Raw genomic sequence first — 115,966 nt, forward strand, 5'->3', positions numbered from 1 at the left:
GTAGTATTTCGTCTGAAATCGGTCAAAAAAGTCATAGTATAGTATGTCGTCCAAAACTGGTCAAAAAAGTCATAGTATAGTATGTCGTCTAAAATCACCTTAAAAAGTCACAGTATAGTATGTCGTCTAAAATTTACCTAAAAAGACATAGTATAATATAACATCAGAAATCGGTCATAGTATTATATAAAAGTATAGTAAGTCGTCCAAAATCACTCAAAAAAGTCATAGTATACTTTGTTGTATGACATTTTGGTGCGATTTTGACATACTAAACTATAGCCATGTCCATCTAAGAGACTGGATGTTATGTCGTGTGGATTTTTCAGCAACGTAAGCTGTCCCAATTCCAATCGTGACTCCTTCATATGTTGTCAACGTTAGCTTGGCTGTGAATAGGTGTGGTGGATCCTTTGCGGCCGACCATCGCTGTGTCTCAATCCAGGGTCTAGATCCTGTGAAGTGTGGATTCGTCGTCTGGATGTTGTCAAAATGCCAGTGAAGGGCCTTTTTTTTCTAAGACTTTATTAAAACAACATTAGAACGGTGGAGCACAATGTACAAATGTAACAAAAATCAGTTATAATCATGATTTAATTAGATGTCATTTTGAAGCTTTTTATCTTTTATCTAAAGTAATTTCAGCCTAATCTCATTGAATTATTTTTTTTTCTGGATTAAAGAGAAGCGTTAAGAAACCTTTGCTTACATTTTGTTACTAAACTACTGTTGTTGAATTAATGTCTTATTTCTGTGCAAATACAAATCCAGGTTAGTAACATTTAAGGAAAACTGTTTGTCTTCTTCTTCTTATTTTAACTTGAGTACTCCGTGGTGCAAATTCTGCACCTTTTATAAAATGCAATCTATCTTCTCATCCATGAAATGAAGCTCGGGGTACACTGTAGTTTATTACAGATGCGTGCACACCTGTCACACATGTGTATGTGTATTTTTAGCAGGCGCCCCGAGCAGCTGTTTGCCATTAGTTATATCAATGTGCGCTCCTTCACTCCCTCTCTGACCCACTGTTTTTCTTTCTGAGCCACTGGAGCTGCAGTCATTGTGTGGCTGTGTTAGCCTAACACTGGCAGGTCGTTACTCCTGCCACAGCGGCACATTTGAAATGCTTGTCTAGTTTAATCATTGCCCATTGTACCCTGAATTATGTATCATATAAACCAAGCCGCGGGAAAAGTTACCGAAGAACCTGTTGATCATTGTTCTGCACTTTGTCGAGTACAGACGTCGCCACAGTGCGACTACACGAGAAATGATTCATCAGCCTAAAACAAAAAGTACACAGTGATGGATATAAACCACATGCAGACAAACACATGAAGCGGATCATCTTATTTCCTCTGCACAGAGGTGAGGGTGAAACACAATGCTGTGAAAGTATGTTCGGCGAATGATAGCGTCTCTTAACTGAGCCATACGGCGAGCATGGGATCAAGTCAAGGTCGCTCCATCCCAAAAGGCAGAAAAGATCTTTATTACCCTTAATTAAAATGGCATTAATGACTTCCCTCTGGGGCTGGACATAAACATCCAGTTAGTGTTTTACAGAGCGCAATTATCCTGGTGGCGTGATTACCTCAGACCGGAGCCTCTGCTGGCTTCCTCCAGCAGTAATCGCTGGCCGGGAAGACATCAGCTTGTTTAGTTTAACTCCACAGATCAAGCTTGGTTGCACCGGAGAATAACAATGACAGTAAGAGAGAGACGGAGAAGGTGACACACGGCATGAGACATATCACATTTGCGCTGATTAAATATAAAGACGCTAAATAATGGTCAGTGTACACATTTAAGTCAGTAACTGCTATGAGCATCAGGCACGGCTCCAACATGGACAATCAACATGTTTCAAACACCCAGAGGCCCTCTAAACCAAACCAACATCACTCAGAAATCACCTCAAAGGTAAAATAATCCCTATAAGAGTTTTTGTTCTGTTTCTTTTCTTCCATTGATCACAATTGATCTTGGAACTCAGCGTGTTCCACTCCCTCATATAGACTTTACAGCTTAATCGAATAAAGCTGCAGTGATTCTGGTGAATGTGCACTTTGTGTGTGTGTGTGTGTGTGTGTGTGTGTGTGTTGGTCTCAGTTGCTCGAAGCATCTTAGGCAACATCAACGTGCTGCACATCAGCGCAGTCCTGAGTGTCGTATAACCTGTTGGTATCAAACAGTCTGCCTCATATTTTAGTCTTTTCCTGTAACCAAAAAATTCAAATAACAGATTTTTTCTTTTTTTTTTGTGGATTAGTAAACCATCATGATAGTTTAAGCATGCGAATGGACTCTGGTTAATATCCTCACAGGCCTTTGGGGCAGTGAGGGATTGAGGTCACCTCGCAGACCTGCGTGAAGGTGTTTGTAGCACTGCAGCTGATAGAGAGGCAGGGGGAAGGGGGACGAATCTAAGCTGTGCAGATGAAGTGCCACTCTATGATTTATCCAGAGAGTCGGCAGAGGTCAAGTCATTAACCCTTTATGGATAATTTGTAGAAGTTCAGCCCTCAGGCGTCAACACTTTTCCAAACAGACAGTCACGCTCTCCTTATAAGCAAACTTACTACTAAACTTACACAAATCAAAGCAAATATTCATATTAATCTCTCGCTTTCTATATCTATACATACATATATATGTATATACATATATATATACATATATAGATGTATAAATACAGTATATGTGTGTGTGTGTGTGTGTGTGTGAGTGAGTTATAAATAAAGCCTTGTTTACAAATGCTGCTGAAGTCAAAGTCACAGGGTGCACATCGTATGAAAATCACAGCAAAGTGCACTCTCTGTGCTGATTATTGCATTAATTTAAAACACAAACCTCCTTGTCCCATGCAGCGACACAGAGCATGACTTGGCTCTGTAGTCTCCGGGGAATTGGTGCGAGCCATTGTGATACACTCAAACCTCATGGGCATGATTGAAAGCGTGAGGTTTCGGGTGTGAGAACCACGTGAGCCGAGTTGTCGAGGGGGACAAAAACAGAAAGAGAAACGTCAGGGCCAAAGGGAGACAAGGTCTCTTGTTTCTTGCGCTCAGAGGCCCAGCTGCTGCAGCTTTCATTATTCAAATGCTGCAGCATGACACTGAATTAATACAGCCACGGGTAAACAGTGCAACACGAGGGCCGGTGCTGTGATAAAGAGTGAGGCAGACTGAAAGAGTAGATCATGTGATAATGTTCTTTCTGGCCCATTAATTATACTCTAGTTACTTGTTTACCTTTACTGCTGAAGATACAGTAGTTTAGTTTGGCCTTAAATTATGCTTAACGATGGTGTTAATGATGCATCAAAGTCTGACTCTCACATTTATTTCTTGCATGAGGTTTTCTTTTAAGAACGCCAAAGAACAAATCACTCATCACTTCCACATGTAAACAACTCCTGCAGACACGATTCTGTCTGAGCGGAGTTGAGCAGAGGTCACTATCAAGCAAGATGACCCCGGGGGTCACAGGGGCTGGTGGAGGAGGAGATTGAAGCACTGTGGGTATCTCTGTCTCGTTGCGTACTCGCGATTCCTAATGTTCTAATTTAGGGGGTTTGTGAACGCAGTGGATTGCCAACTGCCCTTCCCCCACTGCCCTGCACTTCCCCCTGAGGAAAACTTGCAGCTACGCTAGGCTGGAGACGATGTCCAGGCGCTCGCCCACTCAAACTCATAAAAAAACATCATGAGAGGCCGTTGTTTGCCACAAAACATCACTGCGACAACACAGACACACAGGTTCCCTAAAGTTTTCTTCCAGGGAACTCACTGCCAACTTTAATTGCCATGATCCTGAAAGACAAAAGGGGAGATGGAGAGAGAGACAGATTAAAAGTGGCCGAGGGAGACTGATTGCCTGCTCTCTCACTGTATATTCGTGATAAGTTCAAAAGCTCAAGATTGTATCTGTAAAGTTTGTCTTGTGTTGCTACCCACTCGACGCCACTCTGCCAACCAGCGCTGGTTTGGGGTGAGTGACCATGATGCGTAGCTCATAAAACCACAGCAGCAAAGTGACGGTTCAACCTGAGTTCACCAAGGTAAACTAGAATGGGAGCTGTTGCAGCACACTGCTCTGACCTGCAAAAACTATGCATGGTAAGTCTTAATAGTACCGACATCATGGTTTGAAAAAAAGACTCATTTTTCATTGCACACACTGATGAATCAGCAGACTGATCCACAGATCCACAGTATACTTGTTGTTTCCACCGCCCCATCTAAACATCCTAAAGCAAAGAAAACAAAGGTTCCCATTGGACCAATAATGAATAAATAGCTCCCATGTGACCACGGGCCAAGTCCCATTTCACTCCATCCTCTGTTTGTTTTCCCCACCATTGTAATTACCCCCTCCCCCCTGAAAGGCACAAACTACCCAGTGGTAAACATACCCAACAAACCCCCAGGACCCTGACTCAGTCCCATAAAAACACAGCATAATAGAGGAAGGGGCGTTGGAAGGGTTGTGGGATAGTAGCTTATAGGGGCAAACATGGCAGGTTAGCAGGAGGGAACAGCATTGGCCATTCAGTGTGTGTGCGTTTGTGTGTGTGTGTGTGTGTGTGTGTGTTGCCTTTACCCCCTTCCTCTGGGTCTGACCCTGGCCCCCTGCCAGCAACAGTCACAGTCTAATTACTGAAATCTGTGTGCCATCTAAAGGCATTGTAGGAGTCAGTATTGTCTGGGGCCCACGAGAGCAGTCGCCATTCATCCCTGGGTGCCCTCCATTCACTGAGGTGGAACAGCCCTTATAAGAAATCTGTTTTCCAAGGAACAACATGCTGGAGTGAGTCGTCCGAGACTGGCCGGGCAAAATGATAGTGTGACAGAGTGTCAGTTCATTTAACCTGTCTTCATAGGACTAACTGTGGAGTTGCTAGAAGTAAGAGGTAGTCCCATAGTCCTCACTCCCCGCAGAGCTCCAGGTGTCACGTGACTCAGTTTGTTTACGCCGCCATGTTGGCAGGAAAGGCTCCATCAAAAGCGGACAGCGCCGGATGCCAGGATCGAGCCATCAGAGGTCACTGCAAAACATGAATATAACTGATCCTCAGAGATCCACCATCCACCGTCGTTTTATATGCGACAAGTGGACTGAAGTAGCACAGCTTCCTGCCAAAATAGCGTTGTTTTGATTCCGACGTGACGTCAGCTACAGCCAGACACCAGAATTTCTACTGCATTTCATTTCAAACTCCCCAAGCAAGGCTCTGCTCCAGTGTTGTTAATATCCACCACCCTTTATTTGCTTCTGTTTTTCAACTTCTTCATTAATGTGCAAGAGCTGATGTCATTTTTTTACCCCAGTGTGAAATCCCTCTACTGGTAACTAGATTAGAGCAGCGCTCCCATGTTAGAACCCAGCAGGGAGGGACTGGCTACAGCTCCATCTTTATCATGCCTTTGACTGGATTTATTAGGTCTAATGCTGTTAATCTGCTTGATTTTCTGTTTAAACCCATTAGAGGACATGCTGGAGGTAAGATAAAGACAGGGGAGAGGACAGACAACTCTCTCTCTGTGTTTCCAAGTAGAAGACAACTTCTGTGTGTTTATCAGCCAGACTGTGATCTTGTCAAGTGCAGACAACTGTCACAGGTCAGGGTGTGTCAAAAAAACAATGGTATTAGGCCTCTTGTTATCACTGAAGCTGGACACGGGGGGTTATTTACATCGGCGTTATCTACTTTCAGCCAGATCTGCACTTGCTGTTTTCCTCAGGAGTCCTTGAAAACAGTATGAGGAGGTTTACACAAACCAAGGTTTGCATAAACATTTGCCAGTGAGATAGAAGGGGATGGGGGGAAGGAGGGGGAGGAGGGGGAGGGACGCGAGGGGGGTGTTTTGCATTTCTACACTGCAATTGTGCCAAGCTGGCTAGTCCATGCATGTCAAACCCAAATGATCAGCCACGTCATAAAGCTCAATAAGACGTAATAACATAGTATGCTGGTGGCTGTCAGGGGTGCTCAGGCAACAGTTGAGTTGCCCCTGTCTGCTGTTACCCCTGCGCTCCGTCTGCTGCGACCACAGCGCTTCACCACCGTCTCTCTCCGGCGTCGCAGCCGTTCGGTAGGCAGGTCCCATCCTCACCACACCTCACCGCACCACAACACAGCTCAGGGCCGTGGTCACATGACACCGTCAAGCCTCTCTTATGTCTGCTGAGCCTCTTGCTCTGTCTGACTGAGAGGCCACAAGAGCACGCCACGATGAGGTTTCGCATGCTCGCTCGAGTCTCGAGACTCATCTTCAATGAAAGATGCAGCAGCTGCTGAAAATGAGTTGAAGGGCTTTTCAATGGAAACCAAAATACGGGCTTCTGCGAACAAGAGGGCACTAGGAAGCACAACTTTCTGTAATACGAGAAGACGTAAATTAGTTAGTTAGCATGCACTGGTTCAAATACCAAAGAAATTAAGGTCAAAACCTGAGGCCATGATAGTACTTGTAGGGAAACTGTTGCACAACTTGCAGCATCCTCGTAGAAGGAAGCTGAGTTCAGATCAAATCAACTTTATATACACAACAGTAAATCACAAGTGAAGTTTTCTCAGGGAACTTTTCAAACTGAACAGGTCTACAGCGCAGCCTTTATAATTTAAATGTTGCACACAGCCACACATTATGCTGTCGGTTTGTTTTCCAGCCCACTCTCGTTTCTCCCCGCATTTGAAATTCATTCAACTGTCTTAGAGGGAATTATTTATGAGCAAAATCTGTTCGCGGGAATGGCTTGTCTTGTTTTTGTTTTACTCCGTTCCCCTGATGCGGGTCCACTGGGAGCTCCTGTCAGAATCACCAGGTTTTTAATGGAGCGGTTGTGCCAAAACTCCAGACCAAAAAAAGTAAGCTGTTTTCGAAAAACAGAAATATAATTAGAGCTTCATCACAGGTTTTACAATAACCCCCTGCACAAGAAATCCACTATCCCATTTCCCCAAAGATAGTGAAATCCACTACTCCATTTCCCTAAAGTTATTAGTGAGGCTGTTGTTTTGTTTATATCATACATAGGTTTCATGTCGTCCTGTTGTGGGTAGGAGATGACCACAGGTTAATAATGAGCAGCCAGGATCAAGACGATCGCAGTGTTTTGTTCTCTGAGCTCCAGTCCCAGGTGACTCAGTGTTCCAGATGTCTCAGACTCTCTCTTTGAGAAGTATGGGGGTCAGGAGTTTACCCAGATTCCTCTGGGCAATCGCAGTAGCCAATCAGTGTGCAGGGATAGCGGCAGTTAGCCGGAGGTGGCCGCTGCTGAGGCGGCAGTGTGTGTATGTGTGTGTGTGTGTGGAGAGATGAGGTTGAACTGGCTGGTCATTGTCTGGACTCTGCGTGACAATTAAAGATGAAGGAAAAGAGAGGGAGAGAGAGACAGGGAGGAGAGGAGAGGAGAGGAGAGGAGAGGAGAGGAGCCAAACTATGACTTTGTTTATTGCCAGCCAAACTTGGCTCCACCAGCCGAGCCCTGTAGCTCATGCAATTGTTTGAGATGAGCTGGCAGCTCGCCAAAGCTGGAGTAAATCAGCACTGTCAGTCAGCAAGAGGAAAGGATGGGGGGGAGGGGTGTGTGTGTGTGTGTGTGTGTGTGTGTGTGTCATAGACAAACAGATAGAAAAGGAGTGCAGAAAAACAGGGCCAATATGTGAGAAAAAGGGAGGGAACGAGTACAGAGTGGGGGATGGGAGGTAAGAGAAAAAAGAAGTCACAGAGGAAGAAATAGAGAGAGAGAGAGAGAGAGAGAGAGAGAGAGAGGACCTAGTGCTCTGTTGTGAAACATGAGCTTGGAAAAACTGCTCTGAGTTTAACACTCTACCCAGTGTTTTTGCAGTTGTTACTGTTTGGAGGAGGTCCATTGCGTGAGCAGACACACGCACTCAAACCTAAACAGATACACACACACACACAATTGTCCCAGAGCCCCACCCCTGGTGTTCTGCTTGTTTTTCTTCCTCGGCCTCATCCCTCTCTCTCTCTCTCTCTCTCCCTCCCTCCCTCCCTCCACACTGCTGTTATCAAGGTGAGTTGCACTAACAAGACAGGGCTGCCTGCCTGACGTCTCTGGCGCCGAGCCAACATGCTGGGGAAGAAAAAAGTGCACCCGCTGAACTGGCCTGGTTCTGTAGCTCGCAGGCTTTTACCAGCTTTTCTGTGTGTGTGTCTGTGTGTGTGTGTGTGTGTGTGTGTGCTGCTTGCTTGCGAATGCACAGTGTCTGGAAACTGGGCATGCGGCGAGCACTTCTCTCATTACTGCACACCTCGGGCCCTGCCAGCGCAGAGGACTCGCAGTGTGTCCTCAGGAAACCACAGTGACTTTGTATTTTTATCTTTCTACAGAAACTCGTCGTTGTTGTTGTTGTTGTTGTTGTTTTTTTTTCTTCCTCCCTGCCAATTAGTTGCCAACAATGACCCCGCTTGTTTATGCGCTTGTCTTTTGAGTGACATCCCCCCTCATCATGATTAGCCGAGGCCTGTGTCTCTCTCAGCTCTACATGCCAAATGCGTGTCGATGCTTTTCACACATGGAGGAGAGATGGCTGCCTGCTGTGTGCATGCTCATGGGGTGTATCTTGTAATTGGGTCCAAATGGCGCCGCATACGCATCGAGATTTTAAAAACGTGATAAAGTTGGAAAGAGTAGGGAGGGTGGAGGGAGGCGGAGGGGGAGGGGACAATGGCCAGCAGGAGCTGGTAAAGACAAGTTCAGCAGGTTCATGTGCTGTGCTCCGAGGAGTTAAATCCCTCCCCTTGACCACAGGATACTGCTAGTGTTTGTGAGTCAGATTTCTGTTCTGTGCGTGTGTGCGTGTGTGTGCGTGTGTGTGTGAATGTGTGTGTCACAGCTGTGAGGCCGGGAGTGACTGCTGCTCAACAAAGCACTGCGCTCTGCTGGGTTGCTCTTGGTAAACAAAGGGAACTCTCCGTGCAGTATAGTCGGTATGTTTTCAGACACAGTTAAGTTGAGTTGAGTACATCGAGCATGAGTAAGGAATCAATTTATTACTCAGCCGAGCGTCGTTCTGAGTTTTCCAACCTTAAATGAACTCAAAAACAACAATTCTTGAAGCCGACAGAGCATAAATACGCTCCCCTCGTCAGTCTCATAAATATACCGCCTGAATTTCCTCATGTCTCATTATCTGGTTCTTTTAGTCCAATTTTCATCTATTTGCTTTGCACTAACACGTTCACGTGTATATTAAAAGTCTGGGGTTAGTCAGAACGCAATAATAGCACTTTTAGTGATTGCCCAACCTCTCCATTTAGCAGAGAAAGTAGCCGATTCAGATTCAAACACAAGTTAGCGGGGGGGGGACAGTAAAAAATGTAAAACTGTAAAAAATGATCCAGTTGCAATAGCAAAAAGTCGGATTGTTTATTTGATTATCAGCTACCAAGTGTTAACAGATCTGTTTCTGCGTGCTCTCCTCCCAGCTGTGACGGGATGGCTGAGGCAGGAGGAGGTGGGGGGTTTGGGGCTGGGGTCTCTGCCAGAGGAGGTCAGCTGCATTCAGTCACAGCAGAAAAAGAGGTGGGGAGGGGGGTCGGGTTGGGTCGGGGGATCAGGACGGTGGTTGCCGAGTTGCTGCGCCCGCATCATGCCCAGCTGAACCCCCGATCAGCCCCGATTGTCTCACTGCACACGGTGACACATGTAACACTGTTGGCTTAGCTGCTTATTCCCATGACAACTGCCTGAGCACCAGATGTGTGCAAAGACGGGAAAGAGGAGAACAGAAAGTGTTCAAATATATCAAAGGGGGCGTTCTCTCGCCTTGACTGAGGCTAGTAGAACTTTGTGACAACACAGATGTCTAACAAATGCTCGGAACTCAGATTGAGAACTGGGAGTGACTTCACCTTCGAGTTCCCGCCTGACTTCTGACTGCAACTGGAAGACACTACAAGTTGTGAAACGGCTTGTGACTCACTGCTTTATGTTTAACTTGAGGACAATCAAATGAACAAATCCTCAATCTCAGGAATGACTTGCAGGCTCATAAACCCGAGCAGATTAAAGTTTTTAACCAATGGCACTCGATGGAAAGGCACATCGCAATTAACTCTGGCATGAATGTACATTTCAGCAGAATAATCTGTTTTCAAAGGAAGGCAAAAACTCACCAATCTCTCGTCTTTTTATATTTGAGTACAAGGGAAAAATTGCTGACCCGTCCTCGCTAAGAATAATTTGTTAATGTCACATTTTCAGACGTGTTTCCTTTCCTCTAATAACCCCTACATTAAATTACAGCCCAGTAAAAAAATAAAAAATAAAAATTGGCGAGCTCACAGGTGATAATTAAGTAATTGCCTGTGTGCGCCGGAGTGAGGATCTCCTCGAAGCAATCTGAGCTCTGGCGGCAGAATCTGCGGCTGGCGGCACAAAGCAGGTGCTGAGTTGCCTGTCAACACAAATTTGCTCGGATTTTCTCTCACGGAGCTACTTTATTCACTTAGTGACACAATGCGCCACTTTAGTTTGGCACAAGAGGGACACATTAAAGCTGCGGTTGAATGTGTTGCACTCCGTGGCTTCGGTTCAAGCAGGAACTCCTCGTCGGTCTGCCAGCGCGCCGGGCGAGTAGGAGTTAACGACGCAGGCTGCAGTGTTTTGATTGGCCCGGCAGACATAAACAAGAGCCTTACTTGTGCGTAACCCCTGGGCCTGACCCCAGAGATAGACGCTTCTCTAATGGGTGTCTCTTTCAGCAGGCCGGAGGAACAGAGAAGCCATTGTTTGAGCCAGGAGTAAGCCAACGCTCTCCTCATTAAAGTGCTGAGCTGAGAGGAGAGGACCGTAGTCACAGGACATTTTTGGCACATTGGCTGCCTGTGAGTTAACATTTGTAATAGTTGTGTCAACTATTCTGACATGCGAGTAGCGTTGTCCGTCTGGAAAACACTAGTAGAAGAAGAAGTTCATCGTCCACCTGTATAAACAAACACTAGCTGCTAGCGAACTGAAAGTAATACTTCACCGATTAGCATTTAGCTTTGTCGTACTAGAAGAGGGGAAATATTTTTGAAAAACTGTGCTCCCCAACCTCAGTTTTCCCCTGAGTGGAGAAATATCTTCATTCTTTTCTCTGTTACGTGCCCACCAGTGACACTTGGTCGTGTTAGCGTAACTGTTAGCAAAGATGGCGGTCGCTAAAAAGGGCAGAATTAGCATCGCAGTGTCACTGGTGGGCACGTAAGAACAAAAATAAGACTCAGGGGAAACAGAGGTTTGGAAGCATAATGTTTCTAAAATACTACCTCTATTCTAGTAATACAAAGCTAAATGCTAATCGGTGAAGTATTCCTGTAAAATATTTCTCCTCGTTGTGCCCCAATGATTTAAGTTCCCTTCTCTCTTCCATCTATGACTTTCATTTATGATTATTAGTCGACTAATATACTGTTCTTCAAACAGTGTATTCGTCTCCTCAGCAGGTTTAGTGCTTCACACTGCTCCTGTGTTCGATAAACCCCCCCGGAGAGGGCAGGAGGACATTTACATAAATCCAAGCACGTTTAATTTACTGCTCTACAATCTGGAGTAGAGTAGAGAAGAACTCTTCCATCCATTTCCAGCATTATCAAAAAGTGGAATTAAGTTTTGTTTACATAGCGCAGACACGTGATAACCCAAACTAGACAGTCATGATAGGAACAAGCCTCTACATGAACACCACTCACAATGACAATCTGAATGAATTGCTGTGTTTACATGAAGATCAGGCTTTTATTCCGGTTATTTGCGTCCACACAAACATAGCTCTGAGGAATGTAGTCACATGACAGCTATACATTTTGACAGTTGTATAAATAGCGTTGGCAATTAGCTCCTATTAAGGCTTGAAATGGCTTCACTTAAAGACGCAGGATTAGGACGGGAGAGCTTGAACAGTACGCCAAACCAACTGTGACAGGAGAAGGAGCTGTCGCTCACATTCAACCACATCCTCTGACTCACGCGTTACTGGACGCATGTGTTTGTGGCGACGTACAGGGAAGCTCTTGTCTCACTGCTGTAGGTGGCTCAACAGGTGAGTCAGGCGCCGGTGGAGCATGAAACCGTATCTGGCGCGTACGACAATAGAAGTGCCACGCGTCAGCCCCGGGGGGAAAGACACTGTGAGTCGTCTAGTCAGAACGGCAAGATCTCAGGTGTGAGTGCGAGCGAGTGCACGGTTACAGACAAAATGCATCATAAACATTCATCTCGGGGGATGATGTTAAACCATATCCACTTTTAACATTAAGATGGTCAAATCTCGAATGTTTACATTGTGTCAGGAGTAATCAATCACTCCCCGTGTGCGGTGTAACCCATCTGCAGGCTCAGCAGCATTGGCCTTAACCTTTCAGGAAGTGACAGTAATGGAGTGTGAGGTAACTGTGTGTGTGGATTCATTCAGTTGTCATGCAACACTTGTTCAAGTGTGCACGTGCAGAGTGTGCAGAGAGAGAGCAGTTATTAGAGTCCTGGAAGCCCCTCTGGTCCAGCTAAACTAATGACCTCGCAGCAGGAGGGAGGCGATGATGGGCAATGTCTCTGCCAAACGCCTGGTCGCCTTCAAATGCCTGGCTGACCTCAGACACTTGGCTAATCCATCCGTCTCTTACGCTCACACAATGGAGAACTCCTTCGAAAATAAAAGCTCAGGCTCCAAAAAATTGGGAGCAGAGCAAAGGAGGAAAAGTCCTTCTCCATGGAGGCTTTACAGACTGAATTAAGTGAATAGTTTGTTGCTTTAATAAGCAGCAGAACAGGCGACGACATGTACGGCGTACACTCACTAGTCGTCCGAGCCTCGACATGGCGAACCTCGTCGGGCGGACATTTCAGCTGATGAGCCGCTTGACCCAGACGTGTCCTAGGGAGCTATAGCGTTGTTCTCTTCTTCTTTGGTAGGAATGCGTCCTATTCCCCGCGTCCGGACTTGTACCGCCACCCGATGGCATAGTCAGACACTACAGGACCCTGACGTGCGAGTACCGTATACCGGGGTTTAGCGATATGCGGCGTGTGTGGACGTATACCCGGGCCTTAACATCGTCACCCAAACACGAGCTCGACTCTTCGTAACCTTCAATAAAATTTTATTGAAAAAAAAGTACCAATAAACAACAAGAAATCCAGAAAAAAAAAAAAGATTTGTAGAGCAAAGCTCCATATGTACAGCATATTGCACTACATAACAAATTGTCTTTACTTCCATAGTATATCAACAACCAAAATATATATATAAACAACAACAAACAAAAAAAAAACAAGTGCACAGTAGAGTCTCGACAACACACAGTCAATGTTTACAAAAATGCTACATTTTCGCTGGGTCTCATTTCTTGGTATACAGAGAGTGTGTGATAATCAAGACTTTGCTGAAACTGAGCAGTTAAAGGCATATTCCAGGGTTTTAGAAATACATTTACACTTAAATCTGTTTTTTTTTGTAAAGGGCAGATATTTCATAGATACTATTATTGGATCACGAGCCAAATCCATGACATGTTTTGGTTTGCTTGGCTTGGTTTATACACCATGATGAGATGTGCAAGGAATGTTCCAAGTTCATTTTTATTCATATACTGTATATAAAAGAAAAATGCCCTTGAACTCATGGACTTCATAAGGATCCCACTTCTATTTAAAAAAACAAACAAAAAAAACTGTTTACAAGCATCCTTATAAAAGCAGAACCCTTTTTCTTAAGAAAATACATTTTAAAAAAGTTTCTTTTTTTTTTTAAAAAAAAGACAATGAAGAAATGTTAAAAAAAAAATAATCAAAAACCTTCCTCAAAAAACTTCAAATTTATATAAAGTGGACTACAAAAATTCAAGACACTGCGGTTTCCATAAAATACACATCCCACTCTAGGGATCCCCCGGTACTCACATACAGTATAATGTGAGGAGTACAGTTTGGGAACCTCACTCCAACAAAACTAATACAGGGCACCGTGGTGGCTTGTATCCCTTTCCAAAATGATCAAACAAAACAGACCATCGTTCCAGTGCCCACTTGGTCAACGCACATAAAGACAACTGACACATGGCAAAGATAATCCCAAGAAAAGTAAAAAAAAAAAAAATCCAGAGCGTATACTATACACAAACACGTGACACAGATAAGGGACCCCGGCGGGATCTCTACAGACACAAAGTACTTTCCAGTGCATGTTGATTACAACACAATGATCGAGATCATAGAAACACATCGACCAACAACACCCGCTCCCCGCCACGTGAGAGGAATAATGAAGGCATCCGTGTCGTTAACAGAGGGGAGCGGGAGATCCCCAAGACTGATTATTTAGAAGGGGAAAAGGTCACAGAATTTATTTTGAAAATGACATACTGTGAATCTGATCATGATGACAGATGGAAGTGGACGGACGGGGGGAGATAATGAAAAACTGGATGGGTCTGTCCCTGGAAAATCACAACAATTAAGTGAAACACTACACCCACAATCTCTTTTTTTAAGAGTATTTAAGAGCCCCACTTCCCTGCAGGCTTAAAGGGCAACAGAGCCCAACTACAAACCTACAAGGGGATGAGTAATACTCGTAAAAAAATATAGACTCTGTGGTTTATATGCATAGACTGTTTAAAAAAAAGGGACAAAATCTTCAAGTTTGATAAGCGAAAGCCCAGGAAGTGTGACTGAAGTAGTTTCAATGGAAAATCAACATCAGTCAACATTTTCCTGAGACAATAACAGTCTTAATCACTAGTTACGGGTCTGTTCTAGTAGAATGTGATGTCAATTTTCTAAGATCAAGGGAAAATTGATTTGATGTGAGTGGACACTGTATGATTGACAGCTGGCATCGTGCATCAGGTGCCCGATGGTAAAAAAATGATCGCTCCACAACAGCAGTTCGAATCGCAACTCGAAGATAGTGTCCCGTTTTTATACGTAGTCTTTGTTTAAATCACATGTCAGGCGGCACAACAGAGACGAACGCAAACCAAAAAACTAAGGAAAAAAATAAAAGTAATTGCACACACGAGTGTATAGAGTAGAAAAAAAGGCAAATATACAAACAATAAATAAGAAAGGGAAAAAAAAATAAATTACAACTTAAATGAGCCAATGAACAATACCCATGTAATGAAGGAGCAGCACAATGAGGAAGACAAGAGCCAGTGGTGAGACGGGGCACTACAGGGACTGGCTCAGCGTTCAGGATCCGCAGGAAACTACAACCACAACCACATTCAGTGCACCTCACACACCTGTTTTCTACACGCTCAGTAGCCCCCCCTGTCACCGCCAGCCTCACGCTCCTCAGTCAGACTGTACCCTTTATGTGTGTGTGCAGAGAAATAATTCAATAGGAAATGTTAAAAGTGAAAAGAATAAAGAAAAAACGGAAAAAAAAAAACACGAGCGGATGGAAAAACCTCGGGAGGTTCGGTCATAAATAAATGCACGAAGAACACTGCTCGCCTTCTCACCATGTAACAGATTCTCAAGGTTACCAGTAGCCCACAAAGTCTGTCCCTGAGATATCTTTAAGAAAATGAGAGGAAACCCTAATTATGCAGTGATAAACTTGACACATCGTAATTACAGACCCCTGATATGTACTGCTCCTTGGGTCCAAACATTGGCCTGGGTTCAGCAATGAAAAACACACGGAAACAAACAGCATCTTCAACAGTGTCTTAAAACATATTCATATTTCAACAATAATTACAGCCTTTTTTTCACTTTTGATTAATTTCAGAGACTGTCTGTCTGTCTGTCTGTCTGTCTGATGAGACAGTGGTGGTTACACGGAATTTAAAAAAAAATACAAGATAACCCGACAGAACATCACATGATGTAAAACCCCATGAAGGTATAGCCTGAGAGGAGTCGTTTCTGTTTCACAGATCGATTATTATTATAATTATTATTATTGTTATTGTTATAGTTGTGTTGGTGGAAAGCGACCCCGGTTTTAGGGGGAACCTTTCAATCGAGGCACGTGGTGCTGGCACTGGAGCCTGAAACACATGCGAGTGTGAAATGTTGGTGGAAAGTGGAAAACGAGAGGTTCTCGCCCAGTGACAATCTGAACTCTTGTGTTAAGGGTGTTAAGTCTAGTGCAAAATCAGTGGATCCACAGCTCCACTTCAAGGGCATGGAGGTCTGAAAACAATCACATGGAAGAAAAAAAAATAAAGAACACATCTAAAACTACGGGCTAATTAAGGCCAGAGTGAAAAATGAGTGACTGGAGAAATGAATATTGAATAAGACTTGGCTGTAATAGCTTTGTTGTTGTTGTTGTTGTTGTTGTTATTTCTGGAGGGAGAGCACATCGCTTTACTAGAATAAGAAATAAGTCTTCACTCTACTGTTCTAATTTAGTGCACAGTGCTAGACCTTCAAACATTTCCTGTGCGCACGATAAACACGGCACACCACGACTTTAATCTAAATACAAAATGACCGTAACATGGCAATTACAGCTTTCTGTGTCATGTGCTTCTAACGTGTTTTATGGCGCTTTTTTAAATCTGAATCCTCAATAATTCTGCAGGAAAATCCAAGTAGTCGTAGAATTAAACATAAAATAATTATAGCTAATGTATTATAAGTATACAATGATTGCCTTGTATGAATTGTTGTTTTTTTGTTACCTCAGAATGAACCTTTTATATAATTTGGGACCATTGAAGGCTAAATGTTGCCAAATTTCACACCCGGTACCTCTAACAAGTATGAATAAAGCTGTCAAATGAACACAAATCCTTGGAGTTCTGTAATTAAACAGCATTAAATACCTCAAAACTGGGTAGAGTGCCTGAGACGGTGTACTTAATTACCTCCCACCACTGAAAAACGTCCTTTTCTTAACAGTCATGACAGCATCAGTGCCTGCTTTACGCCTGATTGACGTGTTGTTGTGTCGGCGGCGGCAGTCACCGGGCTTGTTTGACGAGTGAGGGATGTTAATTACACTCCGCCTAGAAACTTTCCACGCCATTAAAAAAAAAGAAAAAAGATGTTATGGTTTAAGCACATGACAGAGAAACTCCTGCCTCAAAACTATTTTAGCAAATTAGAATGTTTTTAGATTAAAGTTGCCGATGTGCAGACGTCTTCACGCGCAAACACTTCCCATTTTCCCTCAGTGAGGGACCGTATTTAAACGTAATGCAATACCGGAGTAAATGAAAGAAAAAGAAAGAAAACAAACACAAAAGATAAGTTGTGTTGAGGTGGGGGTGCAAAATGCTTTGTTCTGAGAAGTTGCCTCTTTGGAAAAGGAAGTAAACCAACTTGACGGATCACCTGGGAATCTTCAATAAAGAAATAAAAACACTTCCTAACAATCTCGTCTTGCATGTCAAACGTTGCTCAATACTAGGGAGAGGACACATTTGAATAAGGCATCATTCCCAGGGTCTGTGGAGGTCATGTAAGGTGGATACATGTCGAAGTGCAAAAAAATGGAACTGGAACAATGTACTGTACAAAACGACGACACCGCACGTGTATGAAAATATGAACATTGTCCTGTAGAAGGAATCTCAGAGCATCATGGCATCTTCTTGGAAAGAAAAAAAACCTGCGACTTTTTATAAAAGTTGGTCGTCTCCGTCCCGCGGTGACCTTTTTGTCTCCTTTCTATCCCCCCCCCCAAAAAAACAGACCCGTGTTAGATTTGACAGTGCCATTAGGAGTCCAGTTCGTCTCAGAGATGAAGGAAAAGGGACGTGAGAGGAAAACCTCCTCACCTCCGTCTTACTCCTCCTCCACCTCCTCCTCCTCCTCCAGCAATGAGCCCCCTGTCAAACACAAGGCTGAGCAGAGCCGCTGCCAGGCGCCACCACAGCGGCCCCCGGTTCCTTTGGTTTCGATGATACTGAAATGACAAATGAAAAAAAAAAAAAAACGTCAGTGAAACACAATCGTAAAAAAAAGAAAGAAAAATAACAGAATCACATGATACAGCTCCTGAAAAAGTCATTCGTTTAGGTTTTCAGTGCAAGTCGAGGTGTGAAGTCGGCTGTTGTTCGCTGATTGACAGCGAGAACAGTGAGGGGTCAAATGAGAAGAGGGTAAGGCAAAACCAGACACCAGAACGGAGCCCGTATTTTCACAACAGTCTTCTTCTGTCACCAACAATGCTTATTAGAGAGCTTTCTCTTTGTGAGCAGGATCTATGCACAGGCCTCCCAACATTTTCATCATCGGATCACACTGTTTTCTCCCTCGTCTTTCTGGCAGAGAGCAGCAGGAGGAGGAGACTCTCTCGGGACCGGGAGCCAAAATGGATTGAGTGTGATTAGAGGGATAATGCTATCGCTGCCATTGAGAAGCTGAGATAAGATAGCTGCGCCAAAATGGGATTAGAGGAGCTCTTGATGAGAGGCAGGGGGCTTGTGGAAAACACGGCAGGTACGGTCCAGCAGCTCGTCTGCAGGCCAGCGTTTTCTACTTTCAGGACATAACGATTGTAAATGATGACTTTATGACCTTATATCACTCCATCAAAGGAAATAGCCACAGTATTGTGTGGTATTTGTTGGTCGTAATTAGGGATAATTATTTATTTTCAAAGTAGCAAATTGCGATGGCTGCTGGTTAACCGAAAAATTGAATTCATAAACCTTAGAAACAGTTCATATTATTAAGTTATCATCCTTGCATTTAAGTATAGTAGTTCATATCCTGATGGCATCTCATATGATAACACTCTGACATCTTATTTAAAATCTAAAACACACTGAAAATTTAACTGAAGCTTGACTTTAAAAAAATACACAATCCAGCAAAACTCAATTGCAAATCTCAGAAAAATCACTATTAGATATGTTATCTAAGTAAGAACAGTGGACAGTACTCATTGCTTTATCATTGCCTCGGTTATTTATGTTTTAATGCAATTAAATTGTAATTAAAATGATTTATATTATCTTGATACTCCCTCTGGTAAATATTTATAAATGTGTCCCAGAAATAATGTGCACCACATTAAAATAAGGAGATGGTTTTTAAAAGGTATTAAAATCCTACTTTTATTTTTTCTTGGCAACATGTTTATGAAGTTTACGAAAACCCAAATATCTACAGGCAGGAGATTAAATAGGCCACATTTACAAGATTATCGAGGTGGTGTCCAAACATTGACCCAGTTAGCAGCCAAGAAACTGCCATTGTGATAAGCCTCTTATCAAGTCGCGCTGAAAATTACAGGGTGTTGCGTAAGCTTTGCCAGGATCCAACCAGCATGTGCTCTTACTACTCACTTACTCCTTCAACACTGAACTCAAGTGAACTCAAAAATGGCAAAAACCTACGGTAAAAACTGGTAGTTATTGATAAAACTCTTGCCCGGGGCTATTTTATCAAGGACGTTTAAAAAAAGCGTAAATTCTTCTTTCCTATAAACACAGGCGATATTTATATGCAGGAGCCCACGAGGATTCATCTTAAGCTCTGATGGCAGCCAGCGTGCCTCAACTTGGTTAACTTGGACTTTAATTTGGTTTTAATTTAAAACTAAATGACTTAAGAGGCTAGGGGGGGTTGAAATTATACGTACGGATAATTGCACGTCAATCTATATAATATTTATTTGAGTTTTGACACGAGGCGGTAAAAGCTGCGGGGGTGCGGGGGTAAAAGTGAGTCAGCCGAGGGATTTATCACATCCCGGCGCTCGTGTGTTTACTACAAGCTCCACGAGAAGCAATTCATCTTTATAAACAGAGACAGAGCGTTCACGGGGCGCTGACTTCTTGCCCTCCACTCCATCGAGCCAAGAGGGAAACACAAGAGAGGGACGGGCAGAAAGAGGTGCGCACCAGCAACTTAGTCATGACTCATGCCACCAACTGTCAAAAGTGGGGACCTATGTTCTAAATTTAGCCCGCGATACAGAGGTTAGAGTATAGCCAGATGCAAGGTGTCATCAGTGTGACACTAGCCCAAACACTAGCCTTATCATTGTCCCATGTGGGCCGTCTGTCAAAGCAGCTGCTCAGAAGCTCTGTCTTATCTCCTGAGCAAACAGGCCCGCCTCGATAGCAAGAACCTGTGGATTAGTCACGTCAGGGAGGAGACAAGGAGTCAAGGAAAAATACAAACAAAAGAGCAGTAGTATTTGATGATAGAGAACAGCACACACTGACACCGCCATCATTAAAAATCATCACGCGACAACAAATGAAAAGCAAATACATCTCGGTGTGTTTTTATTTCCAGTGCAGCTCCACTCCTCCTCATTCAACAAGTACTGAAAGGAGAGAGTGCCATGCCCTCACTGGAAGAGTGAAGTGATAAAGCCGCAGAAAACTGCATGCATGCGCTGCACACACACACACGCGCACGCACACACGCACGATATTCAACCCAGCTTTCAACACCTCCTATCAAAAGCACCAGGAGTCGTCTCTCTTTAAAAAAACATGGGGATGAAACCCAACACTGCTTCTTGCCCTGTGCAGGCTGAAGCAGTCTTCCTTCCATTGTGACTGTCATTATTGCCGTGTCTCAAATGGCGGGGCCGGCTAATGTCAGCCGTTCCTCTGGGGACCTCACAGTCCCCTCTAGCCCTCTCTGACTGAGGAGCAATTTATCTGTCAGCATCCACCAGCACTCCTTCGCTACCTAATCCCTACTCTTGCCCAGGGGGCCGCGGGCTCCCATGGAGAACACTCACAGCCACGTCGCTCGCAGATCCGTCAAGACGATGCCAGTCAAAGGCACTTGGATTGCTCATGGACAAGTGTCTGCGCTGACTCGCCGCGTTCACCCCATTGACAGGGGCAGGCAGGAATGAGAAGTGACGAACAGTAACGCTGTTATTGAGCGACTGACAGACCGTGTGATTGTGAGAAGTGAAAGACAGTGGAAAAAAAAGGCAGAAAAACAAGTATGGGTGCATCCATGCATGAGCACGTACACATGCATGCACACAATGTTTACATTTTTAGGAATCGTGTATCGTGCCAGTCGTGATGAGAATGCACATCCAAAAAAAAACCCAAAAAAGACATCTGCTATGTAAAAACACACACACACACACACTAGCAGAATACCATTTTACTCAGGATGTGACGTCACAGGCCATTCTCACTCTGACTGTCCTCGCCGCTGTTTACTCAACCAGCACAATGAGCCCAAGCCACTTCCTCATCCCCTGACCCAGGTCTGCCTCTGTCGTGCGTCAGTAGATCCCCACAGCCGTGCGCACACACACGCACACACACACACACACACACACACACACACACACACACACACTGCACGGCAAACCTCTCTGTCTGCTCATCTGTTGCACGCATTTGTCTGACAGGTCACAATTCATGAGTCATGCTGCAGTATGAATAAGTTAATTTTGATAAGCGCGTGAGAAAATCAAACTGTCTGACACTTGAGGGGATGAGGTTGAAAAGGGAAATTATATTCAGTGCAGGGCAGAGAGGTTTTTAGACAAACAGAGCTGGTTGTTACTTGATCATTTGAGGTTCCTTCCCTCCTATACAGGCTTAAACCATCATTTAGGGCAGCACCCCTCCCCTGCTTATGACTACGCAGACCTCTTATTTGGGTGTCTCCTGTGGCTGCTGCTTGCAGAGAGAAAGGAGCTGACTCCCAAGAACCACAGCTGCTTCCCCCGGGGCTCACATGCAGAGCTTTGGGTTACAACATGTTTACCTACTCCCGCCGCTTCTGCTTTTTCCCCCGTACACATCCGTAACGCATGGACATGTGTGTTGAAGCGCGCACGTGCAGAGTAACGTGCATCTTTGGCTGTAAACCGCTTAAGCAACATTACATTTGCAATGTGCAGAAAATAGCTCAAGGGCTTTAAGTGTATTTTTGATGCTTCAGCAAAATGAAGCAAGAGCGTGTCATAGTTTTTACGGCACACCCACACAGAAGTGACATTACGCAGCACATTTGACTCAGTGGACAGTGTCACCCTGACCACAGTGCTGGTGTTTAGTTTGAGGCATCCTCCAAAGCACACTAAGGAAACGGGGGAAAAGTGGACAAAAGTGAGAGAAAGAGAGAGAGAAATAAACAGGAAGAGGAAGCAGGGGGAGCCTGAGATTGGTGAGGTAGGGGAAGGGCTATCCTGGTTCTGCCAAGTCTTTGGCTTTAGGGAGAGAGCGACGTGAGACTCTCGGCTTTAAGTTCAGCATGTGTACAGAACAACCAAAACAAAGCTTTATAACATCAACAGGAGATCCAAAAATGAATACAAACAAGTGTGTTGATGGTCTTGCTAATACGTGGACTGCACATGAACCCTCTTGACCTCCACACCCCCACCTCTATCTTGATCGCGGTAAGAATTACCAGCATGAGCCAATCATAACGCCGGTAAAAATTCAAAACAATAAGCGCGTTTTGGACGATGAAAGTGACAGATTTAATGAACTTTCACTAGAGGTAAGTGAGGTTTCAGTGCACTGCTGAGAACAGCAAACCTCAGATACGGCACAGCATACATGTGGACGATGGTAGCAACGGGATGATTTATCGACTTGGTAAAGGTCACAGTTTGTAATATGTAAGTCAAGTTTGACTATCAAAGTAGAAGCCAAAGTGTCTGTCTGGAGTTTGTACAGTCACTGAGGTGCATCATTCCTCCTCACCAGTTGCAGGTGTTCCCGGTGAAACTGGTCTCCTATCAGCTGGAGTTTCTGGCCAATGACGGCCTCCACACTGTGCACCACAGGCCGCTGCCGGGGAAGCTGCTCCATCCCGTTTCGCTCTTCTTCGCGTTCTTGTCGCCTCCTCGCTTCCTGATCCCCGAAAAGCTCAAAGTGTGCTGGGAAGTGCAATCGAAAGCCTGCGTTGCCTGCAGAGTGTCAAGACTAATATGTATTAGTCTGAAAGAAAGAGAATGGTATAACAACCTATTTACAGCACTGATGTCTGACAGTGTCAGTACAGTATTTTCTCTGATGTGATTATGACACAAAAGACACACAGATATTCAACTCATTAGAGAGTTTCACCCACACACCAGTGTTGCATGACCCAGATGTGAGCTCATTACAGAGCTTCTGTGTAAATGGTGCCACTGTAACTTTGTTGTCTCTGATAATCACTTCTCTGTGCAGTTGCTGCTTAGTGCAGGTGAGCACCTTTGTCACGTCCATTCAGTCCCAGTGCCAGTCTGGTGCCTTTTGAATGGCAAAGCAGCTGGGTACACTCCATGCAGACCATAAAACCTGCTGCAATCTCGACTCCCAGGCGCCAGAGGTGACATCAGCACAGCAGTACTGTTTCCCATTTCTCACAGTGAGTCTCACATCATAATTTTGCACTTCAGTTTTATAACATGTTTATCACGCACGACTCAAAGTTCATTTTCATGTTTGAAACCCTCGTCCTTACCGTAGAAGAGTGGTCTGGGCTCCTCTGCGACTCCACAGGGCAGCATGCCGTTGTTCTGCGCCAGGGCAGGCCCAGGTGTTTGTGTGCCCCGGTCTTCACACTTTATCTCCCTGAATGTTGTGCGCCAGCAGTGGGGGTCTGGCTCAAAGACTTCATCCTCCTCATCGTCCATGCGAGGGCACTATGAGATGAGGAACCTTAAAAGGTACCAGTACAGAGAAAGACAGAATTATTGTCTTGTAGCCAGTGCATAAATCAAACACATCCCAGGCTTATATCGTGGTGGACTTCAGAGAAATGTTGAAGTCTTTTTCTAAGTATTGGAGCAGTCAAAAATCTTACTCTGGAAAAACAACAAAGAGTTGAGACCGTTGTCTTCAAGTTGTCTTCACAAATAAAACACGCAGAGAGAGCACCGAAGAACACTGAAAAACAGTTAATGGAGCATCTCTATTTATCCTCTGAGAAGGGGCCACCCCCCACTTCCCTGACCATTTTTTTTGTTATTACAAACTAGGTGTTTTCCACTATTAGCATTTGTCAAGCTTTTCTAAGCGTGTGAGCTGTTTTGGTGGCACGCTTCCTCTAACCCTATCCCTTGTCTCTTGGTGTGAGGCTAATGGGGTTAATTTACGACCTCTACTGTAACACTTAGCGCAACACAAACTTTTCAGATGCTCCTACTGTAGCACACAAACATTTGTCAGAGCAGACTCATCAGTAACACACCAGCATTGTGACACAATACAAATCAGAGTACAGTTATAGCTTGATTGTCATTATTATTCACCTGATTTCACCAACACTTCCTTCACTAATGAAGGTAGCCTTGAACAGGTCTACATCAGACCTGATGAGATGATCTCACACACATTCATTACTGCATGGCATTCATTATCATTGCAGGCAACCTGTCTGGTTCATAATGAGCACTCCCTCAGATCAATAAAATCTCAATGGACAAGTTGGTAAAGAGAGAATGGGCAAATGGTCTGCCTTCCTTTGTGAAAAAAACCCCCTCAGTGCTTATTTGACAAATGGCTCTGTTCATCTCAGTGATGAAACCACACAATTCGCTGTGGTCAGGAGACTCAGCAGAGCCACAGTTAAAGAGGGTTTAGTGGACTGGGCTAATTGAGAGGTACAATCTCAACTGTGTTTAGCAGCTATGTGAACAGGAGTCTTGCTCCTTAACTACATCTCCCACAACTACCAACATATATAGGGTATTTTGCCACAAACCACAGCACACACCAGTGCTAAGTACATATATCATATGTGGACTGCACATAGAATGTAAACCTTAGCACAAGAACAATAACAATCTAAATACATTGACATGACTCATTAAATCAGTTCTGCCACAGTACCACAGAATGCCAAGGAGCCCTTGGAAACTGCTCAAATTTAAAGGATGCACTCCACTCAACCCTGAGTCACATTGCAGGTCAACGAGTTATCAAAATACGGGTGAAATCCAAGTTGCCTTTGCAACTAACCCCCAAGTCACCATTGAGTTGTAATACAGGGTTATACTACTACCACACGACCAAATTAGGGTCCACGGCAAAGGCATAATGACAGTCTTTGAGGAAAATCCTGAGACACTCTCCCTGGTCTGGTCTGTCAGTGTGCCAGCTCCCCGAGAAGCAGTTTTTATTTTTTTTTTGTTAACCCAACATAAGCAAATTGGCCTGTCTCTAGCATGCCCAGACCTCACGATATATACTGTGTGCGTTCACAATAAACCCTGTGTGTAAAACCACTTAATGCTTTGTTTTGACAAACACAGAGTAAGAACACGGCAGGCTCCTTAAAAAAAAAAAAAAACTTCTGTATATACAAGGTTACTACATTTGCTGCTCTGCTGTGCACTGTGTGAGCTGTGTGTTTGTCAGACAGTGGCTCCCCCTGCTGCAAACCCAACAACCCTGACAAAAGGGAAGGAGGAGGGAGAGGGGGAGGTGCGGGGTGAGGGAGGGTGAGCTGTTGGCTCTGTTATTGACACAGTTCATATTCGGTCTCATCACATCGCACCATTTCCACTGTATCTCACTTTGTGTGCACATCCACACCTACAGTCAGTGACACGTGACCTTGTCGAAGAAGAAAAAAAAAAAGTCATCCATCCAAAGTCCTCATTATTAACCGTACAAGGCCGGTCACATGAACAAATGATGTCACCACAGTAGAGTTGCACACTAAACAACAGTGCAACACAAACGTTTACATTGCACGCATATCATACACGTGTTATTTTTTCAGGAAACACGACAGACACACATATCACAGCAGTAGAACCACAATTTACAAGTTGTTTATTAATCGATCGATTAATAAACAACTATTAAATAATTTCCCAGCTATTTTTAACAGTTAATTCATTATTTATTACAATAAAACCAACTTGTGTCATTTCAGCTTGTTGAATGTTGATCCTCTGTGAAAGTAAACGGGATCAAATAAGTCATTTGAGGACTGTCGTCATTTTAAAAAAAAAAATTTAATCGACATTTAATGAATAAAACAAGTAAAAGTGCCCATTATCAACAGATTAACTGGTGATCGATGAGTTGCAGCGCTGCACAGAAACCTGAAGTCCATTCACCGACTGACGCTGCTGTAAATCGGGAGAGCCGGTAAATTTTAAACCGGTGTCGTTTGCTGTCCGAGTTGTACCAAACATCACTTTTACACGCGAAGCTTAAACGTGTCGCTAAATTAAACTATCACATGTACAGAAACGAACATTTAAGGAAGTTTCTTTCAGCCGCTGCTGTTGTTATTGCAGTTGTTTTCCGTGTTCGCGGTGTCTCTTCACATTAAATAGTCCGCGCGTGTGTGTGTTTGTGTGAAGCCGCTGGCGTGAAAGTGTGTTTCAGTGGAGCTTACCCCAGAGCCGGGTCTCGTTGTTATGGCAGAATAAGAGAAATGGTGAAACAATGTCGGACAAGTCGCGTTTAATATCCAGCTGAGAGCTGACAGGGCGGCTTTTTGAGTTCCTGTCACCTTCGTGGCTTCGTCCATACTATGAGGAAAACTGCGGCGAGCCGATTTCATTTCGCCGACGTCAGCTCCAGAGTGACTCCGCCAACGGGGCGTGGCGAGGAAAATGAGTAAATACAGCCGCGTTAAAGAAGCCGGGCTTTCTGTCGGCAGAATGCCATGCGTCTCAACGAGGCAGCGACGCGTCCCCTTTAAGAGGGATGTGTCCTCAGTGTGGGCAACCAATCATAGAGTTTGTTTTCATCCCGCCTTCTCTGTCGCGTATTCAGACACGTGGACGGGAAATTCCCCGTAGCACGAGACCACACTTACACTACTACTGTGCTCATCTGCGGCTCAGAAAATAGCCGCAACTGACGATTTTACTACCTAAAGTGATGTGAAAAGAAAACACACAGCTATAGGGAATATGAACAAAGATGTAAGTATGTTGTATTTTAGCCTATGACCATGAATACTAACGGCCAACTAGACACCATGAGCTATGATTTTCTGTGTTTATTATTATTTGCATTTTTTTTAAACATGTCTTTGGCTACAATTTATTACAATGTTATGATATTAACAGATTACAGTATATATCAGATGCATGTAATGGCTACCAGCACCAAGTAATACAACTGTTTATCTGCACTGCAGGTGTATTGATTGCATTTCTGTACAATCACAACAAAGCTTTTCTTTCTTTTTCTTACTTTCTTTTCTACCATCCATCTGTCCAGCCATCTATATTTCTGCCTGCCTGTCTTTCTATGTCAATAACCTGACACATATTAAGTGTATTTAATCATATTTTCACATTCAATTGCCAAAGTATCATACCATAGTACAGGGATCTCAAACTCACAGCCTGCGGACCCATGCCCTCCCCCATACTCGATTTGTATATGTATGGCAGAGAATACAGGTTGTTTGTGTCACACAAAAACATTTTATACTCAAAGTTGAGCCTTACTTACACTTATGATGTCAAGGACTGATGATTCTATAGACTGACTTATCGAGCATATATAAGTAAATGTCAAATATTGCTGACATTACATATATAATTGAAAATGTAGGGTGTTTCTCATCATGTCTGCTGTAGATGAAAATAAAGCAATTCTTTTTATGGCCGTGTACAGTTAGTTACTCCTTCTAGGAGCACATGAGTTTTGAGTTTGACAGTTTTCCATGTCAATGCAGGCCTGTTGTTATGAAAGGCCGTGCAGGTGTTGGTGACCTGCCCCCTCCCCCCCCCCCTCCCCTCGGGGCTATCTCTGATCAATCAGCCCTTGGACAGCTGGAGCTTAAGCTGACCTGCATTCTCCCACAGTGCACCGCCCTGCCCCCCAACTCCTCTCGCTCTCACCCTGTCCTTCAGCTGTGATCATGTCCCATCACTGAGCTGTGTGAGAAGTCACGGTTCTCTGCTTCACACTAACCTGCCTGAATTGGACCTCGTCCCACCTGTGGCCCATCCACATCCAAGTGGAGGGGATGCACTGTGGAGGGGGTGGTGGTGGTGGGGGGGATTGGTTTCATCACTCACTGTTATATTGGCAACCTGATCACCTCATGCACAGACAAGCGCTGTAAACAACAAAAGAGGCAAAGATGTATGGGAGCATTAGTTACAGCTTCCTTTTTTTCCCCTCAGCCTCCATTATTGTCAGTGCAAAGTGTTTGCGTTGTGGTAGCAAGTGGTTCATAAATAAGTTCCCATTGACGCCTGAGAACCCTGAGAGAGAAGGCAGGCATCAGTTTATGTTACAATAGAAATAGATTATACTGTATCAAAAAGGCAGACGCATGCATGCACACACACATACGCACACCTTTATACAAGTGTGCGTGCACATGTACGCACAACCAAGCATGCACATGGCTGCACAATCACATGCCCTAGTTCCTCTGTAACCTCAAAAGCCCATTCTCTCTCTTGATATCTCATTCTCTATGTGGATGTGTTGACGAATAGCACACACACACACACACACACACTCGCGCAGACACAACTCTGTCCAAAACATTCTCAGCATTTGAATCCTGCCTGGAAACCAGAATGCAGAATGGAGGGATTTCATTTGCTCCAACTGGACGTCTTCCATGGCAACTGCATCGTAACCACAAGCCACTGACATGAGACATGTGCAGCTCAGTGACCCAGTGGCAGAGATCATATCATGGAGCACTGACCCGATAACCAAGGGAGTCAACTTCAGCGTAAGAAAGGCCTGAAGTTGCACAGTCATTGCTGTCCCACGTATCACTGTAACTGGGGAAGTATGTGGTGGGGGGGGGACAGCATCATCAGGACCAGTCTGGACCATTCATGCATCCATGTAGGGATTCATGTAGACCTCCTGTGTCGTCTTCTGTTGGTTTTTTTTGTTGTTTTTTTTTCTTAAACTAATAATTGTGCAGAAGTCATAAAATAGACTTTTGTTTTTTGTTCATAAAAACGAGCCAAGTGAACTTTGAACTGCGACGTATCTCCAGAATTTCACAAATTCAATCCGATTTTAAACATTTTGAGGACTTTTTGATCAGGTGTGTTTATATAGTTGGTGAAAAATTATTATTATATTTTTTATTATAATAATAATAATTATTTCATCAGATTGCCTAGGTTGTGCTGAAAAAAAGGGATATAAGACACTCTATATTGCACATTCTTATAGCCTCTGTATATACTGTATGTTTAAACATAGTAATGGAAAAATGCTCCATGTTAACTATGACGTGTGCCGCTGCCTTTCTTGGCCAGGTCGCCCTTCCGAAAGAGGACGCAATGGTTCTACTATTTGGTCCAATAATAAAAAATGGAATATATGCAGTATTTGACATTTCCCTCGATTGTCATGCATATTCTGCGTAAGCCAGACGAGGACAAATGCTCACCCACCGATGTACTTGTTTCGTTTTCCTTACAGGTCTTTTCAGGTGATAACATTTTGAATAATGCACAGGGTGAGGAGAGGTCAAGTGGCGTCATTTTGTGCTTGAACTCTTTTAGAAATTGTGACGGGGCGAGGCTTTTTATGAAGACAAGACACCTGATATGAGTGGCGTAACGGAGAGCGCTGACATAAACAGCTACCTCTGTGAGGACTGTCTGGTAATCATAAATCCCCTGTCTGACCACTGCACAACTCACACATAGATAGATAGATAGATAGATAGATAGATAAATAGATACTTCATTGATTGATATTGAAATTCACACTGTCCAGCAGCTCTTGACATGTAAAAGAAGGATTAGAACGGTTTTATTTGTGTCAGCTTTGTTTGGGATTGATTTGTTCTTGTCTGAGTTACTGTCAAACCTTGGAAAACATGGCAACTGACTCAGCCGACAGAATCTACAGCTTAGACGTGTTTATTTCTTCCTCCTCTGCGGGAAACGAGGACGACTGCATTAAGGACTTGCATTAAGGGCGCTGCTGCTGTACGCTACACACACTGACCCTTCGCTGAACCAACCCCCCACTTGATCGTCTCTGCAGGCGACTGCCATCCTCATGCCTGATACACTGTAGTTTACATTAGAGCCGAGATGCATTGAAGTCTTGCGCTCCACTGACAGCAGGTAATGCTTTCATGCCAAGCGAGACGAATCAATTAAAATGCAGAGGCCTGTCTTCAAAACTCTCTGAGTAATTTTGCCCGACAGCTACTCATAGGCAGGAGTTGTCTGGAAGACCCTGAGCTGCACTTAATGAGACTGACTGGTGTGTCAAGCTGCTTTGCAACACTTGTGAATAAGATTGTACTATCTGCAGCGGGGAGAGCTGACCAGTTATGAAGCCTTCACAAAAAAAAAAAGCACCACGTTTAATCAGCTGAGCACATTAAAGCCACGGCACCTTAAAGCAAGGCATGTCCAAACAGCTGTGGACACGCGTGTCTCCGTCTCTCCCACCAAAGTGATGCAACGCCGCGGTGTCCAAAGCCGCTTCAGCAAAGAAGCAGAAGATCAAGACTTGGAGGCCGCACTCTGTGAATAAATCAATCTCACACCAGGGTTATGGCAATCCTAAGAGCAAACACATCACTTCAAATGAAGTGAGCACAAAGGGCTTTTTTTCCCGTCCACCATTAAAGGTGTCACACTGGTACTTCTTCTCTTTGAAATGCTGATATTGTTCTCGACAGGATTATCGTCATGCTTTCATGAGGAAATCCCCAGAGGACACAATAAAACTAGATCAAATAAAAATGACAAATGGCTTAATATTTAATCATAGTTAATCATTAAGCTGTTTTTTTTTTTTCTCTCTCTCTCTCTCTGATTACAATCAGTGCTCTGGCTTTTCGACGCGTGCAGGAGCACAACATCTGCATCAGGATGGCTCAAAGGCAACTTGCTGCTGCATGGAGGTCCAGCGAGGAGGCAGGCAGAGCGGCGGGTGGAGTCTCAGCATCAGTGGCTTCTATCATCAGTTACTAATTATGCTGCCTGTGGGCTCCGCGGGGTCCGGTTTCAGCTTTGGGCTGCAGCCACCAAACACTTAGCATTCATATTTAATCACACGTCATTATCCACCAACAATGTTGAGAGGAGACAGAGACCTTACCTGATATGGCAGAGACAAACAGAACGTATCAAAGACAAACCGCTACCTGCGGAGACAATAAAGAAGCAACACATGAGCGGATCCCTGTCGACGGGTGTTCTGAGACAAGACTGTTGTGCTCTTGAAGTGACTCAACCTCTTTGATGCTAGTTAGTCCCCCCCCCTGATTCTGTGCTTTCTCAGCAAGTTGGTCCTTTTCATTTCAGCTCCTTTTATTTTTCTTCTGTTTTCTGGATCAAAGAGCAGCAAAGCAAACAAAGGCTAATCCTTTCTCCTCACAACCACTGGCTTGTTGCTGGGTTATCAGCTTAAAGTCGCCATGATGTCACACTTTTTTTCTTTTAGGTGTTAAGTCGGCGGACATCAAATATGACTTTGCTCCGCTCAGAAGCACCTGTCCCTGTTATTGTCATGCGGGTGAAACAGAATATAGTGACTCATGCTCTTCAGTTATCATGCAGTCAAGACAGTTTTCATAGCCGTCAAGTGTCAAGTGTTCTTTTGATTTGGCTGCAGGTGTTAATAACGCAGGCGTTCAGAAAACAGTGTGAACGTTAGCAGTCCACTGGAGAGTTACTGTATCTGACGTGCTTCAGCGGCTCCTCTCTGAAGCCTGTCTGTGCAATTTGTACTTAACACTGGTACGGACAAAAACTGGAGAGAAACTGGAGAGGCCCCTGAAAGATGCACGAGCTATTAAACAAACAAGAAATGCAGTATTCTCTTTCCCTGAGCTGTGAATCGACACATTTACATTTAGTTTGTCCTTTCTGCCGACACCATTTTACCAATTTTTGGAGCAATTTATGATTTGAGATTCTTTTTTATTATACAAATATGTACAATTTGAGTGTCATTATTTAACCAGAGGCTTGGTGGCACAATCCATGGCTCCTCCACTCCTCCAGTGAGTGAACTATTGAACTAATGGCCGTGCCAGTGCTGTGTGAATCTTTATGAGTGTCGCCAAGCCTCGACAGTTGTGCCATTACATTACAATTACGTGTCATTACGTCACATTTTTCCGCTCGTCTCTATGCGTGACATATCAGCGATAAACCGTCTCTGTGCGTCTGGAGAGACCTCCGTACTTGGTTCAGAGCCCGGTGTTGCTTGTAGAAGTGTAAACAAAGCATTTAGGAGTCATTTGACCCCATGTGGGGACAAGTAATCAGTGTGTGACCTCAGACGCGGCCGTCTCTCATTACTCATCGCAGACAGGAGGCCAAGAGAGAAAGTATTCAACAGGCACATACACAAACCCTCAAACCCCCTCAAACTCTCCGAGGCATGTCCGACAAAAAAATGCATACATTTGCTCACAGGCGTAGATGCAGAAATGGAACAACAGCGCTTGCACGCGGATATATAAAAAAAAATCAATTATCATTTCAATCGCGCTCATTTTAATTTTCAACATTTTAAAACGTCATTTCTCCCGACGCCAAACTAAACCTCGTGATGAAAATCATGAAACAGTATATGCCGAAGGTGTCACAAGCCATAACGATGAATTATTCATCGAAGAAAAGCAGCCTGATAGAAAATCAATCGTTCAATCCCGATCTGATACACGGCGTCGTGAAATATTAGCTGTGGTGGGGAAACATCAGTTATCAGCCCACGGACGCTGCTTAATGTACATTCCATTAAACATTTATACTCAGAGTGTGTCTAGCATGTGCACGTATATACAGTATATGTGTGTCTTTTGCGTGAGAGTGTGTGTGTGTGTGTGTGCGTGTGAGCTCTAGACTGAGTCTGGACGTCTGGGCTTTGGGGGCAGGGGTCACGTAAGTGTGGTGACCTCCGGGCAACGTTGCGCCAACTCCCTTGTGGACCACGATGAAGTCAGATTGGCTAATCCACAGAAAACAAAAGCACTGTCGGTCAGGCTGGACGAACCATCAACAACAGCCTGGGAGACTTTGACGAGGCCGGGCACTCGGTATACATGCAGGGCTCCACTTATGGGATATTGATGATGGAGCGATGCCGGGCTTTTACACCACTGCTGCTAATGGTCTCTAAGTGTTCACTAGTGAAAATGGACCATGCATTTTGTGTTGGGTTAAATAGGATATGCTCATTACGTCTGCGTTCCGTCTTTTATTGTAAGTGCTTTTGACAATTGGTCTCCAAGTGTCGAATAACAATCGATGCCGGGGGCCTTTAGAGCAACGTACAAATGTACAAAACGTATTTATAAACCGTGTCCCAGAGTCTGATCGAGCAAACAAAGACGTCCTATGTTTGCCAACATGAACGGATTATTCAAATCCCTTTTGGAAAACTATAATCCATCTCACGTGTAATGGGACGGCGCTTATCGCTCGCACGACACCGCTCTGCTCACGTGTGACTGAAATGCTTTGTTTTCTGGTTATTGTTTGGGTGGATTGTTGTGGAGTGATGATAAGCTAAATCTGCTCCTCGAATGGTTTCCAAACAGCCACAGAATTGTCCATTATAACTGACAGTGTTTACGCACTGTCCACACTCGTTTGGCACCAGTAAACGCTCTAATCCCATAATATTCAGCGAGAGCATGAGACCTAACGGAGACAGTGACAGCTTCCTTTACCGGAAGAACCCCCTCCTGAACTCATCCCCCACTCTGCGATGATGTCATTTCAACAGCTTTGTTGTTGTTTGAGAATATTTAACCCAGATACGCAGAACGCTGGACAGGACGAACCAAGTTGAAAGGAGAGGGGGGGTGCAAAGAGATGCGATTATGAGAGTGAGCCGCTGCCACTGCTTGACCACATTCCGGGAGTATGAGGTGACCGGGTGTTGACTACCCCGCGGGGAAAATCCCCTTTGATAGTGCTCCTATCTGCACAGCGATCAATACATAGCACCGCGCTGATAAAAGAATGCGGCTAACATCAAAGCACACGCCTGCTACGATATGAGGGGGGGGATAAGTAATAAAATGTCAATTATTAATGGAGGGGAAGGGTCCCCTTTCAAGTGGGAGAGGATTTAGATAATGAAAATCAAACAAAATCCCTTGGCCAGAAATAACATCCTCAAGATATATAAAAATAAAGTAAAAAAAAGAATATATATATTTGTATACCTGCTTTATACCAAGTAAAAAGCTAATGGAAGGCTTTTTACGTTTGTTTTTGTGTTTTTGTAAGTGTCTTGTTAAGTCTTTTGTGTTATTCTTTGTTATTTTATTGTGTGCCTTTAAAGCAAAATCACATTATTTCCTCATAATGACAATTAAAAAAAAGTCTTGATCCTGTTGCATGTGGTCGCTGCAACTTAAACATAGAGCGGTGCACTCGTGCGCGACGAGGAGCTGTAACCCTCAGACGACCTTCAGCACAGCTGTTGTGAGGCTGAACCTGTCACCCTCACCTCCACATAACCCCAACATCTGTCCTGCCACACTTTGGATGCACAGATCCATATTCACAAGCACCTGAACTCTCCCCACATCTCTCTGTGGCTCTCGATCGATATTTCCCCTCCGGGTTTGCCTTTGTTCTTTCATGTTTTGATCCAGGTAGCCAACAAAGTTTTCTCTCATTTGAGATTGTTGAGTTCACGTCGTTCGATGCCGCTCGTCAGAAGGTATGATTTATTGACCGGGAATGCCGCTGATAATCAGAGAAAGAGACGTCGGCGCAGCACTCAGGACCTCCTCGCTGTTACTAGACAATGTAAAAGTTCATGTCATATCCCTCATTGTGGTTGGAATGTAAAATATTCATGGTAAAGGGACTCGACATATGGTTTAACATGCATATTTTATGTCTCCGTGTGGAAACGTGCTGCTGTACAGTGCCAACAGGCTTTGCTATGAAAACATCTTGTTTGTGTTTTTGCCCTTTTCACTTTGCCGAGAGGCAACTCTGCTCTCGACCTCCTCCCTGCGATGTGAAATAATCTGTGCGTGTCTTTCTTTTCCATGAAGTTCACATGAAAGCAGTTCTATTGATTTCCACGCATATGATGCTGCGATGCTTTCTCGCCCACCTCGAAACCTCCGCTGCTGCAGCCTGCACGAGCTCGGCGGAGGGTCCTGTTTGTTTATTTTTCCTGTTTTGTCTCGACTGTAATTACAACAATGGCTTTGTTTGCCTTCGACGATTTGCTGAAGTGAACTTCTTGACATTTTCCTTTGAATATTAATTGAAATTTCCCGGGGAGATCAAGCAAACATCATAAATAAGGCAGCGCGGCTGTAAATACATACATCCATACATTATTATAATGCTAACAGTCTTTGACAAGTGTCGGAACATATATGTAACAACAAGGCAAGAAAATCCCACAGGCCTCAAAGTGATCATTTAGGAATTCATCTTGTGTACAAAAGCATTTTCACAGCTTTTAAGCAGAAGTCATGAAGGGGCTGGTCGCTCAGTGGGTGCAGTGCAGTTTCTCCCTCCGACCCTTCCTGGCTGCCTAATCTGCTCCCTTTGAGAGGCTAATGTGCTGACTCTGGGATGGACCAGCACTCAGCAGGGAGCTCCTGACCACCTGCAGCTGAGGACAGACCAGGAATGATCACGCCACTCGCAACAAAGGCTCCTCTTTAGGGTCAAGCTGGGATCCATATAGTTTATACCCCTCACTTCAGGGGAAGCAACCAGACAGGTTCTACAGCGTGAGTCATTAGGGGTGAGGGGGTCACATTTCTATTATAGTATGATACAAGTGAGGACAGCCAACCACTGTGTTATAATGTGTGTGCAGGGGTTTTCTCCGGGTTCTCCGGCTTCCTCCCACGGTCCAAAAACATGCAATATGGGGATTAGGTAATTTGGAAATTCTAAATTGACCATCGGTGTGGATGTGAGCATGGTTGTTTGTCTCTATCTGTGGTCCTGTGATGGACTGGAGACCTTGAAGCTCCCGGTCCACAGTTCACCAGTTTCCTCTCTTCTCATTATCAATGTCAGCACAGTCCTTCCACACTGTTCACTGTAAGTTTCTCGACACAGTTCAGAGGTCCCCATTGCAGATCAAAGGTCTTCTTTTTCTTCAAAAACATACAGACCAATTACCAGGACTGCCTCAATGGCAAGGTGACTTCAAGGAAAACCATGAAAGGCCCAGGTCAGGAATGAGCACATGAAAATAAAGCTCATGTCTCACTGCTGCATTTTCTTTACAGACACTCACACGTTCAACCTTTCCTACACAAACCATTATAGATCTATAATGCCTTTTTTTTCAGCCCGTTTATCTGACATTTCAATTCCCTTCAACTCCTGAATGTCCAGCGACCCACATAAATATTATATTACAGTCCATTTTTGCTCATATTTCAACAACCAGGTCAGGGCTGACCCTTTTTTGTTGTTGTGTAAAGCGTGCTGGAAAGAAAAACTGTGGAGGGCAGCAGTACAGTACATCTCTCAGTGTCCAACTGGGAAATCATTTTTATTAGAAGAAGAAAAAGTTAATTTAAATTTCTACTCCTTATTAGTGGATTATTGTCAGGAGGGAATTTGTGACAAACATGTGTCAGACAGACAAACAGACAGAGACAGAGAGTCATCGACACAGAGAGAGTGATGTCATGGCATCTCCTGCAGTGGAACTCCTCTGTCAATATTGCTACTCTTATAAAGATGAAGATCCACAGAGCTCTCTGTCAAGTCGCTCACACTGTGCTGAAGTGTATCCACTACAGTATGTAACTCTAACCCCCTCATATGATGAAGTCATGAATTCATAATTAAAGTGTATCTGTTGGCATTTCACCAAGTGAGGTCATTTCTTTCACCTCGGATTTTTTGGAGGTGAAGAATGGCTCAGTGCACACAGTTCTCTTATCTCTTATCAAAACATTCTAATTATATTTAGAATATTATTTTCTTCATCTGCTTCATTTTGGATTGTCAGCGATACAAGACACCAACGTGCTCAATATTTTTTAGATCATCTGACTTCATTTCATTAGTGAGTAAAATAGAGTCGAATGAGGGACTGAAGAACAATATACAAAATACTGTAAATGTAATTAGAGCTCTGTTGTGTTGTTTTCCCTTTTACCTACAACTCGTTTTGTTTCTGGAAGGTTTGTGACATTTAACACTCAGGGAACACAAAAAAAACCCCACTCAGGTTCAGATATCCCACTCATTTTAGTGGGATATTTTCACATGATTGTGAAAACTGTAAAGGGAGAAAAGGTTAAACTAATGACCCCTGTGTAAGCAACAGAAGAAAAGTACTTTTCACCTGCTACTCTCAACAGACCTCCCCGCTGACCCCTCATCACCTGCACATCTCCTGCTTTTTCTTCCTCACTTCTTCACCCTCCTCTGACACGTGGGAATCTGGTGTTTTTTGGTGGTCTTTTGATCCTTGTGGCTCCGCAGCGGTCCTTTTCTCACCTCAGTACGGCCTCCGTGCCTCACGCCTGAGAGAAGGTTCGTCGGCCATTTCCCTCCTCCCTCCTCCCTCCTCCATACTCTTCTCGTCTTCTCACTCCTCACCTTGCTCCAGTGTCACCACGTCTCCTTGCTCCTCCTCTGTCCGGCCTGAGGTCAGGGATAAGGTTACTCTTCTGTGGCGGGTGACCCACAAGAAGGGGGTAACTTATTGAGTCATGGGAAGGAGAAAGACACCCCCCCCACACACCCATCACTACCACCACCTGCATGCAGACGCTGATGTAATGGCGGGATGTCTCTGGGACAAGCCTCAGACGAGTAATGTCATAGTTCTACTCTAAATTCTGACTATAGTGGGAGATGGAAATGATTCATGTTTCCAGCGCTTTGCGAATGCTGTCACCGCCGTGTAGAATGTTTCTTGTCAACACAATGACGCACGTGAGCAAATCATTAAATAAATGTCATCATTGTCTCTCTTGGAGGTTTTGTTGATCTTGTCATAAGCAGCGCTGCAGCTATAAACAGTAAAGGTGACCTTGACGGAGCCTACTGTAATTCTAGGATGGTGACGAGCGTCGACCACAGAGATTTTCCACATCACACGGTCACATTGTCTGTGCATGTTTTTGTTTGTTTGGTTGCGCGGTGGAGGTCCGGTGGAAGCACAGCTCTGGCCAGTGTAGGGTGCCACCTGTGACCTTGCTAAAGACAAGCCGTGAAATATTAATGTGGGAAATTTGACCGTTTTCTTTCTTTCTTTCTTTCCTAGTTTTTTTTTGGGTGCTATTCAGAACAGTTCATAAATTATGTTTATGTCCTCACACGCTATCTGACACAAAAACAATCACAAGGCACAAGCTGTGGTCACAGCTCGGTAACCCAAGAGCTCGCTGGGCTGCGTGAAACTGATTTATGCGGTGTGATGTGAAACACTTCGGCCGCATGCCGATCAGGTTCTACACAGAGGCTCTGGAGCAGTCGGTGAGCTCAGCACACCGCCACATCAGTCATGGTTTGTGCAGGACGACAGACAGGCGACAGACAGACGCACTCCGAGGCGAGAGACAGAGTCAGGTGCATTCCCTGACTGTTCTGCGCTGTAATGTGTTGTTAACGATGTGTACAGTCCCAACAATGTGCATTGTGCGTTATTTACAAGAGGAGAAAGTGCCTAAATAAATCTGCCTGACAGAGAGGAGAGGCAGCTGTTTGTGTGTGTGTGTGTGTGTGTGTGTGTGTGTGTGTGGCTCAAACTTGCAAAGACAACATGGACAGGTGCCTCGAACACGCGCCACGCATACACACATGTCCTCAGATTTCCCACATTCCAGCACTTTGATTACAAGCTCCGTTTACATCAGCGAGCCGATAATGAAGCACAAGTGGGCGGCGACGCTCCGTCCAGCCGCTATGGATTGCACCGTATAGAGGATGAGGTCACCGAGCCAAACGCATATAGCTGCCCCGCCTCACTGTCACTTTTCTAATTGGGACGACAGGCGAGGTCACGTCGCACCTAAATTAAGATCTTAATCTTCTCAGCAGGATTGATGCTGACGGTGCCGCACATAAATATTGACACACGTATCCATCTGGCATATAACCGTGTAACATAATGCTGTCTCTTTGTTATTGATAAGAGGTGATTTGCCGACCTTGGCGATGGCAAGTTCACTCCCCGGCCCCTGGGTGAGCCCGGGTGTGGATTAGGTACATTGTGTTCCTCCGTGGATTGCCGGCATCACTACCAGTTGTTGCCTGGTAATTTCTTTTCTTTTGATAGACTGATGATGAAATCACGGGCAGCTGTCATGTGGCAGGAGCGGTGACCAAATTCACCAGGGAAGAGCCAAAATGGATGCCTAACCACACACAGCTCCCCGCATGTGGTGGGAAAAACAAAAGTACAGCGTGAGGGAGGGAGGGAGGGAGGGAGGGAGGGGGGAGGGGGGCTCCATTAAGAGCCATCAAATATTCATCTGCATGGAGCCCTTTGACTCTAACCCCACAGCAACAAACCAGTGAGGAAATCTACGTCTGAAAGCAACAACACAGTGAAGAGCTAAGGAACTCCTTTAATTATCTTTGACCTCACAGCAGGTCACGCTGATCCATTTATTGACAAAAGGCGGCGGAGCTGAGAGCGTTACACAAATCACTTAATACACCCACTATACGCATCACTAACTTAATGATGGTCTCATTTGTGCAAGGTTTTTTTTTTTACAAGGCAATCCGGGCAAATGATTCTCTAATGGGGAAAGAAACTCGTCCTCTCACCTGCCCACTTAATGCAGCATTAAAAAAACAAACCGAGGGCATTAACGAGGATAGCAATGACATCACCGGGCTGACCACGTGGTCCGGTACACCAAGTTAACTCTAAACTGTCAATAAAAAACCCATCAATGAATCAAACCGGGCTTATCCCGACTGCGATCAGGTCTTAAATGTGTTTAGTGCTGCTGGCGGGGTGGTAATTGCCTTAGCAGGCTAGCAGGCTGACTATAATGACATTATCAACCTGTTAACAACCACAGAGCAGCTTAAGTTGTCCCTTGAACAGCTCTGTCATCCATCAGTGTATGGTCAGCTACACTGCTTCTTCTTTTTCTTTTTCTTTTTTTTATCTACACAGCTATTTGTCCAGCTCTCTCATGTTTTGGCATTGATTTCTATAAATCAATCAATCATTCAAACAAAAACGTCTTCAATCCTACCCATAATCCCATAAACTCAGTGGAATTATAGCAGGAACACTTATATCTCCTGCTCCTCTCTATGCTGAGGTTATCCATCCATGTTCTACCACGCTATCCTCCACAGGAGTGCCGCGGGGGTCGCTCTGCCAATCTCAGCTGACATAGGGTGATAGGCGGGGCCACATATAGAGACAAACAACCATTCAACCACTCACTCTCATGCTTACTGCACTCTCCAATTGACCTAATCCCCATATTGCATGTTTTTGGAGTGTGGGAGGAAGCCGGAGAACCCGGAGAAAACCCACGCACATACGGGGAGAACTCCATGCAGAAAGGCCCTTGTTCCAACCGAGTGCTAACCTCTACACCAACCGTGTGGCCCCTACTGAGGTGATTTACATGGACATTTAAGAACACTGTTACATGTGAAGCCTTTAGCATGATTGGCTGTCAATATGCTGTGCATGACAGTAATGCAGTAATACAGTTGTATCACAAGTCTTATTAATATTTTTATCAAATATCCATCCATCCATCTTCTACCGCTTTACCCTCCACATGAGGGTTGCGGGGGTCATAGGGCATTAGGCCATCACAGGGCCACATATAGAGGCAAACCACCATCCACTCTTACCTAGACAGAAAGGGACAAAAAACAGTAGTTACTGTTACACAGACTCTAACTCTGATTAACGTATCTGCACACAACAGTGAGAGAGTGCCCTCTGTTGGTCAACCGAAAGACTCCACACATTGAGACTGTTACCTCTTTTAACCCGGCATCTAATGCACATTTAACCTGCTTCAATGGATTTTACATCCACAGCTGCTTAAATATGTATACAATCATATGAGCACCACAGCTTTCAGCTCTACAGCACTAACGGCAGTGAAAAACAGATCAAACTGGAGATGAGATGAGAGCTAAAGTGTCCTCAAGAAATCTACAAGACCAGTAGCTGCCCTGCACTTTTATTATAAGTGTTATACAGGAAGAATGAGAATGTGCACAGTTGTATTCTCTTTGGTGTGTCGTCACCAGTCTTGTATAAGGTACCAAAAAGGGATACTTGAGTAAAAGTACAATTATCTTATCAGAAAATGACTTTAGTGGAAGTTGAAGTCACTTTTTTATACAATTTTATAAAAGTTGCTAGATATAAACAACAAAGAAAAAATATGGGAATTTTTGTACTTAAGAACAGTAAAATCTACCTAGCTCTATCTAAACCAGCCATCTCAAACACATGCCACATGCGGCCCTCCAAAGGATATCATGTACCACTTGTGTAATAATAAGGTATTTATGTATGTTTACCTTAATGCAACAATTCATTTTGCGCCATACAATACAATGTTATCGTGAGCGGTATGTCGTTATCCATATCAACACAAATAGTTTGTGAAATATTGTCACAAATATTGTTGTTATGATGTCATGATAGAATATCGTGATATAGTATAGTATAGAATAAGTATTAATTTTGTTTTTAACTTGACCGACCCCCTACTGACCAGACTACATGGTCAGTGGCCCGCTGGTCATTTTGAGTTTGAGAGCCGTGATAACTACTAACAACTAACAACTTCTAACTACTTTATCCAACACATGAGGGTCAATATTTCAATTCAATTGCTGGAAAAACTAAAATCTAACAGTAAACAGCAGCAGCACAACTTCCTCAAGTCATCTTTTTAAAGGTATAACTAATACTGTGCATGCTTTTTATCTTCTTTTTTTAAAAGGACAGAAGCCATTCCATGCCTGAGATTAATCTGCCACAAGAGGGCAGCATTTTACTTCATATAGTCTGCTCGAGCCTCTGATGAATGAGTTGCTGGTAGTTTCTCTTTCATCCTCACTCTGACTGAATGACTACCCTGACATGAAATGTCTAATTCCAATTGCATTCATTTAAAAAAACAAAAAAAAAACAGAAGTTATTTAGGTAATGGGCTGAGTGATGGAGTGAGGTCTCCTGGAAGTCATTTGAGCTGATGACTAAAAGCCCAGCCTCGCTCACTGTGAATCCCCTCAAAGCTGCGAGGCTGTGATTCACTCACGATACATCCCACTTCTCTGGAATCAAAGCTTCACTCATACACTGGAATGTAGCATGCAAATGTTTAGGAAGAAGAGAAAATATGTATGACTGATGTGGTTGTCATGTCAACCAGAGATGGCAAAACTCAGGGAGAGGGGGATAAAAACACAAGGTGAAAGGAAGTCTTTCTTTATAGTGTGCAGTGTTGGGGGCCAAACTCGCCCACTAGCACTTTGCGTGCGTGCAGATAATTACCCTGTGCCTACAGAGAGCAGTATCCCTGGTGCCGAGAGCTCTAACTGGCCGACAAGAAATGAGCTCATGAATACCTACAGTGATAAGAAGCCTGAGTTCCTGCCAGAGTGTTGAAACTGAAATATGACTGCATTCAGCACACATTTACAGTGTTGTTACCCCGTCATTTGTGTATTTCTTCTTCACGTACTAGTTTTTAGATTAGTCGCCACCATTTTATCCAAGTATCCCTGAATGAAACGTGAGAATGTGCTTTTGTGAAATAAAGCTTTTTTTTTTTTTACAGTTTCAGCATCTGCAATTCGAGACTTGTCTGTCGTGATGCAGAACTCTGGGCGTGGAGATCAAGTCGGTTTGTTTATTGATGTCTGATTAATCTTCTAAATGACCACAGCGTGCCAGCCCCTAAAACTCGGGCAATTACCGCCACACACATCTGATTTGTGTTGTTCCTTCATGCAGGGCCACCGCGGGCTGCTCTGCGACGATATTCCCTCGTGTGTCGGTATGTTACAGATCATTCGGTAAGCCACAGCCGACACTTCATCTGTAAACTACAGTTACTACAAGCCGCGGTTACAAATCGGAGCACTGATACCAAAAAAGAGCTTTCGTTCCAACCACAGCGTTTCTGTATCAATGTATTCAGTCACAAATGAATGTGTGGTGCTCAGTGTTTTGCACAAAAAAACCCATAAATCTTGGCGCCTCCATTTTAATAAGTGTGTCAAACTGCACTCCAATTGAGGAGAGTGAAGAATGTTCAGTTTCAACACTGTCCCATAAAACTGTCTGCATCCAGATTGAAAGTGTGGCTGAGGAACTGAGACGAGAAATCTCATCGGCACGACATTTCTACGACAGCACAAAGCGACAAAATACATGTCTCTCTAATACGGGAAAACAAATATGCAGAAGCTGCTAAAACTGGGGAAGACGACGGGAAGGATTCTACCTCTTCCCGCTCTTTGAGACGGCGCATGTTTTCAGAAGAGGTCAACTTCAGCATGAGCAAATAAATCGTTCCTCAAAAGTTCAGTTTCCAGATGGGAGATCGTTAGACTTTAGGAGAACGTGAATAACAATAATAGCAGTGTTCCTAATCACAGGACAAAGTGTGAATGTGGTTTCGTTTAATGATTAGTATATTTAAGGCGCAGGGAAAGAGACACCGGCCTTTGCGTGTGTTTCATTAAACAGTGTCTGGACCGAATCCTGCCCCCGTAAAAAAAAAAAAGAAAAAAAAAGCCAAATTGCACATCTCAAATGACCTATAAAGTCTCAAAGTCTTGTTCCTGGAGCCTTGCGTGTCAAGAAGAAGTATGATAAGTCAAATTTAATTACACGCGCACCTCGATCTTTTATAATTTACAGCCGTCTATAAAACTTTAAGACTTTTATGAAGCTGAAATGAACTGAACGGCACTAATGATCAGAACTGAACTTTTCTTTCTGACAATTAAAAACTGTAAAAAAAAAAAAATTATATTCCCTCCATTTCCCTCGAGTGTTGTTTCAGTTTTTGGAAGTGGATGCTGTTTGTTTTCACGGATATTCCTTCTCCTGTGATAGCTACCTTATCATTAACGATCATCAACTGGATCATCTAAACGAGGGATATGAAGTCGCTACGAAAAGATACCAAAGGGCAGAGAAACCACTGGCCTTGGAAATGGTGTTAATTGCAAAATTGCCAAATTCTAGTATGAAAGAGGCTTAAGATTACACTGCACCAGTGCTGTCGTTCAATGAGGCTTCTCTTAATATGTGAGGGATGTAGTTTTGATTCTAAAAATGCAAAGTAAAGGTAGCACTTTATATTAAGGAACATATATTCATCATTAACTACCATTAACACCTTATTCCACCTCTATTACGACATGAATTAAGGTGTTTTCCTGATTAAGGTGTTAAATACCTGCTTAATAATTACTTATTATTTCGCGGCTGCGTGTCCTTCCTAAATCAACTGCTCCATCCACCGATAAATAAAAACATAAATAACTAATTGGACTTGAATTCATGCACTCCTGCCTTGCCAGTGTTGGACGGCTCAGGCCCAGCGCACTTTCCAACGCCCTCCTCCTCCTCCTCCTTCCATCCTTCCACCAAATTATTTATTTCCCAGTAACTTTGCTTGTGAAAGTGATGTGAACGCGGACTCTTTGTAGCGTCTGGTTTCCCCTGCAGGCTGCAATAAAATCAGGTTGAGGTCCAGACGCAGGGCAGCGCTTGCGTGACAGCAGCGGGGGGTGTGCGTGGGGGTTCACCGGCCATAAGTCTTGGAGCAGAGGCACCTGTGAGCAGTGACCCCACCTCCTCGCACGTCACCATGCGGGCCCTCAACTGAAAGCACTCGGGCTGATAGATTTGAGGGCCCGTATTTAAGTGTGCAGATTTATGATGGGCTTTCACAGCTTGTCGGGGGAACTCTGTTACTTTTGCAGGGCGCGCAAAACGAGGCCTCTTCCCGCAGGAAAAGAGGGAGAGAACAGTGGGGGGTGGGGGGAGATCCAAGGTGCTTTCAGGTTACTGGTCGTGGCTTGGGAAAGTCTCCAAACAACACACCACCTTGTTGTAATTCAGGACGGGTGGCCAGATGGCTGCACACGCATACACGGCAGGATTAACTGTCTTGCCTGAGACCTGGAACTCGGTTCAAGGTTTGTCTTTGATGCCTGTTAACGTCTCTCATCAGGTGTGTGTGTGTGTGACGCTGTATAACTCACATTTAAAAACCTGACCTCTGGAATTCAAGAATCTCCTCCCAGCAGTTGCGTGTCTCGTCTTCTCACGTCATGTCCTCCAGCAGGACGGACCATTCATATTCATGTCACGTAATGGGCTTCTCCATCCGATGTGACCTCAGCGGCTCATCATCAGTCACTGACGGGAGGCAGTGGGCCTTACAGAGCTGTCCATCAAACATCTCCAGGTTAATCACAATCATTCTTATCACGCTGCAAACGGTTTGGGGTTTGCATGCAAACACGCAGCAGAAATTTCTTGGCACATTTTTTTCTCTTCAACCGTCAGAGAAGATGAATAATAATAATAATGATAAAGAAAAAACAGATGGGACCTTATTATATTTGGTATCAAACACTGTTGGAATAAAACAAAAGGAGTATTCACGGTAGCCACAGAACATGCATCAATCCAACTTCAATTTTATTGTTTTCCCCAAAGGAAATTTGATCGAGGGTCAGCATGATGTAAACGTCCTTATCTGCCCATTTCTGCATCGCGTGCGCCGCTCATTCCAACTGCACAACACTTTCCAGTCCATTTGCTGGTGCAGTCTTTTGGTCAAAATGGATGACTAATAAGATGATAAGCATATGATATAATACGGTGCAACAGTCTCGTTTAACTTGTGTTTTTTTTTACCTTAAATAGTATTTACACATATATGTATATATATATATATATAGATACATATAAATATATATATATACATATATACACATGTATATATGTATATATATAATATCCAATATACATATATATATATATATATATATATATATATATATATATATATATATACATATATCTCCAATAAAATGTATTTATGATACAAAATGAGTCTTTTACTGAAAAAAAAAACCATACAGAAATAACTCGACGCATGGGCCACATGAAGTAGATTGGAGGGCCGCATGTGGCACGCAGACCACGAGTTTGAGATCTGATTTGAGATTTGAGATCTCATGTTGAAAGTGCGTGTTAATTCAAACAGGCTTTTAACAAACCTCATAACGACCAGCTCGGTCCCGCGCTGACGAGACATGAAAGCGTATGGTTAGGGAGCTGAAGCTGTCTGGATTCGTTCATGCTGTGCTTAGGTTTGCGAGCCGTTGACGCGGCTTCTGTTGGGCCTTTAAAAAACTCACTCTTGATGAAGCTGCGGTATTTGCTCCCACAGTGACGGAGAGTTTACTGCGAGGACGGGTTCCCTTTCCTCGCTAAAACAGCATCTGCGGTGCTAATCGCCGAAAAGTGTCCACAGTTACCGCCGCTATTAGCGCCACTACTATTAAGCCTCTTCGGCTGCAAACAGAGGTCAGTGAACGCAGCTTAGTGTTGAGCAGCCACTTCCCCTCGGAGGTTAGTGGAAACCAAAACAAAGGTAAGAGAAAGTGCATGTTTGAGTTAGAGTCATCTGGTGGTGTGAAATACAAGCTAGGCTCCGCTACCTGAGTAAATAAACAAACGCAAGTATGTCGATATGTCATTGTTTTGATTACGCAGCTTGTTTTTCCCGCTGTGGGAACAAAAAGAATCAGTTCATCCTGTTGTAAAGTTATTAATACATTCTTAATGGACTGTTCTGCGTTATGTAAGTGTGGGGATCTGACTGTATGTGTTTGTGTTTCCGTGCTACGTGGTGTGTACAATATCTGCAGTATCTGTATATAGTATGATGTATCCTGAGCCGACGGGCATCTGATGTCAGCCCCGCTGTTGCACGGGTCTCTCGTCTGTGCAGCGCCTGTACTCGACACATCCAAGTGTGAGAATGCATTCCAAATAAATGACCTAAAAGCACACGAGGGGACCAAAGCAGAGAGCGTCTACTCTCGCGTGAGGCCAGACCAAATCTTCTTTGTATCTGTGTGTGTGTGTGTGTGTGTAAGTGGCAGTTTGAAGTGAGAGACCACCAAAACACTTAGTTTCCTGGAACAGCAGCGGAAGGTTGTTTTGTTTTTTTCTCCTCCCCGTCTCCTCAATGGCTCTTGTCATTTATGGCGGTGTCAAAACACAAGGATGTGGTTTCTTTTTAAGCAATCTGCGTATTGTCCCGGTATGCGGTCCGGCTCTTTCACCACGTCACATTGGACGAACCGCATGATGAGTGTTCATTTGAAGCAAATAAATCTTCCCAACATACTGTTTTTAATGTGTCCGTTCGGGGCACGCAATAAAACGCAGGGTTTCACGTTTCAAAATTCTCTGCTGTGATTTTCTTTTTTTTTGCGAGACTGAAGGACTCTCGATATGTTTCTATGCCCAGTTGGAACCGGTCCTTGTCCCAGTGTGTCCACCTCCATTATGCAGTTGGACTCACGCGATCGGATGGAGACGGTGCGAGGAACCCACAGATTATTATTTTTCTCCGACGTTTCATTTTTGAGGGGGTTAACGTGCATAAAAACTCTTGAAATTAAGCCTCACGCAGCTCCAGGACTCTATAGCGCCCCCAGAAGTCGGGTCATGGTCAGACAAAATTCGACGGATTGTGACGAAATCTGATGAGTTTGTCGGGCTTACTCCAAAGTTTCTTGGTGTTTTTTTTTTTACTTGTGAGAAAGTGGTCAAAATTGCGTTAAATGCTAAATTCGTCTAAGTCGTACTTTGTGTTACACTAGCTAGCCACGTCAAACTCAGTCCATGTGTTCTGGACAAGTTAACAATTAAAAGTTATCAGAGGATTTTCTCTTTGTCAAAAGGCGTGGCCTCAGGCCTCCGACAAAGTTGATGACTTCTTTAAAATTCCACTTTTTGGCACGGAGGTCGGGTCGGCAAAAAATGCAATAGTGGCATAGGGCACGAACCTGGTTGTAGCTCCAGAACTCTATAGTGCCCACAGAAGTCGGGTCATGGTCAGACGAAATTTTATGAGTTTGTTGGGCTTACTCCAAAGTTTCTTGGTGATTTTTTGAAGGTGACCAAAATTAAATGCTAAATGCTAAATTTGGGATTTTTTTCCCTACCGTGTCCAAGTCGTACATTGTTGTACCCTAGAAAAACTCTTGGAATTAAGCCTCACGTAGCTCCAGGACTCTATAGCGCCCCCAGAAGTCGGGTCATGGTCAGACAAAATTTGTCGGATTGTGACGAAATTTGATGAGTTTGTCGGGCTTGCACCAAAGTTTCTTGGTGATTTTTTTTGACTTGTGAGAAAGTGGTCAAAATTGCGTTAAATGCTAAATTCGTCTAAGTCGTACTTTGTGTTACGCTAGCTAGCCGTGTCAAACTCGGTCCATATGTCATAGACAAGTTAACCATTACAAGTCATCAGAGGATTTTTCACCACGTCAAAAGGCGTGGCCTCAGCCCTCCGACAAAGTTGACGTTAAAATGGCAGGAAAACTACTTTAAAATTCCACTTTTTGAAAGCTTTAACGTAAACAGAACTACATGAAATTTGTTTGTGAGTCCTAGGAGCGGTCCGATTTACTTTACGTCGTTATAACTTCAGCTGGTGGCATGTGACTTTTGACCAGCGGCAATGGGGTACTGGTGGACTCCCTCCTGTTGCACTGCGACTCCCTATTGTCTGTTTTTGCACTAAAGGATTCCATCCCAGCAGAGGTATTGACTGAGGCAGTGGCAGAGGTTAATCTGGAACACATTTGTGACGATGTTGTGCCGGGGTTATGCTCCCGTCCTGACATCCGTCTTGATTTATGGGCTCATCATGCTGCTGTTCGCCGTGTCTCTTTGTGGATTAGTGGGAGGTGACATCAGATGATGTTCCCCGCTCCTCCGTCTACACTCGAACTTTCACCAGGCTCTGTGCGAGAGTGCGTGTGTGTGAACACTTTAATCTTTGAGTTAAATCAAATACATCAAGCTCTTTCCCACACCTCCTCACTATAGTGCGTTGCGGTGAGCCGGTGGCTGTCCACCAAACAAGGTAAAATCAACACAACTGAGACATCAAGGGAATTGAGACCACATGTGTTTACGTGTTGTTTTCTCCCGCACGTTCAATAGCCTCATTCATCTAAATTATTGCAAAATGCATAATGGACAAAGTCATGGTTCCAAGCGGATTTGAGAGGTTTGAGCCAGTCTGGTGAATCTCAGAATGACTTGACACGATTCATTGACACGTCTGGATATGTGGCCAATGACAACATTAGGAGTGTGTGCTTATTTGACACGTTCCAAGATCCAGGCTCCAAAGCAGAAGCAAGAGGGCTTTTTTCAGTAGTGGAGCAGCTTCACTTTACATGTGAGAGCTGTCCAGACCTTCAAGAACTACAAAAACTCATTGAGACCCATCTATTCCCGTTGACTTTCAGCTGTGATTGGGCAAAATGATGTGAAATCTACTTTTTGATAATGTTTATTGTCAAGTGAGGTTCATTTTAAATGTGCTAAAGAAATTAAATTGAACTTAGAATTAGAGTATTCAACCATGTCCTGGCACGAGAGAGAAAAAAATGTCAAGCGTTTGGCACTTTGGGGCTGATATGGACCGAACCGGCTCCATTTAGCAGCACTTGGCTTGGCTTTAGACCAGTATCAGTGTTAATTCTGGTGCATGATTCATCACTGGAGAGGAACTGTTTAAGCGCTTCTTAAAAGCTCACAAGGAGCTTTACATAAACCATGGACGAAGGAAGTAAGTGCCTCCCATAAATTATTATTATCACTGAAAGAATCTACTTTTCACCAGTTTAACAATTAATCACAAGGACTATACACATACACAAAACTAAATGTTAGAGTTGGAATACACAACAGTTGAGCTGAAACTGGGGAAACTTTGCCTTTTACTATGTTTTTCTTACTTATCATTGGGACAGAGTTGCATTATTCCATATCCAAAACCATAAAGACGATATCAATAACTGTGTTTTTTTTACTGTGTCAAAAACTGACTTTTACAAAAAAAAAAGAAGTATTTCTGTCCCAACTGTTTTGCTACTGTGGCAAAACAGTACTGTTTTCCCTATAGGAGACGTCTTAAAAAGTGAGTAAAGTCACTGCGACGTGACCCACTTTTGACTCAATGTCCACAAGTAGCTTTACATAAACCTTGGAAGAAGAAAGTTAAGTGCCTCCCATAAGCTTTAGTTCATCACTGTAGTTAGCTCTTCACAGCTTTGACTCGCCCTCATGTGTGTCTGCAGTGCATAATCTATGCCGCTTAAGTGGCAAGTGCAGGAAAACCCTTCAATCGCCTTGCGTGAACTCTGTTCTGCAGATTCGCGTTCCGTTGCTCCAGATCTTTATTCACATTTCCGCTCAGAATTGGGCAGGGAGAGGTGAATGTGCCGAGACATTGACGTTAAAGCTCGAGCATTGGTTGGATTACTGGTTACTGATTATTGGTGGAAAAACTTCCCTTTGACCAGCACTGAGCACTCCTCTAGTGTCCACACCGACACACACAAGATAAACAGCCAACGCGGGCATGAGCAGGGTCACGGGGGGTGGATGTGTGTGTGTGTGTGTGGGGGGGTAGAGTTGATGGGAGGTGCCAGCAGTGACAGAAGGAGGGACACGGTCACGCAAAGGAAACAACCCCAGCGAGACGGAGGCAGCCTTCTCACGCAGGGGCCCAGACATGTGTCTTGTCATGCAACAGCCACCCCATCAATTCAAATTAAGGCTGACGGAGGTAATAAAGTGAGCGAGTGAGGAGGGAGACGGAGAGGAGCAAAGGAGGCGTCTCCTCGGAGACCGAGAGAGAGTGCAAGGGAGAATACATTGTTCACCTTTTTAGAAGGGTTCTCTACTCTGGTGACCTGAGTGTACCTCGGAGTGGCAGCACACACACACACACACACACACTGTCCTCAGTTAACACCAGCTTCTATAGCCTCGTTTCCATCGTGCTGTGCAGTGAAGCTCAGCACGCCACCATGCCACTGAGTGAAAGCATTTTTTCGAAAGTTTCTCAAAGTATAACTTTCCTGTTTCGATATAGGAAACGCGACTTTAACCTCAATGAATTAATTAAACAATTGCTCAACTAACTCATAAACTTGTGAAATGAAAGAGAAGCAAACAGTGATGAAACCCAGTTTACGTGATATTAAATTCAACTGTAATAAAATATTGAGAAGTAAACATGTGGAACAGTGAGGACCAAATATTCTATTTCTACTAAATCATCATTTTAAACCTAAATGACGTAATGATGTCTATTTTTACCTGATCCTATATAAACTTACTGCCCCCGTAGGTTTTGACACGAGAAACTAAAAGTGAAATCAGTGTCAAGGCCGGACAGCTCCTGACGGTCTGAGGGGGAATCTAACATCGCAGCTAACATAGGTGGTCTGTGCCAGATGTGAGGTATACGGTGCCTCTTGGCCTCTGAGGGAGCATATGGAATACATTGCACATGAGCGACTCCTCCGAGACTGTTCTCTCTTAAGCTATTTCGTTTGGGAGGCAGTTGCCTCCACTCTCCCCTCCCCTCAGAAACTGTGGGGTTCAGAAATGTATCACCTTCACTGGTGGGTGCATCGAGGAAGAGGGGCAGCGGGGCATGAAGGGAGGGGGGGTGGCGGGGTAACAAGGTCAAAACTCTACGCTTGTTTGTGTCTGCGTCTGCCTCCGTGGGAAGCCCGCGGCTGCCTGAGCTTAAAAACGCATGTTGCGTTTGTATCCTGCTAATTCGGAGTGCTTTATTACAGAGGAATGACGTGACCTCTTTATCGTACGATCTGTGTTTTTCACCAAAAATCCAATCAAGTCTTCGCAATCGGCCTCAGGTGCAGCCCCCCCTCCCCCCTCCAGGTTTCCTATAACAATATCAACAAATTACCAGAGCATATCGAATGGAGAGGAAAAGTCATATCAACCCAGGGCCAACGCTGGTCTTCGCCGCATGTGTGAGTCCCTGCAGGGCTCCGTTTCAAAATAATATACAAACCTTTTCAGGGTCTATTCTGCAAATTAGCAGGAGTTTGACAAACCGCTGCCCACTGCAATATGAGAGGATGAGAGATGTGTGTTTATCAGGGTGACTGTATCACTTTAAATGAGGGGTCTCTCAGTCAAAATAACAACAAAATACCATGTTTGACGATTTCAAGAAGAGTGAGGGCATCAGGGGAAATGTTGTAGATGAAAATCTAGAAACGGGACTTTTTCTGCCATAAAAGTCTCGGCAGAAAAAGGTAAAGCGGATGATGTCACTAAAAGGAATCCAGAATGAAACGGTCCATTATCCTGAACAGAAATAGAAATGTGCCCGCTTCAAGTCTCAAGCGAGTCCAAAGTCATTCTTGCTTGTAAGAACCAAGCGAGTCATTGTGTTCCAACTAACTTATCTTTCATTTCATTTCTTATGATGTAACTCAGACCAGAGAGAAATTAAACTTAGACCTAACACTATGACATCATTATAACGTTTTATAACATTTTTCTTTGATTAAAATACAGGATCAATTCAAAGCCAGTTTCAAGAAGGAACCTATTGTAAGTGAAGAGGAATTTTGTTAATAACTATCATCCCAAGCTCGGCCCGCGCGTGTCAACAGTGTCTCTCATCCATCCCTTGGTGGGTTGCCAGGTTCATACGCAATCCTGCAAAGTTGACTTCTCAATATTTGAGAAACTATGGAAATATGCGACTTAAGTCACGTAACTCAAATTCTATGGACTCAACAAGATATACACCGTTATTCTCAGGGTTCTTAGAAATGTTACTTCTATTCCATCTTTAAGATCCTCTTTGCCTGTGTCAGTTCAGACTTTCTCTCCTGGATTAATGGGAGCGCTAATGGCTATTAGTCTGCTAAAAGTGTTTACATTCCCCCTATAAATGAATCTACCAGGCCTTATATAGACAAAACTACACGAGTGCAGCATTTGAACTTGTCCCATAACTAAACAAAGGCGATTGCTGAGATACAATCACTGTAAATGTGTTTTGGTTTTTTTCCCTTCCTTTCCTCAGACATGAAATTCCCGAGTCTGTCAGTGCTGACTATACATTAAAGAGAAAGTACAGTGATATTAAGTGCTTTGAAAGTGCTGGCAGGTCCTGCAACACAAACACCACCAGTGTGTGTGTGTGTGGACAGCTGCTTGAAAGCGTCCCTGTGTCTGCGCACATAGATAACGCCTGCAGAGTTTAGTCTCAGTCGCACAGCTGAAGACCGTTCACAGATCAGGCCGCAGGGCGCACTGCAGTCTGACGGAGAGGACGAGGTGGACGCCAGTGCAGCTGTGACTGCGGTCGGCGCGCGCCAGAGCCAAATCAAATTCTTGAAAACTGAGAGGCGATGTGTACGAAGCGATGCTACGGGACACACGTGCGGGAAGAAATTGCCTCAGATAGTCGACAGAGTTCTTGGCAGCGTCTTCCGTATCCCACAGTCAAGTTTTATTCACTCCAAAACGTTAATAGCCTGGATGTCAGTCCTCATCTCGCTTCAAGAGCCAGACTGGACGTCTGTGCAGAATCATCCAATTCGTCCATTTTTTTTAACTGGGACAGAACTTAAATATCAGAGTCCTTTCTGCAAAATATTGACAACAAAGGCACAAAAAAAACATAAAATCAAGTGGGGAAAGTACACTGTGATGCAGAGAAGGCCAAATATTACAACTCTCACTGCACTGAAGAGCAACAAAGAAGCTGCTGGAAGTTGTGTCATCTCCAAGGATCACACTGTTATTTTATGTCAGCCTGCAGTAAGAGCTGTAATCACTCTCTCTGCACTCGCCGACTTAAGTATAAACACTTCTGCAGTGTGTGCTCAGGAGATCTCTGCCTCTCAAGCAGCTGCGCGCACAGAATGCCGAGTGTCTTCAGTTCACGGGAGAAGAAAAACGAGGCTGAAGAAGAAGAAGTGTGATCCCTGTGATAACTCAGAGATAACAAGAGATGTGGATAAATCAGCAGCAACGCAACAATTATCAAGATTTGTGACAAGGGGAAAAATCATTTAATGAAAGTATGGGTGAGAGGCAACCGTCATCACCACAACCAGAGAACAACCAACTTCTGAAAAGTCATTGCTTTGTGAAAGTTTACAAAGTGTGGTGTGCAAATGAGGCGTGTGGTACCTACGCCCTTATAAGGCCACACACACATAAACACACTTGATTTACATTTTCCATATGCACAACACACACGCTTGCTTCAATTCAATTATGACTTTTGATCTCATAACTAAGACTTTTTATCTCATAATTTTAACTTTTTATCTCATAATTGAGACTATCTCATCATTTTGACTTTATCTCATCATTTTGACTTCATCTCATATTTATGACTTTTTATCTCATCATTTTAACTTTTTATCTAATAATTGTGACTTTTTATCTCATCATTTTAACGTTTTATCTCATAATTGAGACTTTTTATCTCATAATTTGAACTTTTTATCTCATCATTTTGACTTTTTATCTCATCATTTTGACTTTTTATCCCATCATTTCGGTCACATACTCAGGCTTTAAAAAAAACAGGTAATTTAAGTTGCAATAATTGTGGAGAAGTCACAAAATAGAGTGTTTTTCCAAGTTCCAAATTGCTCAGACGTGTTTATATAATTGGTGAAAAATGTATTTTATTTTTATCAGATAATCTAGGTTGTGCTGAAAAAAGGGATGTAAGACAACCCTATATTGCACATTCTCTATAATGTAATGGAAGAAAGCCTAAATGCTCTGTGTTCTCAAAGTAACACTTTCTGTATACACTGTGGTTCCAGGACTGTGGTAACTCTGTCCTTAGATCTGTGGTGACAGCATCAGCTCATGTGCAGCAGTGAAGGGGGCCGAGGCGCATCTGAGCAAAACATATGGAAGTGAAAAAAGGAACTCACGGAACATTATCTGCCCAATTACACAATGAGAAGAGCGACCTGCCTGCTAGTATCCATACCACACGACGTAATGCCCCCCCCCTTAGGGCCAATCAGTCTCATCACCTGCAGAGAGGCCGGGCCGAGAGAGAGAGAGAGAGAGAGAGAGTCTGTCTCAGAGTGAACGGGGGGAGAGAAAACAGCTCATAAATATGTGAGTCAGTAAAGAGTAATGAGAAGAAACGGGAACATCGTGTTTCATGGAGAAAAGAGAGGAAAATCCCGCTTTAGGAAACGTCCCAGTGTAAGTGAGCAGATGCTCTGCAGATGATGTGAATTGTTCGGTATGAAGAGACACGATGGTTTCATTGTGAAACTTGGAAATGGCTCGTTCTCACTTAGCAGAGCAGCCATTTGTACAATGACACACAAACGCTGTCCCAGAGCACATACAGTAGGGGAATTCTGGGAATTCTGGGAATTATCGCTTTGGTTCACCACTTAATTATTACACATGCGTATTGTGGTTCATTTACAAAGATATTTGCAATTACACTATTTACATATATGTTTATATATATATATATATATATATATATATATATATGTATATATATATACATATATATGTATATATATATATACATATATATATACATATATATAATAGTCATCACTGCGCTGTGGCATGAAACTTTGTTTGACACACGACACACAAACACAAACTAGTGACTTGTAAAGCAGTTAGGTATACTATAGGTGTCGGTACTACTATAGGTACTATGATCGCTAGTGGAAACACCAAATAACCATGCCGCGTCGAGGTGAGTCACATCCATCAGAATTATTAAAAAAATAGAATAAAAACAGTAAAAAACATCGACTATTATTGAATATTATTTCACATGAAAGTTAGTGTCGTGAATATTGAATAATGACAGCGAAACGAACGTGAAAATCAGAGCGAACAGGTTGTGTTTGTGCGCTGTGTTTGTTCTCCAAGTGAAATAAAGAAGAAAAAATACAACTTTTTTTACCTCGTCCTCACAGTCACCGGGTTTAGCTTCAGAAAACAAAGCCAAAGCAGCATTGTCTTCCCAGTGTGTGTAAAAACACACACACACACACACACACATACAACTCCTCCATGTGCTAGTGATTTATTTTTCAAGGTGGATTTTCACTTTAATCTTCTCTTTCGGCTCGTTCCAAAAGATGAGTCCGCTATCACAAAGTGGAGTAAGTGTAAATGTGACAGTTCATGATTCACAGCACGGCCGTGGCCAGCTTATACAATGACTTAACTCAAGTCAAGCACGTGAGATAAGTAACAGATGTTGTTGTCAAGTTTGTGCGAAAGGTTAATTGCAAAAAAGTTGTAGCGTATGAAAATGCAGTAGTCTGCTCTGTCTCATGCTTAACGTGCGAGCCATTATCCCAGTCACACTGGGATGAATGCGCTGAGGTGCATATTATTAAAAGACATGCAGTGACTCATGCTTTAAAATACCTGCAGAACACTATTGTGTGTGTGGATGTCGTTGGTAAAAGTCCATCTTTCTTCACTCTGCATTTCATGATGGATCACAGATAAAGAAATCTTCACTCCACAATGAGGAACAACCTTGGCACGACGTCTCGCGCTCGATATTAAAACCACATATCGGCTGCTTTGAAAAGCATTATTTATAAGTCTCATAAATGCGTTCGTTATAATCTCCCCATGTTAAATACGACTGCGATGCTAAAGCGGCCCCTTGTTCCCCCGCCGCGCTCCTTGGACACTTGGATAAAAGGAAAAACTTCAGCTCTAGTAGTGCATGCCATTAAATTCTAGTCTGCACTGAAGTTTGACAACAAAAATGTAGTGTCACTCAATTTTTCCCACCCCAATAGTATTAAATAATAATAATTAGAATGAAAAAAAATTGAAATAACACACTTTAATCTGGCAGAAGATGGGGGAAATGCTTAGCAAACCGTTTCCTACTCGTGCCTCAGCCTGTCTCGGATGAGCTCAAGGAGTTTCGGGGTCATCTGGAAGCCATTTCTACTTGTGCTTTCTCCCTGGTCTCGTTTTAATCTCCCCAGCACAGCCACACACACCTCCTCCCCCCGCCCGCCCCGCTCCCCGGGGAAGCCCGAGTTCAGTGGCCGAGCGCCGCGCACGACACGGCGGCATGGCACGCAAAGCTCATCCCCACTCGCACACAAAAAACCTCTCCCCTGGATTAGAAGCAAATACCCCTTCACTCTCGAGCACATAAAAAGACGGCTCCTGTCCTGAGTGAGTGAAGATCTATTACACAGCCCCGTGTCGTCCCTAATACACTATTATTCTACTAAGCTACTTGTTGTGATGCAACTTTACTGCAAAGTTTAATAAAGTTTGATGTAAAAGCCGGAGTTTGAACAACATCTTCACGATGACCTGGGTCAGCGCTCACAAGGGGGAACTTTCATGCCTCTGGGTATGAAATGAAATGACTGCGCCACTTTGAAACAGCATTTCATGCTATAATTTAATGTCTGCAAGATTGCTTATTTTTCCATTAATATCCCGTTTGATGAGTTCTTAAGAACCCTGCAGTGCTGCGAGTGTCGTGTGGGTGGTCACTGGTTTGAATCAGAGCCCTAATTGGGACTCGGTAAGTGCTGTGTTGAACTACGGAACCGCATGAAAGTGCAGTACGTGTAAGAAAATATTATGGTAAGGCTTGAAAATCATTCTTTTCGAAATGGCCCCAATGCGTGTTTTCATGGTTTAAGCCGTTCCAGGAGAAGCCCTCCCCACAAGTGGTGCTCCCCTCTCTTATGTGGGCCGTTTGATTTGGCCCGCAGCGACACAGCAGGTCTGACACAACAAAGGTTTTCGGAAGATAAGCGGATTCCTCCGTGCGGTGTTTTCGTGTGAACACAAGAGACCGGAGCTGCTGTGACACCACAATTTACCCCCGTCTTAAGTAAGGCGGTCTGTGACCCACTGTGGATTTGTCTCAGCGTGACAGCTTTTACACAAGTGGAACCAGGGAATTTTTTTTTCTTTTTTTCTGTCAAATACGCAAGCAAGAAACCAAATATCCATTATTGAGAATGAGAATGTGGTGGAAATGGAACTGACACAATATTTAAAGCAGGTTAAAGTGTCGAGTATTTAGCGTGACACTGGGATTCTAGCCGAAAGCTTATTTTATGTAAAAAGGTTTACGCCAGGTTTATTTAAGACGTGACTGAGTGTCACATAAACACGTGTTAAATTCTTTCACATTTTCACAACTTTCAGTCACAGTATTCCAATCCAAATGCAGACGATCCAGGATTTGACAGACAAAAACGCTGGTGACTTTTGCTCAATATATATACTGTATGGGGGCTTTTAAATGTTGCTTAAACAACAATTCAGACTTCAAATAATAATAAAAAAAAACAAAAAGTAATCTGTGAGTTTACATAACAGCAGCAGACACACAAGATGTTATTTTTTGTTAAGTCTCCCAAAACTGGCCCGCCAACACTAACATCCGGCCCAGCAGATGAATGAAAATATCATATTCTTTTTTAAAAATCAATAAATAAACGTGTGCTTTTCTTCACAAAATCGTCAGTCACACAGAATTTGTATGGAATTAGATTTGTGTCAATATCTTCAAACACTTTTCACGAAACAAAAAAAAACATCGATTTAATCATTCAAAAATATTGTATTTTATTTGTTTGAAAATACAGCAGTTTTTTTGTTTGTGGGCAGGCTTTAGGAAGCTGCCTGCTGATTGGCTACTGATTTTTGGAGGGATAGCTCAATGGACCGGTAGTCGTCACGGGCTTGGAGTCGATGTCCGTCTGGAACTCGTTCCCCGAGTTTTCCCCTTCGACATCCGACAAAATAATTGTAAATGTGATACTTACAAAGAGTTCTAGCTTCCTAAGGCCCGCCCACAAACAAAAAAAAAAAACCACGGAGCAAAGAACAAGTACACTTTCAAACAATAAAATACTTAACTATACTAATTTTTTTGTGCTTTGTGAAAAGTGTTGTTTAAACCTTTTATTCTGAAAAAGATAAATTGAGTCAAAGACACTAGTAACATTCTGTTAAAGCAGCACAGTTCAATATTCAATTGCTTAGAAAAACACTGACCTGAAAACCAAGTTCACGTTTCCCACGGTAGCTCAGTGGCAGCGCGAGTCGTCTTTCAACTTAAAGGTTGTGGGTTTGATTCCCCGCCTCCGCTAGTGCATGTGTGAATGGGTATAAAACTGTAGTATTAAAGCAACTTTGAGTGACCATCAAGACGAGGAAAAGCTCCATATACATACAGATCATTTACTGCTGGTAAAAGATGTTCAAATGATCCAAACCAAAGAAACATGTAGAAATGTCTCTTCTTATACAACTACATAATACCAACAGGAGTGGATTGTTTCTGCTTCTATTCTCTCTGACTTTTGTTCTACAGACAAACAACAATTGGGTCAGACACTGAAGTTTTTTTATCCCCCCCCCCGAGTATCTGTATCTCCTCATATTGTGGTCTGGCAAGCACAAAATGCTCTGATTTCAAACATCACCAACTCTAACTACCAATGTCCGGTGGTTACCTCGTGGCTGCCTGAGATGGCACCGGCCCAGAGGATGTTTTTGCTTGGTGTGTGTTTACTGTTTTTGTTTTTTGTATTAAAGAAAAAAAAAAACATAAATAAAGAAGTAAATAAAGGCTAAAGCTTTCGCTCAGATTCCTTCATTTCTTCAGTGTCTCCGCACTTTTCCTCTCCTAAGTCCCACCAGCACCCCAACTGCCTGTTGGGCCCCTGGCTCTCCCCCCATCCACACACACACACACACACACACACACACACACACACACAACCCCTACCCCCTTCCCTCTTCCTTCCTCCTGGTCGGTGGTGTGCGTGACAGTAGCTCACTGAGAAGTGGAAATGAGACTAGTAAACAATGATTAGCTCCAGAGCTGGAGCAGCCTGCTCTACCATTGGTCCCGTCTCCACACAGCAGAGCGCCCACCCGCCAGCTCATGACATGCAGCAGCACATAGACCCCATTCCTGCTCATGAAACCCCCGCCCCCCACCCTTCGCACACCAGCCCCTGACTACTTCCCTTTGCCCAGAGTCACTGCAGGGTCAGGGCCAACCTTTCACAGCCAGGTTACAAAGGGTAATCACAGGCAAACACAGCAGCCACACGCAAAACGCACACACGACACCCCCCGACATCACCCCGCCCCCACCGGCCACAAACCTGGCTCTAATTAGCTTGATGGAGATGCAAGTGGCCACATGTGTATGAGGAGCACACTCGATAAAGAAAGAGGAGGCGGTGGTGGTGGTGGTGGTGGTGCTCCCCCTGTAGGAGTAGAGTGGAGAAGCAGTCACCCCCAGTGGAGGCGGTGCATTCAAAGACATTGCTATGTCCTCTGGTTAACCAAGGAGTTTTTGACGCCGGGCCACACCACATTACTGAAGACAAACAGCTCTCAAGGCTCTGAACCTCGCCAAACTATCCGCTATCTGTATGAAAATTAAAAAAAAAAAAGTGTCATTGCACTTAGGTTTATTTTTACTGTCGTGTCCACATTTTTGCACAACAATGTCTGGCATTTACTGAGTTTGTGTGTAAGTGGATAAAATGTGTTTGTGATGTTGTTTCTATGTTTTCATTTCATGTGGGAGTCACATTCTCTGTCACCGAGTCAGCTGAACGTGGAACATTGTGAAATGCACACATAAAAATAAAAGAATTATACATATATATATATATATACATATACATATACATATACATATACATATATATATATACATATACATGTATATATAGATAGATAGATATATATACACAAATTAATTCTGGCACTTTATGTACATTGTTTATTTTTATAAATGGTCGTAAACCCAGACCCTGATATTTACTCCCTATCGTGAAAAAACAATGTGCTCCTCTAAACACATGTTTAAAAAGTCATGCATCATTTTAAATGTTTCCCATCATCCTCCTCCATTACTCACCTTCCTCCTCCTCCTCCTCTGTGGCCATTAATGTCTGCCTGTGCTTGTGCGACACTAATGTTTCTGTCCCTCTGACTTACTGTGGAAACGTTTCAATTGCCTTCAATTACGGTCATTACCTCTGAGCAAAAATAAACTTCACAGTTGGGGAGGCGAGGAGGCGAGGGGGGGGAACAAGTAACTAATTTTGTCGTCATCCGCAGGGAGAGAGGGAGAGAAAGAGAGAGAGACATGTTTCTGAGAGATTACATCACTTCAAACAGGAAGTTTAGTGGAAACAAAAGTCTTGTAACATGATTTATAAAATAATTACTCGTCCTTGGATGATTTTCCTGTCTAAAAAAATTGGAAGAATTGCCCCCTGGACAAGGACAGACACTGTTTGCGGTGGTTGTGATGTAACATGGACTCTTGTGTGTGTTGGCTAAAAAACCAAACAAGATGTGGCAAATGTGCGTGTTTCATGGCTCCACTGATTGTTATTTGCTGTGTGAGAGTTCAGACACTCAGAAGCTGAGGTGAATGATATATTTGATTAGAAGTGATATTATTAAATGTGTGGTGTAGACTACTATTTAGTAGTAGACTGACATTTTTTAAACTTTTTGAGTAGAGAAATACATTGATGGTGCCACTGCTGTGCAGTTTCTCTGTTCTAATTGAGAAACTTTAAAGCAAAGAGTTGCTTATTTATTAGCTGTATAATTTTTGTATTCGGCTAATTTATGACAGACTAAACACATATTTCCTTCATTTAATCTGCAAAGCTGCACATCTGGTTAACTTCAGTAACTTCACCGACTTCTTCTGATCATTTCCGGTGATGACGACGATGACTTCATTGTAACCTGCGGAGGCGCGCGCGCCCACACGTGTGTGGCAATAAAGGCAAAAACAAATAAAGTAAATAAATAAACAATACAGTTAAATATGATTAGTGCAAATACGTGTCTCGGTCTGGATGACAAACCGTGTTTGGAAATGTAACGCTCCTCTTCAGCAGCCAGAAAAAGAAAAAGACGCTCTCTGAAGCGCGCGCAGCAGCAGCAGCAGCCTGTGTCTCCTCATCTCTGTGCAATTAATAAAACAATTTGTCTCGACATGTTTCCCACAGTGGAGCAGCCGTGCAGTCACCGGTTGCATGAGAACGGCGGCCGTTCACGCTGCACGCACGCACGGTGTGTGTCCCCCAACCCCCCCCCCACCCACACCACTCGAAGCTCGCAAGCGCGCGCCTCCAGGAGCGACCGACAGCAGAGGAGATAGTGTACTAGGGTCCGTCCGTCTGTGCGGCTACCACAATGGGAGGAGTATGAAAGTTCTCCTGAGCCCTGCCCACCAACTGAAATACATATAAGACAGTGGAGTGAAGCACAGAGCAGACACTTAAGTCTTAAAACTTGATGAAAAGTCTCAAACAAACCCTCTTCATTTCATCAGATTTATTTCATTTTTTTATATATGATCTCACTTGCAAAAATTCCTTAACTCAGATGGCTATAGGAGACGTTAATTAACTTTTTTTTTAGTTTTAACCACTGAGCAGACTTTTTTTTTTTTCTCCTTTCTCCTCTGAGGGACAAGTGTACTGAAAAGACAAAAGACAGTGTCACAATGGCACTGGACACAGAGTTTGGTGTGAAGGGCAGCAGCATCATCAGGGAGTGGAGTGGACAGGTCCAGCCTGCTCTGGTCGCCTCCGTCCTTTTCCTCTTCTGTCTGGAAGCCTGTCTGTGGGTCAGGAACCTCAGACTCAAGAGACGACTGCCGGGACCCTTCGCCTGGCCCGTGGTGGGCAACGCCATGCAGCTGGGACAGATGCCTCACATCACCTTTGCCAGGTTGGCCAAGAAGTACGGCAACGTGTACCAGATCAGATTAGGCTGCAGTGATATTGTGGTGCTGAATGGAGACAGGGCGATTCGCCAGGCTCTGATAGAGCACAGCACTGAGTTTGCAGGAAGACCAAACTTTGTCTCTTTCCAGATGGTTTCCGGAGGCAGGAGCCTGACATTCACTAGTTACAGCAAACAGTGGAAAGCACACAGGAAACTCGCACAGTCAACCCTCAGAGCCTTTTCCTCTGCGAACAGTCAGACCAAGAAGACCTTTGAACGTCACGTTACGTTTGAGGCCATGGAGCTGGTGCAGGTTTTTCTGCGGAACAGCGCCGACGGACGGTATTTTGACCCCGCAAATGACTTCACGGTGTCTGCCGCTAATATCATGTGCGCTCTCTGCTTTGGTAAGCGATACAGACACGATGAATTGGAGTTCAGAACCATGCTGAAAAAGCTGCAGCGGTTTGGAGAGACAATCGGGGCTGGGAGCCTCGTCGATGTCATGCCATGGCTTCAGTCCTTCCCCAACCCGGTGCGCAGTGTCTATGAAAACTTCAAGAGCCTCAACGAGGAATTTTTCACTTTCGTTAAAGACAAAGTGGCACAGCACAGAGAATCTTTCAGCCCAGACGAGACTCGGGACATGAGCGACGCCTTCATCAATGTGGTCGAGCACGGGCAAAAGAGTGGGCTGACCAAAGAGTTTGTCGACGCGACAGTGACAGATCTAATTGGCGCGGGTCAAGACACGACGTCGACCATCTTGACGTGGATCATGCTGCTCCTGGTCAAACACCCAGACGTCCAAGCCAAGCTGCACGAGCTCATAGACAAAGTGGTCGGCCCCGAAAGGCTGCCAACGATTGAGGACAGAGGCAACCTGACCTACCTGGACGCCTTCATCTACGAGACCATGCGCTTAACAAGCTTTGTCCCCGTCACTATCCCACACTCGACCATGTCAGACGTCACCATCGAGGGTCTCCACATCCCCAAAGACACGGTGGTGTTCATCAACCAGTGGTCGGTCAACCACGACCCGCTGAAGTGGAAAGACCCGCACGTCTTTGACCCCACGCGCTTCCTCGATGAGCACGGGGCCCTCGACAGGGACGCGTGCAACAATGTGATGATATTCTCGCTGGGTAAAAGACGCTGCATCGGCAACCAGATCACCAAGGTGCAGGTGTTCCTACTTGCGGCCGTGCTGCTGCACCAGTGCAGCTTTGAGAGTGAGCCCTCTCGGCCCCTCACGCTTGACTGTGTCTACGGGCTCACGCTGAAGCCCTTTCAGTTCTGTGTCAACGCCAAACTCAGAGGGAAGCTGCTCGGCTTAGTTTCCCCAGCGTGAGCAGCAGCAGCAGCAGCAGCAGCAGCATGTCTACCCCCCCCAAAAAAATAAAACTGTGACAACACTTCTCCCCACCAATGACATTTACAGTATCAGTGAGTATCAGTAAACCTGCACTAAATCCTATTGTAAGATTTTTATATTTAAGAATGATATTTAATGGATACATTAACACAGTCTGTATTTTTGATTTACTGTTGGTGCAGAGCTGAGATTTCACAGATGTATCATTGTCTGTTATCCGCTTTGTGGACTGTTTCTGCGTCACGGAATATTCTATACTTGATCAGATCTTGTAAATAATTGTGTCTTGAGTTGTGTGCTTGTTTTTTTTGTTTTTTATTCACTACTGTGCATGTACACGTGTGCAGGAAATTAGCCACAAACCCCCTTTAAATTTCCCCAAAAATAACTATGAAACGTGATCACGTCACTTGATGATTTATTGTTCTCAATTGTAATATGTAAGAATATATGTATATATATATATACATGTATATATATATATATTATATAATACATATTATATATATATTATATATATATTAGCCTTTGTCACATAATGCAGTTACAAAATAGAGTTTTTTTTATAATTTCATATTTCAGGTATGACCTATAATAATGTAAAGAGAATTTAATGTATTCCACTATCTACTGTACTCCGAGTATACAAACACATTAAACAAAAGAGTGCCGATGAAAGGTTAAGGGGGTGACGTGTGACGGAGGAAGTCTTTCATCTGGGAGCATCCATCACGGTCGGAGGGATGGAGACGAGACACTGCTGTGGACCGCGGAACGCTTCACAAACACGTATTATTATGTGTATTCAGGGTTCAGTTTTACTGTACGAGCACTGCAGCAGCAGCAGCAGCAACAAACCAGAGTTCAAAACAAACCAAAACAAAACACATGTGCAGCAAAGTCTCTTTTTTTTTTTCATTTCAAGAAGGCATTCTCAAAAACATGTTTGTTTACAAAGTAGCTATTTCAAAGCTCCACGGATGTCGCCACCCCCGACCCCCTCACCACCACTCTCTCTTAAAGCTTCTCCGTTCAGGAACTTGTGTCATGTGTTTGTGTGTCTGTCCGTGTCAATGCAACAAATTAAACTCAGTAAGCCTTGAATGTTAACGCATTCGCCACAGAGGATGTTTTGTTATCAGTGTGATGGGGAAAAAAATAAGCTATATATATAGATATATATATATATATATCTGATCTGATATGAATAAAGTTGAATTGTCAATGGCGAGCGTGTCCAGTCTGATTGTGAGCGAGGCTGAGCTTCAAAGTTCCTTTAGTTTTGACACATTGTTTTAACGTGATGATCAGGAACCACCGTTGTTTAGATGTCAGAAAAAAACACTGCAATACTTGACTTGGCTGAAAATCACCGAAACCAAAGCTGGTGTTTTTTTGGTCGTTCATCTAAGCACTCACACTCACGCAGATTTACGGCCAGACCCGGTCTGTTCTGAATCCTATTTAAAAAGATGTTTGATGGTTGATGTTGCCACAAACCTAACAGCCGCGTTATTGCAGTGACTTTTTTTGTTTTGTTTGTTTGTTTTTGAAAAAGAGCCGTAATACCAGCAATAATATTGCTGTTAATATATTTTTTATGGAGCATTATAAATTGCCTTTTTTTCCCCACCGAATAGTCAGAATGAACAGGTTGGTTGTAAATAACAGAGGCCAAATCACGCTGTTAAATGGTCACAGAAACGGCAAAAAAAAACAATTCAAACGCAAAGGAAATAAACAATCAACTCCAGCTTATTGTCCATTATTGTACCATATTCTACCACCGTTGGCAACAAAACTATAAATGTATAAATATAATGTTTTTAAGGCTAAAAAGGACATTGCTGGAGGGAGGCCTGGTTGTGGTCAAAATGGGAGGGGAGAGATAATCCAAAAACCTGATTTGCAGACCCCTCCCACCACAGAGATACATATAAGCGAAGTGTTACAGCTAAAATCGGCATTCCTCTGAAGATGTGCCGTGTGCACCACAGCAGCTCAACCTGATCAAGCCAGCGTCAGTGGAGGAGAGCTGAGACAGCATGTTAGTGCTGCCATCAGTCTGACTTTAATACAATTATATTTTCAATAGCTCAAACATCGTCTCTGTGCCGTAAGCAGTGGTTGTGATTGACAGCGCAATGGCACAAGTGGACACAGAGTTTGGTTTGAGGGACAGCAGCATCAGCGGGGAGTGGAGTGGACAGGTCCAGCCTGCTCTGGTCGCCTCCGTCCTTTTCCTCTTCTGTCTGGAAGCCTGTCTGTGGGTCAGGAACCTCAGACTCAAGAGACGACTGCCGGGACCCTTCGCCTGGCCCGTGGTGGGCAACGCCATGCAGCTGGGCCGGATGCCTCACATCACCTTCGCCAAGTTGGCCAAGAAGTACGGCGACGTGTACCAGATCAGATTAGGCTGCAGTGATATTGTGGTGCTGAACGGAGACAGGGCGATTCGCCAGGCTCTGATAGAGCACAGTGTAGAGTTTGCAGGAAGACCAAACTTTGTCTCTTTCCAGGTTGTCGCGGGGGGGAACAGCATGACTTTCAACAATTACAGCAAACAGTGGAAGATGCACAGGAAAATTGCCCAATCAACAATCAGAGCGTTCTCATCTGCCAACAGCCAAACCAAGAAAGCCTTTGAGCAGCAAATTGTGGCTGAAGCCACAGAGCTAGTTGATATTTTCCTTACACTCAGTGCCCAGGGCCAGTATTTCAACCCCGCTCATGAGCTGACAGTAGCGGCAGCAAACGTGATTTGTGCCTTGTGCTTTGGAAAACGTTATGGACACGATGATGTGGAGTTTAGAGCCTTGTTAGAGAGGGTGAATCAGTTTGGACAGACAGTAGGAGCTGGCAGTTTGGTTGACATGATGCCATGGCTCCGGTCTTTCCCCAACCCAGTTCGCAGTGTCTTTAAAAACTTCATAAATCTGAACCAAGAGTTCTTCACGTTCATCCAGAGCAAAGTGAGGGAACACCGGGAGACATTTGATCCACGCGTGACGAGGGACATGAGCGACGCCATCATTGGCGTCATTGACAAAGCGGACGGTGACAGCGGACTCACCACAGGTCACACAGAGGGGACCGTGTCGGATCTGATTGGCGCAGGTCTGGATACCATCTCCACTGCCCTGTGCTGGATTGTGCTTCTTCTGGCCAAACACCCAGAAATCCAAACCAAACTCCATGAGCTCTTAGACAGAGTGGTGGGCCCAGACAGGCTGCCTTCCACCGAGGACAGGAGCAGCCTGGCGTACCTGGACGCCTTCATATATGAAACCATGCGCTTCACCAGCTTCGTCCCGGTCACCATTCCCCACTCCACAACCGCAGACGTCACCGTCGATGGTCTCCACATTCCCAAAGACACGGTGGTCTTCATCAATCAGTGGTCTGTCAATCACGACCCTCTGAAGTGGAAGGACCCGCACGTCTTTTACCCGTCGCGCTTCCTGGATGGAAGCGGCTCCCTCGACAAGGACATCACAAACAACGTTATGATTTTCTCAGCGGGGAAGAGACGGTGTATCGGGGACCAAATTGCCAAAGTCGAGGTGTTTTTGTTCTTTGCCATTCTGCTCCACCGATGCAGATTTGAGAAATGTCCCCATGAGGACCTGTCTTTAAACTGCTCGTACGGTTTAACACTGAGGCCTTTAGATTACAAGATTACTGCCAAATCCAGACGAGATCTCCCTAAAGTCAGAGAGAAAGCTGTCTGACTCTGTCTTTGATTATAAAAGATTCATGCAATATGATTCCTAAAGTAAATATGAACGCTTGTATAATAGGAAAATGTAGAGTATATTGTTATTTCACCGGGGTACAAAATACTAGATTAAGTACTACAAGTATGCATCCTGATAAGGGCACAAGGAAGCAAATCATATCAGATCTCAACGGCAATTTTACTCCTCAACTGTGGAAGAAAACTCTGACTTTTGTTAGCAATTAATAAATCAATTATTAATCCAGTCACACATTTATCTGCATATGTATTGCACCATTGTCAGTGAGTGAATAAAAAAATACCACATGCATGCATGTTGCATTCAATAATGTAATGTAATGTCTAACAGCCTGAGCCGCCTCACGTCTTCGGCACACACGTCACAGTGAAACCTGATGCAAGAGGCATAACTCCGTCCGAGTAACACGAGTTGTAAAAGCCAAACGATGTTTTCATAGGGAACATGTGTTGTATCTACATCTCCACAGTGTGACTAAAACCCCGAACGTCAAATAAACATCCTGCACTGACTCACCATAACCGAATCCGTGCGACGTACTGCGGATCGCAACAGGCCAAAGAGATAATAATAGATCGCGGTGTCTGGTCTCGGCGTTGCTGTAAAATATTTACGATGACCCCGCGTGCTCCCGCTCTGTACGAGTAAGCTGTGACTCCATGCATCAGCGCAGGCAACGGTAGGTAAGCAGCCGCGAGCTTGTTGCATTAATGTTTAACACAGGCCGCGCTGTTCTTTTGACTGCGGTGTCTTTTATTTTATTTTTATTTTTTTTCACCGAGCGGAACCGCATCTCTGAAACTGATGTCATGTCTCGTCAAAGGTGTGAATTTCAAAAGAAGAAGAGGAGCATTTACATTACAGATTTGCCATGAAGTGAGTGAAGCCAAAATGAGGTGAACTAACTTTGTGGTCTCTAAAACAACACACTGAACACAGACGAGAGGGAGGTCAAATGGGATTGAATTCCAGAGATCACATGTGTATTTTACCTGACCACTGCTACTGTTATTAGTGCACTTTGGTTGGTACAGAGTGATGGATTATTAAGGTAAAGGCAAATAAGAACTGGTTACCAACTTATCCAAACAAGGTGCCTATAAACTATGCTCTTCTTTCTAACATAACTAATTGTTCAAATTGAGACACAGGTCTAATTTTCATGGGAATCACTGGACTACAAAGTCAAGAGTCCAATCTTATCTCTTATGTTAATCCCAACACTTCCTTCTAGGAACTGAAATACAATGGGTAGTGGTTAATCCAGCACTATGAAATGGAACATGCCTTCAGAACATGACACAAAACTCAATTTTTTTTTTGCTTATTTTAACCATAAAAGGGCCAGAAAATGTCCTATGAGTTAAGTGCTTGTCCAGGATATCTTTCGACATCTGGATGTTATTTACAATGTACTGCGCGATAAAATAGTGTATTAACTATTTCAAATGAACAAACACTGTAGTTGAACACCAGATTTTGCATGTCAAATTTGAAATTTGAACAGTGTATAAACATATTTAAAATAACATTTGTTTGAGTTTTTGTCCAAAATGGAAACTTCTCCAACTCTGTCCTCTCTGGTGACAAAGACGCTGATTCACCAGCTTCCTGCAACAGCGCGGGTGAAATTACTGTAATAACCACACGTTGGCTTTGACCTGCAACTTCTCAGCTTTCAGAAACTGCTGGAAACTTTCCGATAGCACGGACCGCTGCGTAAGTACGGCAATGCAAAGAGAACTTGCGCAAACGCGTTGTCTGCAATACCCTTTTCACTCTTCTATCCCCGCTGTATATTAGCTTTGCTGCAGCAGGATTGGCAGCCAAGACAGCATTAGTTATCAGCATCATGTAATCCACAATCATATGATGTTTTCATTTCAAAAACAACAAGTCAACAACAGTGTCCTAAATTCTTCCTCTACACCTCGCTTATTTTTGGAATAGGCCAACATTTACCCTTCGGGTAATTACGTTCCATAAATATAAGTTGAAGTGGGAGTTAGCGGCTCATCATTCTAATCCCACACCTTGTTTTCTTGTCCCACGAGTTGCACCTGCATACTTGCAGGAGACGGAGTGTGGACAGACTCCTGTTTACACAACGGTTAATGTGGAACAGGCTGGAGACATTCTGCACTCATATATAATCTCTCTCTCACACTTTCTCCCTTTGCTCCGACACCACAAGATCGAGGGATGGGGGACAAGGGCCACCTTGACTTGCCCTGTTTCCAAAACATTCATGATATGTGTTCAGCTGAAAGACTTCCTTTCAGCCTGAGTCATCGCCAGCTCTTCCCTTCACATGCCCACACAGCCCTGCTTCATTTTACTCTTAAAGACAAACAGGGACATGCGGTAGGGTCAGATGGTGGTAGAGGCTGGGGGCAAATGTCCTCAATTGTCCTTGAAGTTCCTACGACTTGGGCTTTTAATACCCCTCTAAATCTCCTACATGTGTCCGTGGCATTGTTCGCTGTAGGGCAGCGAGCAGGCTGAGAGCTATGCTAACCCCTCCGCTAGCCATGGTCAAAGAACATAAGACAGTTCATATTGTACCTCGACTCAAACAACATGAAGAAGAAACAGGGCCAAAGGAAACAGATGAAGTTACTCTGGCCGTCGCTCGGGCGTCTAACACAGCTGTCGAAGACGTTACAGTTTTGTGGTTTAGTGGTTGCACTGCGCCGGGACATCGACGGACAGTGGAAGACACATGCTAATGTCTTTTCCACCGTTTTATTTACCTCCATTAAATCCTTTAAACTGACAGGCGCTGAATGAAGACGCGCTGCATGGACAGAAAGTCGCGATACAAATACAGACCATTTACCATTAACTGTCATGGTAGTGCAGTCTAGTGGCAATAAGTTTCAATTTAATTATGGTTTTAGCACAGGGTATGTCAAACCCTATTGAAACTGTAGGAGTTCTTTTTGCATTTTTGAGGACCTGAACGTACCCCAGAACTCACGTATTTCTGCGACCGCATCAGACCAGGTTAAAATTTACGTCTGAAAGTGGTTTGGTAAACGTGTGTCGAAAATTGGAAATGGGAGGGGCAAATAACTGCTCCGCCCCCAAAAACAGGCTGGCCTGAGTAGCAGGTTTAATGTACATTAACCAAATTTGCATTCATTAGGTCGGGATGGTCAAAAAATGTAGTGAAGACTTATGCTCTAAAACCAACAGGAAGTTATTTAATTAAAATGCCTTGATTAGGAGAACCCTGGTAGTAACTTGAAAGTTACGTTTTTTTTCCCCAATATTTGATAAAAACGCCCATGGAAATAATACAAAATGCCACTGAAACATGTTCCATGGGGGCAAAAAAAAGTTCAATTTCCTACCCTGGTGTACAAGCTGACAGCTTCTCAGCTCTGAGATTATTCCTAACATGCACAAAGCTACAGAGTTCAGTACAGCAATGTTCCCTCCACTACCACCACCACCACCACCACACGCAGCTGTATCTAAAACCCCCTCTTGCTCAGCCAGACTTTTGACATGCCAATGGCAGTCACTGTTTGGTGGACGGCACACTATGAGGTAGAACGACTTAGAAGCAGACAAATGCAATTCTCCGGTAAATCTCTCTCCCCGGCCATCATCATCTGCTGAACCAGCGGAACATCGTGTCTGCGCATCGGCTGCTGGGAATAGCCTTGTCTCCTTACTCAGCCAATCCTTCCCTCAAGACCAACACACTGACCACAGCTACACACCGAATCCAAAATACAGCGGAGAAAGAAAGAAATAACTTTGCATGCTTTACAATTTTACCCAAATCAACAGACACCACAGTTGACCATTTATCATTCTATTGTGAAGTGAAGTGAGCCAGAGAGCAGTTTCCTTTAAATAAACCAGAATAAATACACTGCGAGGGGAAAAAAGATGCACGCAAAGAAACCATGAATCAGACGTTTCCCCACAGAACAAAGGTGACATTTACAGCAAGTCCAGGAGCCGTAAGCCGTCCAACAAATAGTCACCTCTTCCCCCACTTTACAGTAGCATTATTTACACAAGAAGATTTTTGCTCTAATTTTGTAGAAGCACGTTTTAGTTTGAGATTTGATCCCACAGAGGAAAAAAGAGCTCACACGTTAATAATTCTGATCTTTCCATGTGAGGGCTACGGGGAACTGGAGCCAATACCAACCTAACGTTTTTAGTGTACAAACATTCTGATCTAATGTAATATATTCCAGAGTTTGTTTGATGTTCAAGGAAACGTTTCCTCTCTTTTGAACGCCCACTGGACGTTGAGATGAAGTCTTGCCACCTTTAGGTTCGGTGTCGTCTTTTCAATAAACAGTTACCCAGCTCAGGATTGTAGGACAGGACGGCGGACGTACATCTTGGGACTATTAGTATAAAATGAATGTAAATTATGTATGCTAGTGGAAACGTGCTGAGCCGTGTCACGCTAGTAAAAGAGGGGCTTTTGTGTCAAAGCCGTCTATTTAGCTTGATATGTGCCAGTGGTGAGCTTACCTCGAAGAAGAGGTGAGAGAGGCTGAAGTTACCGTCCAGGTTGTGGTCGGATTTCCCCTCTGTCCTGCGTGCAAAACAGTGAGTTTAACAACAGTTCTGAGGGAGCGGAGTTCTGAAATCAAGTATAACACTGGGACATTTATCCTTAGCATAGTTGAGTATAGTGTTATAGTATAGGATCAATTTGCTCTGCGTCATAATAATCAGTCAGGAACCCCACGCGTTATAATGAAATCATTTATTGCAACAAATGGAAAGGGAGTTAATAGACTTGGTGCTGATAGCTTTGCTGTTTACACGCACCCTGGACTGGCCAAGCAGCATGCAATACCTAACAGGAAACATCCCACACAGAGAGCGAGCCCAAGCAAGATAATCCAATGAATTACATATGAACATTTTTCAGCCTGTCAAACACTGATCTGGAGAGGTAGAGGCTCGGGTGAGGAGAAACGGACGGGCCTCTGTTGGTGTGTGGCAGTGGCAGATTACAGCTCGACGACCGTGTTTCGACTTCATTTGATTACACTCACTGCTTAACGCGATATGGCAAAGAACTAGAAATAACATTTCAGTTAAATTGAGCTGGTGCCAGAGCCAAATAATGAATTAAGTAAAACATAATCGGTTGTAGCTTCTAATTGTCAACTCATAATTTGTGCTTGTAGACCTATTGCATTGAAGCAATATCACACTGTAGGTGGTGCTGTTGCATCTGCGACACTGCAGGCTCTTCTTCAGTGTCTAAACAGCTGCACTTCCTTACGTTCTATTAAGAAAAACAGGGGGTTTTACTCATATTTTTCACAAAACTCCTACCCACAAAGACAGAGTGAGGTGCATTACTATAGTATGTCTCCCCTAAATACCTCATGATCTCCTTTATCTCGTGATAAATCAGCCCTTGGTCGACGTTGAGAGAAAGTATTTGGAGCTTCCCAGCGGGTCCGGCACCTTCATGGGGGCCATCAATCTTGATGCTGTTTCTGAGATAGTACGGTCTGCGCAGATGATAATGAACGTCTGGTGCCGATGTTGCGCAACGCAGACTGGAACCTCTTCGGACGACTCTCTGAGAAGATAGAACGTTAGGATTATTATTGTAAAGGGAGCAGATTTGGGAAATCTTTCTCTGTTTAACAAGGTTGTTGTTGTTGTTTTTTTACATAAAGAACTTCAATCCTAACGCGATGACATTTTCTCATGATAACATTTTTGTTACTTTAATTGAAAAATGACACCATAATTGAATGTTTTGTGCGGTAGTGCGCCGTCAAGATCTTGATATCCTCATATTCCGCTGGTGTAGAGTTGAAGACAAAGAGAGAGAGAGAGACAAAGACGTGACACATACCAGACAAAGTCTAACTATGTCCCCTTGGCAGGACACATGCTCTTTAGTGCACACAACAGCTCATCATCAAATTAGTCCTAAGAGGCAAACTGGCAAAGCCTACAACCACACTGGCAAAACATGTCAACAAAGAAAACACGGAGGGATTAGATAGAAAGTGCCGTTTGAAAAGAAGACTTTTATTGTCGTGGCTTTCACTTTTATTACTGTGCGGACATTTTTTTCTGACATTGTTCTTATTTATAGGACTTTTTTATATATCTGCTGTTTTCATAGCTAACTTTGTTTTCTTGAATCCAGAAGAGACAATCCAATGGACTAGAAACCAATTTCTTCTTCTTCTTCTTCTTCTTCTCTCGGCTTCTTTCTCAACATCTGCTTCCATGTTGTTGTCCTCTCCCTTGTGTCTTCTTCCCGTGACACCAACTGTCCTCATGTCCTCCTTCACAACATCCATGAACCTTCTCTGTGGTCTTCCACTGTTCCTCCTCCCCGGCAGCTCCGTCTTCAGCATCCTTTGTCCGATATAATCACAATTCCTCCTCTAGACGTGACTAAGAACACTGGACACGAGAAACCACTTTAAAAACTTGAACACACTTTGCATTACCGTAATCACGCAACAGTTTGTGCTATCGGAAAAATTCCAACGGTTTCTGAAAGATGTGGTTATTGAGGTAATTTCTGTTGCAGGAGGCCGGCAAATCAGCGTCTTTGTCACCAGAGAGGAGAGAGTTGGAAGACGCCTGTAAATAATTTAATTTTTTTGGCCTTGAGTTTTTGCACATTGAGACAAAGACTCCAACAAATGTCATTTTATACAGTTCAAATTGTTGTTTCTGAATAAAACTGTTTGTTTTTCTTCATTTTAAATTGTTAATACACTACTTTAACATGCAGTAAATTGTAAATAACTGCCAGATATTGGCAGAAAAATAGCGCAAAAGCGCTTAACTCATTTTCTGGCCCTTTTATGGTTGAGGCTTAGGCATTAATGTACAAACATTAGGGAGAAATGGCAAATATCAGGTATTCCGAGGAGACTTTCAAAGAATTTGGAACTATTCTGTGTTTTCAGCTGATCTCTACGGTGGCCAGCAGGGGCAAACACACTTGCAACGACCCAAAGCACATGCAGGAGGAGAAACGAGCTGCATATTCGGCAAGTGCCAAAACACCAGCAAGTCCCAAAGGTTTTGGAACTTGCTGGCATTTTGGGACTTGCCAGTGTTTCTGGACTTGCCAGTGTTTCGGGACTTGCCAGAGTTTTGGGACTTGCCAGAGTTTTGGGACTTGCCGGTGTTTCAGGACCTGCCGGTGTTCTGGGACTTGCCGGTGTTTCGGGACTTGCCAGTGTTTTGGGGAGATACCTTTATGCAGGAAAAGTCAACCTCTTCTTCACCAAACTCATTCATTAGCGGCCTTGCAGGAGCAGTGTCACAATGAAACAGGAAAAGCACCATCACCACACTGCTGCCACAAAGTTTGAAGCAGATTCTTTTTTTGTTTTTCTTCTAAACAATCACTGCGCACTGCGGTTTCTAAATCTCCTTTGATTCGAGGTACGGAGCCTAACATATGTAAAACAAAGCGAGAGCAAGAGTACACAAAATAAATGAGAAAAGGATGTCTATTTACATTTTGGCCATAGCGTGTAAAGCAGACAACAAATGTTTACCCTCAGTCTGCACAGCCAGAGTCTGTCTGTGACCTCTGCACTGCGCCGCCGGGATAATGATCCGAATCCACAGTGAATGTGTAATATTTTATGTTCGTGCTGAGAATGAGAGCATAACATATTGATCCAAATGAAAGCCAGTCAAACTTCCATTATTTGCTGGCTCAGAGAGAAGTTTGAGTGGAATCGTATTTGTGTCGTCATTATTATTTTTAGTGAACAATGGTAATTGAATAAAGAGTAATAACCCTCTCATACCGTCTGTCTCCGACATTCTTATTGATGCAATGAGCAATGAAATATTTTGTAACCATTGCGAAAAAGCTACCGCTCTCCCTCTCTCCCGCTCGCTCCCCTTCCATCCCTCGCTTTCACGCCATTCCACTTCAAGCCCTCTTCTTGGCAGCGCTTTGCACCAGACCAAAACAATTTAGCAATAAGCTATTTAGGTTCGCAGGGATTCATTTTCAGTTGTTTTCACATTCTGCTTTTGTAGTGGGCCCTGATTGCCTGTCAGAATTCCCCCCCACTCGCTGAGAGGAGAGTGGTCTGCTGGAGCTGACCACTCTGCTGCTCCTGAGTCTACACGTAGACTCGGTGACTGTGTCGGATGTTATATTTCAGTGCTGTTATCCCGAATCCACACACACAATGTTTTACTTTTGATATAAAACACACAAAAAAAGCCATTGCACAAGTTGCTGATGCAGCTGAACCTTGAGTTGAATCACTGTCATGTGGTCATGCATAGACATGCCAAGATACCTAAGCACTCATTAGCTTATTATGTTACACCTCAGTGAGTTCAGCCCTCTCTAAAATCACACGATCGTCAGAGGACCCTGCAACAGAAACTGGAAATCAAGTCCCAGAATCCAATATTATACATGCGTGTAACATTTCTGCATTAAAATATCAAAAAAGAAATGACAAGATTATTGTTATATTTTTTGGTTTAGTAGTGTTTTTACATTACATTAAATTCATTCCCAACATTCTTTAAATCCACAGAAATCTGTATTTCTACTCAAGGTATCAGACCATTTCTTTTTCGTTTGCGAGAAATGGTGTGTTTCCATCTGCTCGACTCGGCACAGCACGGCACGGCACGGCACGGCACAGTTAAGTTGCATTTCCACTAGCTGAGTAGGTACTATGCTTGACGTCGCCAGACTGCTGGCCACTGATTGGTCAGAGTGTCGTCACAGGAAGAGACGTCTGACACAAGAGTCAAGCCGAACAATGCCGAACTGTAGATATGTTAAAAAGACTTCACAATCCTAAAAACGTGGCTTATCTCAAACAACTACCAGGGAAACGTGGTTCTCCGGTTTCCTCCCACAGTCCAAAAACATGCAGATTTGGGGATTAGTATGAGAATGAATGATTGTTCACTCTCACACTAATCCTATGTATAATCTATGTGGCCCTGTGATGGACTGGAGACTTGTTCAGCGCGTACCCGCCTCTCGCTCTATGTCAGATAAAGTGGTATAATTGTTGACTGAAGATGGCAGCCCCCCCATACAAAGCAAGGCCCTCCAAACAACTCCTTCCAAACTTATGTCCACAGGATGACTAATGTGCAGGCCGTGGTGTCAGCTGATCTGCAAGACAACGCGGTCTACGCGGTAAACTGCCATATGAGAGGGAGGTAAGGGGGCCACTAAGGACAGAACCAAAGGTCCTGGAAGATGACTTGAGCTGGAGCGGAGGTGCAGCTCATAAAGAATAACACAGCAGGGATGAAGGGCGCTTATGGAAATGCTGGGGCTAAAACAAGGTTCCGGAGACACCGTTTATTCAGCCTGCCAGCATTATAGGAGCTGGCTCCGAGGCTGAGAGAACACAGAAGCCGATCACGTTCGCACTGTTTGTGCAGCGGCATCGTATCCACTAAGTATTCCAGAGTAAAAAAAATTAATGTGAGGTGTCAAAGTCAGCAGTTGGCAGATCTTAACGTCCTCACAAGACGAGGGGGATTTTCCGCACACCATTACATCACCGCTGATTCACACTCGAACAGATACCCACAGAAAGCTGTCAAGTTCACTCGTGTGTGGAGTCATGCGATGAAGCCGATGACAACAAATAAGTGGGATTTCAGAGCATTATGTAAGACAGCGAGGCTTGTGCCAGACCCTTAAACTGAGCCGAGATATTCAGGTGCGTGCCGCTGAGCACGCAACTCTCTTCTTTGCCTGCCATACTTGGAAATAGTCGGTCGAGCATGTGTACCCCAATAACAATCCCATCCAAGCCATTAAAAGTGTGTGTGTGTGTGTAGTGATGTGTTTTTCTTATGTTGATAATAAAACGGAATTAAAACTTTTAAACTCACATGATAATTCAGTTTACAAGTAGTAAACAAGGAGTTAACACATCGTCAGCGAGTTACCTCTGTTTGAACCACAGTGGCTGCGGGACCTTTGACACGTGGCTTCAGCTCGGCTTTCAAATACAATTAAACATTCGCGCAAATTGTAGCGAGTTCACATTAAAAAATAAAAACATTTGATTCAAATGTCCTCAAATGAAGATAAATGACTTCACTGGGAACCGCAGCGAAACGCCACGGAACGATTAATTACAATGTTCCCTTTCTTTACTCTTGGAGTCACTTGAGTGTGAACTTGTAAATGGAAAACAAATTGTTGAAACCGAGTAAAAGCCCCGATGACACTTCACATCCAAGTTCAACTTGACAGAACAAAAGAGTCAAATAAAACAAACAAATTTATGATCAGTATTACTTCACCATGTGTTTGAAAATCAGGATTTTGTGGCGCGGCATGGAACGGGACGTAAACACCGCGGCTTCGGTGCATGTAAAGTCACGAGTGCACTTCCACTGGGGAGGTGTATAGATGGAAATCAGTCACGTGCCATTTGACGACTCACAGGAAGAGGGAGCTACGGTATGAATGACAGCCAGTGACTCAGATTGTTGTGCACGTTCACACACAGGTGGCTTTGGTTTTCCTCTCCAAAGACAAGGAGACTCAAAAAGTGAGAGGAACAACCACAGTCTCCTGATCTCACCCCCATCCTCATGCCAGTAAGCAGTAGGCAGATCGGGAGAGTCAGGAGTCGGGGTGTCTGCTCCAATTCTCCAAACTGGGATCACGTAGCAGAGGAGAACCCATAAAGCAAGTCCTGGACTTTGGCTGACTCCCCAGCAGCACTGGCTTCTCATCATACCTCCCCCCCTCCACTCCAATCACCCTTCTCTCTTCCTCATACTCCTCCCACGTGCACTCCCACCCCCCAAAGGCTCGCCTGCCAGGAACTAAGATGTATGGGCCTCTGAAGAGAACCGCCTCCGAGGTAGCACTTCTCTCCTCTGCCAGCAAAAATAAGACATTCTGCTTTCTCTTGCCTTCTTTCTCTCTCTCTCTCCCCCCATCTCTCGCTTTCTCTCCCACCTTCTCACTCATCTCAGCAGTGCAGGTCCCTCTGCATCACAGTGGTCAGAGAGCTGCCAGGGGCAGCGGCCAACAGCTACACTCTGCTTCCCCCCCCGGTTCTGAGAACATTTGACTTTGCCCGTGAAAACCAACGCGCATTGGCCTGCCAGTTTGAGAGGCAATGTGTATTCTTTGAGAAGGGTTACTATGTACACACCGGAGCAGACCACTTGTGTTTATTGTTGTCGTTAGGTTGGGGAGCGTAAACTGCACGGCCTATAAAGGATCCCGACGCGGTCATGTTTGCATGAAATAGAATCTCGTCCGTGCTGTAAACCCAGCGAAATGTTCTCAAACTGTTTGTACCAAGCACCACCTGAGGAAACACTGAGCTCTGGAAGAAGCAGCATTATCACTAACTGTAAACTTGGGACTTTTTGTTATTTGCTTCATTTTCAAAACACATTTCTACACATTTTCTATTGCATACCATGATATATATACAGTACCACTAATGCAGGGGACTCAAACTCACGGCCTGTGGGCCACATGCAGCCTGCCAGTCGATGTCCATGCACTTATTTTGAAATGATTCAATTCATTTAATTATATATAAGCTTGTTGAAATGGTGTGCAATGTCATCCTAAATATTTGTAATTGTAACATCATGCTGGATTATCAAGATATAATTTTAATTTCTAATCACTAAACCGTTCATTTTTCCCCAACTGTTGGACTTTTGTCAGTTGACCCGGCCCCTCCTGACCAGACTAGAAGTTCACTGGCTCCCAGGTCATTTTTTGAGTTTAAGGCCCCTGCACTAGAGGAATCTCACGTACCACTGGTGGTACACACACCACCGTTTGAGAACCATGGCCCTAAGCTATAGCCCAGGGGTGTCAAACATGCCGCCCGCAGGCCAGAACCGGCCCACCAGAGGGTCCAATCCAGCCCGCGGGATGAATTTGTGAAAATACTCGTTTTTTCCACGTCCACATAGTAGTTTCTCAGGAAATATCACGTTATTCATAAGATGTTTTGTAGATCAAAGGGTTGTTTAAAGGTTAATATGCTGTTATTTTACCGGCCCGGCCCACTTGAGATCAAATTGTGCTGTACGTAGCCTATGGCCTAACGTTATTCCAGACTACTTACACCTATAATTCAAACACCAAATGTCCTAGTTTTCCCTGGAATTACTGTCTTTTTGTACGAAATGGATATTAACATATTCGATTGAAAACAAAAGACATTAATGTCATTTTCAGTCTTGAGCAAGTGAACTCGTAAAAAAAAAAAAGCCACAGCGCTGATGCCTCTAAAATGATCGTAACAACCAGCTCTAGCCTATAATTAGCTCTGCTTCGTGTTGTTTAATATCCGCAGATTTTATAGGTTTCACCCAAACACTAAAGTAAGTCTCTCATAAAAGAGACACTTATATATTTGACAGCTTCCTTGCAGCCAGGACAAACTATAAAGCAAACACGTGTATTTGCGGGGATTCGACATCTGTCTTTGGAGCAGACCAATTTGAACACAGCGAAGTGTGAATGTTCACTGACGTAATAGTTACATCTGTAATTCGGGACCGGTGTGAACATGTGGCCATCTGAACGCAAATGGACACCGGCCGGCCTGCGTCCTTGTGAGTGAACCAGCTAAGAAAACACTCCTGCGTTCACAACAATAAAAAAAACACATCCCAGGGCACTCATTTGGTTTGGCCCGGAGCTGACATCACACCTCACCCTTTACTTCACTGCAGACTGCACAGGAAGACTTTAGCACGTAGTACATCACGGGCTGATTTATGACGAGTCATAAAAGGTAGTGCTGATCCCTATGTAGAATACACAGGTTTTTAGGTGAGACCTGGAAGGCCATTGGGACAGCAAGAGTATTTCATGCTGCAGTTTAGTTACAATAGATCCAATCCCATCTTTTGAAGTGAACGACAACGGGTAAATGCAACACATGACACAGAAAACACAACCTATTTGCCCCCAAATAAAGGTTTCACCATTTCACAACTGGATTGCGATTACTGACATATGGAAGAGTATTAGTGCCACATGTAATAAAAAAAATTATAATACAACAGCATGAATTCTGAAAAAAAAAATTTTACTTTTTCTTTAATCTCAGAATTATGACTTTTCTCTCAGAATTAGGACTTTTTCTGTCAGAATTCTGAGATTGATGTCAGAATTCTGACAGAAAAAGTCCTAATTCTGAGAAATTCTGACTTTGCCACATGTTTTTTGACATGTGGCCCTAATACTCTTCCGTACTGACTGAAAATTGGCAGATCAGAGTTTTGCTACTCAATATTTTCATATAAATAGAGAAGCAAATGACTATGTAATATGTAAGAGTTCATTCCCTCAGAAAACCATCATCTGTCTCTAATGTTCCCATCAGCTCTATGAAGCATTTTTGAATCTTACAAAGTATTGTTTTGGTTTTACTGCCTGTAATTTGGCTTGTTCGTCCCCTTGCTTCCACCAGCAGCAGCCGTTTTCTGTGAAGAGCTTCAGATAACCTCGCTGTTCAGTTTAGAAACCAGCTATTGAACATAGTGGAGCATTTAGGAGCTAACAACCCAGATATTTCCCTCAGGAATAAACGAAGCTTTAAAGGGGCAGTGAACGTTTAGCTGTGTTTCCTGTTGTCTGCTTAGGTGGCAGGTAATTTGTGAAGTCACGTTTAAGTAAGAAAACAACCTTTTTTTCTTTTTTAAACGATTACTTCACTTGCATGATCACTAAACTCTGAAAGCTGCCAAGTTATTTAGTTATGTAAAGCAGGACTTCAAAATAAAAGCATTGGTAAAGTTCTGTCCTCCGATCAAAGTATAGCGGTGACTTTACATTGTGACATTTGCATGTCATCAATACCACTTTGTCTTGATGCTGGTATGATTGGGTACGTCTGACATGGACAGAGACGGCGTCTAATCATTAACAAGCAACTTTCAAACACAATCACTGGCAAGCAAGCACTTCCCTTGCTTGACATCTATGGGCCCTCGTGTCCCCCACGCAACAAGTCGGGGAGTGCAGCAGTTCCCTGACCTCACTTTTGAATCCCCAAAATCTTTCGACAGCTTTTCGCCGACCATTTTCAAATGGTCGACTTCCTGTTGAGTTGAGGCCATGTTTACGGTCGACTTTTTTGTTTGTCTTGGTCTAGAACATCTTGCCAGTTTCGGGAAATTCAGTGAAACTCAAGTTATAGGGCACTTCCTGTTTTGTGGCGAATGATCAAAAAAAACACAGAGGTTTGCCGTGGCCACGCCCTTTTTAATCCGCAAAAACTTTCAAGAACTTTTCACCTTTAATGTGTCGAGTACAAATAGGTCAATTTTTTAACGTCGGTACGACAAACGCGCTCGGACGAGCTCGCTCGTTTACGTAGGGTGCAACTCGCCAAAATGGACGCCAAAAAATCCAAATGGCTGACTTCCTGTTGAGTTGTGGCCATGGTTGTCGTCAACTTTTTTGTTTGTCTTGGTATATAACATCTTCCCACCAAGTTTCAGGAAATTCGGTGGAACTCAATTTTGCCTCTGTTTTCTCCTTAGGGGGCGTGGCACCATAGAGCCCTTGAGCCATGCATGGCTACGGGAACTATGTGAATATCGCATCTTCTCTGTCCTCCATGTAAAGTTTCAAGAGTTTTTATGCACGTTAAACTGCCCAAAAATTACTGCAAAGCCACAGATATAATAATAGTCTGAAGGGTAAGGATAAGGAAGGATTCGGGCCCCTGCCATTCATAAAGCTGCTGTTAGCTTATATGTAATGTCGGTTCAACAAATAAGTGACACTCTGAGAGCCATCACTGTTCTTACAGGGTAAAATGACATCTGAGTCAGTATTTTACAAGTGAAGCGTATAATGTTAACGTCCCTACTTTTCATTCTCCATGCGTCTGTTGTCTAATGGCTGTGTTGACTTGTGGATGACCATGTCCCTGCTCATAAAGGCCGTGCGGTCATACCGTGGTTTTAATGGCACGACAGTCATGTTAACCTTGATCTTGTGGATTTATAACAAAATAAATTAACTTTCTTTTTTATTGATTTTATAAAAGAAAACTATGAAACATTCAGTAAATCATAGGAACAAAAGTACTGCAAACACCATAGACCACAGACTCAACAACAAATTAGTTGTTTAAGAAGTACGGCCTCAGTTGTGGGGGAGGGGGGTGGGGGGATTTTCATCACAGTCCCTGTTTATTTTTCTCACTGCTGTGTAATATTTAGACTTGTGTCAACTCCGTTTATTCAGTATTTGGACCGGTGGATAAATGGGAGTGACGGTGAGCAGAAGCCTCCATAGATGGTAAATGGGGCATGAAGAGGTCAGTGCTCGATCTTTCGGTGAAACAGCGAATCGATACGTTTGGCGGATGCACTTGAGGCCGATATCACGACAGGAAAAAAAACATTTTTAGGGACCGGGGTGGAAAGTAATGAATTACATTTACTCTTGAGTAGGTTTTATTTGGAAGTACTGTAAGTCATTTTTATCATTTGTAATTTTACTTTTACTTTTTTTTGGAAGAACTGTACTTCTCTCTGTTTTAAATCACATCCGTTACCTTTTTTTAAGGACATAGGTGAACATTTTGACTATTGACGTTTGACTTTTTATCACATAATTTCAACTTTTTATGTCATGGGTTTGACTTTCTATCTCATAATTTCGATGACTTTTTATTATCATTATAAGTTTTACCTCTTTTTTAACTCTTCCATACAGAAATCTTGAATTTAAATCCACAATTTAGCAAAGAGAAAGTTTGCTAAAGAAAGACAAAGAGAAAATAAGGGGGAGATAGCCAACGCTTTACTTAGTTCAGCACATTTCCAGGAACCTGAACTCTGAATTTATTAGAAAAACAGGAGATACTCATTTAGCAGGAGGAGTGCTGATTTGTCAGAGTGATAATTACATGTAAACAGATCTGGTCGCGCAGCACGCCAGCTATTACACACACACACACACACACACACGGGAAACGATACACACTGAGGGAACAATTGAACGGCACTGATGGAATTCTTCAGGCCAAGGACATTTATCACTGCGTGTAGTAACAGCTAAACACGAGCGCAGTTTGATGCCAGAGCGAGAACTCGTGCAGCCAAAACTGATCCATTAAGAAGAGAAGGTCTGTGCAGGAGAACAAGGAACTAACACTTTTTAAACTTTTTTTTTTTAATTCAACTTTGGCAGGTCTTCACCCACAGGAGAAATATGCAAAGTTTTGAGAATCTGGCGACAAGGCCAACAAAGCTTTTGCTGACATTTTATTTGAATATAGACTGCAATGCAAAAGCCCTTGGATCGCACTCTTAGCCGCTGCATGCCATCTGATGTGGTCCAGAGGCCTGTGGTGAAAATATCGCATGTGGTTACTTGACATTCAGTTGTGTTTCCCGGGGTATTTTTTTGCGACACGACAACGCAGAGCCCTATCTTTCATAAACATGACTTATGTTATCTCACTGATGTGGGGGCGAGCGGCGGCTCTTACTCAGTCTTCTGGATAAGCTTTGGACAACTTTCCCTCTGATAAGTGTTGGGAGAAAACAGATAAAGCTTCCTTTGTGGCATGTTCTCTTTTTTTTTGACCCATTCCTTTATCAGGCTGCCAGAGACCTCTGTGTAATGAGGTGGTATGGAGCAGACAGGGGGGGCGGGGGGAGTCAATGGGACGCTGAACATGCATGAAGGAAAACAGCTCTCCCAAACGTCTGCGATGACTGGGGGACAGAATGCGTACTAATCTGGGCGAGTGGCCAAACCAAACAGCCCAAGGGGGCAAAGGGGAAGCAATAACCAGGAAAGGAGGGGGTTCAAATAACATATATGGAGGATGACAAATGCCATTAGAGTGCACGGGGAGAAAAAAGGGAACCTGGGAGTTGTAGTGAGTGTTTCTCTCTGGAGGGGGACCGGGGTCTGTTTGCACAGCAACATGGAGCCACCTGTTTAATGGTGCTTAACTAACGTGCACAAATACAAACACGGCGCACACGCACATGCCCTCATGCGAAGTGTGGTACCTCTACCTTTGCCCTTCCCCTCGTTGTGTCTCTCTCACACACACACACACACACACACACACATACTCAGTGACCTCCTGGGTGCTGTGTTTTTTGTACATCGGTATGTACTGTACTGCCAAGTCACACAGCTTGAGCAGCAGGGAGGTCCAGAAACCCACCGGGAGATGGTACGTGACAGAGCGCAGGCTGTGTATGTCTGTGTGTGTGTGCGCTTGTATTTGCTACCTCTTTAGGACATTTTCTGGCATAAACACTGACCTGGTCCTAATGAGACGGAACCCCATTTTGTGAGGAACTGGTTAAGTTTAGGACTAAGTTAAGCAATAACTGGCTGTGGTTAAGGTTAGATAATGTTTGTTTATCAAAATGAAAGGAAACACAAACTGTGTGTGTGTCAGGTCAGAGGAGCCCGAGTATATATCTCATGAACACTCACAAAGTGTCTGCGCGCCTGCATGACGGCCTAAATACTAATGGCAGTGGCAGCGTGACAATCATGTCCGTGCCCCCATTCTGTTGCAGAGGAAAGGGAGCGGATATAAAACAATGAGACGGAGGACACAACATCTGATAACCATATGGCTGAAACCATTTTAATCAGCTTGTGGCTTTTTTCTGGAGTCTCTGCCAGTAAAATAAAGAATACAACGAGATCAGATCAACATCGGCGCTCTGTCTCTCTGTGTCGGTTTGGTGTGCGTGTGACCAGTCGCAATCACACGTACACCGACTGTGCCCGGCTCCACCGCAGAGCGCGAGGAGAGGAGCGGCGAGGGCATCGGAGCGTCACGCGTCACCCATTCACTTGCTCCAAACTCAGAGAGTGATTTTCTCACCATATCTTTGGAGGAAATGATTCATTAGGCTGTGGCCAAGTTGGGATCGCTGTGACATGGAATAAGAAGCAGCCACTCACCCCGGGCTGGTGCATTTGGAGTGTGCACCGAGACAAAGGGGAAGATGGGAAGCAGCCCATGAAGGCCATGATGGGAGGGGTGGATGGATGCAGGCGGAGGGATGGCAGGCAGAGCAGGAGGAGAGGAAGGATGGAAGGAAGGAAGGAAGAAAAGAGGGGAGGAGATGGGGGGAGAGGGGAGTCTCTGTGGCTTTGTTTCAACAGTACAACAGCTCCCAGACAAATCTGTCTTTCCTGGAACACTACGGGGCCACTCAGCACGGAACAGAATAATGCAATGTACTAATCTTCCTAAGGTCATCTTGAACACATCTTTGTCGATTTCTGCAGCATCCTGTCTCGGCACGGGGAAACTTACACCAGCACAGAGCGGCTCAGGCGGGTATATCGTGATTTGGTTTATATTAAAATCAGAAAACACAAAACAGACACCGCAGCCACTGACTGCAGACAGATGACAGTTTTACGGCGCTTCATAACTTTTCTTTGGAGTTTCCCGCCTTGTTTAATCACAACTTATTGTCGGTAATTAATCAGGTTAATCAGCTGCTGGGATGAATCATGTGGAACATGAGGACGCTCTGAGGACACTCTGAGGACGTTGATCTGGGGATCTCCCCAAATCTTGTTGTGCACTGGCTATTCTATTCTGCTCTATTTACACTGTGTACGTTGTAAATCGATATTTGATTGTATTCCACACGTTGCAGCCATGGATTGACCCATTCGATCGCATCAAGTCCCTTTGCAAAGTCAAACATCGGACGTTTCCTCTCAAAGATTTCTGACCCTTTCCCCTGCGCAGTCTCGACTCAAGTCAAACTACTCGTGTCGTTGCACAGCTGCACGTCTTGATAAATGTGTACTCAAATTTGATAAATAACCGGTTTATGAGCACACGTACTTTTGATTATTAAACCACACATTCAACTAAACAATGGATTTAAATAATTTAAAACCACAGTCCTAACAAAGTTAAGATTTTGTGCTCATATGGTTAAAATGTGTTACAGTTTTTAAACTAAACCAGACTATAATACTGTCTTCTGGAGAGTAATATCATGCTGTTTTGCATGTGAAATTCGTATGTATCAGGGTCTGTGTGACATTAGACAACTTCCTATCAATGACACTGTGGTTGATGATGATACACAGGAACGGCGCTTCATTTCCCTTTTCTCTGAGAGGCCGGCGTATCTGTCCAAGTTGCTCTAAGCACCGGGTCGTTTTCCAGGAAAATCAAGGAACCTGCAAAAAACAGCTGCTCCAATATTTAACTTATTTACTGCTCTTAATTCAGAAGCTAAATCCAACATCCTGTAGCGTTTCTGGAAAAACTCCAAGCTTGCAACTCTTAATCCTCACCAGGAAAAGTATTTGTGAGTGACACGGTGAACGTAAAAGTGACCAAACCGACACGAGGAGCGTGTGACGTAAAGTGTTTTTAACTGAAGACGACACAGACATCAGTTAGAGCTGTGTCGAGAACATGCAAAGATAAGGAAGGGAGGTCTGGAGTTTATGCTAAGCCTCATTACTCAACACAGACAGAGAAACACAACACAAAGAGCACATACACCCATGTAATTGTGTGCGTGTGTGTGTAACAGAGTGGGTGTCCACGTCTCCCACACGATTCCGTGCATCGGATGGAGCTTGTAATAAAGCAGCAAATTACGAATTCAATAAGTGTCAGTGAGCCATTGGTCATGGGAAACACGGAAACCATTTCCACCACACGACATTTAAGAATGTGACTCTCTGCAGCCATCTTCATCTATCATCTTGTAAAATCATTACAGTCTGTGTGTGTGTGTGTGTGTGAATGCATGCGAGTTTTCCACTGGGTTTTTCGCGCTCAGTCGGATCCGTCTCCGCGTAAACCCTCAAAACGCCCCAAAAAACGTGTTCAATGGTCAGATTCCGGATGTGTTCGTGGATTCAGAGCGGAGGCGATAATTGGTAATTTACTTGTTATCTGTCAAAACAAGACAATAAAATCACAGATGGTAATTTATTATCATCCCCGCTCTGAGGTGATGATAACGCTGGCGGTTGCTTGTGAGTTGTTTACAGTTGTGACTGAGGTTTGTCGCATCATGCGTGTCGTGTGTGTGTGTATGTCACCTAAATCTCCAGTAACTCATTCATATCCTTTCAAAATAAAAGTGTTTGTGTTGATACGGAATTGATAGATAGATAAAAAATAAAAAATAACATCACACACACACTAAACACACGTACACCTGTTCAATATACCCAATTTAACGTAGAAATCTACTGTGAAGGATACAGGGCATGAAGCCGAGTGAGGGATGTCTGTGAGACACATGGCCTCGATCACAGCTGCTGGTGCGATGACATCACTGTCACGTAATTGACTCTCACTATTCTCTGCTCTCTTTCCTCCTTTGTTGTAAGGTCAAGTGAAGGCCACAAATACTCTTTCGTGTGATTGTAGTGTTGACTGTGGGCTGCAGGATTAAAAGTCACGACACGTCCGGATAATCTAGTTCTTTCCAAACCGGAGGCGTCGCAGACAGTCTGGCTCTTTAATATGTACCGCCGTTTCTTGCTGATAGTCTGTGTATCACTTTGCTTCCTATTGTTATTTTCTATGCTGCTGTACTACTGGAACCTGGATTTCCTGGAGGGAACTTCCCAAAGGTTCTATCTAATCTAATCTATTAATAGCAAATCATTTCAGGCATTGAATAGGACAAATTCAATGCCTTAAATTAGATTCAGCATTCAGCAAAAGCTTCTAGGTTCTACTCAGGAGCTGCTGTTTCTTTTTTTTAGGTTCACGGCAACAGACGTCACACTATGCTACAGCAACTGGGATGCGTTTCACTGCAAACTTCAGTGAAACTTCCCTGAGCTCGCTGCAGGATAAAGGGCCATTGCCAACAGGGCAGCCATTGCGTTTGTTGTTGTTATGCATTAAATAAAGTCAAGCTGTCCCCGCTTCTGCGCCAAGCCTCATTGTCGTATTTGTTTTTCGAGAGAGCAGCCATTCGTCTTGCAGTGAAGCTGCAGTGAAACACTGAGCTGATTACCTCGAACAGACTGCTTCATAAACAGCAAACACATGCTGCAACATATAATAACAACATAATAACCACAGGCCTGATGGGAACTGTGATGTGACTCAGTCCTGATGGTACACATTCCTCTCGTTCTGTCCACCCTCTACGTATGTGCTACTTTCTGAAGATACGATCATTTTGTATTGGTTAATTAGCGGTTAATCACTATGTTGTATCGTATTGCAGTTGTAAGGCTTACTTACTTGACATGCTTCTTAATAGATATCGTGTTTATCAATATCACAGCTGCAAGAACTTGTCGCCTTTCAGACATATTTGAACTTAGAACACAGCGCATTTCGGCTGCTTTCTTCCATTAATATGTTTAAACGTACAGTATATACAGAGGCTATAAGAATGTATGCAAAATAGAGTGTCTTATATCCTTTTTTCAGCACAACCTATGCAATCTGGTGAAAACACACCTGAGCAGAAAGTGCTCAAAATGTTTAAAATCAGATTGTATTTGTGAAATTACAAATACGTCACATTTCCTGGTTCACTTGGCTCATCTTTCTCCACATAAAAACAACAATCTCTGAGCAAAAAATGGCCAGTTTTGGGTTGTGCAATAACACAGTTGACATCATGTCTTTTATTTGTATTCTGTGCTTGAATAAACCAATTCACTGACAGTCTGCTGCATTATCAAATAAATAACAATATAGATATTTCAGTCTGGAGCCACTCACTCTGATCAGTGGATACAAAGTTGAACCTACTGTGTGATGTATGAAGTGAATAGATTTAGTTTAGTTTACCTGTTTCGCCGTTTTCTTCTTTAATGTCGTCTATAATTACACTGGAAGACCTTCAGATGAATAGCTGGCCATCTGAAAGCAAAGAGAAAGTAAACACAAAGCACGTGTTAGTAAACTGAGGATGTATAACTTGTCAGAACTTTAACCCTTAATGTTCACACGGCACAAAATGCGTTTTTTGTCTTCATGATTCATTTTATATCGCATTTTTAGTCGTGATATAAAGTAGCAATAATTGTGTAGAAGTCACAAAATAGAGTGTTTTTTCTTTTCTTTTTGATCTTAAAAACGAGCCAAGCGAACTTTGATCTGTGAAATTTCACAAATTAAATCCGATTGTAAACATTTTGAGCACTTTTTGCTGAGGTACTTTTATATAGTTGGTGAAAATGACATTCTTTTTTCATAAGATTGCCTAGGTTGTGCTGAAATAATGAATATAAGACACTCTATATTGCACATTCTTATAGTTTAAACCTAGTAATGGGGGGAAAAAAAAGCAGCCGAAACGCTCTGTGTTCTAAGACATTCAGATAAATATGTAAAGGCAAAGAGAAAGTAAACACACACCGTGATTTAGTAAGCGGAGGATGTAGAACTTCATGAAAGACGGTCATACTGCAGTTTAAAATGTAATCATTCAAAAAAAAAGTATGTCAGAACTTTAAATCACTGTGAAAACGCAGACTGAATACTTGACGTCTGAGCAAGTTCCCAACCAAGATTTCCTAATTCATTTTGAGAAAGAGTGAGTTTTGTGTGGGACGTTGAACTTTTTTAAATCTTACAGCTGCAAATGTTCTGATAAAAGATTTTGCTGGGATGGAGTGAGATAACCCACGCTGAACACACTGTTCTGTATCTGAAGCATCCATTTCGGATACCTAAGTAGTGACAGTTCAACATAACTCACATCACTGTGGTCACTGATGCACTCAGGCCATAATAAATCTCCTCACTGTTCCTTTATGTTCACTGTGTGCATCATTCTGCCTCCTGTTACTTATAATTCATACCATTCGCTGCACCCATGGGGACACACGACTCGCACAAAAATCAAGCTCTGAATCAAGGTGATGAGAGAGAGGACGCAGCGAACAGGCACACATTGTTCCAAATTTCTTCTGATGACATTATTCTTAATCAGCAAAAGAAAGTCTCCCTAAACAAATCCTTCCAGTACGCACGGCCGCAGAAACCACATCCTGGTGTTTCTCAGCGACTGGTTAACCTGTTGACAGCGCTTCACAGTGTTTCACAGCGGGCGTATACGTGCAGCTGTGATGAGTTGTGTAATTCCCCAAGTCAGCAGCGACATCCATCAGTGGGTGCAGCGTGACCGAGTAGGAGGCGAGGTGATGTAAGGTGAAAAGAAGAAGCACACGGAGGAGGAGGAGGAGGAGGAGGAGGAGGAGGATACTGCTTAGTATCAGTGCAGATCTGAGACACTTTACATAAGCCTCTGGGTGTAATCTGGAAACCAGCAAAGGAAAAGAGGTCAGTGATGTATCGTCTTTTAAAGGAGAGACTGTGAAGCTTCTCAGAGGGGATCAGACACACACACACACACACACACGGGGAAATACATCACTGATCTCTCACAAGCACAGATGTTCTACTTAGAAACAAAGTAGAACTACTTCACTACTGTGCTTAAGTACTAAAATGCTGTATCTGAGTATTTTCAATGAGTTTGATACTTTTACTTCTACAAGTACAACTTCAACACCTTCAACTTCTTCCAGTGACCGTGGTGTTGGGGAAGGACACCGCCCCTGGCCCTACTCAGAGTCTATGTTTTCATTTGTGGGCGTAAAAGACCGTTCATATCAAATGAAATGCCTACACTGCCTTCCAAAAGATTGCGAAATAATGGCCTTCAAAAACCCACCTTTGAATTTGTAGAAAAGGTGCAAATATAATACACAAATGGCACAAACAGCTATCAGTGAGTGCTAGCTAAGTAAGCTAGCTACCCGCGGTTCCTGACATGCTGCGGATATCACAATACTACTTTTACTTTCAGTACTTGAGTAGTACATTTTAAAATAAACTAATTGCAATGCTGAAGTACAAAAAATGTTGAAGACTTTAGTACTTCCACTGAAGTGTGGCGCTTAAAGAACACTTCAACTTCTACTGAAGTCACTTTTTGATAAGAGTACTTGTACTTTTACTCAAGTCCTGGTCTCTAGTACTATTATTATAATATCTAGTATTATACATCTCTGCTCACATGTAAAAAAAGGTCCAACGTGTAAGAATTAGTGACGTAACGGTGAGACGGAGGGTTTTAGGCCTCCTCTGCTCAGCCCTCTCCCTTTAGCATTAGCATGTGAGTGGACCACAGAGGCCTTCTTCACGTACTAAAACAAACGTTCTTCTGTTTACATAGTAAGTAAAATGTGAAACGTACGCTCAGGCTGGTTTTGTCCATCAGGGTTGTTGTAGAAACATGGCAGAATAAGATGGAAGCCTCCTTTGTTATGACTCCATGGTTGAGTTTTCCTTCCTTTTCTTTCTGTTTCTCTCTGCTTGTGTGTGTGAGAGTGTGTGAGAGTGTGTGATGGGCTGCAGGTGTGTATGATTGACTGATTGAATTGGCTTCCTGTGAGATTCAGGAACTATTTAAAGGTCCTTTTATTGGTTTTAACCCTTTAACACCTAAGCCTCAACATGTCCACCTATGTCTGACCCCCCACTGCAGTTGTTTGCACATGAATTTTAATTTTGAAATTTGAACTGTATAAAACATTCTTTACATCACCAAAACCTCAGACGAAAGGACCGTCTTCAAGGCATTTTTGGATAAGATTCGCTGCTGTGTGTGGAGGGCTAGGGTGTCAGTGAAATTACAGTAAGAGCCACATTTGAAGTGCAACTTCTTAGCTTGTAGAAACCGTTAGAATCGCATAATTACGGTAATGTAAAGAGCGCTTGCCCAAACGTGTCGCGGACGATACGCTCGGTGTTAAAGGGTTAACAGTCTTAGGCCTTTTCTTACCCTATGGGTCTGGTTCTGGCTTTTTAAATCATCCCCAGAGAACAAATTAAAACTGTTTTTTGTCACCACAGTCCATGTTTGTCAAACAGCCTTCCTAAAGACCTGAGGACAGCACTGTCATATTTCTAAAACTCAAACTCAAGAGCTACCCTTTAAGTCTGTTGTCTGCGTTTCATCTTATCTTAAGTATTTAATCTCTTTATTTTTTTTAAAGGAGCTTTACTATACTCTCTATAATCTTAGTGTAATCTCTTTTTTTTCTCCACGGCACAGTTATTTTGCATTTCCACTAGCATAGTACCTGGTACCAGGTCATTTTTTGGTACCTGCTCTGGCAAGATTCGAAGCGAACTCAGACGATATTATGCGTGACGTCGTAAACAAAGCACAGACTCATTAACAGTCAGGCCAGGGATACATATCACTCACATTTCGGTCTAAAAAAAAAAAAAGAAGAAAAAAACAGCATCAACTTTTGTATCCCGATCCATCAATTGCGATTTATCTATATTATACACACTGATGCTGTGACACAATTGAAGCTCCGGATGGATAAACAGTTACTAAAATTGACCTGAATTCAGTTGAATGTTGGGGGAAATAAACGATTCCAGGCTTCACCAGCAGTAAATCAAGCACGATTGCTTTAGCAGCGGCGATCCACTGCAGGGCTTCGCCCACACAGACCGTGTTCCCGGCAAGTAAATGAGCCAGATATACATTTATCATAGGGAGCCTGATGTTTTGCATGGGATGTCGTGAAATTTGATATCACTTATTATTTTTTGGGTGATCTTCCAAATACCACACGTAAAATAGGTTGGCCTATTTTGAATTCAATCGTACCTTTTAGTTGTTTTTCTTCCTACAAAGTATTGGTTTTTAGCTCACGCTGCAGGGTCGTCACTTGCATGTATGAGCTGAGAAGGTTAAGGCAAAGGCCTCATCAAAAGAGCCAACGGCTTCCTGCAGACCCACTTGGGACAAGTCTCACTGTCGCCACAGGTCACAGAGGAGGTGACCTTGCACTCTAATAACCAGCAGCAGATGAGTCGGCACAGGAAGACACTGCAGGAGCACAAGAGGTGGCTCCGGTGATGTTTGAAGACAGTGTTCTTTTTGGCAAATACTTTGAAGTCTCCGATTTGTTTTGTTTTTTTGGGGGGGGCCTCAGCAACCGTCCCGCTGTTTTCCTGTTTTCTTTCCTGTAGCAGGCCTCGGGTTAATGGGGACAGATAAAACATGAGTAAAGAGATGCTCTTCAGTTTGTCAGACTGCAAATGACTCAGATGGAAGCTCATTCACCTTTGAGGCCAGGGAAAATGAAAACACTTCTTGGTCAGTCATTTTTTATCCACTTAACCCTTAGTGCGCACACAGCACGGATCTGTGCCAGAGGTGCACCCATGAAAACCCATGACCCATGTAAATTGCTGTGGGAATAATACACAGCTCCTGGTAATCAGGGGTGTCAAACTCAATAACAGAGGGGGCCGAAATCATAACCAAAACCTAAATTATTTTCCATTGTCCATGTACATCTGTCTTGCCTGATTGCCTCTACTGTATTTCAGTAGAGCAGCACATAGATATAGAAAGCTAAAAGAAAGGGAGCCAAACACAAAGAAATAACCCCCCCGGTTCCGGCTCTGTGTTTTCAAAGTCCACATTTAATGGTGCTAATCAGTAAATCAGTGGTAAAAAATGCTGGAAAGGCATATTATCTCGCGGGCCCAATACAATTGCATGGCGGACCGGATGTGGCTCGCGGGCCTTGACTTTAACACCTGTGACTTATCATCCTTAACATCCTGGGGGTGTGGGTTTTTGTTGCGTCCTCTTAAGTGTTGTTGAGTCAAAGTTATGATTTGTTTTATAGCGCATTTTTAGTCGCGATATAAAGTAGCAATAGGTGTGTGCAAAAGTCACACACCTTTAAACATAGTAATGTAAATAAAGCAGCCAAAATGCTCTGTGTTCTTAGCGTTGAATTTGTGAGGTTTCTCCTGGCTGATGAAAGTGACCTTTGAAGCCAGGTGGCAATCTTCTCAGCAGTCCCTTGCAAGCACCTGTGTCCCCGTCTGTGAATGAAGTGGGTCCAGACGTCTGCAGGCTCTGTAACCGTGTAACCATAACCATAACAGTAACCATGTGATCTCTGCATCTAAAGGCAGCCATACGGGCATCTAATGGGAAGCGGGGGGGGGGAACGTGTTTGTGGAAAACCACCGTAGCAAGCATTATGTGTCGAGAGCCGACCATTTAATGAGATTACTCAGATCCATGGCTGCTTACTATCACAGCAGGAAGCTGAGACCGGGCTTTTAAATTACCCTTCCAGCTGAGCCTGACATGCAAAAGACTAACCGAACGGGCCATCGGGCTCTTCTGGCATCAGTGAAACATTATTTTCATATTACTGATTTTATCCGACTCTCTGTCATTGTTGTTTGCCTTTGGTCTATTTCTTTCATTTCCCTCCGTGATAAAAGTGGTCCCAAATAAGTGTTATTACTGCACCGGGGAGGAAATTAATAAATGTCTGGGAAGGAAATAAGAGTTCCAGACGTGGGTATATGCAGTGTAATACATGTAATGCATTTATTTTTAGCTGAAGGCTGAATCCTTGACATCAAATTGAACTCGGTAATAGTTATATTTTCAAAATACAAGGAGGATCAGAAGCAGAAGACATGATTTTTCGGATGGACATTCTAAAGCAAGTTTTACTGTCGTGGCCTAATGATCCTAACCTGAAATAGCCTTGGCCACCCCAAAGATAAAAGTCTAGCTCCGCCACTGCTTACGGTCAATCTAGACTCTAGATTGACCGTAAGCAAAAAACATGCAATAGTGTCCAATTTACCTAATCTCCATATTGCATGTTTTTTTGGACATGCAATATGGAGATTAGGTAAATTGACACTCTAGAATCTAGAGTGTCCAATTTACCTACAGTTTTTTTTGGACTGTGGGAGGACAAGATCCTCGTTCCAACCTGGGCTCGCACCTGGGTCTGAGAGTGTACTTTTATGAGATAGCAAGTCTTTGTTATTGAGTTTGAGTCATTATTGTGAGTGTAAATCTTCTTCTTTTTCGTAATAACATTGGCACAAATGTGATCCATGTGTCTGTTTAATTAAACAAACAGAAATTCAACAATGTCTCATGTCAACAAACTACTGACGACACTGGTGCAGCGAGAGAGGACACGCGCAGATGCTGAGGAGCTCTGTGATTGGTCCATCGCGGTGGGTGTTTCCGCATTCCGTACAGAGCTGTCAGCAGAGTTCCAGAGAGAGAGGTAGAGAGAGAGAGAGGGGACCGTCGCGCCTGATCCTCAAACACTCCCAGGGGAATAACACCGCTGCACCGCCGGGGACCCGGGATGCCCTTCATACTCATCAGCACGCAGATCCGTCTGGTGTGTATCCCGCGTAATATTATGTGCGTGACTACTGCCGCGCTTTCAAGACGAGGACGCACACGCACGTGCTGCAATTTAGGACACTGAGGGATTTATTTGTTTGGCTGCGCAACGCTACTCATAATAATCAATCACTGGTCAGATTACAGTCATGCACTGACCTGTGATATTCTGCACAGAGGAAGCGAACAGTTAAGGCTACACGCGGTGCAGAAAGCAGAGAGAGCGCGCGAGCATGTGCTCGTGTGTTTTCTTGTCCTTTTTTTTTTTGGCCCGAAATTAAAAACTCATGTTGCCCACTTGCCTCCCTCCCTTTGTGCATGTTCACTGTGTTGACTGCAGCGAGCCGACTGCTTCTTACAGCTTCCCTGAGTGTTGTGTTGGATCATCTATTTTTAGTCCGTGCCAGAGATTATGGTCTGCAGACACGTGCAGGTGCAGGTAGAACGATGTGCAGCCAAGTGTGTGCTCAAGTGCAACAAGTTGTTGTTGGGACAAATTGGCTGCTCAGTGGCATAATGTGTGTGATTGCTGTCCTTTCAGGAGAACGGTCCAACGACTGTGGGCGATGAGCTCTCTGACCCGGCTGTCATGACTTACCTGGGAGCCAGGAAAACAACCATGCTGGGAAACAATTTGTGAGTATTTAAAATGAATACAGCGAGCCAATAAAGCAAGTCATCTTCAAAACAAGGGCCTTTTTGTATGGAGTTTGCATGTTCGGGTTCTCCAGCTTCTTCCCACAGTCCAAAAACATGCAATAATGGGGATTAGGTACATTGGTTACTCTTAATTGACCATAGGTGTAAATGTGCGAGTGGATGGTTGTTTGTGTCTATGTGTCTGTCCTGTCCAGGGTGTGACCCCACCTATCGCCTAAGGTCAGCTGAGATTGGCACAGCATCTTCGCGACCCTCCTGAGGTAGAATTTGGATGGATGGATGATTCAAAATTTAATCTGCAGATTTAATCCCATTTGCTTTTTGAAAGTTAGGACACAAGAAAAAACAAAGTCTCCGTTAAATGTGAAAAAAAAAACACCATTCATGCCTTCACTCGAGAGCAGCCAATCCGTGCTGACATAGATGAAAGCCTGGACTACATAGAGACAACCATTCACTCACACTTAAGGTCAATTTAGAGTGTCCAATTTACCTAATCCCCAAATCTGCGTCTGGAGAAAACACACATACACACGGGGAGAACATCCCTTGTTCTGACCCAGGTCGCGAACCCCGAGTCTTCTCGCTGCAAAGTTCACGAGCGCGAACAACTACACCGAACAGAACAAACGTGTTGGTGTCCTCAGCAAATGAACGAAAGACAAAATACACGGGATGGAAGTCGTGTACCTCACCCAAAACAAGGTGGACGAAGGGAAACCAAACAACACGAGTGTATATATAAACACATAATCATCTCAGATTTGCTATACAGCAACGCCGGGCTGCGACTGTAGCACAGAACCTTTGTGGTTCATTCCAGCTCTGCATCGTGTGACCAAAAGGAGAGTGAGACGATGCGCGTCAATTTTTCTTGCAACCACGTTTGAAATGTGGATTTGTCCGTGATATGACTAAAATAACCCACACAGATACTGTAGGTTTGTTTCATCTACATTTGATGACGTGCAAGGAACCACGTCCAGAGTCTGAATCGGTCTGTCCAAGTCTAGTTCTAGACCGCTTTGATGGAGGGGCCTAAAGAGACGAGGACTTGTCACCAACTGCCAGACTTGCAATTATTTCTATCGATTTACTATTTTCGACTGCAGGCCCATAATATGCCTTGAGCCAGGCCTGTTTTCATACAATGATGAATTTCTGTCAAGATTTAATTGATTTTGGGAAAGCATCCCTACCAGTAAATTGCGATGGCACATTTCCCAAAATGGACCTCCACGCACACTGAGTCTATTCCCAGGTGGACTGAAAATGTGCTCATATCAAGCCCCACTTCCATATTTAGGCACTTAAAACTGGAGTTTCTCTTATTCTGGCAGTTAACACGTACATATTGACAGCAGCTGAGATCAGGTCACATGGAGTGGGGGGGGAAAACCTGCTGCTTCGCAGGTTTAGCCTAAACCGCTCGAAGCTGATAGAGTGCAGATCTGGGGAGTGTGTTGTCATTGGCAATCTGATTCAAATGTTGCTGGGAAATGAAGCAAGGTGCGAGAGAACAAGCAACGGAACAATTAACAGCGCTCAACCGAGTTTACTTGAGAGACGGAGAAATCCCTTCCACATCTGTGGTCGAAGCAGCCTGACGTTTGTGTTTATGCTTGTTTCAGTTCAGAGTACCACGTGGACGACCCGCCGCGCCTGGTGTTGGACAAGCTGGAGAAGGTGGGCTTCCGCTTGGTGTCGATGACTGGGGTCGGACAGACGCTGGTGTGGTGCCTTCACAAGGAGATGGAGTGAACTGTCGTGCATGTCGAGTCGACTGTGAACACATCAGAGCATTTGAGGTTACACTTGACAGTATAATAACGACAGTGTGGTAATAGTTTTGCATTAGGGAGGCAACATTGCGGTAACGCCGTATTATATTACAGTGTTGCATCGTCCGTTATGTCCATTATAATCACTACAAAAGTACTTTGTCACAATAAAACACAACGTTACCATATTGTTACTGTACTGTAAGCTTATTTTGTTGTACATGACAGCGATAAATCTGGCCTTTAGCCAAGTGAGAATAAGATAATCAAGCTTGAATATGTAAGAAAAATTAAAGATTTTATAATACTCTTTGTCCATGTTTACATTCAGGGAGTGAGGACTTTCTTTCAGTGAATAAAAAAAAAGTACTAGTTTGGTTTATACGGATGGAACTGTGCAAGGATGTTTTTATTTTTGTCATGTGCTTGCAATTAAATGATGTAATGATATGTATTGCTTTGTGTACTTGCTAATACAACAATGTGCAATCCTCAGATTAACCACAGACTAAATGGAACACATGTACACGGCCACGTGACAATCCATTGAAAAAAATGTCGCATGTAAACAATATTTACAACAACAACAAAAAAAACGCTTTACACACCAGCACTGCAGGCACTCGGAGTGCAGGCGTCTGCCTTCAAGAGCCAAAAATCACTGGGTGGTTTCACTACAGCCGCAGGTCGGCCAGCATGACTGGGGCCAGCCCTGGATCACTAACCCGCAAACCAGAGACTCTGCCAGCGAGCTCACAGCCAAACTCTTACCAGATCTGCTGCCTCACACACATGACTGCGCTTCCACCTACAAACCAAAAGATCAAAAGGTAGCGGCGCTTCCCAGTTCTGCGGCCATGGGGAGTCTGGATACTATTTTCACACACTGATATCAACTCTGTGCAGTCCATCGACAGAAAAGGACAGGACAAATGGGATACTTTGACTTCCTCTGAAGTTGTTGATATGACGGAGCATCGTCCTCCCATCCTGGCTCGCATGCCACGCAAGCCACTGTGGGCTCAAGGCAGGGTTAGTGGTGAATGTGTTTCCTGTAATTGTATTTCCTCTGTTGTCATTCGAACAGAGTTTGTGTGTTTCGGGTCTTTTTTTCCACATTGTTGAGATATAAAAAAGGCCACGCATAAACTAATCCATGTGATGAGGGGATTTTGCAAGAGGAGAGGAGCAGATGTCTCCCACCGCACCATCCCACAGCTGAACATTGTGTAACAGAGTCACGGCGAGGCAGCGCAGGAGTGGCAGAGAGACGGATGGCTCGGTTGGATGTTGCAAAGCTGCCATGTGTCTCCTAAATAACACAATAACAAGAAATGTGGCACCCATGCAAGTCAGAAAACACAGACACATCACTATGCCACAGTCCCACAGGGGACAGGAAAACAAGAGTTTGAATGAATCAATGTTCCACAGGCAAATGACCTACAAAACCCATGTGACCACACCAGTCTGGCTCTGCAAAGTCTGACTTCATGTGGGTCACATAGCGGTACTTTGTCACTTTGAAGAGCATAAACAAGCAATAAAGTGTATCTTCTGGGAATCGGTTACATTAGTTTATGGTGAAACAGCTCAGTGAAGTAATTAAAGCTACTGTAAGTAACTTTTGATGTTGTTTATGCTATTATTTTGCCTCCGTCTGGTCTCTGTGAACAGGAGCTATGGGACATTATTTGTATGCTGTGTCCTTTGTCTATAGTACCATCAATGCTGAAAAAAATAACAAGTTCTTACGTGTGGCACATGAATGTGACCGGGAAATACAAAGATCTAAACTGAGAAAAACTGAAAATCATGTGGTGCTGCTAGGCTTAATCAGCACTGCGTGAACTCATGTGACAACAGTTTGAACAGACATTTGTTTATATTTAAATGTACAATTTACACTTTAAACTTCAAGAATGTTTCAAATGTCAGTATAACCACAAACATTAACGTTTTCTGAATTGACAAGATAGGATATCATGGGCTTTTCTAAATTTCACCCGGGACAGGGAGGGGAGAAAAATGTCTCAGAAAGTTTCTTAGTGTGACAAGATAGTTATAATGAGACTGTTTCTTGTTATAATGAAAAAGAACTGACCTCTTTCTAACCCCTGTGGCAATTCTACAGGTTTACAGTAGCTCACATTTTCTGACCGGTCGCTGGATGCCCTCCATGTCTCCTGGTGTACTGGCCCGTCTCCTGGTATCTCCTCCATGCCACAGTGTGCATTGATGTGCCATCCTGGATGAGCTTCTGTGGGTTGTAGACACCACCTCATGCTACCTCTAGTGGTGAGGGGCACTAGCAAAAATGCACAAGTGACCACAAAAAATCAGCCAGAAACAGTCTGATGTGAAACAGTCTGTGGCCACCACCTGTAGACCCATTCCTTAATAGTCCTGCTAAGTGGCTCTCATTTCCACCGGTTCACCGCAGGTGAAACTGAAGCCAAGAAGTGTGATTGACTTGGAGTGACATTGCAACGATCATGTGTTCTCTTTATTTTTTTGAGCAGTGTATTAAAAACTTAATAATAATAAAATAATAACACACGCGGAGCTGCAAGATCGGTCCCAGAGACGTACAGTATCTTACAACCCGACGACAAGAAACTAAATCAGACTGGTACCAAGATGGCCCCCTAAGACCCGGCAGCTTCCTCGTTGTCGTCCTCTCTTTGCATCTGCTCGATGATTTTCTGTCGCTCCGCAGCCTGCCGCAACTTCATCAACACCACACTCTCGAAGTCTCGCTCGCTTACCAGGGAGCCCTGAAGAGACACACAAGTCAAAGCAGAGAGGTTGTTAAGACACAATATCAAAGAGCGCATCTTCATTTTAATCCATCTATTTTGGTAAAATGCTGCCACACTGCTGATATCTTTGCCATGGATGTTAGGGGAGGTCTGACTGTAGCCTGAAATGAAAAGCTCAAAATTAAATAAAACCACTCTCTTTTAATCTATCTGTCTCTAGTGGGTTGGGCTAATCCAAAATAGTGAATAGGGGTGTTCTCTGAAAACTCACTGTTACCTGCGAAACAGGGGTGCTCTGAAAACACCCCCATTAGCACTTGGTACTATACTTCACTGATTTGCATGTGGCTTTGTATTGCGAGAATAGCAGTAGTATTTTTAAAAAGATTGTGCTTCCCTCCCTCAGTTTTTCACTGAGTTGTAAAAAAATCTGTTTTTCCCCATTCCAATTTTGCCCTACACTGAGTCAAATGACCAATCAGAATTTTAGTCGCAAACAGAACGTAGCGACTCCTAGACTTACAGCCCTATTTGTTTCACTTATTTAATTCTCCTCCAACTTCACCCACAATTTTGGGGAATTGACTAATCAAGGTCATTTTCACACGAAGATTTAAAGAAAGAAGGATTAACATACACGCGGTAGAGGCAGAGATCCAGGTAATACTCAAGCTAAACCACAAGCACCTTTCAATAAAGCATGTTTTACTTTTATTATAAATCTGTAGCCTAAACCCAAAGTCATATTTAACAGTAAAATTAAAGTTCCAGTGTGACTTTCATGAGCACACCTGTGGATACAGAGTGGCAGACACTGTCATCTCATTTACCATCAGCATGGCTGCAGGGTGAACATGCATGAGAAAGCAGACAGCAGTGTGACAGGGTAATTCCACTGCCCGAGACCATTAAATCCCAAAGGGAGGGGGGGGGGAGAGATAGGACCTGGCAATCGCCTGGTTTCGCACTGTGTGTGTCTGCATGTGTGTATGTGTGTGCGATTTCTTTTGAGGGGCTTGGGCTTGGATGCAAAAGGAGAGATTCTCTTACAGTGAGGGGGAAACGTAGAGAAAGCCACTGGCTAATGGCTAATCAAGCAGGGTGGAACTCAGACCAGACGTCTTACACACACATAAGCCCTAGTCTGTGCGGTCACAAATGCCACACACAAGCCAAAAGGAACTCTTGCAGATACACTTCTTCTTTTTTTTTTAATCTAAACCAAAATAATGTTCAAGTATGAACACAAAATCAAAAAAATAAATAAAAATACTCGCAGAGACCACTGAACTATTTTGCAGGGAGGCCCGTGTGTCCACAGTGTAAGCCACTGTTTTATAGGAATATATCCAGGAAGTCTACCGAGCCAAGGAAGTGTCTCTTTAATAAGACAGTGAGCTGCAGGAGAGACCGAGCAAGTGTGCATGAAGGACTGCGAGAGAGGGAGGGAGAGAGAGAGACAGAGGTTTGAAGAGGAGAGCTACGGTTTTGTCAGTGCACTGGCCGAGCTGCAGCATCTGGAAAACATCAAGGGGACTCCAGCATCCATGTGCTGAGAGAAAAGGATAAGCATAAAGGAAGAGGAGAGGAGAGGGTCTGTGAGGGTAAGTTAGCACACTACCACCCCCCCTCTCCCACCCCTGGATTGAGGAAAGCTGCTATTATCATTCCTGTAATGTGAGCTCAAGCCCCCGACTAACACATAACTATGAAATATCACGCGAACATCATTAGGTAAATAAATGATTATTGCATCTTCACATTAAACAAATCACAGGCTGGTCTACAACCAAGCTGGTAGAAGTACTCCCCAGTTCCATTCTGCCCTGCCCTCTACTGGTCAATACAGTGAAGTACACCTGTACACACTAAACTCTGACCTGTTCTCCACCCTGCATGGTTGCAGGTGGACTGGCCGGTGATGTGGGGGAATTCTGAGCATGAACAGGGCAATGTGAAGCTTTTTCTTTTTTTGTTGCAGGATGAGGGATGTTTCCTTGCCCGGGGTGTTAACTTACAATGTAGATGTTTGACCAATGCATCACTCAGTAACCAAACACTTGGTCTGTAAATATTGTGCATGTGTGTGTTGCAGTAACACCGGGGCCCTAGACTGCGCAGGAAACCGCAAAAAAACAAACAATGGGAGAAAACGAGGCCACCGCAGAGATAGGATAGTAGTAAAACACTCAGGCACGCATACATGCAAACGAGTTCAGGATTAGTTGTGTGACATCAGCACATGGCAAGGCCTCTAAACAGCACATCGCAGCATGACCTCAGGCCAGACATGACATCATGAATACCAACAGTGGTTTGAGTCAGACAAACTAATACGAGTACATACAGAGAGAGAGACTCCTTCGAAACAAACAGTGCAGGTGGCCACTGCACTGTTTTCAGCTGCATATATTACACCATTTAATGAGTGTGTGTTTGTGTGAGAGTTGGGTGACCATGTGAGCACGAGTGATGAGATACTGATAAGCCTCGGTGCTTCCCGACATACAAACTTAGAGCGGCGTTAAAACCTTTTGTCTCTCCATTATCGATCTTTGTCATTATTATTAAATCAACCATTCCACAGGTTACTCCTGCTCTGTAACTTCCCTGGGTTCTGTAAATAAAGTGTTATCTCTACCAATACATTTTACTTTACTTTACTTTAGACTGTGGGTAGTTTTGACTTGTAGTGCAGCCAGACTAAAGTAACCTATAGTTACTTACAGTATCTCTCCATTAACACACTGCAGAGCCAGGTTCATCGAGACACCAACATGTAGACTCCTTTCACGTCTGTGTACTTGCGTTATTACATTACTCAAAATACTAGAAATATGTGGGTTAAATATTTCCACTGATAACTTTTACCAGTAACTGCAAAACTGCAATACGACTTTTTCCCCTGAACTTTGATTATCTAACTTTCCATAGGGCTACAAGAAGTCTTATTTTACCGACAAAAACCCTGAAAAATAAAATGTCATAAGTTAGTTATCATTAGTGATAAAAAAAAATGAATGACTTTAACCAAAACTGTGTTTCCAAACTATGTCAACAAAATAAAACCTATAAAAAGACAGATAATAGTAGCTGGTATGTGGAATGCACATTCAGCCAGTAACATTCAGAATCAGCTTTATTCGGCCAAATTGGGAATAGGAATTTGACTTGGTTCCATTTTGCTCTCTTTGTACGCACAATAAATATATAAAAGACGTGTAAAAAAAAAAAAAGTTTCAAAGTTCAAAGGTAAAGTGAAGGAAACGATGAGGTAGAATATACGAGTACTATGTCTATGTATGGAAGTGTATGTATGCACTTATAGGTCAGTCACAGACCAAACAGAAAAGCTGTTGGACAGAGATGGAGTGCTTTTGGAAAGTTTTTAAGTAAAAGGAAATAAACAGTGAGAAAAGAAAAATGGCAGCAAAGGCTTGAACTCCTCGTGCCCTGGCATTTCTCTTTTTGACGGATGAACTCCGGGAGTTGAAAATAAGGAGATGTGGGGGTTTGGCTCCGTCATTATCAAATACTACATTGTTGTTAAAGCTAAATTATGCCTTTCACATCCTAGGCTTCCAGGAAAAACCCTCTGACTGAATGAGACACAACTGGTAAGAATGTAGTCTGAGCCTTGGCGAGGTCAAAAAGAACTTGTGCACTATAAGGGGAGACAAAAATGAAATTGAGGTTCGCGACACAAAAATGTCTGTTCACTCCCATATTAAACAGATCTCCTCATCTATAGCATTAAATGTAAAGAACATCCGGCGTGTGCGGAGAAGTTGTCCTGCTAAATACCGTTTAAATCAAACCATTGTCGTCAACCACAAACCTCACAACATATCAGGTAGCTAAACCGATGACACGAATTCTTGATTCAAAAACAAAAAAGGCCAAAAAAAGGACCGGGACCATAGTGGAAAAGGGCCATAAAAGACCTGATATACTCTACGTCTGCTTAAGTGTGTATCTTAATAATAGTTTGCCACTTTAACTTGCGAAGAGCTGAAGTTTGTAAACCACTCACTTTCCCCACACCAAAGTCCACAGAGAAAAAAATGTTTTACATGCATGAAACACGGAATCTACTGCTGCCTCCTTTGGTAATTTCGTGTCAGTTATACAATCCGTATAAAGAATTTCAAACGTCAAACACAACAAATTAACACATTTGAATTTTGTGGACATTTTCTTGTGCAGCAAGTGTCAATGTCTCAGGCCGGGTGCACACGGTAAAGTCAGCACCGGCATATTCAGTACCACTTGTGTTAATTAGCGACTTCTGTAACCTGAAATTCGTGTCAGATCTCAGTCATGTGGCAGTCACACAGACAGAGTTCCAGTTGGATCGTCATCAAAACACTCATCAGTGAGTCACAACTCTGGAGACAAAGAGTGATGACAACGGTTAGGAGGATGACAAATCCTAAGCTGGATGAGTTCACCAGGATTAAAGAAAGGAAATAACAAATACAGAGAAGTTGGCTGCCACATTTCAATTGACTAGACTTGTACTTCTCATTCTCTGGGCTATATAAAGGTGAATTTGCCGAGTACACTATGTCCTAGTTTTGTCGTCACTAAACAATGTTTTTCACATCAGAGAATGAGAGTGTAAATCTTGTCTAATGCTGCCTGTCCAAGGGCCCCAGCAGAGCGGAAGCTGGAGAACACACAACAAAGGGCCAGAAGAATATCCACCAAAGCCTCAGTTTGGGCTTCTAGCGCCAGTCAAAGCAATATCTGGAAACACTTTTTTATCCTGCAATAACAAAAACATGCAACATCCCAGATTTCAGACCCAGCATAGCTGCATCAAACCACACTGCCCACTATGGTCAGGCCTGAGAAATGAGTGTTACACAGAAATCCAGCAACAGCTAAATGTATCATGGCAAACAGCTCAGAGACAGCCCAGCCTTGGTCAGACAGCAGGGTCTTGTGAGATCATTCACATTTGCAGCAGATAACACCAGCTCTTTACCCTTAATTGTCCTCTAGCATGAGAGCAGCTTTGCGGTTGTAGGTGGAATTTTTTCTCGGAAGGGTGATGTTCAAAACTCTTCTGTTTAAGTCTTGAGTAAATGTTATGTTGATTTCATTTGCGTGAGTAATTGTGTCTGGTCTTGCAGACTATTTTGGCACCGGAGTGTAGAGCGAGAGAACAGGAGGGGATCAGGCGGCATGCCTATTATTTATTGGATCGATTTAAAAGGACAGGAAGGAATATTGAAAGATATGATTTGTCCATTCCCATCATACTCTGCCTTCTTACTTCTCGAGAACAAGTGGACGCTTTGAGACTCTGGGACAATGGGTTTCCCAGCCATGTCCTCCTGTCTCCAAGAACGACGATTTTAAGAGGTTGTAGTTTTAAAACGGATTTTTCGAAAGCATACGCAAATTATTGAAATAAGTGCCAATTGCCATCTGGGAAAGCACAACAAATATGCTTTAACCCTGCCATTTTTAACACAAACAAATTCCATATAGCAGAAAAAAAACAAATTTCCATGGCCGTGTTACTACAGCATTCCAAAGGCAAAGACGACATGCTGGAGGCATGAGAAATGGGAATGTAACAAGTTAGTTTTTTGTGCTACCCCGGGTTCGTGCCCATACATGTCAGTGTGGGATTGTGTGCGTTGATAACATTGGCAAACTATAGGCCTCCAGTCAGGCAGAAGGGCCCGTGGAGTGGTGTGAACTGGAGAGGCTTTAGACAAGCCAACAGCAGGCAGGAAAACGGGAAAGCAGCAGAGCAGAGGGACAATGACACAGAGATTAGAGATCAGAGACATCCCTCTGGGTGACCGGCATGTTTGCTCACTGTCCATGACTTCCTTTTTTTTTGGTATGTAAGCATATGCCTACACACATGTTATCTGTGCACTGACACTCTATTCAGTGCTTGAGAGTACACAGGAACTGATTCAGCACCTACTGAACTTCCCCAGGTAATGGGTGCGGCCAACCTTAAAGTAGGAACTAAGTTACCACTTGCGATTAAAGTACAACTCACACCACAGCCAGGATGATGTCATAAAGTCGGACGACTGTGGATTTCAACAAAGAAAAACTTGAAGAAAAGCTTCCGCCTGGAAATGTAAACCCTCTTGTACTCTGACCTCTCACGCCTTATCTCTCAGGCAAAGAAGCTGAGACTTTCATCAGGAACACACCTGAAGGGCTCGGCAATGCAAATGGGAGTTTACAAAGTGAAGGATCAGTGACAGAAAGGGATCAAATGTCCAGCAACTGAAAACACTCATCAGGGAAAGAGGTATCAACAAAGGTAAGAAACAGACCCTTTCAGTTACAATTGAGTGAATTAAGTGTAACAAATTAACTGAGGAATTAAATTAAGATGAGAAGTTTTTTTGTTTTTTTTCTGTCTCTGTCTAAAGGCTCTAGAACGAGGGCTTTTTCGTAACAGCTCAACAAGTCCCATCATGTTGAGGTAGAGTTTGTCAGGGTGTGCAGGCAGACGCAGCCTAGTTTCCTGACAGAAACGCGTGTGCATACGTGGGATTCAAATATCCAGTATTTGCTCAACAAGACAGGTAAGAATCATCAGTCTTGATCTACTCTGATATTATTTAACTAGACAAATATCTGCATGAGGAGAACAATCTTTGAAATCACCCACTTTTAACTCGTACTAGACAAATTCCTCATGACTCAAAGGTGGATCATTTGTGGCACGTCATTTAAAAACTCTTTCTCGGCCAATCTATTTTAATAGCTTTCTTTTAATTTTGACTTGGCCACTTAGTGGTTCTTGAGCACGAGAGCCACGGCTCAACTCCTAGGACTCCTCCTTGGCCAAACTGACATGATTCAAAAGGAATGCTGTTGTGTCCGATCTCTCCAATCTCCCGCTGCTACTGAAGTGCCGATAAAACCTTTACAAGCCAACAAAACCTGTTTGCTATAGTGACTTACAAATTTACAGAGTGCATGTTTCAAGTCACGAACACAGTCCTAATGTGGGCAAAGCTTTTTGAGAGACCATAAAATCACAGGCACAGAACAGATTATTTAATCGACTTGCCAACCCTGGTGAACCAAGTTCTGTTTCACTCAATACAATAATTACACGTCACAATGCAATTTTGTTTTCTTTTTGTAATGGAGTTTGACTCGCATTTCAAGAGTTATTGTATCATTTCATGCTAACCAAGACTAATAATTGGTCAAAGTAAAACTGTATAGGAATATAAACCACAAGCTACATAACAAAATTGCATTTATTTTTTCAAAATATAATGGCTATGGAATTTAAATATTTTGTTTTATTAACTTCCACATCCAGTGTTACTGCATAATTCTCACACCACAGCAAAGTAAACCGACTGCATCCCAGCTATGTGTTCTACTTGTACCACTCAGATAATCATAAACATGTGTTCATAAGCAAAGTAACCATCGTGATTTCTGACAGAAATAACAGTAAAACCTCCAAACCCCAGAGGATAGCACATCAATTACCATTTGTCAATCTGCATTTTTGTAGCTGGAAGTCTTCAGCGGACTAATCAACTTCCGCTGGAGGAGACCATACCAGCATTTACAGGAAAAATTGTGTAAATATTCAGAAATGAAATCTTCAAAGCATTGTCGGAACACACCTCAACTTGGAAATCATGCTGAACTTCATTAAACTAAAACCAAGAGGAGCAAGTGCAATCTCTTAATAATGGCTGTCGATTTACGTCATTATGATACAATGCAATGCTTACATCTGGTGCTGAATTATGTGACGAGCACTGACCTCCTCCAGACTCCAGCATGAGGGAAACCTGGATTATCATAATCAATATAATCTACTGCTTCATTGATTACCTTCACTTTGCTATAAGACTTCCATTTGTTCCATAATAATCTCTCCTTTTTTTGTATTTTGTCATAGATGGCATCATGATTTTGAGCTTCAAAATATCCTAAGGATTCATTAAAGGAGGACGTACAAAAGGATACAAAGACTTTTCAGGACCAAGCAAGATACGGACTTCTCAACCAGAGCTGCCAAAATGCCACTCAGAACTTCGTTGTACAGAAAGCAAGCCTGTGGTCGTTGGACCAGCAGGAATTCCAAGCGCAGAGAGGTGCTGTCCGTTAACATGATTAGCCTGCCACTGGCTGATTTTCGCCACATCACACATATTGGCAATGATGCGCACACAGACAACTTTGGAGACCTGTCCTTTTTAAAGATGGGCCAGAGCCTGCTTTTACAAAGTTCCCAGAGTGAACAGAACCTCTTCATGGCCTGCGCTCCTCCACCAAAGCCCCCGCGACTAAACCTGGATGGGACAGAAGGATCCGAGAGCCCCGACTGGTCTGTTGGCAACACCTCCCAAAAGAGAAAGAAATGCAGCTCTATGCCTCTGCTGGACACTGAGGAAGTAGAAGAAGAGATAGAAAAGGTGGATGGCTACCGAAGAGGAAATAATGTTGCTTGCAGTCAGACTCTTGGTGCTGGTCGGGGTAGTGCGAGTTCAACCAAGGATGGAGATTCTACAGAAATGCATGACAAAACTACAGAAAAGCAGAGGGAGGAGGACAGTGGATTTTCCTTTAGCCTTGACCTGGGCCCTTCAATCCTGGATGATGTTCTGCAGGTGATGGACAAACAGCAGAATCTGTAGCCAAGCATTTCTGGAAGGCTTGACTGAGTAAACTGAATGAGGAAAGAAGATCCTACTCAACTTGCTATTGGGGGTAACGGCTCTGATTCTATGGATAAACCAATATCCAAAGATGTTATTTAATTAAACCTTGTGCATTCCTGGGATTCCAATATATTACGCTGTGACTGTGGAGAGAAGTGATCACACCTTAGTTTTAATGGATGTAAGCTAAGACAATGGAGATACTGATAAGGACAGGATAAGGAATTCTGCTTTATTTTTCAAATTTCTCTCAAGAGAACCAGACACTTATTGAAAAGAATTATAAAAGTAACCACACAAAGTTAATGTTCTTCTTCACCTCTTGCAGAGTTAAGTTAATAATTGACCGTCTGATAAAAATGTCAAACTCCAAGTTGGACCTTTCAACCTTCTTTTACTTTCCTCCTTTGCGAGTGTAATTCCCCTAACCACACAGCAAAGCACTACACCGAAAACGGCTGTTAAGACTTAAGACTGTTGTGTTTAAGAAAAGAAAAGCTGTGGCTAGAATCCAAGGTCCTCGAGCTGTGATGTCTCGGCTCTTGGCATGCTTGCCCATCTATTGTGTGCAGAGTGCAATTTTTCCTCCGCACGCATCCCAGAGGCCCCACTCAAAGGTAGACCAAGGTACCCCCCATCTCTCATTCCCAACAATACAGTGAAAACAAACATAAAGCTCTGCTTCCAATAAAAGGCAGCCAGTGGTGGCAGTTTGGGCTGCAGACCAAGCCCGGCCACAGGTCCAAGACCTCAGACGGGGGGGGGAGCTGAAGCTAGCTGTTTTCTTAGCTGCAAATCAGAGTCTGGTGCTCTGGTGAGTGGCGCACGAGAAGGAAAGTGGTAAAGGGTAATGTGATACTTCCACATATGTGGGGGGTGTCGAGGGAGGAGGACCAGAGACATCCATTACTGCAGCCTAAGTCCTGATGAAGGTTTAAACACTACCTTCTGACCAAACAGAACCCTGACATGAGAAAAAGGCCTGCTTCCATCTCCACATACACTCACACACAATTTAAGAGAAGCACATCACATGTATTTGTGAAAGGATGCACAGTCACAATGAGATTTGTGCAAACAATCTAGGTCCATTTTCCTCAGAAACGGACAAAAGAGGATCAGGAGATTGTCAGGAAAGACTATGTGGTAAATGCAGTCACAGACAAATTCCTATGTGCCCAACATGTCATGCTGCAACATAAACAAACCTCAATTGTCCAGTTTATGGCAATAGATTTACAATTCTATCCGTGTCCTCACAGAAACAGCGATGTTTGTGGGTGATATTATATATCTGTCTATTTTAAACTGGATATCATAGTCCCAGTTTCCTGTATATGTATATTTAACAACACATTGTGGAATCTTCTTTTGCATAGAATAATGTCCTCTTTTGTACTTTGATAAAGTAAAAAAAAAATCTCTTTCACATTGCAAGAGTGGTTTTGTGGATAACGGTGCTCATGCTTTTTAACTGTCACAAGTCACTGCTGTGGATATACGTCTTGTCTCTAGCTAATACCTCACAGTTACCTAACACTGATAAATGATAGACCTAAACTATCCAGCGCTGCAAGTAACATAATATTATTTCAAAGTGAAGAGACACATAAGCCTTAATTAGACAGGCATGTCAAGCAAGACTCCATGTAGTGTCAGGGTATCGCAGCAAAGCAGACTTTGACACAACTGCTGGATTGTTCAGCAGCCGGTGCTCTGAAGAATATTTATCATAAAGACAGTCTGACATCCAATGGCTAACTAGTGTGTGTCGGCAATTCGTCAGAACACCTTTAAGAGATAAGACAGAGAACGAGCTGTTCAGTCACACAGAGGCCCTCAATGATCAAAAGGCTCAGACGAACTAACAATTATGAAATGAGAGAAACTATGCATTCATACAGGGTAGAAATGACTGTAACCATTAAAAGATATACTTTTGAAATTTCTTACAGTGTTTCAGTTTGAAGAATCTGATAAAGTTATGCTCAATGAGAGTTCCGTGGCAAGAACAAAGAGCCTGTCATTGAAGACAAATTATCTTGTCTGCACTGCACAAACTGACCAAGCTGTGAAATAGCCCAATCAACATCTGGTCCCACTTCACACCTTCAAAAAAAAATCTAGATTTGCTGTCATACAAAACACCAAGAAAACCCTGTCGTCGCACTGAAGAGTAGCACTTATGACATACGATTAACACACAAAAGGAGATTCTGTGGCCATGTTTACGCTCTCTGTCTCATGTCACAACATCAAGCTCGAGACAGTTAATCCTCCCTCAGAGAGAGAGAGAGAGAGAGAGTGGAATTCTGACCACGCAATTGCCACATATGCTTCATCTATATATCCTTCAATTGTGATAATACCTATCCGGATATACAGAGACAATAAATCAACGATGATAATAATAATAATAATAATAATAATAATAATAATAACTAGTACCGCGCGCGGTTCTGAACGGGTTCGAGCCGACCCACGCGGGTCGCCGTGTGCCACGGCTCCCCGCGTGCCTCGCGCTCTCACCCGTTCATTCACCGCGCGCGGTACTAGTTATTTTCAGTACTAGTTATTTTCAGCGGCGTCTCCGCACATGTCGATCCAAATTTCGGGGGGGATCGGCAACGTATGTCAAAGTTATAGGGCACTTCCTGTTTAAAATGGCCAACTTCCTGTTCGTCTCTGGAAACATGTTCAGGGAAGGTCCCGTAACTCACATATCTAGTTTTGTGTCAATCGGACAATGTAAGACTTTACTTCCTGTTTCGGGTGTTACACTTCCTGTAGGGAGGTGACCTTTTACGGACATGCTCAGGACAGGTCCCTGGTGTCACATATAAGGTTTTGTGCAAATCGGACAACGTACAGCAAAGTTAGAGGGCACTTCCTGTTTAAAATGGCCGACTTCCTGTTCGTCTCCGTAAACATGTTCAGGGAAGGTCCCGTAGCTCACATATCTAGTTTCGTGTCAATCGGACAACGTAAGACTTTACTTCCTGTTACGGGCGTTCCACTTCCTGTAGGGAGGTGACCTTTTACGGACATGCTCAGGACAGGTCCCTGGTGTCCCATATAAGGTTTTGTGCAAATCGGACAATGTACGGCAAAGTTAGAGGGCACTTCCTGTTTAAAATGGCCGACTTCCTGTTCGTCTCCGGAAACATGTTCAGGGAAGGTCCCGTAACTCACATATCCAGTTTCGTGTCAATCGGACAATGTAAGACTTTACTTCCTGTTTTGGGCCTTCCACTTCCTGTAGGGAGGTGACCTTTTACGGACATGTTGAGGAAGGGTCTGGGGTCCCACATACTAAGTTTCAAGTGGATACAACAATCCCTGTTGGAGCAGCATCAAAAACTATAAATGTAGTTCTGTCTGCTGTCACCAGGGGGCGCTGTATTTGAAAATTAATATTTTCATATAGACGTGTTCAGGGCAGGACTGTCATCAATCCTTGCAAGTTTGGTTCAGATCGGACCAGGATTGGCAAAGTTGTAACAGTTTCTTTTTTTAGAATTTTCTAGCACCACCAGGAGGCGCTGTTTTCAAAATGTACCGTTTCAGCAACACAGTCGTCTTCAGGAACTAACCATCATCAACTATAGCAAGTTTGGTTGGGATCAGACCTTCCATCGCAAAGTTATAAGAGTTTCATTGTCTGTTGTGAAAAATTATTATTATCTCCAATTTTGGCGCCCCCTATCTCGTACGCCATACAATATTTTAAAAAGCTTTTGATAACTTTTGATGCTCACCTCGTCCACATGGATCTCACCAAGTTTGAAGGTGATCGCACAAAAGCTCTAGGAGGAGATAATTGAAATACCAGCTGTCATATTGTCTACTGTCACCAGGGGGCGCTGTTTTCGAAATTGAATATTTTCATATAGACGTCTTTAGGGCCGGACTGTCATCAATCCTAGCAAGTTTGGTTCAGATCGGACCAGGATTTGCGAAGTTGTAGCAGTTTGATTTTTTGTCCCAAAAATCCGACTTTGCGTCGTTGCCATGGCAACACCGTTAAACGATTTGTCGTCATATTGATCACGCATCATCTACCATGTGTTTTGACTGTTGTCACCAATTTTGAGTGCGGTACGATTATTTGTGTAAAAGTTATTCACGAAATCGTAAAAAAACTTTTTTTTGGTGTATTTTCTTTCACCACAAGGAGGCGCTGTTTTCAAACTTCACCGTTTTTTCATAGACGTCTTCAGCCATGGCCCATCATCAATGGTAGCAAGTTTGGTTTGGATCGGACCTTCCATCGCAAAGTTATAAGAGTTTTGTTTTTCTGATGCGAAACATCAGAATCATCACGAACTTTGCCGCCCCCTATCTCATGCGCCATGCGACATTTGAAAAAACTTTTGATACTGTGAGCTCCTCAACTGGTCCACAGGGACCTCACCAAGTTTGAAGGTGATCGCACGAAAACTCTAGGAGGAGTTAGTTCAAATACCATTGCTGCGAATTCGCCAAAATCGCCAAAAAATGGCCAATCAACCCAAGATGGCGGATTTCCTGTTGGGTTTGGATCATGGTCATAATGTAATTTTTTCTTCATCCTGACCCACTACACATGTGTACCGAATTTCGTGCATGTGCGATATTTGTGTTGGTCATGGTGAATTTGGACAGGTGGCGCCGCACTTATTGGCCCCTCCCACATTCAATTTTCGACGCACATTCCCCGAACCTTTTTCAGACGTAAATTTACACCACGATTGATGCGGTCACAAAAATCTGTGAGTTTTGGGGTATGGGAAAGGCCTCAAAAATGCGATTTACTTTAAGGAATAATAAGAATAATAATAATAACTAGTACCGCGCGCGGTTCTGAACGGAGTTCGAGCCCGACCCTTGCCAGTGCGCCGTGTCACCACGGCTCAGCGCCCTCGCTCTCACCCGTTCATTCGCAGCGGTACTAGATTTTCAGTACTAGTTATTTTCGAAGCGGCGTCGCACATGTCGAGCCAAATTTCGGGGGGGATCGGCAACGTATGGCAAAGTTATAGGGCACTTCCTGTTTAAAATGGCCGACTTCCTGTTCGGTCAAATGCGCGTCCGTAAACGTGTTCAGGGAAGTTCCCTTGTCTTACATATCAAGTTTTGTGCAGATCGGACAATTTTAGAGTTGACTTCCTGTTTCGGGCATTCCACTTCCTGTTGGGAGGTCATCTTTTGCAGACATGCTCAGGACAGGTCCCTGGTGTGACATATAAGGTTTCATGCAAATTGGACAACGTACGGCAAAGTTAGCGGGCACTTCCTGTTTAAAATGGCCAACTTCCTGTTCGTCTCTGGAAACATGTTCAGGGAAAGTCCCGTAACTCACATATCTAGTTTTGTGTCAATCGGACAATGCAAGACTTTACTTCCTGTTTCGGGCGTTCCACTTCCTGTAGGGAGGTGACCTTTTACAGACATGCTCAGGACAGGTTGCTGGTGTCACACATATAAGGTTTTGTGCAGGTCGGACAATGCTGCAAGTTAGAGGAGCACTTCCTGTTTAAAATGGCCGACTTCCTGTTGGTCAGCGTCTCCGTAAACATGTTCAGAGAGGTCCGTAACTCACATATTATCTAGTTTCGTGTCAATCGGACAATGTAAGACTTTACTTCCTGTTTCGGGCGTTCCACTTCCTGTAGGGCGGTGACCTTTTACGGACATGTTGAGGAAGGGTCTGGGGTCCCACATACTAAGTTTCAAATGGATACAACAATCCCTGTTGGAGCAGCATCAAAAAATATAAATGTAATTCTGTCTGCTGTCACCAGGGGTCGCTGTATTTGAAAATGAATATTTTCATATAGACGTGTTCAGGGCCGGACTGTCATCAATCCTTGCAAGTTTGGTTCAGATCGGACCAGGATTGGCAAAGTTGTAACAGTTTGTTTTTTTAGAATTTTCTACCACCACCAGGAGGCGCTGGTTTCAAAATGTACCGTTTCAGCATTACAGTCGTCTTCAGCAACTAACCATCATCAACTATAGCAAGTTTGGTTGGGATCAGA

General features: G+C 43.5%; 5 protein-coding genes and 1 long non-coding RNA gene across 9 annotated transcripts; 5 read left to right on the forward strand and 1 right to left on the reverse strand.

Moving 5' to 3' along the window:
- Positions 1-15,681: 15,681 nt before the first annotated feature.
- Positions 15,682-30,580, reverse strand: LOC122760240 (bcl-2-modifying factor-like). Of its 4 annotated transcripts, none has more exons than XM_044015324.1 (4): positions 30,240-30,580; positions 23,386-23,582; positions 22,638-22,843; positions 15,682-17,890 (listed from the first exon to the last, which is right to left on the reverse strand). In XM_044015324.1, the coding sequence occupies exons 2-4, from the start codon at positions 23,555-23,557 to the stop codon at positions 17,759-17,761; spliced, it is 510 nt and encodes a 169-aa protein (XP_043871259.1). In that variant the 5' UTR covers positions 23,558-23,582; positions 30,240-30,580; the 3' UTR covers positions 15,682-17,758. The 4 variants fall into 4 exon arrangements, with proteins under 4 accessions (XP_043871259.1, XP_043871260.1, XP_043871257.1 ...); XM_044015325.1 differs by lacking the exon at positions 30,240-30,580 and adding an exon at positions 27,816-27,874; XM_044015322.1 differs by lacking the exon at positions 30,240-30,580 and adding an exon at positions 26,278-26,457.
- LOC122760241 lies at positions 23,164-32,345 on the forward strand. The gene is made up of 3 exons (XR_006358350.1): positions 23,164-23,289; positions 23,391-23,590; positions 30,676-32,345. It is a non-coding gene; the product is annotated as an uncharacterized LOC122760241 (long non-coding RNA).
- A 30,067-nt stretch (positions 32,346-62,412) lies between these two features.
- On the forward strand, positions 62,413-65,303 carry LOC122760244 (cytochrome P450 1B1-like). Its single transcript, XM_044015327.1, has one exon. The coding sequence runs from the start codon at positions 62,473-62,475 to the stop codon at positions 64,048-64,050; it is 1,578 nt and encodes a 525-aa protein (XP_043871262.1). The 5' UTR covers positions 62,413-62,472; the 3' UTR covers positions 64,051-65,303.
- Positions 65,304-66,034: 731 nt separating this feature from the next.
- On the forward strand, positions 66,035-68,123 carry LOC122760242 (cytochrome P450 1B1-like). Its single transcript, XM_044015326.1, has one exon. The coding sequence runs from the start codon at positions 66,219-66,221 to the stop codon at positions 67,803-67,805; it is 1,587 nt and encodes a 528-aa protein (XP_043871261.1). The 5' UTR covers positions 66,035-66,218; the 3' UTR covers positions 67,806-68,123.
- Positions 68,124-95,873: 27,750 nt separating this feature from the next.
- On the forward strand, positions 95,874-98,953 carry gchfr (GTP cyclohydrolase I feedback regulator). Its single transcript, XM_044015328.1, has 3 exons — positions 95,874-96,057; positions 96,604-96,698; positions 98,354-98,953. The coding sequence occupies exons 1-3, from the start codon at positions 96,022-96,024 to the stop codon at positions 98,481-98,483; spliced, it is 261 nt and encodes an 86-aa protein (XP_043871263.1). The 5' UTR covers positions 95,874-96,021; the 3' UTR covers positions 98,484-98,953.
- An 8,318-nt stretch (positions 98,954-107,271) lies between these two features.
- LOC122760239 (cdc42 effector protein 3) lies at positions 107,272-111,370 on the forward strand. Its single transcript, XM_044015321.1, has 3 exons — positions 107,272-107,566; positions 107,679-107,834; positions 109,184-111,370. Exon 3 carries the CDS (start codon positions 109,305-109,307, stop codon positions 109,920-109,922), a length of 618 nt encoding a protein of 205 aa, XP_043871256.1. The 5' UTR covers positions 107,272-107,566; positions 107,679-107,834; positions 109,184-109,304; the 3' UTR covers positions 109,923-111,370.
- Positions 111,371-115,966: the final 4,596 nt, after the last annotated feature.

The sequence above is a fragment of the Solea senegalensis genome, unplaced genomic scaffold (genome assembly GCF_019176455.1).
Source record: "Solea senegalensis isolate Sse05_10M unplaced genomic scaffold, IFAPA_SoseM_1 scf7180000013266, whole genome shotgun sequence".
NCBI classification, from domain to species: domain Eukaryota; kingdom Metazoa; phylum Chordata; class Actinopteri; order Pleuronectiformes; family Soleidae; genus Solea; species Solea senegalensis.

What these genes read in the sequence shown, in the direction of transcription:
- LOC122760240 (XM_044015324.1), bottom strand. Translation starts at nt 23,557, where the DNA reads ATGGACGATGAGGAGGATGAAGTCTTTGAGCCAGACCCCCACTGCTGG. An exon ending in GCCCAGACCACTCTTCTACG is followed by an intron (nt 22,844 to 23,385) that starts GTAAGGACGAGG and finishes GACACTCTGCAG; the next exon opens with GCAACGCAGGCTTTCGATTG. An exon ending in ACCGGGAACACCTGCAACTG is followed by an intron (nt 17,891 to 22,637) that starts GTGAGGAGGAAT and finishes TTGTCATTTCAG; the next exon opens with TATCATCGAAACCAAAGGAA.
- LOC122760244 (XM_044015327.1), top strand. Translation starts at nt 62,473, where the DNA reads ATGGCACTGGACACAGAGTTTGGTGTGAAGGGCAGCAGCATCATCAGG.
- LOC122760242 (XM_044015326.1), top strand. Translation starts at nt 66,219, where the DNA reads ATGGCACAAGTGGACACAGAGTTTGGTTTGAGGGACAGCAGCATCAGC.
- gchfr (XM_044015328.1), top strand. Translation starts at nt 96,022, where the DNA reads ATGCCCTTCATACTCATCAGCACGCAGATCCGTCTG. An exon ending in TCAGCACGCAGATCCGTCTG is followed by an intron (nt 96,058 to 96,603) that starts GTGTGTATCCCG and finishes CTGTCCTTTCAG; the next exon opens with GAGAACGGTCCAACGACTGT. An exon ending in ACCATGCTGGGAAACAATTT is followed by an intron (nt 96,699 to 98,353) that starts GTGAGTATTTAA and finishes TGCTTGTTTCAG; the next exon opens with TTCAGAGTACCACGTGGACG.
- LOC122760239 (XM_044015321.1), top strand. Translation starts at nt 109,305, where the DNA reads ATGCCACTCAGAACTTCGTTGTACAGAAAGCAAGCCTGTGGTCGTTGG.